A 121896-nucleotide genomic window follows, 5' to 3' on the forward strand; every position below is an offset into this window, starting at 1 on the left:
CAGAGTCGAGAGTTTTTGAGCTGGAACCCAGGAAGTGAACACACAGGAGAAGAACACAGGGGAATCAGAGACAGCTCCTTACACACGACAGAAGCCCCAGGGAGAGAGACGGAGCTGTTTGCCTGACAGTCTACAGCTGGACTTGAGGAGAGAGCACAGCTGCTGAGCCCAGAGAAAAACAGAAGAGAGGAACCCAGGAAGCCTGACCTCTTGGCAGATGTCATCAGTCAAGTTGTCCCAACACATGGCAATAGACTTTGGTGAGGGAAGTAACTTGAGCTTTATGGCCTGGTAACTGTTTATGCTTCTATCACAAATAACTACTCTTTATGAAAGCCAACAGATTTCTGGTATTTTGAATCAGCACCCCTTTGGCTGACTAATACATACACCTAGCAAAAATATCTTTCAGGAATGAGAATGGAATAAAGAAATTTAAGAAAAATTAAAACTGTGAGTTTGCCACCAACAGAAGCTCACCAAAGGAAATTCTAAAAGACGTGCATCGATCCTCATTCATGGATTCCGTATTTGTGAATTTGCCTGCTTGCTAAAATTTATCTGTAACCTCAAAATCATTACAGTACTTTCACAGTCATTCACAGACATGTGGAGAGTGGTAAAAAATTCAAGGTGCTCAACGGGCATGTCCTCAGCTGAGGTCAAACAAGGTGACACTGCCTTCTTGTCTTAGCTCTCATACTGTAGAGGTGTCTTTTTCGTGGTATAGTGAAGGTCATATTTTTTCTATTTTTGTGTGTTTTTTTGGGTGATGTTGCTGTTGAAAATGACCCCAAGTATCATGCTAAAATGCTGTCTTGTGTTCCTAAAGCACAAGAAGACTGTGATGTGCCTTACAGAAAAAATATGTATGTATGTTTAACACGCTTCATTCACACGAGTTACAGTGCTACTAGTAATGAACCAATAATCAACAGAAACACACATACACCAAGGTTATGTACTGATTTGTTGATAAAAATGTGGTGATCAGAGGCTCACAGGAACCTAACACCATTTTTCCTAGAAACAATGGTTCAGTATTCACTAATTCATGTATGCATGGTGATTTTATAACACATAACTACTGCAAGCAACAAGAATCAACTGTTCTTTACACAGAAGAGATATGATACCAAGTGGAAAACCTAAAAGGCAAGAAAAAACCTGTTAAACAAAAAGGCAGTAAATTACACTGATACATGCAAGAGATAACTAACCATATAAAATAGCTTGATTTAAAAAACAAAACAAGATTTAACACAGTATGTTACAATTTTATTAAAAGGTGGAGGGGAAAGCGACTGTTGCTCAATTGATTGGACTCCTGTCCACCATATGGGAGGCCCTGGGTTCACATCCCAGAGCCTCCTTGTGAAGGCAAAGCTGGCCTGTGTGCCACGGAGAGCTGACGCAGCAAGATGATGCAACAAAGGGAGACAAACAGACACACAAGAATGCATAGCAAATGGACACAGAGAGCATACAGCAAGTATGTCACAAGGCGGGGCAATTGATAAAAGGGGGGGGCAGGTAAATAGAGTTAAAGTATTCTATGACCCTTTTATTATCCTGGAGGATGAAGCTTCTAAGTAATTTTATTTTATTTTATTTTTTTTAAAGATTTATTTTATTTATTTAATTTCCCCTGGTTGTCTGTTCTTGGTGTCTATTTGCTGCGTCTTGTTTCTTTGTCCGCTTCTGTTGTCGTCAGCGGCACGGGAAGTGTGGGCGGCGCCATTCCTGGGCAGGCTGCTCTTTCCTTTCACGCTGGGCGGCTTTCCTCACGGGCGCACTCCTTGCGCGTGGGGGCTCCCCCACGCGGGGGACACCCCTGCGTGGCAGGGCACTCCTTGCGCGCATCAGCACTGCGCATGGCCAGCTCCACACGGGTCAAGGAGGCCCGGGGTTTGAACCGCGGACCTCCCATATGGTAGACGGACGCCCTAACCACTGGGCCAAAGTCCGTTTCCCTGAGTAATTTTAAGTTTTAACTTAGATATGTGTATTTTAATATCTAGGATAACCAATATAAGAACAGAAATATACAGTATTATGCAGAAATATACAGTAGAAGGGGAAAGCAGGAAAATCTATTCAAAAGAAGGCCAGAAAGGACTGACAAACAGAATGAAATAATAATTTTCAGTCCAAATCTATCAGCAGTTACATTAAATGGGAATGGATCGAATGCTCCGGTTTAAATATAAAGATTGTCAGGATTTAAAAGCAAAAATAAAACAATAAACTATAGCTACTTGTGAAAGACAAGGCTGAAACATAAGCACAGGTTAAGATTCAAAGTAAAAAACTGAAAAAGTATATGATATTCAAATACTATCCAAAAGAAAACAGATGTCTTGATATTACTATCAGACAAAGTAGACTTTAACAAATTCAAAACAGACAATGCAATTGGGCTGGAAATGAATGACAAGAAGATAATTAAGGGTCTTCATGTTTGGATGTTAAAACACATGTTTCCAAATAACCCATAGGTCAGATAAATCAAAAGGAAAGAATATTCTGAATAAAAAAGTTCTAAAAGTCAAAACCAGTGAAAGCAGTGTAAGCCGTCTGCTCCTTGCACGCGTCAGATCCACCTCTTCACACACGTTCTGAAAGCAGCTCCAGAATTCCCGGGGGGCTCTTTTCCGGGGGGGGGGGGGGACACCGTCGAGGAAGCTGAGCGGAGTGCCGTGCAGCCGCGCCTGCTGCTGGCCCTGGAGCGCGTCCAGGAGCCATCGCTCCCTCCCCACGCCGCCCGCGGCGCCCGCGCCCAGCGCGCTCCTGGGCTGGCCGGGGGCCTGTGAGGTGCGTGACCCTCCTCTCACCTGGGACGTGTCTGAGCCTCTGGTCACTGTGCCCTTTCCAGGACAGGTCTGCTGTCCTTGTCCAGAGTCCGACAAAACCGGACAAGGGAGTGTCACGAGGTCCCCGGGTGGCTTGCCTGGGTCACCGCCCACCGCCCCACCCTCAAGTTAACGGAGGCCCTAACTCTCTCCCGGGGCTGAGGGTCAATGTCCCTACAGAACGGTGACTCCTCTCCTGGCCTGCTGGTCCCTGGCGCTGAGGGCTTGCAGTGCCCTGGGAGCAACTGCGGCTTAGAGCTGAAACAGGCTCTGGCTGTCCACGCAACCCTCCCTTTGGGGACCAAGGCCTCCAAATTTGCAGAGCCGGGGATTGCAGGAAGAAGAAACTTCCTGGCTGGGAGTGATGTGAAGTGGGGTCACCCTTCGGTTCTTGGGCCCATGAATTCTTACTACTGGGGACTCAGCACCAAGTAATCGTCTTTGGTTTGGGTACAACCTCCTCGAGGCTGGAGCTCCTTTACGATTTAGAGTCCACTAGGAAGTGGAGCTCAGCTCTGCCTTCAGGAGACTGTCGCACGAGGCCCGCAGCTCTTGGGTGGAGCAGGGTATGAGGCAGCTAATGAATCCCGTGGCCATGGGCCCCCTAACACACTTCCTTATTGTAAAGGGGGCTCCCTGTTCTGATATGACATGCCAGTGCGTCCGACTCTTTGCTAATTCTCAGACAGTGGTGCCAGCTGAGGCTCTGCAGACAGGAAGGGCAAATCCATACCTGAAATACGTGTCTCCTGCTGTCAGGATAAATTGCTGGCCCTTCCCGCGTGTGTTAACAGTACATTCCACTTGCCAGTTAAGGGCTGCGTGGTCTCCTCGAGGAACGGGGCTCGGCCTCGGTCTCTGTTGCTGGAAGGATGGACCCTTGGTGGGAGCAGTAGCCAGATCAGCCTCGATAAGTGAGGGCCCATGAAGCCGGGGCCACGCGGAGCCGCCATCTCTGCCACGGTGGTTATTTGTAATTGTGCCCATTACCAGCATCAGAGAAGGAATTCAAGATCTTCACGGGCATCAGTCCAGATGTCTCTGTCACATGTGTCAGGGTTCCATCTCCCAGACAGAGCCCTGGCCTGGGCATAGCAGCCCGGCCTCGGCTGAGAGTTTCATCTTCTTTGGAGCTTGACTGCTCTGAAGTTTAAGTCCTGGTGGTGGCCCTCCTGCTGAGGGAGATGCTCTAAGAGCACCCTCTGGCATTCACACTTGGCGTTCAGTTGCCTGCTAGTCACTCTCAGCCTTTTGTTAACACCTCTCTGGAGCAGCAATAAAGCTTAGCGAGATCCACTCGGTTCCGCTGTCGGTGTGGTTACTAGTGCCCCTATATTTTCAATCTTAGTAGTAATGCGCAAATTAAAATCACAATGAGATGTCTTTACAACCATCAAAATGGCAAAAATTAACGTCATACAACATCACGTGGATTTGGACCAAAGGAATTCTTATGTACTCCCATTGGAATTGTCAAGTAGTATCAACACTTTGGAAGAAATTTTTGTAAATTATGTATGTAAGGCAGCTCACATGTCACCTGGCTTCATCAGAGTGAGAAGTGAGAAGAGCCGAGAGAGAGAGAGAGAGAGAGAGAGAGAGAGAGAGAGAGAGAGAGAACACGTGTCAGCAAGACAGAAGACAGAGGTCAGTCTTTATAACCTAATTTCGGCAATGACAGCCCATCCCTTGCCATATTCTATCCGTTCGAAGCAAGTAGGACAGGATTACTTAGAGCATGACTACCAGCAGGTGGGGTTCATGGAGAGACATTTTGGAAGCCACCTACCTTGTGCGTTTGTGTATGTTCTGAATTAAATATTCCATAATAAAAAAATCCCCCTGGCAGCTTCCCAGGAACTCCGGGATAAAGGGCTCCCTCAGCGTGGGAAGCCCGTGCTAAGAAGCCCCTTCCGTGGCCTGGTCGGGCCTGCCCTTCCAGCCTGCACTACATCAGACCGATTGATGGGAGTTTCCCAGAGGCGTTTCCCCTGCTGTTCTTCCACGCAGGGTGCCGTCTTCCCTTCCGGTCTGGCTGACACGCATCACCTCCTCCAGAAAGCCCTCCCTGCTGCCCCTCCTCGTCCCCCCCACCGCTAGGTCCATATTGGGTGCTGCTGATCTCCCTGTGGCTTGGGCGTTGGCGCCATCGACTCTGGGCACTCGGAGGGCAGGCTTCGGCTACTGTCTCGCCCCCCAGCACCCAGCCCAGAGCTGGCATGGGAGAGACCGCCGGTGAAACAGGGCTGACCGAGTGAAGGGACTTTCTTTTTCTGCAGCAAAACATCGGACTAGTCGAACAAAGCGGTAAGTAGGGGCTGCGGGGGGCCTTGGGTCAGCCCGGGCTGGGCTTTGCTGCCACAGAAGTTATGGAAAAAAGCTTTCTGCTTTCAGATCTTTTGCTTTTCAGAATTTTAGATCAGGAAATGTGGGTTTGTGGTTGTTTGAAATAGCCAGCACTCTTGTAAGATTTTGGGTTTTGTTTTGTTTTTTTTATTAAACATTTTCTTTTGAAAAAAATTTTCAAACCCACAAAAATTTCCAAGAATACTACAATAACTGCCATATACTCTTCATTTAATGCTCACTTGTTAACACCTTGCCACAGTCGTTTCCTCTGTGTCTAATGTGTGTGTGTGTTAGGCGGAATAATGGCCCCTAAAGATGGCCACAGCTTAATCCCCGGGGATTATGTCCCAGGGCCAGGGCGAGTTACAGTCGCTATCAACTGACTTTAAAATAAAGAGATTGTCCTGGATTACCTGAGCGACCCTATATAGTCACAAAAGTCCTTATAAATGGGAAAGAGGGAGTCAAAATTGGAGCGACGGTGCCATTGAATTATATACTCCAATTTAGGTATGTTCTCCTTAACCCACATTCCCTTTATAAACAGGATCTCTTGAAGCGTGGCCCAACTGAACGAGGGTGGGCCTCAATCTGGATTCCTAGAGTCCTTTTTGGGCAGAAAAAAATGAGGCGTAGTGAGAGAAAGCGTCAGGGAGAGCTGGAAGCCGGAAGCCAGCGGGCCCCAGAAGAGAAAGGAGAGGACGTCGCCACATGACGCGAGGCAGGGACACAAGCCAAGGACACGAGCCAAGGAACGCCGGGGATCGCCAGCAGTCAGCACCAGAGCTACAGGCTTTGGGGGAAAGCACCGCCTTGCTGACACCTCAGTTGGGACTTCTCCCAGTCTCAAAACTGTGAGCCAATAAATTCTCATTGTTTAAGCCAACCCATTGGGTGGGAGCAGCACGGCAAACTAAGGCAGATGGCATCAAGTGAAAGATTCAGCCCCCAAGACTGGCTTTTAAAGAAGGGTGCAGTCCATGAGTCAAGGCATGTGGGTAGCCTCTGGAAGCTGGAAAAGGCAAGGAAATGGATTCTCTCCTGGACTTCCAGAAAGGACTGCAGCCCTGCCAACGCCTCGATTTTAGCCCACGGAGACCCATTTAGACTTTTGACTTCTAGTACTGTAGATAAATTGGCATTGTTTACAGTCACTAAATTTGTTAAAGCAACAATAGGAAACTAAAACAGTGTGCATATCATGTGCCCATTCTCATTCAAAATATTTTTAGTTTAGTTTTTTTATTTCAGTTGAGAGATGTTTGCAGGGTTCAAGGGTATTCTCTCCTGTAACCAGAGTGCAATGATCAAATTCAGGAAAACTAACATCCATACAATACTAGGATCTACCTTACAGGGCATATTCAAATATTGCTGATTGTCCCAAGACACTAATATTTTTGTAGAATGACCTGTAATTTGGGTTTCTTATTCCATCTTCATGATTAAATTCAGGTTATGCACTTTCGGAAGGAATACCACAGAAGTGATGTTGTGTTGTGGCACAGTATTTCAAGAGATGATGAATTTGTCCATGTGACATTAAAAAATTGTCAGGGCGACCCAGCTTTCCATTTAGGTGAAAATTTGTTTAGGAAAAAAAATCCATCCCAGTGTCTCTCCCATTCTAAACATGTTCCTAGCTGAAAAGACTTCCTTTACGAACAGAATCAGCTTAAGACTTGTGTAGAAATAAGGCAACTTGCCCTCTCAGAAGCTGTGGGGGCACATCCGGTAACTGCTCTGGGGTGTACAGCCACCTGCCTCTGGGGGTCTGCAGTGGGCCTTTCCCTCTGGGCCGAGGAGCTGGCGCTGTGTACCCCGACACCTGGAAACAGCCCTGTCCACAGCAGAGCGCTCCTGAAGGCAGCCTTTTCGGGAAACCTTATGAGATGCCTAAGAATCTGATAAATTACAAACATTAAAGCACGGAGAGAAGTAAAGAATGGTTTCGGCGTCTTCTGTGATGTGGAAGGGCAAATGAAATGTGATTTGGGTAAAGAGCCCCCCATTAGATACTTCAACACACTATTCAGTACCGCTGTGGGTTTTCCAAATTTGGTCTGCATATTGATTTTATGATTTAATGGTATAATTTAGCTGGTATGAGATTATGAAGTTGAAAACAGCAGCTGGGTGCTCCCAGATTCCCTACCCAACGCGAGAACGCTCTGCAGAATAGCGACGTGGTATCTTTAAAACCATTTGATTCTGATTCTAATTACAGTTGTGATAAAGTTATCTTTCTCTAGGCCCTCCACCTTTTCTTTGGAGGGATTTCGTGCAGACTGAAATGATCATTAGGGTAAATACTTTGCTGTGCCACACAGGAAGTCAAGGATTTAAAGTAATATTGTGTTTATCGGTGCAATTTCCTCTCTGCTTCCCCAGAGTCTCACCCTGAGGCAGGTGGGGCGAAGGGAAGAGCAGCGCCTGCAGCGGGCCTGCTCCAAGCCCCCCTCCCGTCCTCTTTCGCTGAGGCCGGAAGCACAGAATCCATTCATCAGTCTCCTTGTTGATTCATTTATTCCTATTCCGGAAATATTGACTGAGTCACCTGGCAGAACTCGCAGGAATGGAGAACTTCCTTCACCGGTTCTTCTCTGTACCTGGCGAAAGAGCCCCTAATTGTGTCCACAGTTGTCTGTGGAAGGGACAGCACGGGCAGGAGGCGAGCTGCTTTCCACGGACCTTGCAGATGGTTTTGCATTTACCATTGCGCTCCTGGACGATCAGAATTGGGGACTGAGACAGATCTCAAGGGCGGGAGGTGCAGCTCACTGTGCCACACGAAGAACGATGTGTGACAGGGCAGTGAGCCTCTTGCTCACTGAACAGCGTTGTTCAGACAATTACGGAAGGAGGGGATGGAATCTATCGCTTTGATTTCCTAGCTCAGACTAGGTTCACACCCTGCCTCCCACCTGCGGTGGGAACTCGAACACATCACCTTCTTGTATTTTTCCTCTCTACAGTATGAGAATTATGATACCTATCCCAAAGGGAATCCTTTGGGCATTAAGTGCGGTAAACACTTGTGAGCAGCCTGGTACACAGTAGGTAGCCAGTGAGCGCGGCATCCTTCGTGGTCCTCTCCGTGGTACAGTCACATGTTCAGAGGAAAACAATCAGCTGCCCCTTCCTTTAAATCCTGTCTGCCTGACCTGTCCTGGGAGAAACGTCTGCCAACCTCAGATTTTGCCATTTCAAGGAAAAAAAGAAAGAAAACTTAACATCGTAAAGGGAAGATTTGTGTAAAGAAAGTATTTTTCTTTATTTTAAAATGAAAAATACATATGCACAAAACACGGAGAGGATCCATGTCAGTAAGTTGCGGGTTTATTTTATGCCTACAGAGGGAAGGAGAGAAATCCTGATGTAAATTCACCCTGCCAAAGTTCTGCAAAACCACGCTAGTGCTGGGAGACCAAAAAGTTGGTCAGATTTTTGTCGAAGGAATGTGGATTTTTGTGCATTTGGCACCGAGCCCTCCGGCGTCACTGTTTCGGAGATCTCCTGTAATAAGTGCCTTCTTGCAACTCTCTACCTGCCGAGGTGGGCTGTAGGGCTGCCTGCCCAGAGAGAGCTCCTGCTCACCCCCGTCGCACTTCAGGCTGACTGATTGCTTAGCGGAATCTGCCCCTAACGTGCTTCCTCTCCATTCTTAGGATACAAGCAAAGCCTCATTAGTTTATAATTTCACATTATGCGAGGCTCAATCACCCCATTGGCAAGTGTCTTCGGCGACACGTGCCGCTTTGTCTAGGTGGCACCAGCCTCAGAAGTTATTATACTTCTTTATTCCTTGTTAAAAGTTTTAGACTGGGAATTTAAATTGCAGCTCTGAGGGTTGAAGGGCTCAAGGCACAGCTGCTTTAGCATCACCGTCTCCCAGTGTCCTCATCTAGCAGACCGTGAGTCTGTAGATTCGCTCGCACCCCCACCCCGCGTGGCAGCGAGGGTCCGGGAGCCCCGGTGCTTGCTCCCCTTCTCAGAGCTGCGGAGGAGACGCTTGCCCTCCCAGCAGTCTCCAGCCAGGACGGCGCCACACACCAGGGGGCGCTCAGGGAATCTGAGCCGAGGTTTTAAGGGTCGAGTAGATGGGAAAGGGGTGTGCCTGGTGGGTGGTGTGGGACAGTCCCACACAGCGAAGCTGCCCTGCACCCAGTGTCCTACCAGAAATGCACGTAGGGGGAGAAACCTGTCCTGCGTCTACTGTGTAAATCAAAGCAAGCTGGCGTGTCGTTCGATTTTGACGGAAACTGCCACGAGTTGGTCACGGGTACAGAAAGTCACATCAGTGGCTGTGCCCCTCCTGTATGCGGATCATCAATAAAGCACACTTGCCATCAGCCTGCACTGCAGCTATTAAATTCACGGTGCTTTTACATACAGGTATGGGGAACACAGAGACGTATGTAAGTCTGGTGGTATAAATGTGTCCACGCATTCAGCCATTAAAATATGTATTATTAAAAATTACTTTCTTTTTCTTTCTCCTTTAGGTTAAAATTAGGGCTTTATATTGGTTTGGGTATATTACATGTGATTTTTATTTCAGGATGATAAGGGGAACTTTGAAAATATTTGTCACACAAGGAGGAAGTTGTATCCAGAAAGCTAAGAGCCTCTGAAACACGTCGTGGAAGTTCCAGAATTCTGCACTGCTTGTGCTTTTGCTTTGTTGCTTGTATCTGTTTAGGTTAGGCTCATCTGTGCTGAGCAGAGATCCCCAGGAAGTGGCTTAAACAAGACAGGTCTGTTGCTCTCTCCCATAAATAAGTCTGGGCTGACACTGCAATTCCAGTCACCCGGGACCCAGGCTCCTGCTGGCTTTTATGCTCCCAGGGAACCCTTCTTACCAGGCTTCCATTTCCAAAGCTGTTTCATGACCCAGGATGACCCTGGAGGCCCGGCCATCACGTCCAAAGTCCAAAGAGAAAGAAGAAATGAGTGAAATTAGTGATCGCTCCTCTTATAATAAGGAGTTACCCAGGATGCCGTTGGCCATCCCCGACTGCATGGCAGGCTGGGAAATGTAGTTTTCTGGCTGTGCATGCTGTATGGAGGGTGGGATAAGAATTCAGATAATAAGAAAAAGAGAATGAATAGCGGGGAGGCATGCAGCAATTTCAGTTGCTGCTACTGTTGATATCGTAGAAGTCCCTCCCTCCCCAGCCTGGGGGAGCCCAGTGGTGAAGAGAGCAAAGGCTGAGGCTTAGAGAGCCCCTGACCCAGCTCGAGCTCCTGCACGTACTTACTGTGTGGCGACTTTAGCCTAAGAGCTTAGCCTCTGAGCCTCATTTTCCTCATTTCGCTATAGGGGTAGAAAGAGTCACCTACCTCGTGAAGGGTAAAAGAGGCCTTGGTTGTGAGGGCCCTGCTAAGGTCACTGATAAACGTTCACCCCTCCTGCCCCCACACAGTAACTCCCCCAGAACGGCTCCCCTGGCAGCTCCGACCTGCTGCTTCCTTTCCTTTCAGCTATCGGCTGGGTGAGCAAGGGAAGCGGGCTAGGCCTCCAGAAAAGCACCTGCTTCACACCTGTCAGCTCTTGGCCGGCTACACTGCAAGAAGGATGCAAAGACAGCTGGGCTTAGTTTTTCTGGGCTTCCCTCCATGATCCTTTCCAGCAGGGCCAGTCAGAGGCCAAAATCCTGAGCGTGGTGAGGTCTGCTTGCAGCATCTGCCTCCTCTGGCTGCACCAGAAAGGCTTGACCAGTGACTGTGAACTGCTTATCTGCCTCAGCTCCAGAGGGGATGTGCTTTTAAAACGATTGTGTTCTTTGAAGCACCATTTACCACCAAGAGGACCCAGAGTTTCTGGGACAAATGACTGACTCCAGGGCTTCAGCAGGATCTGTTCAAGATAAGCCGGCCACGATTTGTGCGAGAAATCAATGGTGCTATGAAGACTCCTGGGCGCCTGTTAAAAGGATACAGAGGCCAAAATAAAACAAAAATATATACAAAATAACAAAAGGAAAAAAATACTAAAGAAAGATAAGGAAAAAAATGATATAGAGTCCAACTTGAAGGGTCTCTCACTGGCCAAGGATGAAACAATTAGCATCAAAAGGAATAATGATTACAATTTATTGAAAAAAATGTGTATTTCAAATCTTCTTTAAATGATACTTACTAAAAATTAATTGTGGGCTTTTTGTTTGCTTGTTTGCCTGTTTCTTTAAGATCAGTAGAGAACAATTCATTATTCTGGAAACAGAAATAAAAAGAAATCATTTATCCTACCTTTACCGGATGGACTATAGTTCAGAGTAACGAGAAATAAAGTATAATTTAAAAATATATTGAATTAGAAATCCACCATTCTGAAACCCCTATCAAAATAAGGGATCTCAGGCACAGTCCTCAATACACTAAAACCATTAGGTGAGAGGTGAGGGACACTTTATGATGGTTCGATCAGGATGATACCACCTGCAGCCGCCAACAAATTTCTTTTCTTTTTTTTTTTATTAAAACTTTATTTTATTTAATAGTTTCCCCCTTTTTAAAAAATTTATTTTATTTATTTCTCTCCCCATCCTCCCCATTGTCTGCTCTCTGTGTCCATTCGCTGTGTGTTCTTCTGCATCTGCTTGCATTGTCTGGCGGCACTGGGAAACTCCATCTTTTTTATTGCATCATCTTGCTGCATCGGCACTCCAAGTGTGCATTGCCACTCCTGGGTGGGCTGCGCTTTTTTCACCTGGGGCAGCTCTCCTTAAGGGGCACACTCCTTGTGCATGGGGCATTCCTATACAGGGGTGCCCCTGCGTGGTGTGGCACTCCTTGCGTAGCAGCACTGCACATGGGCCAGCTCATCACACAGGTCAGGAGGCCCTGGGGATCGAACCCTGGGCCCTCCATATGGTAGGTGGACACTCTATCAGTTAAGCCACATCTGCTTCCCTCCAATAAATTTTAACATTGCTAAAAGTGCAGCATGTGATGTGCCACCAGGGACAATGTCAGGAAGTAACAGCACCACAATGAAGTACGCTTGCTAAGAAAATAAATTGAACCTGAAATGAAATGAGGCTCTAGATCTGCCTACCAGTTTCCAAGAAATACAAGGGAAAGAGGAACATACAAAATGACACTGTGTGTTAAAGTCAGCCAAAGGGGTGCTTATGCAAAGCACCAGAAATCTGTTGGCTTTTATAAAGGGTGTTTATTTGGGGTAAAACTTACAGTTACAAAGTCCTAAAGAGTTCAACTCAAGATACCATAAGAGGTACTTCCTCACCCCAGTCAGTTGCCATGCAGTAAAGCAAGATGCCAGACATTGTCTGCAAGCGTTCAGCCTTCCTCTTTCTTGGCTACAGGCTGGCATAGGGCTTGTTTCTTTCCAGGCTCAACTGAAAATGACAGGCAAATGGCTCATTTCTCTTCCAGGGGCTGCAGGATCGGAGTTCTCTCCTCTGTCATGTCTATGGAGCTCTCTCTCTCTTCCTGTGTACCTTTTTCTGTGTCTTCTTGAGCGAATGCCCATTTATATCAGCCCACCAAGGGGTGGGGACTCGGTTGAATCAAAGCCCTAATCTTAACATAATTTAATCAAAGACATCTCAACTGAATCTAATATAGTCAAAGGACATCACACCCAAAGGAACAGACCAGTTCGCAAACATATCTTTCTTGGGGTTCATAAATAATCTCGAGCTGCCACACACTGTGAGGATACAATCAGTCATGTCCAGAATGTTGGGAATTCTATTGGCTAAGTGATCCATTTTCTTCAATAAATAATGTTGAACAAAAAGGGAAGGGAGTATTTTTATAGGTTAAAATAAATGTAAAAGACATTTAAGACACATCACCCATATACAGTTTAAGGGACATAACAATTCCAGTTTGGACAACCCAAAGACGAAATGACAACTAAGACAACTAAGGAAATACAAACCTGGATTGGGTATTAGGTGATTTTAAGAAATTACCACAAGTTTGTTGGGTATGATAATAATACTGTGGTTATATTTTTTAAAACAGTTCTTATCTGAGGGTAGAATGACGTGATGTCTAGGATATACTTTAAGATATTCCAGGGTGAGGGGAAGGTGATGGGAGAACAGATGAAAGGCGAATGGCTGGAACTCAGCCACGTGCCATACTAGCTGCAAGGGAGGCTGGGAGGTTTAGCCTTCCCATGAGCCCATCCTCTGGCCCTTGAGGTCTTCCAATGGTTGATGATGACATGCCATGACTGGGAAATATTATATCCACATCATCTGCACTCAAGGTTAAAAGGAAGAAAATGGGAAGAGGGAGAAGTAAAGGGAAATCAGGAGAAAAAGGAAACCAATGGACTTAATCAAAATTGGGTACTGAAGAGCTTTGAACAATGCAGGATTCAGACGATCCCGGCCCTGAGTCACTCACCTCTGTATGGTCCAGATTCTTACTAAGAAGGCTGCCCCCAGCCTCTCCATTCCACCAATTGTTTCCAGAATCTCAGTGGAGAGAGGGCTCCTCTTTCCCAAGAGGCCAGCAGAGGGAAGCGGACTTGGCCCAGTGGTTAGGGCGTCCGTCTACCACATGGGAGGTCCGCGGTTCAAACCCCGGGCCTCCTTGACCCGTGTTGAGCTGGCCCATGTGCAGTGCTGATGCGCACAAGGAGTGCCCTGACACGCAGGGGTGTCCCCCGAGTAGGGGAGCCCCACGCGCAAGGAGTGCACCCCGTAAGGAGAGCCGCCCTGCGCGAAAGAAAGTGCAGCCTGCCCAGGAATGGCGCCACACACACGGAGAGCTGACACAGCAGGATGACACAACAAAAAGAAACACAGATTCCCGTGCCGCTGACAACAACAGAAGTGGACAAAGACAAACATGCAGCAAATAGACACAGAGAACAGACAACTGGGGGGGGGGGGGGAGGGGGAGGGGAGAGAAATAAATAAATAAATCTTTTTTAAAAAAAGTCCAGCAGAACTCCTGGGCCTGAATCTCCCCGCTTGCCCTGGGCCATCTGCTCATCTCTGAACCAACCACTGTCGTGGGGTTTGTGTATGGTGAGGAGGAGGCTCCAGACAGCCCCCCCTGAATCACAGAGGAAGGAGTGGACTGGGTGAGGGAGGCAGGGGAGAACAGTTCTAGAAGAAGGGGGGCTTGTCCTCAGCAGGGAAGCTGCACAGATGTCCCTCCGTCCCTCCACCACCTCCAGCCTCCACATGAACGTAATTTCTTATCTCCACCGTTTTGACAGTTCCATTTCGGTTACTTTTCTTGGAGACTGAGCTTGCTTACAGGCAGACTTGACTCAGCAGGCTTGTACTGCATGGCAGCCACCTCGTGTCACCATCCTCCTCCTTGGACAGTACCACAGAGCCCTAGCCCTGGAGAAGGTTCTGCCCAGAAATTGGTTAGACTGCTTCTAGGTATTTGCGAACCGTGTTGGGTTGAGCCAGCGCTTGGTGGAATGGGATGTGCTTCGGCACAACTGTGTTAGTGTGTGGGGTCAAAAATCCTCTTTTATAAAACACTTATTGTAGATATCCGAAAACATGCGTTTCATCGTGATATGACAATCTCTCATCAAGAAACTTAGCAGCTTGCTTCATTCTCTCCCCTGTGAGAATTTTGCTATTCGCGGGCTTTTGGGAACACAGGTTGAAGGTTTTGTCTTTCCTGTCTTGGAATGAAGTGTGCAAGAGGCTCTCGGTACTTTAGAAGGCCCTCTAGCTCTATTTTCTCCCTTAAGGCTTCCAGCCGCCTTGTCCACAGGGCGGTGATAACGCCCCTCTGCGGGAAGGGGGAAACGCGCGACCCTGGAGAAAGAACCTCGTGAGGGAGAGGAGCGACACGGGCCCGGGAAGCACGCTGCGCGGGGTCAAAGCCGGCGCGCGGCCTTGGGCAAGCCTTTCGGAACCCCATTTCCTCATCCGTAAAATGGGGGTTGAATTTGCCCGTGAAACCCAAACGAAGTACGCGGTTCCACCCCGGCGCACGCCGGGCCGCCGTGAAGCGGCGCGCGCCTGAGACGCGGCGAGCGCAGGAGGAGCCCGCCGGGGGCTGCCGGGCGCCTTTGCCTCTTTGTGCGTCGCCTTTGTTCCCCGTCTGTCTGCGGGAGGTGCCGCCCGCCGGCAGCGCAGCCTGCTCCGCCACACACCGCCCCCCGCCCCGGGGGGCAACGCCGGGGCCGCCCCTCAGGGTCAGGCCTGGCTTTGTGTCGGCCTCCGGGCCCCCTCCCTCACGGCCGGCCCAGATGCGCCCGCCCGAGCCCAGGCCTTTGTGCAGGACACGGAAGGGGGTTTTGGGGACAGGAATGAGGAGCGGGATGGTGGCCGGGAAACAGCCCCCGAACCTGCTTGGAGCGCGCGCTCAGTTTTGGGTTTGCGGAGACCGGCCAGCTCTGCACTTGAAGCAAAGCTCGTTTTGTATTCCGCTGCCCACGTCCTCTTCTTCCTTCTTAGACTCCAGCCCCTACGCTCTGTTTAGATGGCGCCCGTTAAGGAAGTTCTCCACTTCATAGAATCTTCTTGCAAAGATGCTGTGGATTTTTCCCAAGCTAGGTTCGGGCACGGGACTTGTGGACTGAGGGCCTGTAATTGCAATTGCCTATGGGGAGCAGCAGACGGGGGAGAGGAAGTCAAGGGAGGAAAGAATGGAGAAGGGAAGGAACGGTTTCAAATACGTGGGGAGAACAGTTCCATTTTTATTTGCATACAAGTCATAAGGCTTTGAATGTTTTAAGTTTTACAAAATAAAACGAGGAAAGACACGCACAAAGAAAAAGCACAAATAACCAGCAATTATAGGTTCTTGGGTTTTCTCGTATGGATTTTAGAATCAGCTTGTCGATTTCAAAAATCTCTTGGGGTATTCATTGACTTTTAAAGCTTTTCAAATTTTAATTTTATTTATTTTATTGAAATTTGTTGAATCTCTACATCACTTTGGGGGAACTGACATCTTATTGAGTCTTCCAATTTATAGACGCGGTATATCTGTCCATTTCTATCATCTCTCTCATACAAATCTCACAATACTTTTTTTACTTTTCCACAGGGATAAATACATAGGTACTTTATATTTTTATGCTCTTATAAGTGGTGCTGTTCCATAATTTCAGCTTCCAATTGTTCATTGATAGTATACAGCCAAATACAATTAATTTTTATTTATTGACTGTGTCTTCTAACACTACGAAACTCACTTAACACTAACTTTTTTTGTAGATTCCTTTGACTTTCTCCCCTAGTAATCATGTTGTTGGTTAATAAAGACAGTTTTATACCTTCCTTGCAATCTGAATGCCTTTGACATCTTCTTTTCTCCTCCTTGCACTTGCTAAGATCTCCAGTAATGAGAGTGAATACGCTTGTTCCAGTTCTTGGGGGAAAGCCTTCAGTCTTTCAGCAATGTGTTTGAGCTTAGCTGTAGAGTTTTTTTACGTATTTGTTTTCTGTTGGTGTTTTTGGTGTGTGTGAGGTATGTCGGCTGGGATTGAACCGGGGACCTCATAGGTGGGGAGCCAGTGCTCAACCACTGAGCCACATCTTCGGGCTCTCCTAGCTGTAGAGGTTTAATAGAATCCCTTTATCAGGTTGTGAAACTTTCCTTTATGCCCTTTTATTCTTAGTTTTCTGAGAGTTCTTATTATGAATGGGGATTAAAATTTGTTAAAAGCTTTTTTTTTTTTTGGCATCTAAAGATATGATTACATAGTTTTTCTTTTTTTAGTCTGTTGATACTGTGAAATTAATTGATTGATTTTTAAATGTTGAGACAATCTGGCATTCCTGGGATAAATCCAGAAGTAAATGTTTTATCTATTTAATACAGTGTTAGGTTAAATTTATTGTGGTAAAATAACATAACTTAAAATTTGCCATTTTAACACTTTCTAAGTGTAAAATTCAGTAGCATTAAGTACGCTCACAATGATATAATCATCACCACTATTGCCATAACTTTCTCATCATGCCAAATAGAAACTGAATACCCATTAAGTAATAACTCCCCATTACTCCCTCTTCTCAGTCTCTGGCAACCTCTATTCTACTTGCTGTGTCTATATATTTGCCTCTTTCAGATAGCTCAAATGAGTGGAATCATACAATATTTGTCCTTTTGTATCTGACATACTTCACTTAGCATAATATTTTCAGGATTCATCTATATGGTAGCACTTATATGTCAGCCAAAGGGGTGCTGATACAAAACACCAGAAATCTGCTGGGCATTTTAAAGGGTATTTATTTGGGGTAGGAGCTTACAGACACCAGACCATAAAGCATAAGTTACTTCCCTCACCAAAGTCTACTTGGAGCAAGATGGCTGCAGACGTCTGCCAGGGTTCAGGCTTCCTGGGTTCTTCTGGGCTCAGCTCCTCTCGTTCCTCCACAAGGTCAGCTGTAGACTATGAGGCTCTCCAGGCTTTGCCTCTCTCCACAAGGTCAGCTGTAGACTGTCAGGCGAATGGCTCTGTCTCTCTTCCCAGGGCTCCAGCTTAAAACTTCAGCATCAAACTTCAACATCAGAAACCCTCAACTCTGTCCTTTGCCATGCCTTTTATCTGTGAGTCCTAATGTCCTAATGGCGTGGCCCAATCAAAGCCCTAATCATAACTCAATCAGGCTCAGGTACAGATCAGTTTACAAACATAATCCAATATCTATTTTTGGAATTCATAACCATATCAAACTTCTACATAGCATGTATCAGAACTCCTTTCCTTTTTATGGCTGAATAATATTTCATTGTATGAGCATACCACATTTTGTTTATCCACTCATCTATTGAGAGCTTGCTTAGAGGTTCTAGCCAGGGAGCGCAGTACTCATAAACACTTGGCTGAAGAACTGTCCTCCTCTAGCAGAGAAAGTCATCATCTTCAACCAAGCTCACAGCTTTGGGAGGGATGCACATGGATTGGTGACAGAGGAAGGGGACACCCACCTAGCCAGCCAGATCAGCCGAATCAACCCTGGAGATCAATGCAGTGATAGATGTCGCAGCCAGATCGCCCTCACATCCTCTGGTCATCTACTGATGGGCATTTGGGTTATTTCCACTCTTTAGCCTTTGTAAACAATGCTGCTGTGAACATTAGTGTAGAAGTATCTGTTCAAGTCCCTGTTTTCAATTCTTTGGAGTATATTCCTAGAAGTTGTATTGCTGAGATTTTTGGTAGTTCTATATTTAGCTTTTGAAGAACTGCCAGACTGTTTTCTTCACATCCTAACCAACATTTGCTATTTTCCTTTTTAAAAAAGAAAAAAGAAATTACAGCCATCCTAGTGGTTGTGGAATGGTGTCACATTGTGGTTTTCAGTTTACATTCCCTAACGACTAATGATGGTGGGCATCTCTTCATGTGCTTATTGGCCATTTGTATGTCTTCTTGGAGAAATCTCTTTTCAAGTCCTTTGCCCATTTTTTAACTGGGTTATTTGCCTTTTTGTTGTTGAGCTGTGGGAGTTCTTTACATATTCTGGATATTAAATCATAATCAGATATATAGTTTCCAGACATTTTCTTTTACTCTGTAGTTTGTCTTTTCACTTTCTTGATAATATTCATACATACAAGTTTTTAATTTTGATAAAGTCCAATTTATCTTTTTTTTTTCCTTTTCTTGCTTGGCTTTTGGTGTCATATCTAAGAATCTATTACTAACAAAAAGAACCAAAGATTTGCCCTTACGTTGTCGTCATCTAAAGGTTTTGCTGAGATGTAACATATGACAGCAACAAAAATTTAGAGTTACTAAAATAAAGTCTATTAACACTCCTGCCAGTTCTCCACAAGAAAAGACTCGTTCTTATTTGTCCTAACACTTCAGAGTGGAAGTTCTTTGCAGTATATCTTTTCAACGATGAAGGCAAAGCCATTAACCCATATTAGGAGGTTGTGGGGTTGAAAGAAGTTGAAAGGGCCTTGCTGGATAAACAATGCCCCTCTGCATGATGAGAGACTTTCCCCCTTCCTCCCCTTTAGTAGAATAATCTACTCATTGAATATGTATGGAGCATCTAAAACATGTCAGACTTATGCGGGGTGATGGGTCAAATTATCAGCCATTTGCTAAGGGGGACAGACATGGAACAACAACCTATAAATACAGAGTTTAAAGCTGTGGTTAGTGCCCTGCATGAAAAGTGCCTACATTAGGGGTGACTGTAACGTTTTGGTAATGGATGGTGGTGATGGTAGCAAAAAATGTATAGGATGCTACGAGAGGCACACTAGGGAACCAGGCCCAGTCCTAGAAGTCAGTGGAGGCTTCCCGCAGCAGCGCGAAGTGACCTGAAAGAGGAAAAGCTGACTGAAGTGTGTGCTGGTGGGGGCAGCTTCAGTCGGAGGAGCGGCGTGTGTGAAGGCCTTGAAGGAGGCTTGTACACTGGACGGACTGAGAGCAGCCCTGAAGCCAGAGCACAGAGAAGAGAGAACATCCTCCTTCTCCTCTTGCACGTCTGTTAAATTCTTATGAAAAGAACTCACGGGTTTTATTCATTGCCCCCTCCCCATCCCTGTCCTACTCCATGAAAGTAACCACTATCAAGAGTTCTCATCAGGAAGCGGACTTGGCCCAGCGGTTAGGGCGTCCGTCTACCACATGGGAGGTCCGCGGTTCAAACCCCGGGCCTCCTTGACCCGTGTGGAGCTGGCCCATGCGCAGTGCTGATGCTCTGCAAGGAGTGCAGTGCCAAGTCCCCCGCGTAGGGGAGCCCCACGCGCAAGGAGTGCGCCCCGTAAGGAGAGCGGCCCAGGGCGAAAGAAAGTTCAGCCAGCCCAGGAACCGCGCCGCACACACGGAGAGCTGACACAGCAAGATGACACAACAAAAAGAGACACAGATTCCTGGTGCCGCTGATAAGGATAGAAGCGGTCACAGAAGAACACACAGCAAATGGACACAGAGAGCAGACAACTGGGGGGGGGGAAGGGAGAGAAATAAATTTAAAAAATAAAATAAAAAATAAGTTTCTTTAAAAAAAAAAAAATTCTCATGTAACTTTCCAGAACTATTTCATGCACACACACGTAATAATATGTAACTTTCTCTAAAAAAATATTGTTTGTGTGTGTGTAGGGATAGGGTCCTATACACAATGTTTTGTAACTTCATTTGTTTCACTTGACAATACACATAGAGAGTTTTCCACATCATTACAGCCAGATAGCATCATTTTTTCAAGGGCTACATCGTGCTCCAATGGATGTGCTGTGATTTATTTACTCAGTCCCTAAATGACAGGCATGTAAGTTCCTTCTTTGTTATTACAAACGATGTGGCTATGAACACTCTTGTAGATACATATTTGTGTACAGGTGTGAGTATATATATAGGATAAATTCATTTTAGTGGAATTTTGGGGTGAAAAAGTATACATGTTTATAATTTGGATAGACATTGACTAATTGTCCCCCAGAGATGTTTGTCCAGTGCTTTCAGTCATTAAAATGTTCTGTGAAGGATGGACAACCACCATACCAAGGAACCGAGAGAGTCTACAACTGCAAGCAAGTCCCATCCATCAGCCATGTGGGATAGAAGTCCCCTCTCAACTAGAGGTGGAGGGGGCATCACCATCCCAGAATCCTCAGGATTGGGGAATAAAATATGGACTAGAATGGACTTACTGGTATTCTACTATAGACTTATTGTGATTCTAGCAATGGAAGAAATTGTATCATTGATGTGGAGACAGTGGTCACCAGAGGTGCTGTAGTCAGGGAGAGGTAAAAAAAAAAAAAAAAAGAGGTATAAAATGGGGGCATTTTCAGGACTTGGAATTGTCCTGAATGACATTTCAATGACAGATACAGGCCATTTTATAGCCTGCCATAACCTACAGAATTGAGTGGGAGAGCATGTAAACTACAATGTAAACTACAATCCATGCTTAGGGGCAATACTCCAAAATGTGTTCATCAATTACAATAAATGTACCACACTAATGAAAGAAGTTGTTAATGTGGGGAAAAGTGGGACCTGTGGGAAGTGGGGCATATGGGAATCCTTATTTTTTTTTATGTAACATTTTATGTGATCTAAGTATCTTTTAAAAATTAAAATATATATCTATATATATAAATATTCTATGAGCATAGCTTATAGAAAATGTCTGGGCACTGAAAAGTATGTATTAGGTTCCTAATATAAAGGAAAACTACAAATTTGAAATCAATAAGTACTTAATTAAATATCTAGAGATATTGTAGACAATGTATTACTTGTAATGATATTCATTAAAAGTTCATTTTCTTCTAAAACAATTTGTAGGTTAGATATTTCCCTCTTTTTGCAAGAATTCACAAGTATGTATAATAAATGTTCAGAAATAACCTATCAAGAATTACATATAATTATAGCCAAATAATTTCAAAAGCAAATCATTAAAACCTTTTCAATATTTAATTAGCAAAAATTATACTTAATATAGAGTGCATGGTGTTTTTTATTTCCTGGCTGCTAAAACAAATACCATACAATGAATTGGCTTCAACAACAGGAATTTATTGACTCACAGTTTTGAGGGTAGGAGAATGCCAAAATCAAGGCATCATCAACACAATGCCTTCTTCCGAAAGACTGGCATTTGGGGACTGGCTGCTGGCGATCCTTGGTCCTGGGATTTTCCGTCACACGGCCCCGTGCACATGGCGGCCTCTCATGCCTTCTCTGGGTTCCATTGATTTCTGGCTTCTTCCCATGCCATTCTCTCTGAAGGTTTCATTTTCATTCTGCTCATAAAGGACTCTTGTAATAGCAGTAGACCCTTCCTGACTCAGTCGGGCCACACCTCAACTGAAGGAACCTTATCAAAATGTCCTATTTACAATGGGTCCATACCCACAGGAATGGATTACAAAGGTGTTTTTCTGGGGCACATAGCTCCAAGCCACCACACGGATGTATTTTAATATGTTATGTGTGTGGTATGACATAGGACCAGGCCTCCTACAGTAAGAATGCCTAGGACCTGTGAAGATTTTAAAATACCCTGATTCTTCTGGCCTTCTCTTCGTGGTTGAGAGAAGTGCGTGGCTTCAAGCAGCATATCCTTATACAGTGATGTCTCAAACTGGAAGAAAAGGGCAGCTATAGCGGGGGTTCCTCCTTTCCCTAACCTGGCTCTCTATCAAGGGGAAACCCTTTCCTAGGAGGCCCCAGCAGACTTCTCCCAAAGGTTCATTGACCAGAATTGGGTCGTATACCTACTCCCAGATCAATGACTGGGAAAGGGAAACGTGCTTGCCAGGAACGGCTGAGGCCAATCAGGATTCGTTGCCTAAGACTGAGGATATTGATGCTGGACTAAAACTATCGTAGAGGGGCAAGGGGGAGTCTTTCCTGTGAGTCACCAATAGTGGCCACCACAATCAATCTGAATATTTTTTGGCTATCACTAAGGGAAGGAAGCAAGGAGAGGGAGATGGGACTAGAGTCAGAGAAACAAGTTAGAAGGCTCCTGCCAGGGTGCAGGGGAGTGGGGATAATGGCCCGAACCGGGGAAGCCGGCTTGGGGCATGTCGCCTATGAAATCTGCTGAGCGCTTCTAGAATCCTGGACATTCTAGCCTGTACCAGCTCCCTGGATAATATATTTCAAATGTCGGTTCTCCAGTGTGCAGGGAATACTAGCCGTGTGACCTTGGACACATTATTAACCTTTCTGAGCCTCACACACTTCTCTTTGGCTCTAAGAAAGAGGGTGTGAGGTTATCCATGCTGTTACCCAGGGAATTTGTCTAAATTTGACTTCTAGCCAATGGCTTTGGCCAACAGCATGCTTCTCTTTAATTAGCAATTACATATTCCTTTTAACACTACAGGAATCCCAGATCCTTTTAATAGATGGCATTGTAATTGCAGTTTTCATCTTAAATCACTTTATTTGCAGAGGAAATGAGAGACTATGTCAAGGACGTAATGAGATAATTCAATGAAAAAGAGGAAATACTTGACGACCACACAGGTAATAGCTGACAAAGAAATCTCATGTGGCAATAGGTCAGGTAGACTGGAGTAGGGAACTTGGAGCTGTTTTGGGGGGAATATATTCCTAGTTATTAACTTCCCATGTGCTCAAGGCCAGCTGTCCTCACTGATGCTTGACCTGACTTCCTCTCAACAGAAGGTTCTATCCTTGTTAGTAACGGGTTACAGTGGTGGCAGTCAGGGCTTTGCGATCAGCTAGACCTGTATTCAAATTCCAGCTCTGTTATTTATGGCTATGTGATGCTAGGCTGTTAAGTGGGAGTAAGAACACCTGTCACCATAGAATATTATGTGCATAATTCACTATGAGACAGTGAATGATGAGAGCCCAGCACATGGTCTCCTTCTGCGACTTCCATGAATTTAGTTCTGTGCCCTGACAAAGCCTTATTTTTCTATGTATTTTCTCAGCCTGATATGCCATCAGCCAACTATGAAGATTAGACCACCAGAGAAAGGAGAGCCAAGAACAACAATGCTTTTTTCAACCCCCGGTACCCATTATTTCTTTCAGGAATCATGGAACACTGTGCTACCTGCCTCTCTTTATAAAGAAAAATTAACAAAATTTAAAAAAAAATAGTTGTTTGGTTCAGTAGCATCATTTTTTAAGATTTATTTTTAATTTATGCCCCCATCCCCTTAATGTTTGCTCTCACTGCCTGCTCTCTGTTCATCTTCTTTTTTTTTAGGAGGCACCAGGAACTAAACCTGGGGCCTCCCATGTGGGAGGGAGGCACCCAATCACTTGGGCCACCTCACTCTCTGTTTGTTGTGTCTCTCATTGTGTTTCCTTGCTGTGCCTCTTTGTTATGTTATCTCGCTGCATCATCTTGTTGTGTCAGCATGCCACACCAACCCATCTCTTCAGCTCACTGTCTTCTTCATCTTCTTTAGGAGGCACTGGGAAGCAAACCCAGGACCTCCCATGTAATAGGCAGGTGCCCAACTGCTTGAGCCACATCCACTACCCCAAATGTTTTTTTTTAAAGATTTATTTATTTATTTATTTCTCTCCTCTTCCCCCCACCCACCCCAGTTGTCTGTTCTCTGTGTCCATTTGCTGCGTCTTCTTTGTCCGCTTCTGTTGTTGTCAGCGGCACAGGAATCTGTGTTTCCTTTTGTTGCGTCATACTGCTGTGTCAGCTCTCCGTGTGTGCAGCACCATTCCTGGGCAGGCTGCACTTTCTTTTGCACTGGGCGGCTCTCCCCACGGGGTGCACTCTTTGCATGTGGGGCTCCCCTAGGTGGGGGACACCCCTGCATGGCACAGCACTCCCTACGCTCATCAGCACTGCACATGGGCCAGCTCCACACGGGTCAAGGAGGCCCAGGGCTTGAACTGTGGACCTCCCATGTGGTAGACGGACGCCCTAACCACTGGGCGAAGTCCGCCACCCCCAAATGTTTTTAAATACCTACCCAATGCCCAGTCTATGTATTGGATTTTGCAGGTGATACAAAAAAAGTATAATATGTGATCCCTGTTTTTCAGGAAACTAAAATCCAACTAAGGACCCCAAAAAGCACAATGCAAAGCAAACAAATCTGAGTTCAAATCTCAGCTCTGCCATTTACTAGTTACTTGACCTTGAGCAGTCACGTAATCTGACTGAATCTGTTTCCTCACCTGTAAAACCAGTATCTACCTGCCAAGATCATTGTGAGGTTTAAATAGCTGCTACATGTAAGTGCTTGGAAAACCGGAGTTACTTCTCAAACCACACGGCAGTTTAATATGACAAAAGAGATAGGACAAGACAGCCTGTAATTCATTGCCAAGGGAAATGCCCTGAAATGATGGTTCTCAGAGTTTGATGGCAGGCAGAGTCATTCACGCTGAGGTAGGAGGGTAGATTCCTAGATGTAGAAGAGAAGTGACTGGCATCCTCTAAGGATGCATTCATTTTCCCAGATGCATCATGGTGCCTGGGCCCCATGTTCTTGTTTCCTCTATCAATGATAAAGAATAGATAAAACTTGGGCACCCAAGATAGAAGTGCCACACTGAAGATCAAAGAAAGTAGCGTGGTTATCCTTCAGCTGCTCGGGACACTGATACAGTTGGCCCTCCATTGCCATTTCTCTCCATCCCCTGTCTTAACGGCCTTCCAGCACGTGGGGAATGAATCCTCCCTCTCCTTCAGTATCAAAGGGTCCACTGAGCAATAGCAAAACAGCTGGAAGACAAATATATGACTGGGATAAAGGACATGCTAAAGGACACAGAATGTATTCACCCCAAAACTCCTAAGTATGCCTTTTAACAAAAATATACAAGGAAATAGCAATTACCAACGGTGGTAAACTATAATATTGCTTTCCAGTTATCATCTGTAAGAGAATCATGTATTCCGACCTGTGCCAGGACTCCCTGTGAGTGGAGTACAGGACTCTGCAGACTTTTAAGCTGGCTCTGTGACCTGCTTTAGCTAATGGAATATGAACAGATGCAGTGGGCATCACTGCAGAGCAGAAGCTTTAAATACGTTTTCGTGGTTCATTTGGTCTCATGCTCTTGTCCTCCTCTATGAGAACATCACCCCTCGGAACGTATTACTTTATTAGCCTGAGTCCTGTATGAGAAAGCCTGTAGTGCAAGACCAAGCCAAGTAGAACTGAATCACGGTAAGCTAACTTGAGCAGACCAACAGACCAAGAGAGCCACAAGCTAAGAAAGTGTATTATTGTAAGCCATTGAGATTCTGTGGTGGTTTGTTGCAATTCAAAAGCTAACACATCAACAGTAATTGATCACTTGCTCTGGACTGGCACTGTCCTACACATCATATATGTATTCTCTCATTTAACCCTTACAATAATCATGTAAGGTATTGTTTCAGCCAGGATTTTCCATTGTAAACATCAGAAAATGGCTGATTTAAGTGCAAAAAGACTTTTCCCTTCCAGTCAAGATGGACCAACAGAATCTGGATGTGTCTCCCACCTGAAAGAACTGAAAAATCAAATCAGGCAAAATACATGAAACAATGGTTCTCAAAAATTGGACAGTAGACAGCAAAGGACAATGATCTCTGAGAGATAGGAAACAAACATAATGAAACCTACAATGGCCCAGCTTACTGCCAGGAGAGAGTTTACTGGCCATGATGAAGGACAGGGAAGGCCAAGCAGTGCTTGGTGGTCTCCTTGTTTTGGGGATATAGATCTGTGGGCAGAGAGGGCAACCTGGCTAAAATTTTCAAGGCAAAGAACTGGCAAGGAGAAAACTACACAGAGAGAGGATCATAGAGCTTTGCAAAGGGTCCCCTTTGAGTATTCAGCTGAAATTAACACATGCATGAGGGGAAACCACCCAAACCCTGGAAAATAACTACCAAAAGGATTAGAGAGTACAATCCCAAGACCCCACGGGACTGTCCTACTAGCCAGAGTGGACGTTAGATGGACTACTCAGAAGGGTCTTGCCTGCATACTGAGGAAAAATGTTTATCCTGTAGCAAATACTGCACTAGTCCTGTCCAACAAAGCTTAAAAATAAGATCCCAAAGAATAGAACTGTTTCTACAGCCCAGAGGAAAGATCAAGAATATTATTAAGAATACAAAAATATCCAACTGGTAAGGTAAAATTCACAATGCCTAATACCCAATATAAAATTACTAGGAATGTGAAGAAGCAGGAATATACAACCCAAAAATGAGGAGGAAACCAACCAATTAAAACTGATGCAGAAATGACACAGATAACCAAATTAGTAGGCAAGGACTTTAAGAAAGGTATGACATTATTTCATAAGTTTAAGAAGCTAGAAGACAGATTTATCATGTTAAGTAAATAAATGGAAGATATAAGATAGACTCAAGTTACATTTCTAGAGATTACAATGCCTGAAATGAAAAAAATACACTGGATGGGATTAATAGCAGACTAGACATTTCAGAAGGAAATATTAGCAAATTTGAACACAGAAAAATAGAAACTGTTGACAATGAAATACAGAGAGGAAAAAGATGGAAAAAATGAACAGAATAGCAATCATCTGTGGAACAACTTCAGGTGGCATATGTAGATATAATTGGAATCTTTAAAAGAAAGGGAAGGGGCAGAAAAAATATTTGAAGAAATAGTGGCCAAAAATTTTCCAATATGATGACAACAAAATTCAAACATAAGAAACATAAAGAAAACTACACTAAACCAAACCAAATCAAATCAAATTGCTTACAACAAGTGATAAAGGAAAAATCTTAAAAGCAGCCTGAAGAAAAGGACACAATTATATACAGAGGAATTAAGATAAGGATGGCAGCAGATTATTTGTCAGAAGCTATGCAAGCTAAATGATGATGCTTGTTAAGGTGTTAAAAGAAAAAAAAGTCCACTAATCAAGACTTTGTTAGTCAGAGAAAATATCTTTCAAAAATGAAGGTAAAATAAAGACTTTTTCACACTTACAGAAGGTGAAAGAATTAATCACCATCAGACCTGCACTAAAAAATATATTAAAGTGACAGGACAGAAAAATATAATGGGTGTGTACACAGATCTATACGAAGGAATGATGAGAATCTGAAATGATAACTGTGGGTAGACATCATGACTTTTTAAATTATATTAAAATGTCTTTAAAAGATAATTGACTGCTTAGAGTAAAAACAATATTTTAAGAGGGTCATAACATATATATGAGTGAAATATATGTCAACTATACATGAAGACTGACGGGAAAAATGAAAATTTATTGCTGTAAAGTTCTTATACTATATATGAAATGGCATAATATTACTTGAAGGTTGACTGTGACATGTTAAATATGTGCACTATAAACCCTAAAGCAACCACTAAAGTAAAAAGTTAAAGCTAATAAATCAGCAAAGGAAAGAAAAATAGATTGGTTACAAAAATAATTTATTGAAAGGAAGCAGATAAAGATGAAAAAAGAGACAAAAAAAAGAGAACAGATAGGACAAATAGAAAACGACTAGCAAGATAGAAGATTTAAACTCAATCATGTCATGTCAATAACCACATTAAAAGTCTAAACACACACACCCAAAGGCAGAAATCATATAATCAGATAAGAAAAGCAAGTCCCAACTATATGCTACCTATAAGAAACCCACTTTAAATATAAAGGCACATATGAGATCAGGTAAAAGGATAGGAAAAGATATACCATGCTAACACTAATTTTTTTAAAAGCTAGAGTGGTTATATTAATAGCAAATTAACTCAGAGCAGTGAATATAAACAGGCGCATGGAGGGTCTTTATATAATGGGTCAAAATAACTCAAATGTGCCTATAACACAGCTTTGAAATAAATGAAATAAAATCTGATAGAATTACAAGGAGAGGCAGACAAATTCAGTTATAGGCCCAGATTTCAACATCCTTCTCTTAAGAATTGATAAAGCAAAATACACAGAAAATCAGTAAGGTTATCGAGACTTGAATAACAACAGGAATCAACTTGAACTCATTGCCATTTATAGAACTTCTCGCCCAACAACAGCAAAGTAGATATTCTTTTCAGTATACATAGAACAGTTATAAAAATTGACAGTATTCTGAACCATAATACAAGTCTCAGCGAATTAAAAAATATTCAGATCATACAAAGAATCTTCTCTGACCACAATGGAATTAAATTAGAAATCAAAACCAGAATATCCAGAAAATCTCCAAATATTTGGAGATGAAATAGCACACTTCTTAATTACCTATGAGTCAAAAAAGAAATGTTTAAAAACTTCAAAGTATTTTGAACTGAATGCAAATGAAAACACAGCATAGCCAAATTTGTAGAGAATGCAACTAAAATAATACTTAGCAAGTAGTTTATAGCACTCAATGCCTATATTAGAAAAGAGAAAGTGTTCTGAATCAATGGTCTCAGCTTCTACCTTAAGAAACTAGGAAAAGTGTGCAAATGGATCCCAAAGTAAACAGAAGTAAGAAAAAAATAAAGATCGGAATGAAAATCAATGAAATAGAAACCAGAAAAACAATAAAGGGAATAAATGAAACCAAGGGCTCATTACTTGAGAAGATCAATAAAAATGATAAACTGCTAACCAGACTGAACAGGAAAAAAAGAGAAAAGGCACAAATTACCAACAGCAAGAATAAGGGAGGTGACATCACAACAAAGGATATTAATTAAAAGGATAATAAGGAAATATTATGACTATCTTAATGCAAATATAGTCAACAACTAGACAAAATGGACAAATTTCTTGAAATAGATTAACTACCAAGAAAACTGAATTTGTATATAAAAGCCATCCCATAAAGAAAACTTCAAGACCAGATTCCTTCACTGATGAATTTTAGGAAACTTTTGAGGAGGAAATCATAGCAATTCTACACAAACTCTTCCAAACCATTATCCCTCATGAACATAGATGCAAATATTCTTAAACAATTTCAGCAGATTAAAAGAATAATATGTCATGACAAAGTGGGGTTTATCCCAGCATCACAAAGCTGATTCTACATTCAAGACTCAATCAATATAATTCACTGTATGAACAGATTTTTTTTTTTTTTTTAAGGAAATCAGGAAACTCACAGAATTACTGGGAAGGCTGGATAACCAGACCTGGAAAAAAATAGGCAGTAATCACAACACAACCGCAGCTGAAATCATGCCTCAAATCCAATCTGATGAGGCCACCACGACCACGCCCCGACCACTGGACACGAGGTGGGCACCACTGCAAATGCTGCCTCTGGAGTTTGGGCGTTGCTGCCATCAGAATGAATTCTCCACCACTCTCGCCTTTTGAACAACTGGTTCCAGATTCAATGAGGGAGATACCAATCCAGCTCCAGGTTCAATCCGGGAGATTCTGAATGGCCAAGCTCTCAGGAAGGCTGCAATAGGGAGGACAACAGTAGGGCTTCTTGGTTGCCAACAACAGAATCCACTCCAGCTAATTCACACGGGTAGGGGCTTGTCAGGAAAGATTAACTAGTTCACGGAGTCATCGGGGTGGCTGAGAACTAGGCTCTGAACCGTGTGTTCAGGAATATACTGGTAACCACACTGCAGAACTGGCCCGATAAGGGAGCTCCTGCCGCTCCTGAGATCAGGAAGATGCCACCACTGAGCCCAGAAACAAGCTGCCTCTACTTCCCTCTCGCCAGCCTGAAGGCTAGCCTAAGCTTCGCATGCTCTCCAGCAGCTCACTTCCGAATCAGACTGGTGCATCTGCTTGGCAAAATACAGCTTCTGTCTGCATCCAGTGACAAGGGAAGATGAGAAATGTAGGGTTTCTGTTCCTTTGATTTTCCCAAAAACAAAATGTGAAGATGGTTTTTGAGAGATTTGGGAAACCATGAAGTGGTGCTGGACTTTTTGAGCATTAGTGGAAAGTGACTTCACTTTCTACTCAGATTTATGAAGTGAGGAAATCCCCAAGCTTTAGGAAGGTGGTCCAGCTGCCCAACATCTGAGAACGACAAACGCCACTAGAGGAAGGCACTGTTATTAGTTCCACTTTACAGGTTGGAAACAGACATGTTTGTGGAAGTTTATAGAGTGAAGAGAAGAAATATTTGTCAAGCCCTATAAACATCGCCTTCTTTAATCCTTACAATATTCCATTTTACGGAAGAGAAAACTGAGGGTTATAGAAATTCATTAAAGAGTTAAAAAAACCCTGTGGTATCTGATCTGCTCGCCCTCCCCAGCTCATCGTGGATTATCAAGGTGTTCGTGTGTGTGCATGTATGTGCCCTCTTCATAATCTTAACCAATTCTTCAACATCTTGTCCTGCACCAAATTCAGTGTTCACTGAATGGATTTGGGTGTCTGCATCACTGAACCTCAAAAATAAGAAAAGTTAATCTTCCTGATTAGGGACTAACTGAGGTGTATTTCGAAGCCCTTTGGTGCTGAGACCTGGGGGCCTCACCAGCTCTAAGTACAGAGTGATGAGATGTGACCGGAATGGCCTGGGGTTTTAGTCCTGTCAATATGCCAATCATTTATTCATACACGAACAATTCCAAGGAATGGAACGGGGCCTCTCTGGGTCAGTCAGTCATTTTTTGTCTCCGGTGAAAGATGCACATTACTTTTGGTGCATACAATCCTCCCTGTTCTGTGGGTGGACTGGAAGCATTTTTAGCGCATGCGAGACATGAAGTGCACGCCAAGACCCAGCGATTCCACTCTTGAGAACAGACGGAAGAGAACATTAGCGCAGAAGCAACAGGGACCTGTTCAGGAAGCCCATAGCAACACTGTTCAGTACAGCCTAACATGCGGAAAGAAACTGTGGATGCTCGCCCCGTGAGCGACTGGACCGGAGAGAATGAACGAGCTGTATCAACATGGATGAATCTGGTTGACTACAAATAGCAAGTCCTGGAAAATACTATATGGTATAGTGCCTTTAATAAAGTTCAAAAAACAAGTAAAGTCAAATGAAATAATCCTCAGGCACAAAAACAAACAAAAAACAAGAAAATGATAAACCCTATCATTCAGGATGATGGTTTTGTACAAAGGGGAGCCAAAAAAGATGGGCTAGGAAAGGAGCACAAGGGGAAATGCAGGTGCTGGAAATGTTCTGGGTCTCGGATTGGGTGATGGACCCATAAGGAATCATTATATTCCAAATAAGTATATAAATAAATAAATAAGGGCCATGGTATTAGTCAGCATTCTGTAAGGAAACAAAACTGACACGAGATATATAAATATTATGAGATTTTTATAGGAATTGTCTCACATGACTGTGAGGATAGGCAACTCCAAATTCCTGACATCAGGCCATAAGCTGGGAACTCCAATGAAGGGCTTCTCTGAATTCCCCAGGAGAAGCAGGCTGGTGAAGTGGAGATGGAAAGCTTCCCTTCTGACAGCTGGCATCACCACTTCTTTTAAAGCCTTCGACCGACAGGATGAGACTTCTTTCATTGCTGAAGGCTATCTCCTCATTGCTGGTTGTAGATGTAATCAGTCACAGATGCAATCAACTTACTGATGATTTAAGTCCGTGAAATATCCTCGCAGTAACAATTGGGCCAGTGCTTGCTTGACAACTGGACACTATAATGTGGCCAAGGCGACACATGAACTTAAAACCCTTACAGCCACGCATGGGTCAATAGTGACAGTGTGGGAAACGGACTTGGCCCAGTGGTTGGGGCGTCCGTCTACCACATGGGAGGTCCGTGGTTCAAACCCCGTGTGGAGCTGGCCCATGCGCAGTGCTGATGCGCGCAAGGAGTGCCCTGCCATGCAGGGGTGTCCCCCGTGTAGGGGAGCCCCACGCGCAAGGAGTGCACCCATAAGGAGAGCTGCCCAGCATGAAAGAAAGTGCAGCCTGCCCAGGCATGGCGCTGCCCACACTTCCCATGCCGCTGACGAAAACAGAAGCGGACAAAGAAACAAGACGCAGCAAACAGACACAGAGAACAGACAACGGGGGGCGGGGGGGGGGGGGATTAATAAATAAATAAATCTTTAAAAAAAAATAGTGACAGTGTGTCATGAACCAAGGTCTATGATTAATCCAATTCTGAACGTTTGATGTTTTAAAAGAAAGAACTCCTGTTGGTTCTGTTTCCCTAGAGACCCCTGGCTAATACTGTGGGGGTGCAGGGGCTATAGGGCCCTGCCTTTGAAGCACTCCTTTTTGCTGGTTAATTTTTTGTGACAACTTAGATAGGTTATGGTGTCCAGTCACACCGTAGAGCAACCACTGGCCTGAGAGTATTTTGTAGATGGATTTGCTTCCGAGTGCATCTACAATCAACAAAGGAGACTGCCCTTGCGATGAGGGGAGTCTCCCCATCCAATAAGATGGAGATCTTAAAGCCAAAACCGAGGATTTCAGTGATCAGAAAGAATTCCTTCCTCTACTTCAGCCAGGAAGCGTCTCCTGGGGAATCCAACTCCACCTTCATTGGAGCTCCTACCTTGGGCTTGTCCTACAGAACGTGGACTTGCCAGTCCCCGCAGTCAGGTGAGCCAATTCCTCTAGCAAATCCCTGGGGAACCCTGACTAACACACACATCTGGGGTGGGGGAAGGGGAGAGAGGTGGCACAAGAAAAGAGCCAATAGCAGCAATGTTGCGGCAGCGAGAGGGAAGTACGGGAGCCTGGGGAGCGCACAGGGGATGCACCACACCCAGCCTGGGATGTCAGTAATTTGCAAGAGGAGATGACAGCATGCAGGAGGAGCTGAAGGATAAACTTGAAGTCTGCTCCAGGGAGAAAGGGCTTGGCACACTGGAGTTGCTCACAGGGTCTCAGCGGCTCAGAGCACAGATGCAGAGAGGGGAGACTAAAAGGGTGGGCAGAAGGCAGATCCAGCTAAGAAATTTGAAAACCATCCTGTGGGCCACTGGCACCTCTGAAGGGAATGGCAGTGATAATTTTCACTTTATGAATACAGCTCCGGCATTGATCGGAGGTGAGGAGGCTGCTGCCACCGGCGGGGAAAGAACGGTGGTGTCTGAGCTGGAGAGAGGAGCAGGAAGAGCATCTTGTGGACAGCACGGTACTGCAGGCAGGGCTCAAACGGGGGTCCTCTGAGGGGAGGAGAGGAGACATGTGGCCCTCACACACTCCTGCCCCAGCACATACCTCCCTGGAGAAGCTCCAAACTCCAAATTTTCTCAGAACTGAGAGTTTTCCCTCAATTGCTGTTAAGTCACAGTTTGAGGTTTGGGAAGTGGAGGAGACCCAAGGTGGCAACAGCTGAACCCTGGTAAGCGGATGATAAATCGAGCCCTGGTGAGAGTAGAGGCAAGGAGGCAGGGGGGGTTCGGAGCGCCTGGAACCCTACTGCAGCAGCCCCCGCCTGGGACTTCCACCCTCTGCCTGACTTCCCCTTGGCCCCAAGAAGCCCCCAAATGCTCCAGCTCTTGGTCCACTTCTGAGAAATAGAAGGAAAAAGATTTCTTGAGCATTTACCAGGTAACATGCTACACATATAACTCTCCTCCAAGGAACTCTTTCTGTCCCTGTTTTACAAATGAGCAAGGTAAGGCCCCAGGAGGTCAAACTGAGATGTACTCTAGGACCACCTGCTTATACCCATGCAATACGGTCCTTTCTTTGGATCTAGACTGTGGTTATTTCTTTTATTTTCAGAATCACACTTGGACAATTAAAAACATCTTGCATTAGTTACTGATTGGTGTGTAACAAATTGCCCCCAAAGGTAGAGGCTTAAAATAACAAACATTTATTTCCCTATAGTTTTGTAGGCCAGGAATCGGAGTGCAGCTTTAGCTGGGTGCCTCTTACTCCAGCTCTCTTGAGGATGCAGCCAGACCGTCATCCAGGACTGCAGTTTCCTATGAAGGCTCAACTGTGGGATCCACTTCCCAGCTCACTCTCCTGGTTTTGGGGGGCCTTCAGTGCCTCATCACATGGGCCTCTCTCCACGGCTGCCCCATGACATGAACTGGCTTCCCCACGGGAAAGAGCAAGAGAAAGAACCCAAGTCCCTAATGGAAGCTAAAATCTTTTTATCACCTATTCTTGGAAGTGAAAGCTCAACAATTTTGCTGTATCCTATTTGGTTTCTTTAAAGATTTATTTTATTTATCTCTCTCCACTCCCTTATTGTTTGCACTTGCTGTGTCTGTTCGTCTTCTTTGTTTCTTTAGGAGGCACTAGAAACTGAACCCAGGACCTGTGGGAGGGAGGCGCCAAATCACTTAAGCCACCTCCGTTCCCTGCTTTGTTGTGTCTCTGTTATGTTCTTCCTCTTCTCTCTCTTGTTCCATCATCTTATGTCAGTTGCCACACCTGCCTGGAGCGCCAGCTCGCTGTCTTCTTTAGGAGGCACCAGGAACCGAACCAGGGACCTCCCATGTGGTAGGCGGGAGCCCAATTGCTTGAGCCACATCTGCTTCCCTGACTCCTATTTGACAGAAGCAAGTCAATAAGTCCACCTTACACTTAGCGGGAGGAGGTTCCACAAGGAGGTGAGCACCAGGAGGTGGAGATCATTGGGGACCATCTTAGAAGCTGCCTACTACAAATAAAGTGTTTTAACAGCTAGGCTACCCTGGCTTCTTCCAGAATGGCAAAGTGTGTTCCCCGATGTCCCGGCTGGGGTTGTAGGAGTACAGGGGCCTGGAGGGGCCATTGTGCCTGGGGCATAGTCCAATTTGGAGGACTGGTGTGGTGAAGTGATCAGGAGCCCCCAAGCTAGCTTCGCACATTGCAGCCGTGGCTCTCTCCACACCTGGTCCTTGAGGCTGCTGTGATGTTTCCCAGCAAGGAGGGAGAAGCAGCCGACCTCCCGCTCTGCCTCCCCATCAGCCAGACTGGGTTGGGGCTCAGGTAGAAGCACCGTCAGCTTGCAAGTCTTCCTGAAACTCCCCTCTGCCTCTGAACTTCTTTCCTCACAATTTTTTTTTTCTTGTTCCCAACTGTTGTCGACAACCTCCACAGCAGCTTGCAAAGCAGGTGCTCCAGGAGCTGCCTGATGGCAGAGGAGGGACTGCTGTGGAGATCCCTGGAAATACAAAGTGAATTTAGGGCATAACTGCGACTCAGTCCAAATCACATTTCCTCAGCCTCTATTCAGCGCTGGCACAAAGGACCCAGAGATGTGTGTGAGTGCTTTCCTGGGACTCAGCCTCAGGAGGAAGACGTGCAAAGAGACAGCGTCAAAACAGGAGAATCAGTACAGTAAACATTTGGCAAATACACCCCCTTTTTTTTTTTTGCCACCCCTACCACGGCTGTTCTGGTTCAGGAAGCATCATCTTTTGCTTGGACCCCTGAAGTAGCTTCCAAGGCAGTTTCCTCCATCCACCCACCTTCTCCACCGCAGAGAGATCTTTGTGGAATGCAAATCCGACAGTGTCACTTCCCTGGCTGAAGCCCTCCCCAGCTGATCTTGGGGAAAGGTCTTGCTCTTTGAATGGCGCCAGGACCTTAACCCCTGACTCTTCCTTCATTTACGCCTTCTGCTCACACTCCAGGCCTGCCACAGGCTCTGTGCTGTGGCAGGTGTCCTCGCCTTTGCCCAGCCTGCCCCCTCCCCTTCCCAGGAGCTCATTCCTGTAGCCACACCTCTGGGAAGCATTCCCAGATTGCCCTTCCCAGCACAGACCGAGAGCCCCAGCGCCTACAGCAAAACACGCCCCTCCTCGGGTTGGATTGTCTTTACTTGTCCGTCTTCCCACTTGAAGTGGGTGCCGCGTGTCCAGGCTCTTTGCCCCGGCGCCTGGCACAGAGCGGGCAGGGGTCGGCTAATGACCGGAACGGAACCGACGTCAGCTCTGAGAGCAGAGACGAGGGCAACGCGGCATTCCCAATCTTTCGATCCCCTAAGAAAGGACAGATGCCAGGAGTACCCTCAAGTGCCTCGGTTGTGGCCACGCCCTCTTCCTTATCTCTCTGCTCAGACTCGCTAGGAAGCGGCCCACCCTCGGCGCCGCGCGCCCGCAGAGCAAACACCCGGACCCGCAGCGCCTCGAGTGCGTGGGACAGCTCCGTGAGGCAGGTGCGGTATGAACCGGTGCTTTAAAAGAGGAGTTCGAGCCTGATCTTAAAAATAAAGTGCGGACACGTGTGTGTCCGAGGAAGGGGCTATGAAGCCATCCTTTTCCTCCCCGCCGCTAGTTCCCACGTGCGTTTGGGAGAGGCACCCAGGCTGCAGGAGTGACTCTGGGTGTCTCCTCCCCCTGGGGACACCCACCCGGGCTCTCCAGGCGCGCTTGAATGAATCGGGGCGGGCCCGCGCGCATGAATGAGAGCGCTGGGGAGGGAGGGTGCCCGCGAGCCGGCGGGTGAATGGCGCCCGCGTCGCCGCCTCCGCGGAGGGGCGCGGGTGAGAGCGCCACTTCCCTCTCCCGCCAGCTGGTGGCCTCGGAAAGGTGGCGGCGCCGGCAGCGGCCCGAGCTGGGACGGGCCGGGGCGCGGGATGGTGGGGGAAGGGGCGTTCCCGGCGGCCGCGCCTTCCGCGGCTATTGGATTAGTGGCCTTCAGGGATGAGCTCAGCAGGATCGGCTTTCAGCTGCAGCCTCCGGGCCGGCCGCGGAGGCGGGGAGCGGGCGCTGGGGGGGAGGAGGGGAGGCGGCGGCGGCTGCAGCATCCCAGCCCGGCCGCGGCGGCCGGCGCGCCCCGCTGACAAAGGCGCCCGGCCCCGGGAGCGGGCGACGAGCGCGCCGCAGCCCTAGCTCCAGCCCCCGCGGCGTGAGCCCGGGACGCGAGAGAGGACGCTGCGCGCACCGGAGCCCCGCGGCCGAGGCGCGGCCCGTGCGCCCTGGGCGCGGGACTCTGCCGTCGCAGCCTGGCGCCGAGCTTCCCAGCGCGGGCCTCGGCGCGCCTCCCCGATCGGCGCCCGACCCCGGGGGCCATCCCCAAGCGCCCTAGCGCCAACTTCACCGGGAGCGCTCCAACTCCAGGCCGCCCTGCGCGGCCGAGAGGGCGCCGTGCGGGGTTCCGGCCGTGAGGGCTTGCCCCTGGCCCTGCGGAGGGAGTCGGCGACCGCCGGGTTGCTCGGGCGCCCCAGAGCGGGCGGCGGCGGCTGACGCTTCCCCGGAGAGTCCCGGACCTGCCAGTGCCGGGGATTCCTTTGGGACAGGCGCTGGCTCTTTCTTTTATGGTGAGTAGAGCTCCTGGCGAGGGGCGCGGACCTCGTGCTGCCGAGCACTCGCCGCAGCCGGCGCTCCTGGCATCGGCCCCGGCCACCCGAATTCCTCACGGCGCGTGGTGGTAGTCCGAGCGGGTCGGTCTGCGTGCAGCCTTGGGGCGTGCAGGGCAGGCCGAGGAGGCGGTGGGTTCGAAGCCTGCTCTCTGCGTAGTGGAGACCGCGCGCGGAGCTGCTCCCGCCCGTGCCACTCCGCCCGAGTTTGGGTCCAAGAGCCGCCGCTCCCTTGCTGGATGACCTTGGGCAAACCGTGAAGCCTCGGTTTCTTCCTCCGTAGGATGGGGGTGGCCCTAGGAGTATCGGGAGGATCAATGAGGTGGTGCCTGGAAACTGCGGAAACCCGTGCGGGGCACCCAGGCAGCGCTCAATCAAATGTGAGCTCGCATTATTATCCACGGTGTGAGCCCGAGCTCCAAGCTTGTCTTACAACTTCCCGGAGCTGCAGCGGCTCCCTTGCCTATGAAATGGGGCCGGTAATTCCTGGTGGTCTGTTGGGGGGGGGGGGGGCGGGAGGAGGGGTTCAGTGCAAGCATCAGTCGCGTAGCATGCAGTAGGCGCTGGTGAAGCGGCGATTGTTATCGTTAATTCCTGACCCTGGTTGCCGGACCCGAGTCCCGCTCAGGGCCAGTTACCGGCCTTGGCTTGGATAGAAACTTGGAGAAGCTCAGGAAGCCAAGAGGTGGCGGGCTCCAGGATTCCCGGGCGGGCGAACCCAGGGGTCGGGGGCTGGGGGGCTGGGGAGTCGGGGAAGGAGAGACGAGGTGAGATCTTGGAGCAGGGCAGATGTGTCCGCCCGGGGCGCGCAGGACGCTCCTCGGCTCCAGCCAGAAGGCGACGCCAAGTGCACCCTCCCCCTGGCGGCGGAGCGGGGGCGGGGAGCGGCGGCGCCTGCCGCGGGGACGGCGGAGCGTGGGCTGTGGCCGAGTGGAGGGGAGGTGGAGGAGGGGGCGCAGTTGACCCGCTGCTGCGAGGTGGAGCGGTCTAGGCTGTGGCGTCAGGCCTGGGTTCAAGTTTTGCCTGCGCTGTGACCTTGGGCAAGTTTTCTAACCTCACCCAGTTCAGTTTGCTAATATGCGCCCCACCCTCCTACGCAGGGGCGTGGGGGTGGAGACCGGGGTCTGGGAAGGTGAAAATAGGAGTTCTCTCCTCCCTGGGATTCCTGTGTCTCCCCACCAACTCCCCTTGTGATGCGCCTCAATCTGAAGTCCTGAGACGCGACGCCGCAACCCCGGGGGAAACGCTGTTAGAAGGAGAATCCAGGACCTGCCCAGGCTCTTTCGGGTCTCTGCGCTGTGGGAAGAGGCTGTCTGGACTCTAGATCTCCCCGTCCCTCGGTCTCCCCGTCGCTCAGTCTTTCCCCACCTTGGTGCCTCTGTCCTCCGGCTAATCCTGTAGCTGCTGTCCTCACGCTGATTGAAGATGTCCCTCAGCCCCCAAAATGATTTTTAAAGCTTTGCTGACCAGTCGAGGTTGTAGCAAGAGATGTAACAGTCAGTACACAAAGGCATGCTCCTCTGAGCCACATACCTTCTGGTGGATTCCATTTTTTCAAGAACTTCCTTTCAAAAGGGTAAAAATAATTTAAGCCACCTTTGGCAAACAAAATCTAACTTCCTGGCCCTTCCACTGTATTTACATCTCCCCGGTTTATATTTTTATTCAGTTTTATAGACTCATGAATTCTTTTAACATAAAAAAAAAGGTTGGCAAAAGAAATCACCGGCAACTGTCAAAATGCATGACAAACTGGGGAAGAATTGCCATTCATATAAAATGTATCTCTTTGATATGTAAAAGATTTCCCCAGTCAAAAAGCAAAAGCCCAGCAGCAGGCACAGACTGTAAACAGTTGAGATACACAGAGTGAATCAGAAGTGACACGCTTATGACGCTTATGACGAGCTGGTTTACCTCAGAGGAAAAAGCAAGTTCGAACTACAGTGTCATACAGTTTTTCACCTACCGGGTGAGCAAATAGAAATAACCATTTGTCAGGAGCATCTTTTTAAAAATGTAAACAGAGCAAGCCCCTCCCTATCTTAGAACCTTCCCGCGGGTGCCCTGGAGTAAAATCCAGACACCCCCAGGGCCCTGCAGCCTGGTGACTGGCCCCTCCACCCCTCTTCTCACCATTCACCCCTCCACCGCCCACCCCTGGCCACCTCGCTTCCCTCTGCTCCAGGGCTTTTTCCCTGGCTGTCCTCTCTGCTTACTGTCGCGCTGTGTTTTCTTCTGACTGGCTCATCTCCCCCCCCCCCCCCCCCCCCCCGTAGGCAGCCTACCCTGAGTGGGCTTCGCTTCTCTCCCAGGAAGTGGGCAGGGGCCAGGGCAGAGTCCCTTGCGCTCTTGGGGAAGAGCACAACTCGCCAGGTCTCTTGTCACACAGCCAGGCCTGGAAAGGTCCCTTTCTGTTGGCACAAAGGGGCTCGAGGAATGGGTCCTCCCCAGGTGCCCCCCCCCCAACTAAAAAAGACTACTTCCTGTCAAAAATCAGGGGGGTGACAGGACCTGGGGTGAGGTCATCAGAAGTCTGCTTTGTAGTCATTTTATTTTTACAAAAATAAATACAGTAATGTGTGCACTTATGTGTATAACCATACATGCAACAAAACAAAGAAACCCAGCAACACATTTTTAATAATGTATGGCCATTAAATACATGGCTTATCTGCTGCCACTCATCTCAAGAAGTAGGGATCTGTTCTGGGGCTACCAGATGTGGAAAAAGTTGTCTTTGCTGAACTCTTTGGGAAAGAGGATGACAGGCCCCAAATCAAGTATCATCAAGAACTATTAAACAGATTTTCCAGAGCATATGAGTTTTGCTTTACATAACTTAAACCCTTGTAAAATGTATACTTGAACGCATACCTTTCTAATTATGAATTTTAAAATGTTGAGAAATACAAACCATTCAGGAGATGTAGAGAGGCTCTTCCTTCTTTAATCAGACAAGCCCTGTCTAATGCAACCAGAGGTAGCCCATGCCCTCCGAGTGCTGGCCCCTGGCAAGCAAGGCAGCAGTGTAGCAGGAAACAGACCCGGGACTCTTCTTCCAGTGAGGATGGAGACACGGTGGGATGGGTGGAGGGCTGTCACAAGGGGGTGCCTGGCCCTGCTTGGGAGGGTCAGGCAGGCAGGGGAAGGTGGGAAGGCCCCCAGACAATCAGGTGTGAACAGATGCGGTGCCCTGAGAGTCTGGGCTGGCTGGGAGGAGGTGGGCGGTGCTGGGAGGCGGGCAGGGTTTACTGTGCCGGCTGTGGGAGACTAGTGGGGGCAGCTCTGGAAAACCCTTGTGTAAGGAGCTAGGGGCGCGCTTCTCTCTGGAGTGGGCGGCTTGGTCAGGTATCGTCTTGGCAGCGTGGAGGGTGGGCTGGAGGCAGGGAGGCCCGTGGGAGGCTGCTGCGGAATCCAAGCAAAATCTCAGCTAAGGGAGGGGTGACGAGTCGAATTGGGAGCTCCTCCAGACAGGGTGGTCCGGGGCAGAAAAGAGCGTGTGCAGAGAGGACCCCGGCACGCGGGAGACCGAAGAGGCCCAGCTCAGCGCTGGTGGTGTGGATTCGGAGGTGCCGGCGGGTCCCCAGCTTTCCGGCAGGGCAGGGGTGGGCATGCCCACGGTGGAGGGCCCAGAGCAGCCTGGAAAGCCTCTGCTCCTGGTGCAGAGAGGCCAGCTGGCTCTCTAAGGTCGTTTGAAGGAACGTCCAGTCTGGGGGGCCAGGCAGAGGCTCCCGGGGCGCTGGGGCTGGGGGCCCAGCTTGGCTGGTGTCTGCAGAGGGCTGGAAATGCACACGGTAGGAGAAGACACACGGAGACAGAGGAGTGGAGGCCGGAGGCGTGACCTCCAGGACACCCCAGGTATGGGCAGCAGCTGCCGCGGTGCCCCAGGCCTCCGTGTGCCGGCGCACGCAGGGGGACAGGCCCGGCGGCCTCAGAGGGCCTTTAGTGCCATCTCTGGTGGACCCAGGGCTCTGCCTTCCACAGTGAGAGGGGCTCGACCCAGTTGGGGACCTCAGCAGACGGCTACCTGCTTGTCGCCCTCTATGGGACACGTGAGTCCCTCGACTCCGGGGCTGGAATTCGGGGCCTGGAGTGGCTGCCTCACCTGGCTCTCCTCCCGCCTCCCTCTCTAGGTCTCCCCTCCCTGCTTCCTCGCCATCCTCTCTCCTTCTGACTCTTCTCCCCCATCAGCTCAGAAATACTCCCAGAGGTCCATGGAAATCCAAGCGGATCTCTCTGGTGCCTGTCGCACGAATCGCTTTGCCTTTCTTTCGAGCGCCCCCAGCATTCAGACGGTGGTTAGTTCTGCAAGTCGGGGAGGTCCGGCTTGGGGGACAAAAGAGGGGGACTGGACAGAAGGTTATGGCGTGTTCTTCAGAGACCTTCTTCCCCAGGGTCCCTTGGGCGCCCCCCCAGGCTCTACCCCCTCCCCACCCCCCCCGGGCCTTGGCAGGCTTGATGGAGACCAGCTGTCCTGCAGAGCCCCCGCGAGCAGGGGGCGCCCCACCAGCTGCCTGGACGCAGGGGCCTCTGCGGCTCGCAGGTGTGTCTGTCCACTGGCCGCGCGGAGCGTGCGGGCCGGCCACCGCCTTCGTCCCGTGCCCTCCCTCCTTGCCGGTGACAGCCTGATCTCTCGCCTCGGTGGCCCCCGGGTGGCCCCCGGCTCAGGCGTGCGGGAGGATTCCCATGGAAACCCCCCGAGGAGAGGCTGGGAAGCCTTCTTGATTGACGCCCAGGAAGGCAGGCGGGAGACGGTCACCTGGTCCTGGACAGATGGCCTCCCTCTGTGAGCTCAGGGAAGAAAAGCCCATGGCAGCGGGAGCGCGAGTGTGGAGAGGGGGGCTGGCGGGCTCGCTCGCATAAAGCTCGGGGGCTCTCTGGTACAGCCACCCTCAGCTGGTTCTTTCAGAACGAGCATCTTCTCATTAAGCAGCCCGGCCACGAGGAGAACCTCTCAGACATCATCAGGCCAACCGAGGCAGGAGGAGGCGGGGGTGACCCGACAGGAAGGCAAAGCTGAGGCGGAGGCGCCCTCTTCCAGGCAGCGTGTTGCTTCTATCCGTTCGCCCGCCCGCTTGGCTGAGCCAGGCCCCTGGGGGGTCCTGTGCCCTCCAGGTGCCCGCAGGGGTGGCAGGAGGCAGGGCTACATCCTGGGGGGTGGGTGCTGTGGTGGAGACAAGAGAGAGGCGAGGGGGCACCCCGGAGGAGACGGGGGTGGGCTGGGAGCAGCACGTCAGGGCCTGGTGCCCACGGGGACCTGCCGGCGGGGTGGAGTGAAGGGGTCGGCCAGGAGGGATCGGGGCACATTTTGGGGGCTGAGCTTAGGAGTCTGAACCGCCTGCTGAGAGCCGGGGGGAGCCTGCGGAGGATTTTAAGCAGGGGGTGTGATTGGGTTAGCGCTGCATTTCTGTAGTAATTTGAAAGCAGTATGCCTTCTAGTACAGGAATTCGAGTATCACACTGGGTCTCTGACGGCCTTGGCCGTTTTTCGGACCTGGTAAGGGGTGAGGGCTCTCCCTGGAGGAAAGTGATTGCGTCTTCCACTTTCCTGCAGCCCCCCGCCCCCCAGTGGGCATCATTGCTGTTGGTAAAATGAAGGAATGGCCTTTACCTCTGGCCAGTGTAAAGCAGAGGTCGCTCTGAGGGGAGGGGGCCGCTTCCCGCTGCCCCTTCTTGTCCCCTCGCAGGCGCTGCTTGTCCAGACAGGCCTCCGAGCCCGAGCTGGCGTCCCCAGCCTCCACGCCTGCGCAGCATTTCACCAACCGCGGTGGCTCCTTCGGCAGCGTGGCCGCGAGCGTCTTCATTTTCCCGTCATTTGGGAACCCCGGGGTCCGGGGTCCAGGGCAGGGCGCTCGGCAGGTTGGGGTTTTGTTTTCTTGCTCAGCCGTGATTGAAGCTGGGGCATGGTTCCTTCCAGATAACGTAATTAAGCGTCGCCATCCAAGCGTGGCCCGAGAAATTAAGTGTGGTTTCAGGAGGGGAAGTGATGGCGGCCCCCGCTGTTTCCTGGGCTGACACAGGACGTTACTCCTCGGAGGAAGTCAGAGCCTGCGTCCCTCCCGCACGCCTGGCCCTGCGCCACGGGGTGTGGTGGAGCCGGGTGACAAGGCTCTGCTCCCGAGGGCTGGAGAGAGACAGCAGGGGCTGGGCCTGACCCGGCCACTGCTGCGCCCCCCGCCTTCCGCAGGACCCCACCTGGCACGGGACCGGCACCTGTTACGCGTCTGTGGGATGAACGAAGTGGCCAGAGCAGGGATGGAGGCAACTGCAGTCTCCACCAAAGGCGCCACATGGATACAGCTGAGGGGCAGCTGCTCCCGAGGCAGGGACCGTGTCAGTGGCAAAACTAGGTCCCTGGTGCCCGTCCTCTGACTCCAGCCCTGTCCTCTAAGGGAGCCGGGAGCGAGCCGCTCGCGTGCCCACAGCCCGTGCCCACGCTCTGCCCTGTGTGTGTGTCTGCGCATAAGCGCTGGCGGAAGCTTCCTGTCCCCAGGGACCCCCCGGGGTGGACTTGCAGATGGATGAGGCCAGAAGCACTTTGCCCCCAGCTGGCTAGTTGTGGACAAAGGCGGAGGGTGGTCTGGTTCAGCCGGCTTCCTCAAGGAGGTAGAGCTCCTAGGTGGGATTGGGGTGGGGGGCTGTATCTGACAGTCAAGGGGGTGCTGGTGCAAAATACCATAAATCTGTGGGGTGTATGTATTTGGGGTAGGAGCTTACAGTTACCATTCCTTAAAGCATAAGTTACTTCCCTCACCAAAGTCTCTTGTCAAGTGTTGGAGCCAGATGGCTGCCGACGTCTGCAGGGCTTCAGGTTTCCTGGGTTCCTCTCTTCCTGGGGCTTGCCTCTCTCTGCACTCAGCACCTCTGTTTTCTGCCAAGGCCAGCTATAGACTATCAGGCTTACGGCTTGTTTCTCTTCCCGGGGCCTTCTCTCTTTCCTCACGACCAAGCTCCTCCGTGTGCTTACTTCCCGGGGCTCCAGCTCAAACTCCAACCTCCCTTCTCTGTGGTGCAGTTTCTCTGTGAGTCCCCACCCACCAAGGGTGCGGGGATGCAACGTCCTACTGATGTGGCCCAATCAAAGCCTTAATCATTATTTAATCAAGTAAAGTAAAACCTCTGAATCCAGTACACTCTAATGAGCCCAGAGGAAAAGACCAGTTTACAAACATAATCCCGTATTTCTTTTGGGAATTCATCAATAATGTCAAACTGCCACAGGGGTGGTGAGGAAGGAGGGGCTGTGGGCCATCCCCCCAGCTGGACCAAGACGTGGAGCCTGACCACGGCCTGGCCGAGCAGCTGGACTCTGGATTTCCTAGGTCCGGCCAGGCGCTGCCAGGGGGAATTCTGTCCTTCCAGTCTGATCTTGACCCTTGCCCTGGACAGGTTCCACGGGACTGAGAACAAGTCACTTCGCCCCGCTTCTGTTCCTGCGTCCGTTCCGTTCCCAGCTCCAGGAGAATCGGGAGCTGGGACTTCCCTGGGGAGGCGGGGAGGCCTGGGTGGGTCGGGCCAGGTGAGGGCAGGAGAGACCCTCGCTCCAGGCCAGCGCCTGGCGGGGCCCGGGGAGCGCGCTTAGTCGCTGCTGCAGGGCACTGACCCTGATCCCCGTGCCTCCCGCTAGAAACCCTCCGCGTCCTCCTGCACACCCCCGGTCGCTTCTTTCTTTTTTTCCCTTGTCTCTGAAGAGTGATTTCATTCATCTAACAGCTCGTGCCCAGTTGTGAATTAAGAGTTCACTAAGCCCTTTAAGTTTCTTGTAAAGTTTCCAGGACTACAAAGCAGAAGTATTTTTACTACTAGTTCAATCATTTTAAAGTTCTAGTTAGTTTTAAAAAAAAAAAAACTTAAAAAAAATTTATTGAAGTCTATCACTCAGATATAAACATACGTAAACAATAAGTGTATAATAATAGTTGTGAACTTATAAAACAAACCTATAGAACGTCATACAGGACTCTCAAACTCACCCTACCACCAATACCTTGCATTGTTCTTAAACCTTTATAACAGATGATTAAAGAGCATTGTCAAAATATTACTGCTAACCAAAGTATTTCCCCCCAACCCTCCCTATTATTATCTTTATTTCATTTATATATGAACATAAATAAACAATAAGTATGTAATAAAAGTTATGAACTTACAAAGCAAACATGCATGACATCCTACAGAGGTCCCCTACATCAACCCTCCACCAACACCTTGCATTGTCATGAGACATTTGTTACTTTTTTTTTTTTTAAGATTCTTTTATTTATTTCTCTCCCCTTCCCCCCATTGTCTGCTCTCTGTGTCTATTCACTCTGTGTTCTTCTGCGTCCGCTTGCATTATCAGGCAGCACTGGGAATCTGTCTCTTTTTTGTTGTGTCATCTTGCTGCGTCACCTCTCCATGTGCGTGGCCCCACTTCTGGGCAGGCTGCACTTTTTTCGCGCGGGGCAGCTCTCCTTGCGGAGTGCACATCTTGCAGGTGGCGCTCTCCTATGCAGGGGACACCCCTGTGTGGCAGGGCACTCCTTGCACTCATCAGCCCTGCACGTGGGCCAGCTCATCACATGGGTTAGGAGGCCCTGGGTACAGAACCCTGGACCTCCCATGTGGTAGGCGGATGCGCTATCAGTTGAGCCACATCCACTTCCCTGTTACTTTTTGTTAATGCTGATTTGAGCGTTATAGAGATAAAAGCCAATGTAATATATATTTAGGCATAGTATATATAGAAATACATATGTGTAATGTAAAAATTTCCCTTTTAGGAAACGGACTTTGGCCCAGTGGTTGGGGCGTCCGTCTACCATATGGGAGGTCCGCGGTTCAAACCCCGGGCCTCCTTGACCCATGTGGAGCTGGCCATGCGCAGCGCTGATGCGCGCAAGGAGTGCCGTGCCACGCAAGGGTGTCCCCCGCGTGGGGCCCCACGCGCAAGGAGTGCGCCAGTGAGGAAAGCCACCCAGCGTGAAAAGAAAGAGCAGCCTGCCCAGGAATGGCGCCGCCCATACTTCCCGTGCCGCTGACGACAACAGAAGCGGACAAAGAAACAAGACGCAGCAAATAGACACCAAGAACAGACAACCAGGGGAGGGGGGGGAATTAAATAAATAAATAAATCTTTAAAAAAAAAAAAATTTCCCTTTTAACCTTTTTTAAATGTGCAATTAGCTACATTTATGATGTTGGGCTACTGGCACCCATAGTTGTTCCTTTAGAGTGCATCCCAGTGTTAAAATTATAGTCGGAGCAACTTAAAGGCACACTCATCGTTTACCGGGCACCTCCTGGGGGCCCGTGCTGTACCAGGCACTGGGCAGACGGGCTCTCCTGGTCCTTGTAATGTCAGGCAGGGTCAGCACATCGTCAGCAGATGAGCCTCCAGGGGGTTCCGTGCTTGCCCAGGGGTCAGGCAGGGCTTCAAGCCGAGCCTTTCCTGCTCTGCCTTTTATTCTGCTCCACCAGTTTTCCTTAATGGCTCTCCACTGTAGTGGACACAAGCACGCTGCCCCACCCCTGGATCAGGGGTGCTGCACAGGGGCCGTCTGTTGTATGTCCACCCTGTGACACCCCTGGGATGGCTGCCTTTGGGATCCCCATCGGCTATTGGTGGGGACAGAGGCTGAGGCCCCAGACTCCAGCCAAGAGGGGAGCACCATGCCCCCCAGTGACCGGCCTGAGCCGTGGCCAAGCACTAGTGAGATGTCTCACCTGTGGCTGCTGCGTGGCTGTCGCTTTCCAGCACAATTCAAGGTGTCTCTTCAAAGACAGCAGCCCCCACGTTGGTGTGGAGGAGATGCGCGAGCGCCCTGGGGTCATGTCAGCCCGGCCACTTCCTGGATGCATGCCCGAACAACCTCGGAGCCCGTTTCCTCCTTTGTAGGAAGGGCACACCCCGTCTACCTTGAAGTTCACGTACAAGGTTGCCTGCCTCCTGGTGCAGAGCCGGTGCAGATCTTTGAGGTCCGTTGTGGAGAAAGCACAGGGAGTGGAAGCAGTGGGGATTTGGGGTCAGGCTCTTAAGCACGTGACGTTGGCCGAGCTTCTCTTCTGAGCTCCAGTATCCTGGTCTGCTAGAACGGGCATAAAGTGCCTTTGAGCGGATTACATGAGGGGCAGATTACACACGGATGCACACACACACACACACACACACACACACATGCTTATGGAGGCAGCCCCGTATATGTGCTTGTTCTCGTTACACCTGTACCTCTCACATTTTATCTTTAAAAAAAAACATTTATGATGGTTAATTATATATATCATAAAATTTGCCCTTTTAACTATTTTTAAGCATTCAGTTCAGTGGTATTAATTACATGTACAATGTTGTGCAACCATGACCACCATCCATTTCCAAGACATTTTCATCACTCCAAACAGAAACTTTGCACTCGTGAAGCAATAACTCCCCATTTATTCCTCCTCACTCTGACCCCTGGGAACCTCTAACCTACTTTCTGTCTTTATGAATTTGCCTCTTCCGGATATTTCACAGAAGTGGAATCGTACAGTGTTTGACCTTTTGTGTCTGGCTTAGTTCACACAGCATAAAGTTTTCAAGATGCATCTGTGTTGTCATGTGCTTCAGAGTTTCACTCCTTATTATCTGTATTATATTAATATTGAAATTCCACTGTCTGGATATACCACATTTTGTTTATCTGTGCATCTGTCAGTGGACGCTAGGGTTGCTCCCGCCTTTTGGCTCACTTGTTCTCTTGCTTATTTCTTGTAATCTGCTTGTGGCTGAAGGGCTGTGTACAGGATGGGACTGTTCCACCGTAAGTGGAGAAAAGCAAGTTTTAGAACTGTGCTGACCAGTCCAGTTTGCTTGCAGGCAACTGGTTTTCTGTTCCCTTTGTTCCCTCTGGGTTAAATACTCACCCTTCCTCTCTTTCCCTCCCCTCCCTCCTCCTCCTCTCCCTTCCTCTCCTCTCCTTCCCCTCCGGCTCCCTCCACTCTGCCGTAACACCTTACACCATGTTACTCTGTGCTTTGCTTCTTTGACTTCATCTATCTTTTGGCGTTTCCACACCAGTGTCTTTTTTTCTACAGCTGTGTGGTATTCCATTATATGGATTTACAGTAGTTTATTTAGTCTATCTTCTGCCTCCAATATCTATTATAAACAATGCTGCATACTATATATGTAATATGTGACTTAGACATATAATTTTCCACACTTGAAAACATATTTTAATAAGAACTGGAAGTAGAATTGCTAGGTCGAAGGGTGTGAGCATTTGGAAATTTGAAAAATGGTGCCGCTTTGCCATCTACAGGGGTTACGTCATTTTACAATCCTTTAGCAATATGTGTGTGTCTCCACACTCGCTCCAACGTGGAGTCATCAAACTTCTTTTATCCTTTGCTAACCTGAGAGGCAAAAATGGCATTTCTTTGCAGTTTTAACTTTGGTCTCTTTTTATTATGCATTTTAGAGCAAAGTCTTAAGGAGCCATTTGTTTTTCCTTTTCTGTGAACTATTTGTTGAAATCTTTTCATATTTTTTAGTTGGATTGGTCTTTTCCTTACTCATTTATAGAACTTTGTTATATATTTGTTAGTAATTTGTGTTGAAAATATTTTCCTGTTTTAAAGAACAAACAAGCATTTTAACTTCTTTTATAATTGCTTTTTGCCATGCCATTTGATTATTTTTCCTTTTTCATTTTTTATTATAAATTTGTTTCCTCCCCACTTTTAAAATAATTTATATGGTTTATTGTTTTTAGGGGGATACCAAAATACTTGAATTTTCAATTAGTTTTTTTTTCTATTTTATTTTATTAATTTCTTAGATCTGCTTCCCTTAGATTTATTTGATTCCTTTTCTGACACCTTGAGTTGGATGCTTAATTCATATATTTTCTTTCTTTTTGATTTATTGGTGTAGTATACCAACTGTGATATTTCTCTGAGCAATTCTTTTGTGGGATCTTACAGATTTTAGTATATGGAATGTTTTTCATTATTGTTATTTTCTAGATATTCTTCCATTTCAATATCAGTTTCTTTTTTGATCTGAGTTGTTTTAAAAATATATAAGAGGTAGGGTTTTTTGATCTTCAAATTTTTTTTTAAAGATTTATTTATTGATTTATTTCTCTCCCCTTCTCCCCGCCCCGACCCCTGTTGTCTGTTCTGTGTCTATTTGCATCTCCTTCTTTGTCCGCTTCTATTGTTGTCAGCAGCACGGGAATCTGTGTTTCTTTTTGTTGCGTCATCTTGTTGTGTCAGCTCTCTGTGTGTGCAGCACCATTCCTGGGCAGGCTGCACTTTCTTTCGCACTGGGCGGCTCTCCTTACGGGGTGTACTCCTTGTGTGTGGGGCTCCCTGACTGGGGGGACACCCCTGCGTGGCAGGGCACTCCTTGCGCGCATCAGCACTGCTCATGGGCCAGCTGCACACGGGTCAAGGAGGCCCTGGGTTTGAACCGTGGACCTCCCATGTGGTAGACGATGCCCTAACCACTGGGCCAAGTCTGCTGCCGTTGATCTTCAATTTTGTGATTAATTTCTATTTTTCTACTGTGTGATCAGGTTCTGTTTTATTTCTGCTTTTCGCATCTTTTATGTTTTGTTTGTGGTCTAATATATGGTATTTTTTTTTATGGTTGCACAAACACTTTAAAAAAAGATGCAGCCTTTGTTTTCAAGGTATAGAATTTGATCTATACATCAATTTTATCTATCTCATTAATTAGGTAATTTAGTTTTTCTGTGTTTTCACTTATTTGGTCACTGATCTGTCATGAACTATAAGAGGTGAATTAAAACCTCCTGACGCTAAGATGTGTCTATCGTACCTTGTATTTCTTGTAGCTTTTGCTCCGAATTTTGGTGCTATTTGGTGTATAAGGTCTTCCATCTTGGATTGTACTCTTTATTATTAAAAAGTGCCCATCTCATTTAAAATCTTTTGTTGCCCTAAATTCAACTTTACCTTCCTAATATTAAAGTTACAGCCCCTGCGTCATTTGAGTTTGCCTTTACCCAGTATGTATTTGTCCTTCCTTTTATTTGCAAAGTTATTGAATCACTTTGTTTGGGGGAATGTGTCTTATAGTAGCATATGGTTGGCTTTTGTCTTGTTACTCAAATTTAGAATCTTTCTTTTTTTTCAGATTTTACTTTGGCCATTTATTGACCTGGCTAGCATTTTGATCTTAGTTCTGCTGTCATACCTTACATCTTTATGGATTTTTGCTTTTATCATTTCTTAAAATCTTTCACTGTTTAGTCTATTTTGTGTGGTGTTCTTCTGACAATTTGGAAGGTCCATATTCTTCTGGAGGTTGAACTTTATGTATTTAACCTTTTTTTTTTTTTACCATATTGGTTGTCTGCTTTCTGAAATAAGCAATCACAAAATTATTTCACTTTCTCCCACTTCTCTCTCCTTCACCCCTTGATTTTACTGGATGTCATCATTTTTCTTACTTCTTTTATTTGTCATTATACATTTGTGGGAGGAAGGGCGCCCGGCTTGCCACAGTAGCAAACGGTGCGGCAAGAAGTGATACCGCCTCTGCCCACTGGGCCTAGATAAGGTGACCACGCCTGACTAGGCCTTTGCTGCTAGCGGCTGGCCGGCGCTGCCCTCCCCCTTTCTATCTCCCGCCTAGCCCAACATCCGGCCAGCTCTCACTCCCCCTTTCCCCTCCCCTATTCCAAACCTCTCAGCCAGCCCTCTGCCTAGCAACCGCTTACAATCACCTATCAGGAAGCAGTACCCGCCCGCACCTATCAAATCCCTCCACGCAGTCCCTAACCCTATAAAGCTGTGTCCCCTTCCGCAATAAACCGGACTTGCGCACAGACCTGGTCTCCGCGGCTTTCTTCCTCCCCTTGCCGTGCGTCCTCCACTCCTGAGAGCCCCTCTGATGCTGTCTGCCGTAGCATCAGACGCCGCTGCGGTCTAGTCTGACCCCTCCAAACCCCCCCGTCAGCATCGGGGTGCAAGCCGCCCCAGCCGCATACATTGAGAGATATACCTATAATACAAATTTTTTAAAAATCAACTTAAAATGGTGTATTTTGATTTCTGTCTGTGAAAGGGGACGAAATCAATGTGCTTACACTATGTCCCAGGTTTTCTCTCCCCATCTTTACCCAGGTTTTGCTAATTTTATTATTTCTGCATTGTCATAATTTATAATGTTTATAATTTCTTGTAACACTAATTCCCACAGTTATATCTTTAAACTACAGTTACATGAGTTAACTTCTCACTGCTAGTCCTTTTGTTGTGGTTTTCTCCATCATCTCTTAGTTAGCTATAGCATATCCACTAATGGTTTCCTCAAGAACTTTTGGAATTGTGATCTGCAACTTTTTTCCTGTTACCTTTATCTATGAATGACAGTTTAGCTGGGCATAAAATTCTCTGGCCATCCTTTCCTTCCCCAAGAGCTCTGTAGGGCTAGCTCTGTTGTCCTTTTCCTTGATCCTTTTGCCTTGATGTCTAGAAGCCCGGGAAATTTACTGAGATATATGTGTTGATAATTTTGCTCTGTGTCAACTTTTCCTGAAATAGGCTCTGCTCTTTCATTCTGTAGATTCAAACCTTATTTTATTTCTGTAATGTTCTCTTGGATTATATATTTTTTAAATGTATATTCCCTGTATTGACTCTTTTCCTCAGGGATACAATTATGAGCATGTTAACTCTCCTTTCTGTCCCCATCTTTACCCATCTAACTCTCCTTTTCTTCTATGCCTATCACTTTTTCACTCATCATTTTTCAGTTTGCCCAATTTTCTCATTTCTGTCCTCCAAGCCTTCTAAGCTGAATTTGTTCTTTGTGTTGTTTCCAATGAGGGCTTTATTTCTGAATGATTGTATTTTTCCCTCCTCTTCTTTGCTCTGCCAGGTCATGTGTCCGCTTTCACAGTGAATTTACCTGAGTTTTGTATTTCTATTTGGAGCTCTTGATTAAAGTGCCAATTGTTTCATCCTTTATTTTTTTTTTTTATTTATGGCAGCAAATCTGGTCATAATTTTTATTTGCTTTGTGATACCTTTTTTTTTCTGATTAGTTTTCTTGGCCTTCCATATTTTCTCCTGTTCTCTTCTTCTTTTATTCCACCTATAGAAACTTTGTATAGATCCTGTTTTGGCTCTTCTTTGAGAGAAGATCTTTGATCAGCATTTTCTATGTGATGCACATGGGGGAGAGGCCAGGGAAATGTTTTAGGAGAGCAGGGTTGCTTCCTGCGTCACAGTAAATATCTTTGTTTGGAGACTTGTGGTTGTGATTTCTTTCTAGCTTTTGTTTATACCCAGTCAGAGATCTATAACTGTAGGCTGTCTTGCTGCACCAACACAGTGCTTCCTGTGAACACGGCGGGCATGTGGTTTTTCTGTTCAGCCTGCACCCCTCTTTCCCCAAGATGTCACAGGCAGTTTCCACAGCCAGATCACACGCACTGTGCCCACTGTTCCTTCCTTCAGGGAGTGCCAGCTGAGCTGCTGGCCAGTGCTGCGGGCCCAGGTGTTTTCTGCTGGTGTTTTCTCATACCCCGTTGGCTCTCATTGCTTTTGGCAGCCCTTTACTGTTTTTGGCAGCCATTCCCTGTAAGTTGTGGTTCAGGTTACAGATGTCTTCTGATTTTGCTGAAGATGGAATTTGCACTTCCGTTTTTCTTTCTCCTTGTTTTTGAGTGATTTCGGATAAGAAAAGGAATAACTTTATTCTGCTATGTTAAAACTATTTAGCGTCACAAATTTCTGTGTTCTGGTATTCCCCCAGATTAAACCTTAGCCAGAGCCCCTTGGATAGGGAGGGCTTGAGCCAAACCTGGAACCAGATGGTAGAAAGTGGGAAGATGGAGCCCATGTATCTGTCTGTGCCGGGTGGCAGCAGGGCTCTCTCCTTCCCCACCTGGACTTTGGCTGGGGATTTGGGTGGGAGGTTGTGGCCAGGCAGGGCAGGGCAGGGTGGGAAGGATGCCTGAATCCTCATCCATCTCAGGGGAAGTTGTCTGTAGCCAAGCAGCCCTGAGGCAGGGAGGGGCAGGCAGGTGGCTCTGCTCTGCACTGGATGCAGGCCCAGCTCTCCAGCTCTCCCCTATGCAAGGTCCACCCAAGCAGCCCAAACACCTGGTCTGGCTGCCCTCGTACTGATCGTGGCCGTTTCCTCCTCCCTGAAAACTAGGGTCCCACCCAAAGGGAGCCTCACAGGGGTAAATGCTGCTAATATTGTTTATTTATCCAAAGGGCAGGGGTCAGGGCAGGATGCCCAGAGAACAGGGCCAGAGTGGAAAGCCTGCCCTCAGGCCTGGCCCTTGAGATTAGTGTCTCCTGGGCCTCCACCACCAACCTGAAGGTGGGGTTTTCTCCCTACTGTACAATGAGGAGACTTGAGTCTCAGGGAGGAGAAGAGACCTTCCTGTGGACACACAGCTGAGAGAGAGAGAGGACCTGGGCGCGGCTGGCTGGCTGCAGAGTCTGGACACCAGGTGCCTTCTCTCCTCCCCGCTCCTGCCCACCTCTGCTCGCCTTCCCATGGAACCCCGCCCCTTCTCGGATGGCCACCTTCTGTCCACGTCCTCAGGTGTCCTTGCTGGACCCTTGCTCTGTGTCTTGGTTCTCAAGCCAGACAGCACTTTAGGTGGCTGCTCCAACTCCCCTGGGCAGCCAGGGCTGGGAACCGATGGACTTTCACGTCTCGGGCCCCCGTGTCACGGAAGCTGTGTCCCCCCAGCCTGGGCACTGGACCCAGCCTTGGGAGTGAGCACCCTGATGAATGGCCTGTGCGTGAGCCTTGGGTCAGTGCCCCCGGGTTCTCACTGACGCTGTGATCTTGGGTCAGTGACTTCAATTCTCTGGGCTCCGTCTTGATCTCTAAAATAAGATGATCTAAGTGCAGGGCACGGAGTCTGCAGCCAGCTGGCTTCAGTTTGTCTCTTGGCCTGGCCACTTAGTAACTGTGGGACTTTGGCTAATTACATACCCTCTGTCAACTCCTTAGCTTTCCCCTCTGTAAAATGGGAAGAGTACTGCATAAGTCTCAGAGTGAGGTTTCAAGGATTAAATGAACTTAAGAAAAAAAAGCAAATCATTTACAAGAGTATCTGGCCTATGGCAAGAACTAGATGTGTGCCAGCTTTATCAATTTAATTATTGCTATTAACAATACGTGCGAAGGGCCAAGCCAAGGTGCGGGCACACGCGAAGGGGTCAGAAGCCGGCTGTCGCTGCTGCTGTTGTAACCCGTGCCCTCTGCTTCCCTCCAGGAGCTGGTGCCCCTGCTCCGGCCCGGCGGCGGCTGTGGCGGTCTACGGCCTGGAAGTCCGGTGCTCGGCCCTGCGGCCCATCCCCGGCTACGGGGAGCGGCGGCGCCCACGAGGTAGCGGTGGCCTGCTGCAGCCGCCTCCCCCCCGGTGAGCCATGGGCCAGAAGCTCTCAGGGAGCCTCAAGTCGGTGGAGGCGCGGGAGCCGGCGCTGCGGCCGGCCAAGCGGGAGCTGCGGGGCGCAGAAGCGGGGCGGCCGGCGCGGCTGGACCAGCTGCTGGACATGCCGGCGGCTGGGTCGGCCGTCCAGCTGCGGCACGCGTGGAACCCCGGGGACCGCTCTCTCAACGTCTTCGTCAAGGACGACGACCGGCTCACTTTCCACCGGCACCCGGTGGCCCAGAGCACTGACGGCATCCGGGGCAAGGTGGGCCACGCCCGCGGCCTGCACGCCTGGCAGATCGACTGGCCGGCGCGGCAGCGCGGCACCCACGCCGTCGTCGGCGTGGCCACGGCGCGTGCGCCCCTGCACTCAGTGGGTTACACGGCACTGGTGGGCAGCGACGCCGAGTCGTGGGGCTGGGACCTGGGCCGCAGCCGCCTCTACCACGACGGCAAGAACCAGCCCGGCGTGGCCTACCCGGCCTTCCTGGGGCCCGACGAAGCATTCGCGCTGCCCGACTCGCTGCTCGTCGTGCTGGACATGGACGAGGGCACGCTCAGCTTCGTTGTGGATGGCCAGTACCTGGGCGTGGCCTTCCGCGGCCTCAAGGGCAAGAAGCTGTACCCGGTGGTGAGTGCCGTGTGGGGCCACTGCGAAGTCACCATGCGCTACGTCAACGGCCTTGACCGTGAGTGGGGCCGGCGGGGGGCGGGCACGGGGAGGCCCTCCCCGCTGTCGGCGCTTGCTTTGTCCTGTGCTGAGAGGCCTGGTGAGGACGGGGCTCGGGGGCCAGGGTTCCTGGGTTTGAATGTCAACTCTCCCTTCCTGTCTCGGTGATCTTGGATGAGTTTTGTTTTTTTTTAAAGATTTATTTATTTATTTATTTATCTTCCCCACCCCGCCCCGGTTTTCTGTTCTCTGTGTCTATTTGCTGCATCTTCTTCTTTGTCCGCTTCTGTTGTCATCAGCGGCATGGGAATCTGTGTTTCTTTTTGTTGCGTCATCTTGCTGTGTCAGCTCTCCATGTGTGCTGCGCCATTCCTGGGCAGGCTGCACTTTCTTTCGTGCTGGGCGGCTCTCCTTATGGGCGCACTCCTTGCGCGTGGGGCTCCCCTATGCGGGGGACACCCCTGTGTGGCACGGCACTCCTTGCGCGCATCAGCACTGCACATGGCCAGCTCCACACGGGTCAAGGAGGCCCGGGGTTTGAACCGCGGACCTCCCATGTGGTAGACGGACGCCCTAACCACGGGGCCAAGTCCGCTTCCCTTGGATGAGTTTTTTAACCCCTCTCTTTCTCAGTTTTCCCACCTGTGCCAGTGGCACAACGATCGTTTTCTAGCTCCAGATGGTTGTGAGGCCTGAATAAGGTGGAAGCAAGGGGCTCCCCACAGCGCCTGCACCCGAGCACGTTGCAGGTGGCTCTAGTAGGAAGGATCCTGGGCCCCAGGGCAGGGACGAGGAGAAGACACCGTTCCTGGACTCGAGGGCCATGCACTTGGGTTGCAAATAAGTAGTGAAGAAGTATAATACTGACTACCTCTTGCCGACCCCCCAGTGTGGGCCGAATACCCAAATTTCAGCCCCCCCGTAGGCAGACACCGGGTGATCTGGCTGGGGGCAGCTGCCTCTCATCTCCAGCTGATTATTGCCTCGTAGGAACGAGAGCCCTGGATTGTGAAATCTAATTTTTTTTTCCCCAAGAGGACCCAGAAATCTAGATTTTGTGTGAACTCTCCCAATTTTTAAAGTTGGCAGCTGCTGAGAACACTGTGTGTTCAAACAAACGCCCCTGCGGGCTGCAGACGAGCGACAGGCTGCCGGTTTGGCCACCGGGCACCTCCCAGGCCTCTTCTGGTTTAATCTCACAGCCACCCCGTGAGGCAGCTTAGAAAACTCACAGTGGCAGGCATGGTTGTTGGTTTCAGGAGGGAGTCGGAGGGGCCTGGGGGTGGGAGGCCCCGGGGGCTGCTGACGAGGTGACTCTCAGCCTAGCGGGGGACCTGGAGTCAGGCAGGCTCAGTGGACGCATCCGCCGACCAGCTCTGGTCAAGACCGACTTCCTGACCCTCCCCTAATGATGCACACAGAGGTGGTGTTGACAGCGGGATGCCAGTTTGTTTGAAATGGGAAATCTGTCGGCCAGTGGGGCGCTTCAGGACCTCTGTTTCGGAGATAAGGAAACCGAAAAGCAGAGCTAGAGAGAGCCGGGACTGGGGTCCACTCAGCTCTGCCGGCCCCCGAGGCTTTTCCCAGGCTCCCCCGCTTTGGTAGAGGAACTGAGAGGAGCACTCCACAAAAAAAAAAAATCAAGAACAAGATCATACTCAGGTGAAATGGACATTTACTCGCGCGTGGGCTGGCTGGCTGGTTTTGAGGGAGGGGAAGGCAACAGAAAAGCGGTGGGTCCGCCCAGCCCTCGGGTATAATCGGCGACCCCCTCGCTCATGTTTTATTTTCAAACCTGCTGGACTGAGATGGCAGTTGTCTCTCCACCCAACTGGCTAAATTGAGGAGCAGATGAGTGTGTGCTGAGAAGGGCTGGTTGAGTCATCGCCGCACCTGGGAAGAGCGTCTGACCGCTGGCAGCCACGGCAGCCAGGCACACCCCAGGGCGGGGACACCAGCCACCACTGCAACCGCTCTTTATTGAATGGAATTGGAAAATTTATTCGCCAAAATTGGTTGCTGCACTACAAGGGTGGCCTTTGTGTGTCAAGACTCTGGAATCCGATGTGTCTTATTTCCAACTGCATCCCCAATACTCAGTGTTTTTGTATCTTTGATGAGTCACTCTTCACTTCCGAAGGCTCGTTTTGCTCATCGTAAATGGGACGGTATCTGGCCTCTTTCATAGCTGCTGTGAGATTTTCTTTGTTGGCACCAATAATGGGGTAGCCGGGCTTAAACCGTGACGTGGACACCCGGGGCAGGGGTCACCAGCGCCAAAAATTGGCCACCTGGGAGGCATCATGGCCCTGGGCGTTACCTATTGCTCAGTTTCCAGGTTCAAAGTCAAGGTGCTGACGAGGGTGCAGCTAGCCTGGCCTCGCACGGGGGCGGTCAACCACGGGCCCTTCCACGGCCCTCTTCCGGGAAGGGCGGTCGTCCCGAGGGCATTTGGACTCCCGAGTCCTGCAGGTGGCTGGGGAAGCTGGGCGAGGGCCTTGGCTCCCAGGGCTGCTGTGACAGATCCCGCACGCTGGCTGACTTAAACTCAGGAACTTAGTGTCTCCAGTCTGGGAGGTCTTCGACCAGATTGAGGCCTCAGTAGCCCGTGCCCCCCTGAAGTCTGCAGAGCCCCGGTGGCGGCTCGCCGGCAGCCCGTCTCTGCCTCCACCACGTGGCGCTCCATCTCTTTCTGTCTGTTCCTGCGGCTTCTGTTTCCGTGTCCAAAATTCCTCTGCTGATAAGGACTCCAGCCGTCTTGGATTGAGGCCGCCTCGATGCAGTCTGGCCTTCCTGATAGGGTCTTTGAAGCCCCTGTGCCCCAAGGCGTGTGCGCACACAGGACCTGGGGTGGGGCTGGAGCGTGTCTTTGTGGGGGACGTGCTTCCTACCACAGCAGAGAGCCCCTCCCTGCTGGCGGTGGTGTTTCAGGTGGGCTGGAGCTGGGGGGCCGTGGGAGGCAGAGGGAGGTGGCGTGCGGTGAGCCTGTGGCAGCTCCCGTGCCGTGGCAGGGCCATGCCGGCCCCTCTCCCACTCCACAGGAGTGTGATGCAGAAGGGAGGGAGCTCAGCTCCTCTGGACTTGGGGAGGTCCCTCGGCAGCCCAGGCCGAGCCCCGACCACAGGGTGGTCCCGAGGACGGGCTGCAGTGGTGTCTCGGAGGGGGTACCTGGGCCAAGACTTTGTGGCACCTGTAGCCGGTGGCGTGGGCTGCGCCCCCCCAGTGGGTCCCTGGGCGCTGGCGGTGGCTTGGCTCCGGCGAGCTCTGAGTGCGGTTGGGTCCTGAGGATGGGGGGGACTCTTGAGCCAACTTTGGAGTGGACGTGTAAGCACGTCCCCAACCCCACACTGACGGAGGCGTGGGGGCCGGAGTCGACTCCACGGCGTGCGGCGCAGAGAGGCAGGGCCCGCCTGCCGGGAGCCGGGGGGCACCATCACGCAGGGCCCTGGGCCGCCTCCCATAAGGGCCTGGGGAGGGTCTCAGCCCCAGCAACCAGCAGGAGGCCGCGGACAGCTGTTGCCTCCTCTTCCTGAACCTTAATGTTCTCGTTTGTGAACGAGGCGGGGGTGGGAGGGTGCTGAAGTGCACCTGTGCGGAGCAGACACACAGCAATTGCTCTGGTCAGTAGGTGAGCTGGGGCAGGGCCTGCGGCCCCCTGTGGATTACAGCCAGAGGGGCTTTATTCACGATGGCCGGGCGCTGGAAATAACCCCCGTGTCCATCGACCGATGAATGGATCGAGAAATTGAGTTGGCAGCGGACTTGGCCCAGTGGTTAGGGCGTCCGCCTACCACATGGGAGGTCCGCGGTTCAAACCTCGGGCCTCCTTGACCCGTGTGGAGCTGGCCCATGTGCAGTGCTGATGCGCGCAAGGGGTGCCGCGCCACGCAAGGGTGTCCCCCGCGTAGGGGAGCCCCACGCGCAAGGAGTGCACCCGTAAGGAGAGCCACCCTGCACGAAAGAAAGTGCAGCCTGCCCAGGAATGGCGCCGCACACCCGGAGAGCTGACACAGCAAGGTGATGCAACAAAAAGAAACACAGATTCCCATGCCGCTGACAACGGAAGCAGACAAAGAACATGCAGCAAATAGACACAGAGAACAGACAACCAGGGTGGTGGGGGAGGGGAGATAAATAAATAAATAAATAAATAAATCTTAAAAAACAAAAAAAACTGTGGAGTATACGCACGATGGAATATTATACAGCGGTACGAAGAAACGAAGTTGTGAAACACGTGGTTGAACCTGGAAGGCATTATGTTGAGCGAAGCAAGCCAGACACAAAAGGACAAATTCTGTATGATTGCCCTGTTATGAACTAGATATATTCTGTGAAATGTGAAGATGGATAGAATTGCCTATATAAGACCGTTTTTCTTTGAAGCTGAACAAATGTAAGTTAATACACAAAATGTTAATATCAGACAAAAAATTAAACCAGTGAAGGAGACTAGACACAGAGGGCTACCTAGTGTATGAATCCATTTTTATGAAATGTAAATATAAATTTATAAAGAAAAAAAAAAGTGACCTTCAAGGAGGCTTTTCTTCTGTTGTGATGGAAGTAAGTTAATGCATACACTTTTTTCAAGTTTTGAGATTTTGTGACCAAAAGAGCAAAGCTTAGAAAGGGCTGCCCACATTTTCCTATTACCCATGCCTAATGCTGCACGTCTGTAAATGTAATTGTTCTTAGGCTGCTCTGTGGAGCGAAGCATCTCGGGGGTGACTGTGGGGGGCCGGGGCGCCAGGAGCCCTGCCATCTGAGTGGGCCTGGCAGGCGTGGAGCCAAGCGCTGGCACGGGGCCAGCCGTACCCAGCCGACCAGGCCAGGGGCCCAGGTAATAACAATAGCAATCACAACGATGACTCATATATATGCTGCCTCTGCTGGCCTCTGCTCCAAGCGTTTTACAGATTTGAACTCACTGACACCTTGTCACAACCCTTTGAACTTAACACCTGAATTATCATCTTCATTTTTTGAGGAAGGGCTTGAGGCACAGAGAGCTTGAGTCAGTTGTTCCTGGTCACACAGCCAGTCATTGGGGAAACGAGGATTCAGACTGAGGCAGACTGGCCCGGCGGACACCTCGTGGAGATGTTCACAGTCAAGGCAGAGAGAGAACTCCCACAGAGTCGTGGCTCCACCCTGCAGGCCGGGCTGCCAACCCGCGGGCGCCCTGCCTCTGGCGGCGAGTTGGGTTGAGGCCGGAGATGCTGTCGTTTCTCCTCCTCCCCCGGGGCCTCCTCCCAACCCCCAGAGCTCCCGTGTCCTGAAGAGCCGCGCTGCATCAACACCGCCCCAGCAGTGGCCCTGAATCTGACGTGCCGGGGCTCCAACTCGAAAACGTCCCTGCCAACGTCCCAGCTGCTGCGAGGCGCGGCGCTGGCCTGGCGCTTGGAATCTGCTCGGGGCTGGGCTCTGGAATCGCTCCTTGGCTCCCCCAGCAGCAACTCCTTCCACATGCTGGCGGTTGGAGGGCTGACGGAGTGACTCTGACTTTGTCTTGGAGTTCCTGGGTGCCTCAGGGTGGGGGCCCCAGACAGAGAACGCGGGCGCCGGCTCTCCAGCAGCTCTGGCTGGGGGCCACGGTGCTCCCACTCTTAGCTGGAGCCTCCCCGTGTTCCGAGCCCTGGGCGGGGCGTTTTACTCATACTATTTTTTAAATTCACACAGTAAGCCTTGAGGCAGGCTTCCTGTTGTTATTCCACTTTCCAGATGAGGAAACCGAGTCTTAGGAAGGTGAGGGAGTTGGCTAAGGCGGCACAGGTCGCTGTGCTTGGAAGCGGGTGCCGGCCCCCCCCCACCCTGCCCCCGTGCAGACCAGCTCCCTCTGCGGCCCAACCCCGAGCAGGGCCTCGACCCACAGGGGGTGCTCGGGGCTGCCTTTCTGGAAGGGTGGGGGGTGGAGTGGTCAGGGTGATTGTATTCCTTTCCCTTAACGCTGACCTGGTGGCTTGAAGCAGCAGGAGGTTGTTCTCGCACAGTCTGGAGACCCCAAGTCTGAAGTCAAGGTGTCGGCCGCGGGCGCTGAGGGAGAAGCTGCCCCTGCCCCTCCTGGCGCCTGGAGGCTGCCAGAAGCCTGGGCTTGCAGACGCCTCCCTCCCTCCCAGCCGCCGTCTTCGTGGCCTTCTTGTCTGGGTCTCTAGGCCTGCGTCCACTGCTCTTCTCTGACAAGGACTCGTTCCTAGATTTAGGGCCCATCCTCAATCCAGGATCATCTCACCTCAAGAGCCTTAATTTATTTACAGCTGCAAAGACCTTTTTTTTTTTAAAGATTTATTTTTATTTATTTCTCTCCCCTTCCCTGCCACCCCAGTTGTCTGTTCTCTGTGTCTATTTGCTGCGTGTTCTTCTTTGTCCGCTTCTGTTGTTGTCAGTGGCACAGGAATCTGTGTTTCTTTTTGTTGCGTCATCTTGTGGTGTCAGCTCTCCGTGTGTGCGGCGCCATTCCTGGGCAGGCTGCACTTTTCTTTCGCACAGGGCGGCTCTCCTTACGGGGCGCACTCCTTGCACGTGGGGCTCCCCTACACGGGGGACACCCCTGCATGGCACAGCACTCCTTGCACACATCAGCATTGCGCATGGGCCAGCTCCACACGGGTCAAGGAGGCCCGGGGTTTGAACCACGGACCTCCCATGTGGTAGGCGGACTCCCTGACCACTGGGCCAAGTCTGCTTCCCTGCAAAGACCTTTTTTCCAAATAAGGCCACATCCGAGATAAGGATGCAAACAATTTGGGGGGCACAACCCGATCCTCCCTGAGAAAGGATGTGCCAAGCCAAGGGCAGCCGCCCCTTTCTAGGAGACCCTGTGGTGTAGGAGGGGTGCACTTGTCGGGAGTCTTTCGCTCATGTATTCATTCAGCCAACAAAAAGGAGCGCCTTCGCGAGCCCCCCGCAGCTCCCCCCGTGGCCGTTTCCTCCCCATGGGCAGCGTCACCTCCAGCTCTGCTGGACGAAGGAGGCAAAGCCCTGGGCGAGGGGCCTGGCCTCGAATCAGTGCTTAGCAAGTGCTGTCGTCGCGGTCACTGACGCGCGTCGTCGGAGCTCCTGCCAGCGCCTGGCTTTGTGGCCGGGCCAGCCTCACAGGCAGGGCCTCGGTTTCTCATTCTGTGAAATGGGGCTGCTCGCACTGTCGGCTCAGGCGCTGGGCCTGCCCGGAGGTTGTGACCCCTGAATGTCCCATCCCCTCTGGCCTGGAGAGGCCCTGGGTGGGTGCTGTTCGGGGTAGGGTTGCCTAGTGGTCTGTGGAGGCCCCCCCCCCCGGATCTGCTGGCTGCTGCCCCCTGGGACCTGGAGAGAACTGAACCTGGTGACCGCAGTCGCTCCCGTGGCGGCTGGGCAGGGACGCAGGAGCGCTGAGGCCTCGGGGCTGCCGGAAACACCCTGTCGTGCCGCGCTCCACCGCAGGCCTCTCACCCGGGCCTGGGTCTCAGCCTTCCTGTGGCCCCCGGCTCTGGGCTGGACAGTGACCGCCTGTCAGTGGAGTTGACGGAAACCGAATTCCTTCCTCTACACCGCAGGCCCTGGTGGCTGAGGACTGCTGCAAGGCCCCCACTGCTGGTCCCTCTCCTCTCTGTACGCCCCCGCTCAGGGCTCCATGGGTCCCCCAAGAGGCCATTTTACGGCCTTTCCCTGGCCTGCTGCCCGGGATGCTGGTGCCCATGGGATGGGGTGAGGTGCGGTGCCATGCAGCCTCGATGGAGGCCGGAGGCTACTCAGGGCCTGGCCGTCCGCCCTCGGCCTTGCCACTGGCTTGGGGTCTTCTGGCTGTGTACCCTCTCTCTTAACCACCCCTTCCCCGTCCGGGCCCTGTCTTTTGTCATCTGGTTTAGGTCCAGCCAGCCCAGGGTAAGGGAGGGGCCGGTGGGGAGGGAACGACGGGGCCAGAGAAGCCGAGCTCACCCAAGGCACCTCCTTTCTTCTTTGGCTTGAAGGAAACTCTCCTGTTTATGGAGCACCTACTTTGCGCCAGGCCCTGCGCTGGCTGCGCTCATCCATTCCACCTCTTAGCCACCCTGCCCGGTAAACGTTTCCCTCTCCAGCTCACGGACGAGGCAGCGGAGCTTCCAGAAGTCTGTAGAACTTGTTCGTAGCTCCTAAAGAGCAGCGCTAGGGATCTGGCCTGGGTCACCTTGGCTCCAGAGCGTCCGGCCTCGCTGCTGCCTCCACTCGCGGAACGGGTGGGGAGAAGCAGGGAAGACCCGTCAGGCGGGGGGGGACCCCGACAGCCCACTCCTCCACCCTCGGCCCTGCCACCCAATGGGCCCGGCCCCCCATCTCCCCCCGGGGCGTCAGGGCGCTGGAGCCCGCAGGTGCAGCTCCCGTGCCGCTCGGACAGGGGGCTTGTCCCCCGCGTCGGCCCCGGGAAGCCGCATTTCCAGCTGTCGTTCCTCGACGGTTTAATTGATCTGCCAACGGTATTTACTGGCGCAGCGGCTCGGCAGAGGAGGCTGGCGGCCGGCCAAGGCTGCTGGTATCGATGAAAACCAAAGCGGGTTTCCTGCCAGGATGACCGCAAGGGCACCGTCCCCTTGCCGGGGCTGTCCTCGGCCTGCGCGGGACCCGCGCCCTTCCTGCTCCTCGCTCGCTCGTCGTCGCCCTCCCGCCTCCTCGACGTCTGGACCTGGCTCCTCTCCTCCGGGCGGCGCAGGGCCCCCCCGGCCTCCCGTCGTCACCCCGCTCTGCCGCCCTCCCGCCCCGGCTCAGCCCCGGCCCGAGCCAGCGCTCTGCCCCCGCCCTGCACCCTCGGGCAGCCCCGACCACTCTGCCCCCTTCACGAGTTCGTCCTTCTGCCAATGTCGGCTCCCCCAAGGGGACATGACGTTCCTCAGGGCAGGCCTGCGGCCCAGGAGGGGGGCGTGCGGACGCGGAAAGAGGGAGGACAAAAAAAATAGATGCCTGCGCTTATTTGTAAAAGATGAGCGGTGGAGGTGGTAACATTTTTTTTTTTTAAGATTTATTTTTTTGATTATTTCTCTCCCCTCCCCCCCACTCCAGTTGTCTGCTCTCTGTGTCCATTTGCTGGGTGTTCTCTTTTTTTGCCCACTTCTGTTGTTGTCAGCGGCGCGGGAATCTGTTTCTTTTTGCTGCATCATCTTGCTGTGTCAGCTCTCCGTGTGTGCGGCACCGTTCCTGGGCAGGCTGCACTTTCTGTCGCGCTGGGCGGCTCTCTTTACAGGGTACACTCCTTGTGTGTGGGGCTCCCCTACATGGGGGACACCCCTGCGTGGCAGGGCACTCCTTGCGCGCATCAGCACTGCGCATGGGCCAGCTCCACACGGGTCAAGGAGGCCGGGGGTTTGAACCTCGGACCTCCCACTGGTAGGTGGACACCCATCCACTGGGCCAAGTCCCCTTCCCAAGGTGGTAAATTTAAATGCTACCTAAGAGTGGACACCAAAGAGCCCCTCAGACCGTCCCTCAAGCCCCCCAGGTCCCCTTCGTTCCACCACCCCCCCCCAGTTAGCAGTTTCTCACACATCCTTCCAGAGGTATTTATGACCTAGTTTTTACATAAATGGGATCATACTGTAAACATTTCCCCCCTTAATGGACCTTGGCAGTTGTTTACAATCAGTTAATACCGAGCTGCCTCTTCTTTTGTCCCAGCTGTGTGGTTGTCCAGGAGTGGTTATATCGTCGTTTAATTATTCAGATCCCTCCTTTTGGGCATTTAGATAGTTTTCAATATTTGAGAATGACCTTTTTTTTTATTTTTATTTTTGTTTCTCTCCCTGCCTCCCCATCTGTTGTCTGCTCTCTCTGTCCATTCGCTGTGTGTTCTTCTGTGTCCGCCTGCATTGTTGTCAGCAGCACCGACAGTCTGTCTCTCTTTGTTGCATCATCTTGCTGCATCAGCTCTGTGTGTGTGCAGCACCACTCCTGGGTGGGCTGCACTTTTTCCGCACAGGGCAGCTCTCCTTATGGGGTGCACTCCTTGCGTGTGGGGCTTCCCTACACAGGGGAGCACTGCACATGGGCCATCAGCACTGCACATGGGCCAGCTGCACACAGGCCGGGAGGCCCTGGGTTTGAACCCTGGATCTCCCATATGGTAGGCAGATGCTCTGTTGAGCCAAATCCGCTTCCCTGAGAATGAACTTTTGATCCTGATTTGAGCCCCTCTCTGCCCGCTTCCTGGCTCGTTGACTTTGGAGGTGTTATGGAACGTCCCTGGGCCTCGGTTTTCCCACCTGTGCAGCGTCACCGAGCACAGAGAAGATGCGGGCCATGAAGCACGGCCCGGTGCATGACTCCGGCAGGTGCACGGTGGAGGAGCTGTTGCTTCGCTCTGCTTGTCCCGCCTTGCTGACCACCCACTGGCGCATCGTGGGCGCTCAACAACGCCTGCAATGGTTTGTCTTCTAGTTTACAGTCCAGGAGGATCACGTTAATTTGTTATCAGTGGGCTTCAGACCCGCTGCTGGGCTGAGGCCACCTGAGTCATCTGATCCAGCCAGTCCTTACTTAGGGTGCCAGCACCGTGAGGCACCCGGCACGCGAGGGTGCACAGAGTAGGGCCTGGCTCCTGCGTGGGCTGCTCTGTCGCTGCTGCTGATGCAGAAGGAGCATCTCTTTGAGGCAGGGGCTGCGTCTTGGCCTTCTCACCCCCCCAGAGCCCCCCTTGGAACCGAGCACAGAGAAGGTGCTCAGTGACAGCAGTGACTGCATGGCCTTCCACCCCCGAAGGCCCTTTCCGTGCCCTGCCACGGCGGCCGGCTGAGAGCCCCACCTGGCGCTGGCCGGACCTGCACCCACCTCCCCTGTGTGCTCTGTGGGGCTCATCTGCCCCCCTCACGGGCCAAGTGGGCCAGCAGGGTGGGCCGAGCCTTTCAGTTCAGGGTCCTGCATTCACAAAAGGAGCAGACTTTGAGCTGAGAAAAGGTCCGGCTCGGACGCCGTGGCCCAGCGGCGAGGACAGGCTTTCCCTCTAAGCACCGTCAGGAGCGGTTCATCCAGGAAGTTCTGCTGGGGAAAGGGGACTTGGAAACGCAGGCTCGGTCCCACGAGCATCGCCGGGACCAAAGCAGAGTTACCTGGAGCGGGCACTGGAATTGCTGCTGCCGTTGTCATCCTGGAGTGGTAGTTCCTCCTGGGCTCAGGGCCCTGGATGCAGCCCCAACTTGGTTTCTAGTTAGCAGTGACCCTGAGCAAGTCATTTCACCCCTGGCCTCGGTTAACTCATCCGTAAGATAGAAATATAGGGGAAGCGGACTTGGCCCAGTGGTTAGGGCATCCACCTACCACGTGGGAGGTCCATGGTTCAAACCCCGGGCCTCCTTGACCCGTGTGGAGCTGGCCCATGCGCAGTGCTGATGCGCGCAAGGAGTGCCGTGCCACGCAGGGGTGTGCCCCGCATAGGGGAACCCCACGTGCAAGGAGTGCACCCCATAAGGAGAGCCGCCCAGCATGAAAGAAAGTGCAGCCTGCCCAGGAATGGTGCCACCCACACGGAGAGCTGACACAGCGAGATGACGCAACAAAGAGACACAGAATCCCGTGCAGCTGACAACAACAGAAGCGGACAAAGAAGACGCAGCAAATAGACACAGAGAACAGACAACCAGGGCAGGGGGGAAGGGGAGAGAAATAAATAAAATAAAATAAATCGTTGAAAAAAAAAAAAAGGAAAATACTTTTTTAAAAAAGATAGAAATATAAATTTAATTTGCCACGGGGCGCTAAGGTCCTGGATTATATATACAAAGTGAGGGGCTAGTGCCTGGCCCAGAATAGGATACTGACAAAATGGGAGGTTTGAAAATTGCCAGTTATGGCAATTACTGCTCTCACAGACAAGCCAAATTATCGTTAGCGTGATTGAACATGGAAATAATTATCGTTATTAAATTTCAGGCCACATTATGAAATTTGAGCAATTTCACACCAACAGGGATGTGTTGCCTTTGGGAGGATTATGACTTTTTAAGATACGTGATAGAAACGCCCCCCGAGGCTCAGGCCACTGGGCGTTGGTCACAAATGAGCCGGGGCTGGGTTCTCCTGCGAGCAGCTTCAGAGGCCTCCAGCTACACGCCCTGTGCGGCTGTGCTTGTCAGCAGGGAGTCTCCTGTCCCAGCAGCGTCCTCACCAGCTCTGCGCCAGGAGGACGTCTGTGAGGAAGGAGCGCTGGGGTGGTGGTGTGAAGGACAGCCTCCATCCCTGAAGAGTTACCAGGCCTGGCTGGGGGCCAGCTGGGGCAAGTGGGGTGGGGGCGGCTGGACCCCTGCTCTGGAGGAGCTGGCAGGTGGGTGAGGGCACGGCCTGGGTGGTGGGGCTGGAGGGTCCCTGCCCAGCGTCCGCTGCAAGGCCCACATCTCACAGGTGGGAGCCGAACGGACCTGCGAGCTGGAGGGATTGTCCAAGGCACCGGCCAGTTAGCGGCGGAAGCAGAGCTCAACCTAGACCCCCAAACCCCCTTGAAAATGCCCCTCATCAGAAGCGAGAGAGCCAGAGCCGGAGAATGCAGGGCAGTTTGTGAGTCAGAATCGGAAATCCCATAGAGACGGTGGGAGTGCTGGGTGGGGGCCGGCAGGGCCTCTGGGGTTAGGCCTCGAGGCTTGGCTGTGTCTGCAGCCCCTCGGTGGTTTCCCGATGCCTCCACCTGTTCAGACCCGGCCCTGACGCCCGCCCAGGCTGCAGAACGAGGGGTGCAACGCAGTCCCAGGGGCCCGGGCTGAGAACTGGGTCTGTCCACTTACTTGCTGGGTGACCTGGGTGTAAGTTTCCCACCCTCTCAGCTCCTCGGTGTCCTCGCCGGTGAAGTGGGTGTAGCCGTGGCGCTCGCCCACAGGGCTGTTGTCAGCCGTGCCTCTCAAGCTCAAGTGCAGGCTCCGGGTCGTGGGTGCGGGTGGGGCCCGAGGGTCCCACTTCCAGCAGCCCCTGGGTGGGCTGGGAGGCGTAAACGGTCCCTGCGTGCGGGCCCCTGGCACTCGGCCCTCTCTCCCACGATTCCGAGCCCGCCTCCGGCCGCTCGCCCCCGGCCCTGCCGCCCTCTAACCCCCACCCTGGACCTGCAGCCCCCGGCTTCAGCTCGTGCCGCCCTCTCTGTTGGAAGCGGCCAGCTTCCCCTGCCCCAGCAAGGTCCGCGTTGCCAGGCCTGGCTCTGCCCACCGCCCCTCCTGCTCGTCTGGCACCGACGGCAGCCCCTGGGCCTCGCTGCGCCCTCATAACCCTGCGCGCCCTCTGCCTTCTTTCCTCCTCCTCCCTCTTCCCATCCTCCCCAACCACCGAGTGACTCAGTGCACGTCTCCCCAGACCTACGTGCTCACGTTTGCCCGTGAGCTGCATACAAGTGCGTGCACGTTATCAGCCACGCGTTTTCCCGAGGGTGACTGGAGTTTGGGAAGGGATCACCGGGAACAGACGTAGGCGTTGGCTGAGCGCTCCCAGAAGTCCAAGCGCTGCTTAGCACTGCCCAGCCACAGCAGGAAGTGCTGTCTGTGTGTCAAGTCATTTAATCCACACGGATGAGGCGTTGTTAGCCCATTCCACCCACGGGGAGACTGAGGCCGAGGAGGCTGGGAGCCAGCCCGAGGCACCCGCCCGGGAGGGGGCCGTCCATGGACTCGAATCCAGGGCCCACGCCTCCGCTCTCCCCAGGGTCACACTGAGCCCTCCTCATTTGAGCAGGTGGTCCAGGCCCTGGCTTTAGCTTAGCCAGAGCTGGGGCACCGGCAGCCTCCGCTGCCCCCGCACAGCCAAACTGCGCTCGTTCTCAGCCCGTCAGTTTGGAATCGGTGGTGATGCTGGAGGGCTGGGGAAACGGCGAGTGGAGTAAGCACATCTGCAGGGGGCACGTTTCAGTGACTCAGGAGAGCCGACGGCCTTCTCGGCTGGCAGCGGCAGGTAAATTGCCGAAGGTCAGGGAACCGCCGAGGCTCCCCGTCCCATCCCCCGGTGGGGGCGAGGGAGCGGGTAGCGTGAGTAACGGCGCACCCAGACGCTAACAAGCCTGCGAGGCTAGGCCTTCCATAACTCAAGTTAAGCCTGTGTGGTTTAATAGCCCTTCTTCATCAGGCCTTCCAGGACTCGCTGCGGCCTTAATGATTTATTTCCTTGGGATGAAATTAAGCGCAGACAGCGCAGGCTTGGAGAATGCTGCCGTGCCTGCTCCCCTCTCGGCTGCCCTCGGCCCTGCCTTGGCGACACGCCTCCTGGGAGCCCCGGAGGGCGCGGGCTGCCCGGCACGGGTGCCCGGGCCCGCGCGGACCCCCGGGGCCTCCCCATCTCTCGGCCTCTGAGGCTCCCAAACCGGGGAGCAGCGGGACGATGGCCTCGTCCGGGCTCTGGAGTCATTTAAGCAGATGGGTTTGAGCTGACCCGTTTGGAGGCATGGCGGGGTGCAACGTTCCCCGTTTCTTGAGGTTTCTCCCGCAAATGAGTTTGGCAAGGCTGCCTCAGCCGGAAGCTGGTTCGCTCCTGGTGCTCGGTGGGGCACCCCGCCTGAGCCCCGGCTGCTCTCCCTGAGCGTGGCCGCCTCCAGGCGAGGGGCCACTGCTGAGGGCCCTTCACCGAGCGGACACAGAGGCCGGGAGCCGAAGGGCAGGGGGGCATGTTGAGTTGGGGTGCCCCTGAAGGCCAGTGCCTAGGAGACCCCGGTCGTCTCAGGAAAGGGGGTGTGTGCAGGGTGGTGGGAGGGTGGGCGGGTGCAGGAACTGGGAAGGGCTCAGGCTGCCCACTGCCTCGGCTGCTCCAAGGCCCCTCGGCCCCCTCGTTCCCCACCTTTCCCCCACCAGTTCTGTTCCCTCCAAATTTGGGGCCCCCCTTGGCTGGCCTGGTGTCCTCCAGCTGCAGCCTCCCTGTTAGCCGGCATGTTATTTTCCCAGTCTCGGCTCAGAGTCCTGAGAGGTTCTGACCGCCCCGCCGCCCCCCAGGCGCAGCGGAGACTCCCGTGCAGCCCTCTGTTCGGCCACCCGTATGTGCGCTGAGCTGCGGGTGGGCTGCGGGCGTCCTGGAGTCGATCACCCGGCACAGGTGCCCGGACGCTGGCATTCCTCCGGGAGCTTGTGGAAAACACAGATTTCTGCTGTTCCTTGCCTAGCAAATCAGGCGCTTTCAGGGGGCCCGGGAATGCGTGTGTGCGGGCGTGCATGCGCGTGTGTGTGCGCGTGTGCAGGCGGCGGCGTGTGTGCTTTAGAGCACCCCAGCCAGACGGCAGCTGCTTGGGACACCCGGCTGGAGGGGGCCGCTGGGTGGTGGGTGGTGCAGAGTCAAGTGAGGGAAGAGGGCGAGGTCGGGCAAGCAGTGACCCCCCCGATTTACAGGAACTGGTCAGCAAGTGCGGTCCGAGGCAGAGACAGGCTTCGGTTGTCTTGGCTGAACAGGCCGGGGGCCCTCAGACCCTTCTCGTCGGCCCTGGCACCCAGGAAAGGGGCATCGGGCAGTGTCCAGCCCTGTCCCGGCCCCCCAGGGAAACGCGTGCCGCAGCCCAGGTGCCGGCGTCCGCCCCGACATGGAAAGGCTGTTCCCGGGGCGTCCCTGAGGCTGCGCAGGAGTGGCGGTGCCACGCCTGCACCCCTGAGACGTGCGGGGGCTGCGCTGCCCCCCTCGGCCAGGTGCCGGGCGCTCCCGTTTACGCCGGTGCCCGTGGCCCTGGCCGAGCACGCGCCCGTGGCCTGAGCGGCTGGCTGACTCACGGGGTCTGCAGCGTGGCGTGGAAAAACACGGGGTGCTGGGATGGAGGGCGAGGCCCTGGGAAGGGGCGCCCGCTTCCCCCAGCGTCTGCGCCACGCGGAGAGCACGCGTAGGCTGCACCTCGAAACCTCGGCGGAGGAGCCCCGAGATGCTGCCGAGCCGCCAAGAAGAGTAAAGGGCGGCGCGGGCGCCTGCCCAGACGCTCGTCCACTCTGGGTGGGGAGAAGCTGCGCTTGCCTCGGCCCCCGGGATCCCGCGAAGGCGTCGCACCCCCTGGGCCCTGGGCCCTGCCCGGGTCGGCTGCCCGCCGGCGGGGGAAGGACGGCGACGCGCGGCGTTGATCGCCCTGCCGTGCCTGTGAAGGCGCCTTGGGCCAGGGGCCCCTGTCTGCTCTCCTGAGCCCCCCGTCCGGTGGGGAGGCAAAGACAAGACGGGAAAGGCTGTTTTTGTTTTTATTGGTGAGTCAATCACTCAGAAAGTATGTTTGAGCGTCTATATTGCCAGGTTCTGGGGATCGCATGAAGATAATCTCAAGGAAGAGAGAAAACCAGGAAAAGAAAAGCAACAACAAAGAAATGCTCATGATAAACCCAGCTCTAGATAAATGTGATTAAGAGAACAAAGCGGGAGGATGTGCGGGGCAGGGTGGAGAGGTGGCGGTGGGTTTCTGGCCGGGGGGGAGGTCTGTTCGAGGGGGGCCTCGGTGATGTGGCAGAGGAGTGAGTCAGGGAGGACGCCGAGTGAGCCGCGGTCAGCAGGCTGGGCATGGCGAGGGAAAGACGCTGGGGCGGAGGCGTGGGTGGGCAGGACACCAAGGAGCAGCGCTTCTTATTTCTTTCCATCCCTCAGACACCAGGCATTCACATCGTTTAGTAAAAAAGTCGAGGGAGAGTGGATGTGGCTCGAGTGGTTGGGTGCCTGCCTCCCACACGGGCGGTCCAGGGTTCAGTCCCCAGTGCCTCCCGGAAACAAAAAAGCAAACAAACAGAAAAAGAAAAAAAAAACCAACTCGGGGGAGCCAGTGTGGCTCAGCGGTTGAGCGCCAGCTTCCCACATATGAGGTGTGGGGTTCTAAGACCCCGGTATCTTAAAAAAAACATTATGAACAACCACATTTCAACGAAGCAAAAGTTCAAGTGTCTTTTCAACTGGAACGTGTCTCCTGGGTCTCTAAAGGGTGGCCTTGGATGTCGGGGTGGAAACTGCTGTTTCCATCTTCTGGGCAAGCAGGTTGGGGGTCAGAGCAACTGGGAGGCCTGCCCAGGGCAGCACCCGTGCTGCAGCTGGTTCGAGTCCCCTCCTGCCTTCTGTTTTTTCACCTCTGAAGGAAAAAGCTCCTGAGACTGAATTCCGGGGTTTGTGACAAGCGTCTCGCCCCGTCTGTCTAGTGAGAGCCATCCAGCAGTCGGTTCAGGGAGGCCAGGCGCCCTGTGAGCCTGGGGGTCTCGGCGTGTCTGGGGGTCTCAGCGCCTGCTGAGCGCAGCTCTGCCCCAGGGCATTTGCACTGCGCAGCCTTCCCTGCCGGGTGGTGGGTGGCCCCGGGCCTGCAGCCCACACCCGCCCCTGCCGCTGGGGCTTCTCCACGTTCACTGCCGGACCTGGGAGGGAGTGCGCGGGGCGGGGGTCTGCGCAGGGTGGGGCTCTGGGATGGCAGGGCCCCGAGACCCTGACGTGCCTCCGCTGCCCTCGGCGCCGGTCACCGCCAGGCCGGGCCAGGCCCCTGGAGGGGAGGGGTGTGTCGAGGGCTGTGGTTTCCCTCTTGGCCGACGCAGACAGACTCCCTTGCCTAGTCGAGGTGCTTTGCCAAAATGCATCGTTAGATGTGTCAAAGTTGAAAATAACATTTTTGCCCTGAAATAACCTGATTTTCTCAGAGTGTGGTGTTGACTATTAAAGTGGGAAGAGGGGAATAGGACCTGGAAAAAGCACTGGATTTCCAGGAATCAAGAACCTGGTTCAGCTGGTTGCAGCACGGCCACTGGCTGTGTGACCTTGGGCGAATCACCTGCCCTCTCTGTGCTTCAGTTTCTCCATCTCAGGAAGGAGGGGATTGAGCAAGACAACCTCAAAAAGGCTCCTTAATTCTGTGGCATCTAATAATTGAGAGACTGAGCAGCTGATAGTTTGGCTATCAACACTGCTGCGTTGTCCTATGTGGTAGCCACGTGCGGCTATTTAAATAGAAGTTGAAATTAATTAAAGTAAAACCCACATTAAAAATTGAACTTCTCAGATGCACTAGCCGCCTCTCACGGGCTCGGGAGCCACATGCTGAGCAGTGTAGACTGGGACGTTCCCATGCTGGGGGCCGTGCTGGTGGACAGCGCCACTGCAGCCCCTGGGGAGGCCGGGGGGCGCCTGGAGGAGGGGCCCCGGGACCCGGTTTCCATCCAGGAGCCGTGCCTGGGGCAGCACCTTGAGGTCCAGCCTCAGCCGAGTCGCTCCAGGGCGCCGGACCCAGCTGGGGGGCGGGGTGAGTGGGGAACGAAGGTCCGGCCCAGACACCCCTGCTGGGCAGTCAGCGGGCGCCCCGGAGGCCGGCCGAGGTCCTGGGAGGGCTGGAGGGCTCAGGAGAGGGGCGCCACCGCGAGGTGTGCCGAGGAGGGGGACAGGGCCGCGGGAGATGGGCGCAGCCCGGGGCGCCTCCTCACGGGATCCTGGCCCCGGGCAGGCCCTGAGCCCCCTGCGCCTCCGCGTCCTCGTGGGTGAAATGGGGAGAAGGAGGAAGAGTCGTGGTGGAGGGGAAATAAACAATGCTTGAGAAGGCCCCTTGCCCTCCGTAAGGCCGCAGATGCAGCTGGGGGCTGTGGTCTTTATTCACTGTCACTCTCTCGACCTCCGGCCACCCGCCGCCCCGACTGGGGGCTTGCAGGTTCTGGGGCACCCGTCCTGCCTTTCCACCTGGGACCAGCGTGACTGTCTCGTGTCCCCCCCACGTCCTGGACGCCCGGGCCGGCTTGCCGTCGGCTGGCACGCTGGTGCGGGACGGCCCTCTCTCCTGACCCGGTGGCGCGTCCCCAGCCTGTCACTTATACCTGGAGAGTGGACGCTCTCCGTGCCCCCGACTTGGCGTGCGTCGGGCTGGGCCTGCTTGTCATTGTCTGAACGCACGGCCCAGCTTGGGATCTGAGCCGGCCCTGACGTGCGAGCAAATCCCGGGCGGAGGCCGAAGGCCAGGGCAGCGGGGGGGGGGGGGGGGGAGCAGGCCGGGCCCGAGCCTTGCCCCCCGCCTGTCCCTGGCCGGAGGCTGACCTGAGGATGAGCAGTGCCTGCCGCACGCCGGGCCCGGGATGGGGCCGCGGCTTGGGCCTGGGGGGTTTGACGAGCATCTCCTGTGCCCCCAGCTAAGTGCTTTCTAGAAACGAAATCTCACTCGTTCCTTTTAACCCTCGTGGGAGGTGTGACTATCCCCATTTCACGGACGAGGAAACGGAGGTTAGGACAAGCCAGAAGGTCACAGGGCCAGACCTGGAATCTGGATCTAAACCTGCTCCCGGCGTCCTCTCTTGCCCCCGTGGCTTCCTTCTGGCTCTGGCGAGAGGCGGCAGGGTCTGCGAGCACCTGAACCCTCCGCCCCGCTTGGCCTCTCTAGTGCGGGGTTAAGGCCAGGTGGCCGAGCCGGGTGACCAGAGAGAGGGGGCACCGCATGAGGAGTGCCAGGTCTGGGAGGGGCCACCGTGCCTCCTCGGGGGAGACCGTCCGCTGCCCCCACGCCGCCAGCCCCTACCCCCACGGAGACCTGAGCCGTGCCCCCCACCCCGGGCCCAGGACGTGTCCAGCAGGGGACATAGGGGGGGCGTCGGCCCCACTTGGGCCCCGTGTCCTCAGCGGCCACCGCAGGCTCTGAGCCGGGGGTCTCAGCTGTGCCCCTTTCTCCGGGCGTCCCTGGGACGTGCCCGCGGGTGGCCGCCCTCTCCAGAGCCCCCTCTCCAGCACCCCGGGGGCCCGCGCGAGGCCCTCCCCTCCTCGGGCTGGGTCCTCAGGTCCTCTTTACCGCCCCGCCTCCCACCCCGCTGACCGCCCCGCGCACACCCCGCAGAGAGGGAGGCAGGGCCCGCCGCTCAGCGCGTCTTCCTCGGTGGCGCCCGCTTGCTTCGCCCTGGTCCCTGCTCGCCTTGCCCTCCTCTGAACTCCAGAACCTTCTAGAGTGTCTGCAGGGCAGCCGGGAGGGCTCGCAAGCAAGCCAGAAAGCCTGGTTGAATCCTAACGCCGTTACAGGCCCCCGCGCTTTGGTGTCCTTGAAACGTGGCTGATGGGGGCTGCCCTGGGGGGTGGCGGGGGTGGCAGCGAGCCGTCCCGGGACAAGCCCTGCCCCGCGCCAGAGGCAGCTCGGCACTGGTGGAGCCCACGTGGATCTGTTTCCTCCCCGGATAACAACAGCATTGGAGGCGGGCCCAGGTGGACAGTGGGCACACAATAAATGCATCTGGGCTTTTTGAATGTTTTCTTTCGCAGGTTTTCTTTGGGAAGAAGCCCGGGGCGCTCCTAGGTCGGGAGCAGAATGGTGTGCGGAGGGGCCCTGCCCGTCCCTTCCCCCTCCCGCCTTGCTCCCCGCCTCCCCGCTGCCCTGGCCTCCCCGTGCCCTCGCCCTCACGCCGCCTGGGCAGCTGCGCCGGCCCATAAATCAAACCTGTCCCCGGAGACCTTTGACCCAAACCAGATGGCGGGACAAGGCCGACGGGGAGTAAGCTCGGCTTCCAGCAGTGCCTGCCCCTGCCCCCCTCCCCCTGCGCCTCGCCCGAGCTCCTTCAGGCAGCTGCCCTGTCCATCACCACCGCTTGGCACTCGGCGCTGGTGGCAGCTGGGAGCTGTGACCTCCCTGAGATACTGGAGGACCGTCTCGGAGACATTCCATTAAATCGCAGCGGGATCTCCCGAGGGTGTGCCTTAGCCCGGCCCGGCACCCCACGCTGGCCCACCCCGGGCCCCTGGCTGCGCGTCCTGCTCTAGGAAGCCTCCATGGGCTAGGGGGGCTGCTGGGGCACAGGACGTCTGGCCTCCCAGGTGCTCACCATTCCTTCTGCAGACGCTCGCTGCACCTCCTCTGCTAGGGCCCAGGAGTGCCCACTAGCCCCCGCCCCCGGGACAGGGTGAGGGGAGGCCGGAGTACACCAGAAGCCCAGGGCACCCGGGAGCTCAGAGGGTGGGCGCGCTGTAGCCTCAGCACCCGGGCCGGCTTGCTGGGGAGGAACCCCAGTGCGGAGTCTTCAGGGATGAGCAGGTGTTTACCAAGTAGACAAGGTGGAGGAGGTCGTTCCAGAGAGACAGAGCCCTGCGGGGCAGGCAGAGTCTGCAGGTGTGTAGCCGCCTGGGGGGTTAGGGACCTGCAAGTTGGAAAGCGTGCTGGAAGTAAACCTGGAGGAGAGAGTGAGAGCTGGAGGCATACCAGTGGGAATTAAGTTGAGCGGCATGCAGCCAAAAAGCTAATAATATAGGCTTAAATGAGAAGAGAGGGTCATTTCTCTCTCGTGTGAAAACAAAAAGTCTGGAAGCGGGCCGTCTAGGGGTGTGGTGAGGCTCCATGAGGTCCTCGGTGCCCCAGACTCCTGCTGCTTACTGTTTCGCCTTCCTAGCTTGTGGTTTCCTTTCCCAAAGGCACCGTATGGCCCAGAATGGCTGCTGGAGTTCTAGCCATTGTACCCAGATTCTAGGCATCAGGATGAAAGGAGAACTGAAGGAGACCATTTTCCCTCCCTTTAAAAAGTTGTCTCAGAACTACCCTGTTATGCTTTAGATTATAGCTCAATGGTCAAAACTCGATCACGTGGATGCTCTGGAAGCTGGGGTGGGTGCTGCCTCCAGCCCTGCTCCCCATTGGCTCCTGGGGTCCCACCCCAGCTCTGTGGGAAGGGGCGCTGTGGTCCATTCACGCTGCCCGCCTGGGTGTGGGCGGGCGCCGACAGGGTGCCTCCCAGCGTCTGCCCTGCTGAGTTAAGGCCACAAAGGCCCCCTCCTCGGAATTTCCAAGGTGTCTGGTGCAGTCCCGACAAACAGAGCTGGCACATCGCCCGCCACCTCCAAGGCCCCAGAGGGGGGTAGCGCCTTGGGTCCCCTGGCAAAGGGCGCCTTGGCGCTCCTGGGCCCCGCTTGCGTTTCCCACCCCTGGCTCCCGACGCCATCGAGCAGGGCTGGAGCCTGGGGACGGGCGGTGTGGTCAGAGCGCGGGCAGGAGGACAGGGAGAAGTACGATGCCACTTGGCGCCGCGGCCCCATCTGGTGGACGGGAGGTTCCTCGGTGCTTCGGGGAGACCTTGAGGAAGGCTCTGAGCCGTTCTGTGTGCTCGCGTGGAGAGGCACGGCCCTCGGGTTTACTGCCGCTCCTGCTGGGTGTCGGCCCGTCCCTCAGCTGTGAGGTGGGGCTAATGACCGCCTGCCTTGAAGGGCCGCTGGGAGGGTCCCGTGGACTAAAAGAGAACTGCAGGTGCGGCGGCGAAGGGGGCGCTGGCCTCAGGCCGCCGGGGTCGGTCCCAGCTCTGCTGCCTGCTTGCCCTGGGACCTTGGACACGGCACTCCACCCCTCTGTGCCTCAGTTTCCTCACGAGAGGTGAGGACGATGACAGCGCGGTGTCCTAGGGCTGCTGTGAGCGCCTGCGTGTGATCATCCACGCGCAGGGCTTAGAGAGAACCCGGCTCTAGTGTGCGTCCTGGATGCAGAGACCCCTCGGCAGCACGGTGTTCAGGCTTGGGCAAGCCTGGGCTCTGGTCCTGGGTGAGTGGTTCCGCCTGGCCCCGGTCTCCTCCTTTGTGAGGGCAGGATAATGGGGCCCACCGCGCAGTGGGGCTCGGCGGTGGAACGGCCGTGAAGCGGGCATAAGCACCCCCAGCCGAGGGGAGCCCCGGAGGAGGTTATAACAACGATGCTCGCGCTCCCAAGCCCTGGTATCGCTCCTTGGCACGTCTCAACTCCTCTACCTCGCAGGACCTCTGTTCACGTTCTTCCCGGGGAAACTGAGGCAGAGACTTGTCCGAGGCCCCACGGCTGGTGAGAATCGCAGCTGGGATCTGACCTTGCTCAGGTCAGCTGGCCCAGAGCCTGTGTGTGCTGCTCAGGGACGCTGGTTCTGAGAGGAGCGGGGCCTCCTGAGAGGGGAAGGGCGGGCAGGAGGGGCTCCCTGCTCCCCGGAGGCACCGCACCGCAGAGGGCACCAGGGCTTCCGGGCCGCACGGCAAAACTCCCTGCAGGACCTTGACCTGGCTGGAGGCTGAGCTCCGGGGCCCCGGCCGGAAGGAGAGGGCCCTGCGGGCTGGCGCGGGCGGTGGAGAGTGTGGGGCGGGGCAGGCCTAGAGCGCGTGGCGGTGGTGCGTGGAGGGCCTGGGTTCAGGAGGACGTCCCTTTAGCAGGGCTGGGAGGCGCCGAGGGCCTTGAGCAGACCCACGTGGAGAGGAGAGCAAGAAGGGGCGCTGCCAGGCTCGGGAGGTGTCTGGGTCTGCTAGGCTGCCGGATTGCAATTGGCCGCCAGTCTTTTCCAAGGTGCGTTTATCGGTTTACAAGCTTACGGTTCTGGGGCCGTGAAAATGTCCACGGCAAGGTGTCATCAGGCGTCGAGGCAGTGGAGGCCGGGGACCGTGGACTTGCCTGCCCCCCCGGCGAGGCCCGAAGCTGCATCTGCTGGTCCCTTCCCCACCGGCTGCCGCGGCTTTCAGCACCCTGCTGCCGTGGTCTTCTCCCACTGTTCCCCGTTCATCAGGGACTCCAGGAAGAGGCTTAGCGCCCGCCCTGCACCTGAAGTACCCTCATCAAAGGTCCTACGTACAAGAGGTTTCCACCCACAGGAAGGGATCCGCTTTCAGAACACGATTTTCTGAGGTCCGTAGAGCTTCAAACCATCACAGGAGGTAACCCAGGAAGAGGGTGCCAGCAGGAGGCCGAAAGCGCAGGGCGTGCAGTCAGGCGTGGGGGCAGCTGCCCTATGTCCATGATCTTGTCTGATCCCCGAGCGGTCCCGGGAAGTGAATAGGATGTACCCATTTTCCAGATGAGGAAGTAGAGGCTGCATAGCCAGGGAGCGGCAGGCCTAGGACCGGGCTCGACGCTGGGCAGAGCTGTGGGGTGCTGCGCGCCTCCCCCTTCCCCAGCAAGGCCGCTCTGGGCCGGCGGAGAGGGAGGGGAGAGGGTGAAAGGCGAGGGGCTCTGCCCACCTGCTTGGCGAGCGGCCGCCTGGTGCCTCCCATCCTGTCTGCAGCAGGGGTGGGGATGGGACGCTTCTGGGCTTACAACCTTAAATGACAGGCTTGTCTTTAGGAAGCAGAGGTTTGGTTGTGCCCAGTGAGTAGGCAAATGGACGTGACCCTCGAGCCCATGGTTACAGCCCCGCTGGCCGTGTTGGCAGCTCCGTGTTTACCAGCTGGGACCACGGCAGTCGGTGATAGATCTGCCCTGCGCTCTCGTGTGGGGAGTGGGCCCAGTGGGTCTCCCTGATCTCGAGTCCCATCTGGACCTGAGACGCCCCCCACCGAAGCCTGCCTGCCCCTCCTCTCCAGCTGGACCTGCGGAGGCCGTTGGGGCCAGCCTCAAGGCACGAGCCGGTCCCCAGGCGCACAGGAAGGGCACGCGGTGATAGGGACTGCGGAAATTGACACTGTGCAAACGCAGTGCTGACGGCTGTGCTCCAGAACAGCAGGCTCTAAAGGTTACTTCCCAGTGGCGGGAAAGGAGATGACTTTTCCTGCTTCTTTGTGCTTTTCCACACTCTTCAAATCAACACGTACCAAAGCATATAATGGAGTATGTTGAAGTGCCTGCCCCGCCCCAGACCCCGGTCCCCAGCGGATTCTCGGGGTGTCATGAGCTTCCCGTGACTGCGTAACAGAGTTCCATGAACTGGCTGCCCTAGAACGACAGAAACGCATTTGCGCACGGCTCTGGAGGCCAGACGTTCACGGGCCGGGCGTCGGCAGGGCCGGGCTCCCTCGGAGGCTCCCGGGGAGAATCCTCCCGGCCTCCTCCGGCGTCTGGAGGCTCCGGGGGTCCCTCGGCTGGTGGCCGCACCCCTGAAATCCCAGCCTCGGTCTGCACACGGCGTTCTCCTCGGAGTCTTTTCTCCTGTATGGACTCGTGCCTTTGGATTTGGGGTCCACCTCCATAACCCAGGATGACCTTGTCTTCAGACCTTGGACTTCGTTACGTCTGTGGACGTACTTTTTCCACATTCACAGCTCCGGGGGGTTGGGACTTGGACTTCCTGCCTGGGGGCCCCCGTGCAGCCCACTGCTGGGTGCCCCCACCGTACCCATCGCACACCTGGTCCCAGAGCCGCTCAGTGGACGGCCCCAGGTGCCGAGTTCTGGTCCCTCAGCGGGACGCAGGCACCCCCGACCGTGCGGGGCAGTTAAGGCCTTGGGGTTACCACGATGCCACTGGTGCAGCAGGGGTCCGTGGATAATGCCCCGGCTGCCCTGGCCCCCCGTGGGACCGCTCTGAGGCACATTCTACACAATTCCTCAGAGGGTCCCCAGCGAACAAGCCCCAGGTGCCCACAGCCGAATCTGACCCATTCACACACCCCGAATTGTCTTTCTCCCTTCCCCGCCTCCCTCGTTTATATTTCCTGAGTTCACCTGCCCTCAAAACTGCCCGCACCCAAGTCCTTTCCCCAGGCGAACCCAGGCTAAGGCAGGCGCGCTCTGACCGGTGCCTCGTAGAGCTCCCAGAGGTGCTCTGGGTGCGTCCGGGTGCTGATGGATGCACCTGCTTTTACAGAACGCAGATGGGAGCACGCCGGCATGCCCGTCCTGCTCCTTGCTTTCTCCGCGACTGCATGAAGCGCTGGGGGAGGGATTTCAGGAGCTGCTGGTCTGGTGGCCGGAGCCCTTCCTGGCGCCTCAACCCCCAGCTAGAGGTCACTGGGCCTCAGGAATGAGGGGGGGTGGCGACCCCTCACTGGAGTCCTTTAAAAATGGGATAAATACAGAGAGAAGGAGCGGCAGAGACGGAGATCCAATGGAGCCGCGGGAGGAAGCCACGGAAACCAAGAAACCAAAAAGCAGCGAGACTCGGAGGAGCAGGGAGCCGCCGCCACGTGCTCCCCATTTGAGGGGGGGTCCAGGGTCACCGGCGGCCGGTCCTTGGGGAGAGAGGGCTGCCTGCTGCCTCGATTTGGACATTGTTCAGCCTCAGAGCCGTAAGCATGTAAGTTCATAAACCCCCATTGTAAAAGCCAGCCCATTTCGGCTAGTTTGCTTTCGGTAGCTTTTAGCGAAAACACTGAGCCTCCCCACTTCCTCCAGCCACCGTGCCCGGGCTGGACATCGGAGCTGCAGAGGCAGCTGCCGGGGGTCCAGCCCGGATGTCCAGAGGGAGCAGAGCGGTTCGATCAGAGGAGGCAGGGGCAGAGAAAGGGGGCTCTGCGGGCACAGCGGTGCTTGGTGGCCTCTCCCTGCGTGCGGCCCACCGGGCCAGAGCCTGGAGAGGGGGGGGCCAGTGGGGAGGGCCGGCTGCTGGGGGCCAGCTCTCCTGGGGTGCGGAGGTGCGAAAGGCTGGGGCCAGGCGGGAGCAGATGGGGAGGTTCCCGTGACTCTCTCACTCTCCTGGGCTGCAGGAAATTCTTTTTACATCCCAGTCCTGCCAGCAGGCCTGCGTCTGCCAGCAGCCTCTGTCGGGGAACGGAGGTGGTGGGTGCCTTCGGACAGAAGCGCTGACCTTATTCTTGGGGAATTTGCCAAAAGCCAGTTCATTACCTTTGAAACACCAGTTTTCAGGGATTCCATAGGTATCATTTCAGAACTTGTGGGTGTTGACAGCTCTGCCACTAATTAACTAGGTGACCTTGGGAAAGTCACTTTAGTGCCTGCTTTGCAATTGCTGCGTTTGCTTTTTTGAAAGCGGCTGGGTCAGATCTGGGTATATCCACTTGTGGGAGGACAGAGATACCCGTGAACTCTGGGCTGGGAAGGTGCTCGTCACTCATCCTTTTTCTGCCCCTGCCCTCTCCCCGACTGCTTGTAAATTTGAGGGAAATGCTAAGCAGAACAGTTCCGTTCTCTCTAGCTCTCTCACTCTTTCTCCCTTATCTTTCCCTGCTTCCCAGGTAGGGTCAGCCCGAAATCCTAACCCCAACTCTACAATTGCGTGACTTCACCCACCGCCAACACCACAATGTGTGACCCTGGGCAAGTCAACATTTTTTTTTTTTTTTGAGGTACTGGGGCCAGGGATTGAAACCAGGACTTCGTAGGTGGGAAGCTGGCCCTCAACCACAGAGCCACATCAGCTCCCTTCAACTTTTAATTCATTCATTTCACAAGTATTAATGGAGCATTCACTTTGTGCCAAGAACTCTTCCAGGTGCTAAAGATTCAAAACAGCAGGGGCAAAACAGACAAAAATCCTTGCCCTCATGAAGTGTGTATTTTAGTAAGAGAAGATAGAGAATCGGTCAGTAAACTGTTAGATGGCGATAAGTGCTATGGAGGCAAATAAAGCAGGGAAGGGGCTAGAGTGTGCTGGGGGAGGCTGGGATTTGCAATTTTAAATAAGGTGGTTGAGGAACGCCTCACTGAGAAAGGGACATTTGAGCAAAGAATTTGAAAGAGGCGAGGGAGTGAAGCATGTGAGTATCTCTGGGAAGGGCGATCCAGGCAGAAGGAGCGGCAAGTGCAAAGGCCCTGAGGCACGTGTGCTGGAAGCAAAGGGTCAAGGCAGAGGCGCAAGGGTGGAGGCCAGAGGGCACTGGGCGTGGGGGTGGGCACATCAGGGAGGACACTGCAGTTTGTGGCAAGGACTTTGGCTTTCTCTCTGAGTAAGGCGGGGAGTCGCTCCAGGCTTTGAGGAGTGTTGTGATTGTCTTTAGGCTTTAGCAGGAGCACTTTGATGAGGTCTTGAGAATGGGTTGTAGGAGGACCAGGGTGGAAGCAGGGAGGCCAGTTAGGCTACTGCGATAGAGATGAGATGCTGGTGGCGTGATCCGGTGGCTGCGGGCGAGGTGGGAGAAGTGATCGGATGCTGCATGGACTTTGAAAGTGGGACCAACTGGATCTGCTGTAGGGGGTGAGAGAAAAAGAATCAAGGAGGATGCTAAGGCTTTGGGCTCAAGCCACCGGGAAGGATGTAGTTCCTGCTGACCGGGAGAGACAAGACCGGCGGGGGGCGGGTGGTGGGGGGAACTGGACTTGGAGCGTGTGTGGAGTGAGATGCCCACTAGGCATCCGAAAGGAGGCGCTGCCTGCGCAGATGGATATGGAGCGGCCCGGGCTTACAGATGGCGTTTTCAGCCCCACCGGCTGTGAACCCCCCGGGGAAAAGAAGTCAGGCCTGAGCCCTGGGGCACTGCGACGCTTAGGAACCAAGCCTCAGTTTCTCCTTCTGTAAAAGGGGCGTAAAATCCGGAACTACATTACCAGGGATTCTGTGAAGATTGCGTGTGAGTATATGCAAAGTATTTTACAGTAAAGGGCCTGAAGAAAGAGAGCCATAAACTTGAGTTACGATTAAGGATAGAGATCACCGTCTCAACAAGCATAATGCCTCCTACGCATAAGTGCTTTTCAGCTTTTAAATCCACATTTTCTATTATTTCTGTCCTGAAAAATAAGACAGGGCGTAATTGCTATTCCATCTAACAAGTGAGAAACCTGGGGTTCTTAGGTCAAGGGGGGTGCCCAGGCCCTCACATCTGCTAGTGATGGAGCCAGGTATGTTGGAAACCCCAGGTTCCTGCCTCTTTCTATGGTTTTTGTGGGTTTTTTTTTTTTACCACAGCCTGTTAACACTTACAAAAGACTTAATTAAGTAGAACAGGTGCTGCTTGCCAGCAAGACTTTGCATGTCAGCTTGGCTGGGGACAAGCCCCAGTGGCATACCCCCTGCAGCTTGTGCCAGGGACCCAGGTTCATGCTCCATGGCCAGGGGACACAGGTGACACCCGCAGAGATGGCCACAGGTCTGGGCCACTTCCTTTTATAAAGCGGATGAGCACGAGGAGCTCTTTCACACACCAGCTCCGTTCAGCATAACCCCCATTCCCTGTAGCCTGCTTGGCCCAGACTCTGCTTCCTTAACAGCTTGCGTATCAGCAAACAAGGCAGTCGACTCTGGAAAAGGCTGGGAACCCCGAGCCAACATCCCGGGGGGACAAGGAGGTCTTGGCTCGCAAGGAGTGGAACGGTGGCTTCGGGTCAGACTGCGTTGGGCTTAAATCTCAGCTCCCCGTGTCACCAGCTGGAGGGACACCCGGCGCACGTGACTTTGCCTCTCTGAGCTCCAGCTTTCTCTTCTGCAGAATGGGAGGGTAAGCCTTGGCTCTCGGCATGGCTTAAGGACAAGGAATAATCTATCAGGAGTGAGTGGCACATGACGGGGCTTGATAAATGGCAGCTATTAATATTATTAGTGGCATTATTTGCATTAAGCGAAAAGACGACTTCCAGGATGTATTTTAAAATCAACCCAGGTTCAACCAAATCCCTGCTCCTTGACTGACCACACTGACCATTCTCAACCATCTGTCCGTCAAGAAGGATTGAGTAGAGCCGACCACATTTCCGGCCTTCATTCACTGATGCTCCTGGCCGGCTCCCTGTGCCCCCAGGCACCAGGAGGGGTGCTGGGGTGCAGCCTAGGATGGCGCTGAGACTCCTGGCAGGTTCGCGGCCTCGCCTGAGCCTTCCAGGCTTGCTGACTGCGTCAGAGTGGGCCTCTAGCTCTCAGCACCCTGGAGGGTAAACTGAGGCCAAGTGAGTGGTGTGGGCAGGGAGAGGAGCCCCTCCTGGGTGCCAGCCCCGTGCCAGGCACTGTACACTTGCAAAATCTTAGCAAAGCCTTTGCCCTGTACCCGTGCAGGGGGTCTGCTGTCCCGCTTCAGGAGGCTCTGGGAGGCGACCGCCGAGGCCGCAGGGCAGCCTGGGGCCAGGCTGATGCGGAGCTCACTGCTCTCTGCTCTGGCACTTGCTGCCTCCGCAGGCCCTGCTGAGAGGAGGCTGCGTCTCACCGCAGTCCTGCAGGAGAGGCTTCGCCCACGGACCCGGGCGGGGGTGGCGGGCGGGGGTGGCGGCCGGGCTGAGCCAGCCCTGCCTGGAGGTGAAGCCGGCAGGAACCCCACTTGGGGACGCAGCGAGCCGGAAGGCCGGACATTCGCAGAGGTCACGCAGACACGAAGCCGCTTCCTCTCCTAATAGTGTCTGGAGGGAGAAATCAAGCTGTCTTGGATCTTAAGCCAAAACCTGCCAGCTGAGCAGAAACAACAATCATAAAATATAGAGTGTTATCTATAGCAATGCCATCCATTGCGGTAGGCCCTTTACATACCGTAAATCTTCCCGGCAAATCTGCAGAGTAGGTGTTACTATCTTTTCCACATGATAGATGCGGGAACCAGGGCTCAGAGAAGTCGTTTCATTTGCCCAAGGTCACCCAGTTAATAAGCAGCAGGGCCAGGATCCAAACTCGGGTCTGTCTCATTCCAAAACCATGCTCATTCTGCTCTGCTAACCGAGATGTAATTTAATATGCTGGAAGACTCCATCTTAGGTGGCGGGGAAGTTAGGCCTGGGCTCGAGGTCCACAGTGGGCCACTTAAAACTGGGGAAGCTTCCGGCTCTCCAGAGCCACCTTACCAGCCTGCGCTGCTGGGGAAGCGCTGCGTGTCAGCTGCCAGGGCCCAGCCCAGCCCTCCCCACCCCTTCCTCCCACACGCGCATCCGTCGGACACACACGTACATCTTTTTACGAGCAGTTCAGCCTTGGCAACAGGCTCACAGCGGAGACCGAGGGTCCCCCTTCCCAGCCGGGGAGGAAGCAGCCGCATGCCCACTCCCCCAGCCACCCGAGCCGGGCCCAACGGCCCCCTCCCCTGGGGTGAGCCTGCGCAGTCGTGCCGTGGTCTGGGTCTCGGTTTCCTCTCCGGGGCCGGCTGAGAGCCTTGGTGCGGTGGTGCCTGGAGCGAGGCCCGCCAGGGGCGCCGTTTCACCAGTGCCGCCCTGGCCCCTTCAGGTCCTGGAAGCTGTTTCTAGAATAATGCGCTGCTGCAGCTGCTTCCTCCCACTCCTCTGGCTCCCACAGCCCCCCCAGCCCTCCTCCCCGGCATGGGACCCAAGCTTTCTTAGTCTGCGCACCTCGAGCCTCCAGCACCCGGCCAGCACAGAGCAGGTGCCTGGGAATCGAGGGGAGGAACGGGTGAGGGCGGAATCTCCGCTTTGGGATCCGGCTGCTCCAGGGCGTGCCGGCTACATCTGGGCACCCCGAGGCGCGGGGCGACGCCGCAGCCCTGGAGCCCCGCGCTCGCCCCGGAGCTGTTCCTTCCACCCACTTCTGTGCCCTGAGCTTAGAGAGCGGCAAGTGGAGGCAGCTTGATTCGGGGTGTACCCGGTGTTACCCCCGGGACTTTTCTCTTAATTCAACCCCAAAAGTTCTCTCACCAAAGCCTTTAGAGCAGGATCCACGCGTTTGCACCCGAGGAGGAAGCGGGGTGCCTCTGCTGATTCTGGCTGAAGCCCCCCCAGCGCCTCCTGGGCGCGGCGGGTTTCCCTTGCCCGGAGCTCGCTTTGCACCCCACTCCCCACCGGGGGGCTGCTGGGGTTGGGGTAGGAGGGCCCGGCTCCCTCACCCCCACGTGCCCTCGCTGGCTGCCCCGGGACGCCCCTTCCCGCCGCCGGCGCCGCCGCCCTGCTTTTTCTAGAGCATCTTCTCTGTGGCCGCATTTTCCCTCTTAGAGAACACGGGGGCTTCCAAGGGCCGCACGGGCCCCGAGGAAGCATTTTATAGTGGGACGCAGAGCGCCTTTGGAGAAAAGGTGTCCAAGCCCTGGCTCGCCACAGTGTCTTCTGCCCCGAAGGCGCAGGAGTGACGCTCCCTGAGGGGAAGGCGAGGGCAGAGGAGGCGGGGCGCGGGGCGCGGGGCCTCCTCGGGTCCCCGGGAGAGGACTGCTCTGCGGTGACTGCGGAAGGCGGTTCCGCTACCCTGAGGCGGAAAACCTCGAGCCTCTCAGCCGTGGCCGCGTGCGCGTGTTGTCTGCGCGCTGCCCGAGCGCCTTGGCGGCGCCTGAGTACAGCACCGGGCGGAGGCCGCGGGCTCCATTCATGCCCGCCCCCACTGCTCCGCAGCCCCAGGCCTCGCCGGGCCCTGACGAGTCACAGCTCCCACCACCCCCCCACACCCCGCCCACGCCGCCCCAGGCACCAGCGGAAGGGGCCTGGTGAGGAGGGGCTGGCGGTGGGCGACCAGGCGTCAGGGGGGGTTACTAGTGATCTTGGGTCCAAGCGGGGCGCGGCCAGGAGGCCCCTGTGAGCAAGGCTGGCGAGGGCACTGGGGCCTAGACTGGCGGAGCCACAGGAAGGTCAGGAGGGGTGGTCACGCCCCTGAGAGAAGGGCTGGAGGCACCAGTGCCTCAGACGGAAGTCTCTGGAGGAAGAGCGGAAGCTGGGACTGGACAGCTTCCCAGGGCCACAAGTGGAAGCAGCTAAGCAGGCCAGCATGGTGGAGCCTCACCTCCCTTCAGCGGAACCTCATGCCACTTTTGATACAACCTTCCTTAGTCTTAGTTGACTGAGCAGCCAGGTCACAGTGCCCAGACTCAAGGTTGTGATTCTTTTTCACAGAATATATTGCCAGGCCAGCACTCTCCGTCCCCTCTGCTGGATTGACCCAGGCCTAAAAGCAGGACTTGGCAGTCATCCCTGAGGGGCTCCACTGTACTGCACTACACCACATTTCCCAGGGTATGAAGACGGGTTTCCAGTTCCACCGTCTGTGTATTATCCGTCCCTCCCAGCTTGTGCTGTCCTCGCGTTGGGGCGTGTCGTAACCAACGTGCTAAATGCACAGCGCCCTACATTAACTAAGAGTTGGGCTGCGTTGAGTTGCACCGGACTTCTTGGCATCATGTTCCTTTATTTTTGTAGCTATTAAATTAACCTTGTATTCATTTTAATTTTCCAATTTTCGTTGAGTGGGTTTTGAACCAACACGTTCACCCTGGGTCTCAGACATTTTTTGTTTTTTTTTCGTTTATTTTTATTTAGAGAAGTTATAGTTTTACAGAAAAGGCATGCCAGAAGGACAGTTTTCCCTTATGTCCCACCACACACACACAGTTTTCCTTTGTGTGTGTGTGTGAGTTAACAAAACAATCGTGCGGACCATACAGCCTCCCCATACGCTGCCCCACCACCACCTTACATTGGTGTACAATTTTTTACACCTGATGAAAGAACATCATCTTAGTCTTATTGCTCTCTATAGTCCATAGCTTATATTTGGTGTATTTTCCCCAAAAACCATCCTATTGATGGCATGAATTATTATTATATATTTGCTATAGTCCGTGAGCGAACGTTCTCATTTTTGTACTGTTAACTACAGCCCATCCTCCACCACGGGGCTCCCTGTGTTACACAGCTCCCTGCCTTGTACATCCCTCCAAAACGCGCACTCGGTGGCTCTCAGTTTCCTCACAGAGTCGTGCTGTCATCAGCTCAGTCCATTTCAGAACGTTGTCATTACTCCAAGTGGAACAATCCCACACCCCCTCGTGCGCCCCCATTGTTGGCCCTTAGCATTCGTGGGGTACCTTCTTTGCCATTGCTGTAAAAAATTACAGTATTACTGTGAAGTGAGTCTGTACAGAGCGTCAGTTGTCTTTTCCCATGTATCTCCACATTCCTAACACCTTGTAACAGAGGAACAGTCTTGAGTTTGTCCTGTTAACCCCAGTCATCAGCCACCGCTGAAATCACCACGTCAAACATGTTTTAAGGCCCTTGAAAATCGAGCTTCATGTGGGCCGTGCCCTGTGTCTGCAGTGCTCATGGCCCGTCGCCTTCCCCCGTCCCTCCCCGTCAGCGTTGTTAGTGTCCTGGCTAACCGGCCTGTCCCTGGGTCCCTGTCCTCAATTTGGTGTCCTTTGTACCTGGCGCCCAGACGTGTCACCCTCAAACCCCACTTCTCTCTGTTCCCTCCGCACTTGACAGTCTGCGATGATGGTGGGAGCAAGGCCGGGCCACTCGCCTGCAGGCAGGGGGGAGGCTCTCCATCCCCTTCTGGGTGGGGGCCCCCCACCTTGGACACCCCCACCCCACCCAGCTGCCCCCCCTCTAGCACTGTACCTGCTCTTCCCCAGCCCGAGAACGGAGGCGCATGGTGCTCTCCCGAGATCCGCGTTTCCCATATTCTCCATCCTTCCTCAGGGATCTCTCCCAAGGCCTCGCTAGCCTGACTTTCTCCCGTCGGGGTGTCAGGATAGCCTCCCCCCCTTTTTAGTGAGGAGGCGTGGGCTCTGGGGACCCCAGGTGGCTGTCATTGGGAGGAAGGAGCTAGTGGGGCGCTGGGAGGGGGCTGGTACCACAGAGCAGAAGGCGAGTGAACCCCTGAGTGGTTGGCAAAGTGGCAAATTAAAATAAAAATCAATAAGAAAAAAAGGTAATAGTGCCCTTTCAGTGAGTAGCTACTACTACGTTCAAGACCCTATGCCGAGCACTTTAGAGTGTGGAGCAGATGTGGAAGGCACCAGCCTCGGCTGTGGGGTGTAGCCCAGTCTGCTTGGTTCTCAAACCTATGCCCTTTCTTTGTCAGACCATTTTCTTACCAGCCAGCAGGCATTTGCCATTCCTGGAGTAATGCAGTGTTCCCCTGGTTCATTTGCCTCGTCCTTCACCAGGACCAAATGGTTCTAATTATGGTAATAGTATGGTTAAAAGTCTACTTTTAGCCACACCAGCCAATAGGACTGGTCCCGCCTCATTACTCTTTATTTTTAGTATTTTTTCTGTCTCTTCTTCATGTTTACTTTTCCAAGTAAACTTTAATATACCCTGTTGGCATTTTAATTGAGATCATACTGCATCTATAGACTACATTAGAGGATAATCGACCTTTATGAGATACTGAGTATTCCAATGCAAGCACAAAATATGTCTTTGCGTTTCTTTGTTTTCTGTCTTGTCCTCTAGTAAGATTTAAATTTTTTCTCTTATAAGAGTTGGACATTTCTTGTCATGTTATTTCTAGGCATTTCTACCTTTTTTGTTGCTAGTATGAAAGGAATCCTATCTTCCATTATGTTTCCTAACTCATTATTTGTCTAGAGTGAAGCTGTTGATTTTTGATTACCAATTTTGTAATTATCTGCCTCACTGGGTTCTCATTTCTCTGGCAGGCCCTCTGTTGATTCTCTTGGGTGTTCTAGGCATGCAAGCATATCAGCTGCAGATAATGGCAGTTTTGCCTCCTTTCCCTTATCTAATTGTTTGGCCAATACTTTCAGAACAGTGACAAGTAACAGTGGAGTTAATGGCATCATAAAATTTTTCAGTGGCTAAATAATACATCACCGCTTGGTTATACCATAATCTAATTAACCAGTCCTCTAATTTGTACATGTAGGTTGTTTTCCAACTTTTCCCTTTTATAAATGCCATTGCTTATATCTCTGCTGTCCCTTTTATTTATATCACAGTAGATTGTTAGAAATAAAAATAATGGACAAGGAATATGAACCTTTTTTGAGATTCCTGATGCTTACGCCAACTGATTCTTCAAATGTTATACTAATTAGTGCCTTGCAGAATCGCAGGATTAGGGGGCCGTTTCCTGAAGGGAATTTACACCGAGTTCGTTGTCAGCTTTGCTGGGAAAGTATCTCATTGTGAGCTTTAGATTTAATCTAGAATGAGGAATCTCCTTCTTCATTAAATCTAAGAACTACACCTAAGATTGGCCGGTCCTGATGGCCTCTCGGGGTCTCCTGAGCTGAGGGCACGTGCAGCCCTGCTTACCTCCTGAGGACCCTCCGGGCAGGGGCCGTTGTAGCCTCCACGACCATCAGACCCGTTCCCCGCCCCGTCTTGACTGGCCTTGTCCGGTCTCAAGAAGCCCCACAGCTGGCCGTGGTGGCGTCCGCCACGGAGAGCGGCTGGGTGGCCCCTCCTCGGGCATGCCGTGCTGTGCCCACCCACTGCCTTTTGACCCCGTGTCATCTCCCTGCCCTTCAGGGCTGTCTTTGGGGGTCTTGCCCCACTGGCTACAATGGTCCTCCCCAGACAGGATAGGGGTGTACCTGTTCCACCCAGCGTGGCACAGGTGGTGGGGAGAGGACGGGAGGGGTGTGGGCTGGGGCCCCGAGAGAGGAGGGGAGGCAGGTAACTCCTGGGTGAACGCCGGCTGCATAAACCCCACAAGGACCTCCTGTGAAGTGGTCAGAGCCCCCTTGCCCAGGCAGGCCACATCGCTGCCCCTCTGGTGAGAACCTAGCACAACAAGTGAGAAGAGAAGGCAGACTCTAAAAAGGTTTCCCACGGGAGCTCAGAGAAGCCGGGCCGGCCGGACAGGAGTGGGGGACCCAGCTCCCACCACAGCACTTCCCATCTCCAGCCGGGGTCGCCCAGCTCTGCAGCTGGGGCAGAGACGCCAGGGTGAAAGGCTAAGGTTCAAGAGCAGGCCTTGCCCAGGCTAGACTGTGGCTTTGGCCAAGTCTCTCAACTCAAGCCTCCAGCTTCTCATCTGAAAAATCAAGGTAATAATGCCCACCTGTTAAAGTTCTCCTGTGGCTTGAATAATAGAATGGATTATTTAACTGCCCAGCAGTGCTGGCACATAGAAGGCATCACGACCGGGCGGCTCTTATTACCTGCATCACGGTCCCTGAATGATGGGCAGCTAGGTTCTCTCTCCTGTGACTATCGACCTGCCCCTAAGCTGACCAGCAGGCCACACACTAAACATAAGCTGCGTCGATGATGCGCTGCCCGTCTTAAATCAGTCATGGTAGGTTCTGCACTCTTCATTTCCACCCACCAGCCCTTGCTCACGGGAGACATTTTAGGATTTCCCTAAAGCATTGCAGAGGAAGGCTTGTAAGTTCATTTTGCTTAGTCCAGGCCATGCGCCCACTTGCGGGCCTTTTACCCCGCGGGCCCTCCACCCACGTGGTCAGTGCCTCCCTGTGGGCGGTGGAGGGACTCGTGAGTCTCACTGAAATTCTAATCTTTGGTTCGTTTATTCATTGAATGATTCATTCACTCCTTTATCAAAGAACAGGGATTCCTCCGGCAAGAAGGGTATGTCCAGGCAGAACGAGTATGAAATCAGAGAGTTATGAGAGGGCTTGGGGTCGGGGGTGAGGGGCTCGCCCGGCTGGAGTTGGCCAGATGGGCGAGTCACGGGCTGAGTGCGGAGGTGCTGGCCACGTGTTTTGCTCTAGGCCTTGTGCTGGCGCTGAAGATACAGCAGAGGACAAGCCCCACCCCAGGGACTTTGTGTCTCAGAAGAGAAGGCACACGTTCCAACCAACGACAAACACCTTGTGGGTACTGTGAGCGGGGGGGCACCTGGGGAAGTGGGGGTGCTGGGAGGGGGGGCCGGTCTGACTTGGGGGTCAGGGAAGGCCAACATAGGGAGCCTCTAGGAATTAACTACCAGGTGTCTCTGGGATGAGGAAATGGACATTCCAGGTGGAAGGAGCAGCATGTGCAAAGGCCCTGGGGAGAGGAGCCTGGTACCTGCAGGAACTGAGCTAGGAGGTGGCAAGCTGGGAGCATGGTGCAAATAGGCCGGGGAGGCAGGCAGGGTCCCCCCAAGGTAAAAGAAGGCCATTTGGTGTATGGGTGAGATTACAAACTCACCAGCAGTGCCCAAGGCCAAGTGGCCGGGAGGCCCCTTTGAGATGCCGCGTGGTCGCCCAAGGAAAGCATCGCAGGGCAAGAGAAAACTGCTTGGCGGAACTCGTCCAGCCCCAGGGCTGCCAAACCCACCTGTGCCCGTGGGCAGGAGGCCGCAGCTGCACCTCTGCTTCGTCCCTGCCCACTTCCCTGGCAGGCCCCCCAGGCTCCCACAGGCTCAGCACCCAGCCCCAGGCCCACTCTGGGCCCAGGCCCGCTCTTCCCAGACCCCCAAAGAGAGTTTACCGCAGCCCAAAGCAGACGTGAAAGCGGAAAAGGAACAACGCCTCCCGCGTGGTCAGGCCTGCCCTGTCTGCGGCAGAAAGTTGTTTGACTCACCATAGACGATGGCTGTTTCCAACGAGGCTTTAGCAATCCCCACCAGTCCCAAAGGCACCTCCTTTGAAGGCAGCGGCCGCCACAGCAGCCCACTCTCAGAGCCAGTGATGAGGCCGAGCCCGGGGGGCCCAGTGCACCTGCTCTGAAGACGCAGCCAATTCTAAAGCAGGAGCTGCCGGCGGCACGCCCCGGGCGAGCCTGATCCCGGCTGCACACGTTGCCCAGAGCAGGTCAGCTGGGACTTACTGCTGGGCCGTCCCGTGCCAGCTCAGCGCGGGGGCCGGGGGACCCTCGCGGGTGGACGTGACACAGCTCAAACCCTCAAGGAGCTGCCCAAGGAAGAATCCCCATAGCCACAGCTCGCTGATTCGGAACCCTCTGCTTTGCACAGCCCCAACCCTGCAGGTGGATGGAAAGGCTGCGCGGGGACCTTTGAACGAACCTGATTTCTGTTCTGGAATTTGTAAAAGGTCTTTTCAGATTTGCGATCCATTTACCTTGTTTGCACTGTGCAGTGACTTGTTTCCATACTAGAAACACCAAATGAGAGTGGGGAGTGGGCGGCCCCAGAGGCAAGCACACCCCCCCCCACGGCCCCACAGCGGACCTCCGCCTTCCCACAAGGACAGACCCCGAGGAAGGAGAGCAAGCCAGAGCTGTCACAGCGCGGCAGCCGAGAGCCCCACGCCTGGGACCCCGGCAGAGCCAGGCCCCGAGCCAAACGTGGTGTTGCTGTGGCCACTTCTGAACCCTCCGAAACGGATTCAGTTACGTTTAGGGTGCCTGGTTTTCAGGCAGAATGCGTATTAGAAAAACTCCCACCCCCACAGATCACACTGAAAGTCGTTGGGTGCTTGCAGGGAAAACGGATCAGACAGAGTCGCTGATGTTGAAAAGGCTCCTTCAGACCCGACGGCTTCAACTAAACGTGGTGTCCGTGAAATAGTCGCAGAATTAAGTAATAACATGAAGGCCCCCCCGGGAAGGGCGTGATTAATTGCCGAATGAAGGATGGAGGCCGTGGGTGCTGACGGCTCAGGGAAGGAGCGGCCCTGTGGGTGCACAGTCGCAGCCGGGCATTGGACTCAGGGGAGGCTGGCGCAGAGGGGTCTGAGCAGACGAGAGGGACGAAGGCTCGGGGGCTGGGAAGCACTCTGCCTCTTTGCGGGAAGGGAAGACCCCACAGGAGTCTGGCAGGGGAGTGGATTCCTTGAGAGGGGCCTCCTGGGGCCGGCCTGTGACCCGGCCGCGCCACGGTCAGTCCTCTCGGCGGCGGCTGCTGACCGACCCACAGAAGCTTCTCGGAGGGCCTCCCCCACGGCCCTGAGGACCCCTCTGCACGGCCCACCGCCGGGGCCTGTTTTGGCATTTCAGGCTCTGGAAGGCTCCGGGAGGAGGTGGCCCGGCGGGGGGGTGGCGCTGAGAGGCCGGCGGGCCGCCTGGCCTGCACACAGGGTCAGGCGGGCGGTGCTGTCTGCAGTTCTCGCTGCCCGGACCCCAGCCGGGCCCACCGCGGCATCCTGGGAGCCGGCGCAGGCCGCACGGCCGGCCCTTCACAAGTGAGCCTTTGTGGCCCGCGTTTACGAAACCAGCCAAGTATTTTCCCTGCCACTTTATGAGGTGCTAGCTCTGCCCACTGAAGCTGGGAAAAATAAAGCGCCGCAGGATTGCTCCGCTCACGGTGAGGGGGTTTGCAGTGAATGACCGCTCCTTCAGGAGAATTCTGTGCCCCTGGGAAGGCACGGCAGGCCAAGGGGGCGGGTTAGACCCGGGGCCCCAGGGCCACCTCTGGAGGGGACGTGGGCGCCGCCTAAGCCAGCTGTGGGTTGCACAGCCTGGAAGGCGGGCCCGCAAGCCCGGGTTCCCGAGCACGGGGGTTCATCGCTCCCTTCAGGCTTTCAGGGACTCTTCCAGGCCCTTGTTGACCAACGAGGCCAGGGAGGCTGAGGGGGGAGGGCAAACGGGAATTCTTTTGCAGAATTTCTGTACAGGGCCTAGAGGATGCTAGAAGGGTTTCAGAGCCAGTGCGGTAGAGAGGGAATGTTGTACACTGAGGTTGAAAAGCATTGACCTTGTACAGTGAGCGAGTGGGCAGCCATCAGCATGTGATTTTTGGCCGCCCAGCAAGTTTCAACGTCCCCTACAAAGCCCCCTTTCTTACTGCCCAGGGCCTATAATTTCCTTGATACACATGCTTCCCTTTGGCCTTTAGTAATAAGTGTCGTTTATTGGGCACCTGCTGTATGCTAAGGCCTTCACTGGGTACCTCATTCATTCATTCAGTTGAGATTTGCTGAGTACCTGCTAGCCCCCGGGGATGCCACAGTGAACTTCTTCAAAACTGCCATGGACAGAGTACCAGTGAACCTATTTTTCACAGATGTATAAATCGAGCTCAAAGAAGGGACGTGATTGGCCAAAGACAAACAGCTAATGCTTGGCAGGACCGGGTTTCGAACCCAGCCGGCTCTGACTTCAGGCCCTTTCTCTACTCCCTCTGTGGCAGGGTTGAAAAGAGGCAAGTCATTAGCAAAGAAGAGACAGCGTACATAACCCTGTTAATTCTTTGGTTCGCCTTGGAAGTGATAGTCAAACTGATCGTTGTTGTCGATGCTAGTTCCCTTTCGAGGTGACTAAAGATACATTCTCATAAAAGCAAATTCATCATGGCTCCTACCTCCATCCCCAGGGCGCGCGGTAACTCCACATCGCCACCTGGTGGCGGAGCTTTTGCACGGCACGGGAGAGAGATCTGAAGGAAGAGGGCTGACTAGACAGCAGTGGGGCTCTGGAGAAGGACTTCAGCGTGGAAGTGAGAACCCAGGGGCTCTCGTTCAGGCTCTTGGCTGGCTGCCTGGCATTGGATCAGCCCCTCCAGCTCTCTGGACCACAAGCTTTTAATGCATCTCCTTACACTGAGCTATTCTCTGGCTCTGTCGTCATCCTGTGTTGCATGGAACTTGACAAAAATACTCAGGCAGGTCTTGATGCACCACTGGGGGAGGTAGTGCTGGGCAAGTCGGGCCTTTTGGAGCCTCCTGGGGGGCTCCATGAAGACAGTGGCTGCTCCTCCAGCTCTGCGGGTGGGCCTGGCCTCAGATGGCAGGTGCAGCCGCCCGGGAGCCTGGCCTCCCCGGGAGCCTCTCCGATGCCCGTCCTTTTCAAGGCCGTGCTCTCCCGCACTGCTCTTCCCCGGCCAGGGCTCCTTTACCACATCCTAAGGCGTGTCCATCAGTCCTCACCTTCCGATGGTCAAGAACTTGAGTGGCTAAGCGGGCCCGGCTCAGCGGGGTGGCTTCTCGGTTGTATGCACTCACAGGAACAGAATGCCTGACCCAAACGGCCGTACATGTAAACGGGGGTCTGTGTGTTCCTGTCACTAACAGGCCCAGGGTAAGTCCTGCTTCTGGTGGCCCGAGCACCGTCACCAGGCCCGCCACAGCTCTGCCCATTCCCAGCTCTTCTTCCCCGCCATCTCGTGTCGCCTTCGGGTGCCTCGGGGGGCTTTCCACGTGCATGAACTAACTGCACCCCCCAAGTCAGCACGTGCACTTCCTCCCAGGTGTCTCCGTCTCCTGTCCCAGAGGGTGCCTCCTCGAGGGTCTCTCCACACACACACGCCGCAGGCCCCATGCCTGGGGGGCGGCTTCTTTCCCGGGTCTCCACCGTGACTGCGAGGTGTCCCTGGGCCACCTGCACCTTCTTTTCCAGCAGGAGCGGGAGTGGCGCCAGCACTTCCCAGCATGCATTCTGATTGGCCCTCCTTGGGTCCCACGCCCGCGCCTGAGCCGATCGCGGTGCCCGAATGCGCTCGTGGGCTCAGCGCAGGTCACAAGTCCACCCTGGGACCCAGGCTGGGGCAGTCTCTCTAATCCACGTCCCCAGAAAGGAAGCAGAGCTGTTTTACCAAAACGCCTGCCCGAGGACGCTGGAGGCACAGCCGGCCGCGGCCCGTGAGTAGCTAGCTTAGGTGTGGGTAGATCGTTTATAAACGATCGGGCTTTCGTGCAAGTCAGAGAGACAAGCAAGGTTGGCCTTGCCATCCGGTCGTTTCCTTCACTAGGTGTTACCTTAATTTCTTTTTTAAGGAGGTGGCAGGATTGAACCCAGGACCTCGTACATGAAGCAGGTGATGCACACCTGAGCTACATCCGCTCCCCCGGTTCCTTCACCTGGAAAGGTCTCTGAAGTAGCAAATGGAGAGGTGGGCTCGGGCGTTATCGGGGTCCCGGGCTCCCTACACGTCCATGCTTGGGGGCTGCTCTGGGTGAAGAGTGGCCTGGGGGGCCTCCTCAGGTCTCTGGGTTTCCCCATGGGCCTTGCTTGCCCGTGAAGGTCGCCCCGTGACCAGTGGGCTGTCCTGAGATCCCTCCCGGTGGCCTCTCTCCTCCCTCGGTGAATTGTACGGCCCGGGGCCCCGCTCTCGGCTCTGCCCTGCTGGGCCCCTGTCCACGGTTCCAGAGTGTCCCAGTGGCCGGGCCCTCGAGGGTCCTGAGCTGTTGCCGGTGGGGGCCAGCGAGGGTCAGGGCTCTGCTGAGGCCCAGGGCCCTCTGCCCGGCAGCCCCCGCCCGGGGGTGCCTCGTTCCCACGGGATCCCCGCGCGGGGCAGGCCCGCAGGCTGCCTTTGTCTTGAATATTCCGTGTGGTCAGTTATTGGGCCTGGCAGAGGCGGGGCAGCCACGGGCAGGGGATGGGTGCTGCTCCATGACTGATAATTGCTTCAGGGCATCCCTTCCTAATTGTGTTGTGCTCCGTCTCCTATTAACAATGAACTTTCCTCTATTAACAATGAACTTTCCTCACTGAAACAAGGGGCGGGGAGGAGGCTGTGTGGGCGCAGAGGCTGGATGTTAGGGAGGGGAGGCCACACGGAATCCTCTGGAATAGAAGCCGCGCGTGGTGGGCTCTGCAGAGGCAGGGCTGTGCGGGGCAGGGGTCGGGGCTGGGAGCCGGGCCACGCTGGGGCTGCCGCAGGAACGACAACAGCCTGAGCCGAGGGGCCCTGCCAAGTGCGGGAGGTGCGCTGGGCGATCGGAGCCGTCGGGGCAGCAGCCACGTGCGCGCGGGAGGGGTGTTGGGGTTGAGATTTGAGGGTGTCACTGGATGGAAAAGGCCAAGAAAGGTCTTCCGGGGAGAGGGGGCCGCAGGTGCAGAGGTGCAGCGGCTTCCAAGGGCAGAGCAGCTCAGGAAACTGTGAGACGGCCCAGAAGCACACGGGGGAGACCGCGGGCAGATAGAGACCAGCTCAGGAGTCGGCGCCACTGGTCTAAGCAGTTATCTATTCATTCATCAAAGCCTGGGCTTTTCAAAGTTTTTTTTTGTTTGCTTTTTAAAACATATTTAGACTTTATTTTAAATCCATTCATAAAGTTTAAGTCATGCTTGACATTGGTAAATCTACTACCCATCCCTATTTCCAACCACCCCGCCCGGAGGCAACCGATGCAGACCCGTGTGTATTCTTCTAGAGAGTTCCCTCTTGTCTGCTCTGCACCTGGCTTTCTTCACCTCCTACCTCTTGACGGTGACATGGCACGAGGAGGACGCTCTCCTTCTCAGCAGTGGTGGGAGTTCAGAGGTGGCGTCCCAGCTGTGTGACAAGAACTTAGAAATCTTCTCGTTGGGCCCCTCGTTCTGCAGTGGAAAGACCAAAGGCCCAGAGAAGGTGGGGAGAGGCCCAAGGTCACACAGCTGTGCGGTGGCCGAGCCAGGACTCAAACTCTAGTCTTCTGCCTCTCAATAGCTACCCTAGGCCAGCCAGGTCCTCCTCTTGCCTCAGGGGTGCTGCCCCGTCAGACCCTCGGTTGGAAAAGGCAGTGGGTGAGGCTGCCGTTCTGTTGTGGCCACGACAGGCAGGGGGCCGGGGCACGCGCCAGCCTCTCGTGGCGGTCAGACTTCCCCAGCCAGCGTCAGCACTCCCTCCCTTCCCCCTTCCTCTCTCCTCTTCCTCCTTCCCACCTTAGCCTCAGCAGCCTTGGTCCAGCAACCGGTCACTATGGCAACGAGGGAGTCCCGTCAAAGAGTGGCCTTCCAGGTATTTTATTTTGAGCCATAATTAAGCAGGGCAGGCTGCAAGCTGGGAACAGTGCGGGGAAGTGTGTTTTATGGCCTGCGAGAGAGCCCGGTGCTATTTATAGCTCCTTAATTGGTGTTGCTAAATGGGTCTTAATGCAAGTCCCGGTGGCAAGTGCACATTTTCATCACCGAGAAGCCCCTCCCCGCAGCCTCCTTCCCTCCATCTGGCCTCCTGACGGGGGCTCCGCATAGCAGCCCCTCCCCAGGGAAATGGTGCCTCGGATGCGCTCCGCAGCTGCCAGCAGGCTGCCCTCCCAGCCTCCTCCTGACACAAGCGGACACTTCGCAGCCCTGCCTTTGAGGAAAAATTGGCTGCAGCTGTCCTTCCTTCGGGAACCTGGAATCCTCAGGAAGCCATCTGTCCCCAGCCTCCTACCACCTGTTCCAGCTTCTCCACCAAAGCCAGAGAGGGATGAGGGACATATGTGACTGAATGCATATGAGTCAACCTGCACGTTTTTGTGGATGTTTGGAAAATCCTTTCCATTAGTGTCTCATGGGTTAACAAACTCACATTAAAACAGAGGAAGGGGAAGTGGATGTGGCTTGAGCGATTGGGCTCCCGTCTACCATACGGGAGGTCCTGGGTTCAGTTCCTGGGGCCTCCGGGTGAAGGCAAGCTGGCCTGCGTGGCGAGCTGTCACAACAAGATGATACAACAAAAAAGAGACCCAGGAAGGACAATGAGAGGCACAACCACCCAGGGAGCTGAGGCGGCTCACACGATGGAGTGCCTTTCTCCCATTTGGGAGGCCCCAGTGTCGGATCCCAGTGCCTCCTAGAGAGAAGACAAGACAAGAAGACAAGCAGGCACAGAAGAACACATACTGAATGGACACAGAGAGCAGACAGCGAGTGCAAGCGGCAAGGGCAGGGCATAATAAATAAGTCCTTGAAAATAAATAAAACAGAGCAACTTAAGTATGAGCCTATTTGTTATAGTGGAAGAAATTGAGGTCTAGAATGAAAGAAGGAATCAACTAATATCCGTTACCAGGCACTGTCTTGTCTTGGAGCTCACCTGTACCATCTTACTCAATCGTCCCAAGTCTTGTTTTATAGAGAAGGAACCTATATCAGTCAGGAGAGGCCAGGTCTTGCTGCAGTAACAGACAATCCCCAGATGTCCCAGACTCGGGACAACAAAGGTTTGTTTTTATCCACACTGCGTGTCCATCACTGGTCTGCTAGAGGCTCTGCTCTGCAAGGTTAGTCTCCTTACATGAAGATGGAGGCAGATGAGGCAGTCCCTTCTAGAACCGTAATGGTTGCCAATGAAAAAGAGAAGGGAGCAACGTACACACTGGCGACACACATCACTTCCACTGATGTGTCATTGGTGGAAATCTCATGGTTACACCTAACTTCAAGTGACTGGGGATGGGCTAGATGATCCTGTGCCCAGAAAGAGAGAGCTGGAATGTTTGAGAATAGCCCTCCTGACCTCCACGGACGCTGAAGGCCCCAGAGGGAAAACAACTTGCCCAGATCCCACAGCTCCGAAGTGGCAGAGCAGGGATTTGAACCCACAGCTGTTCCCCGGGAAACCCATTCTCTTTCCTCATGGAATAAAATAGTTACAGGCGTGGGCTCTGAAGACATTTCTGGGCTTGAGTCCTGTCTCCAGCGTTGACCAGCTGTGTTACGCTCCCTGGCTGGGCAAGTCACATAACTTCTCTGAACCTCCCAGCCCCATTTATCTGTAAAATGAAGACACTAGTGCAGGCCTATGTTCTGTAAACCCAAACTTTATTTCTAATTTTGGGGCAAATTCATTTGGCAGCCTGACTTGGCTTAAGGCTATTTATAAGTCACTCCTTACTGCTCTCAGTGTGAATATTCGTGGGTTTCGCTATAGGAATATTAACGCCTTGGATTGTGGGCTCTGCTCCAGACCACCGGGGATGTTATGTAGCTCATGGCAGATGCCACCTAATTACTCAGTTCTGGAACCTTCTGAATTCTGAAACATCCTTGTGGCGCCAGGGTTTTGCATAAGGGGGTTGCAGTCCTGTCGCACCTCCTCGTGGGGCTGCCGTCAGCACTGAGAAGCTGTGTCGAAAGCTCTGAGCTCAGGGCCCCGCGCCGAGTAAGTGCTTAGTAGATAGCGGTGTTTCTTGGTCACTGGCTTGGCCGACTGGGCAGAGAAAGCTGTGGGCTGCTGAGAGATTGCCTCCAGTGCTGAAACTTAAGAAAAAAGTGGGGACGCTCCAGTTTGCACCTAATTGAAATCAGCGGATCTCCCTGTTGCCTGAGTATTCTATCCCAGGAAATGGAGGATCTTTGGGGCCTCATTAAATCCTTGAGGGTGTTTTTGGAATGCTTCACGCTGACAGCAAATGGGCTCTGGGTGAAGGTCCCTGGAAAAGAGGAAATGCTTTGTAAGTGTATTGTTCTCGGGCTTATTAAATTTAAAAGGAAGCGCTGGTGCCCTCTCCATCAGGCAGATAGCCTGAGGGTTTGTCAGATCATCAGTTGCATCTCAGAATCGTGGAACTGGGGTGGGGGTCCAAATCCCTGCTCCTCGAAAGTCCTCACAGCCCACCTCAAGGCTGGAACCCGAGGCTCTGCTCCCCCCTGAGCAGCTCCCCTCCCATCTGCTGAGCAGACCGAGCCTCCCCAGAAACTCTCCTTTGCAGCAGGGTTCCGCTGCCTTAGAAAACGGACCCATCCTTCCCTCTCGCAGGTCAAGACCTTCTGCCCAGAGAGGCAGGGTGTGTCGTGGCCAAGAACTTGCATTAAGATGGCGGTTATAACCCCCCCGTGACTCAGTTTCCCCTGTGTAAATTTGGACGTTAATATGATTCACCTCATAGGGCTGAGAGGGTACGTGAGCTCATTTATGTAAAGTTCTTGGAACAGTGCCCGATGCTGCGAACACACCAGGGATGCCAGCTGCTGGTCACGCAGCTGGCGGCAGAGCTGGGACCCAGGTCTTCGGCCTCTCGCTCTCGGAATCTTGCCCACGACAGCCACATACGTGCCCTCTGCCAGCTCCCCAGGTCAGCCTGTCTGCCTCCCAGAGGTGACGTGCATGCTGAGACCCTGCTCTCCCCTGGGTCCTCGCGGCGGCCAGCGAAGGCCTGTGGCCGCAGAGCTTTGGGCAGGCCGCTTCTGGCCTCCAGGAGCCTTTTCCGGGTGGTGCTTCTCAGTAGGTGGCCTGAGTCGAGGGGTTCTGCCAGGCCCCCGAGATGCCCTGAGGCAGCTCGTACAGTAGGTGAATGAATGTTTCCAAAATGCCCTGGACAGATGCCTCCAACGTCCCTCCAAGTTACCACCCAGTCGCTGTCTAGGTATAATTTTCTGTGTGCCTCGTGATAAGCAAAAGTTTGGGAAGCAGCACTTTAAATTTCGTGCAAGGATCAAAACCACAACGGGGATACCATTTCACACCCATAGAATGGCTTTAATTTAAAAAACAGTAACTAAATGTTGACGAGGATGCAGAGAAACTGGAAGCCTCATATACTGCTGGTGGGAATGTAAAATAGTGCAACTCCTTTGGAAAGTGGCTTGGCAGTTCCACCAAAAGTGAGACACAGAATTACCCTATGACCTGGCAATTCCACTCCTTGATATAGACCCAAGAAATGAAGGCATCGTCTATACCAAACTTTTGTGTACACATGTTCATAGCATTATTCACAACAGCCAAAGGTGGAAACAACCCATGTGTCCATCAGCAGACGAATGGATGAAGAAAATGTGGCATATCCAGACACTGCAATACTATTAAGTCATAAAAGGAATGAAGCTCTGGCATATGTTACAAGACGGATGAACCTTGAAAATATTTTGCCAAATGAAAGAAGCCAGACACAAAGATCACATATTGCATATTGAATGATTTCATTGATATGAAATGCCCAGAATAGGTAAATTCATAGAGACAGAAAGTAGGTTAGTGGTTGCGAGGGGCTGGGGGCTGGGGGCTGGGGGGGGCTGTTTAATGGGTACGGGGACATGAACATGTTTTGAAACTTGATAGAGGTGATGGTTGCACAACATTGTGAATATACTAAATGCCACTGAATTGTACACTTTAAATAATTATATGCCATGCAATGCCACCTCAATAAAAAAATAATAAATAAGTGCAGTGAAAGGAAGCTGTCACCAGGCTTTGATCAACAGGGCAATTGTGTTCATGCAGAAAATATCTGGGGGTGAGCTCGGCCACCCTGAGCATGGCACTGGGGGATCACCCCTCATTACCTGTGACCCCCCCCAGGAAACCATGAGCTCCTCCACTTGAGGGCATTGGGCTCATCTCCCACCTCCCCAGCTCCTGGCCTGGCCCACTGTGGGTCCTCAAGAAACACGTGACTTTTGGAGTAATTAACAAAAACATGGTAAATCCACATTTTCTCTGTTCTCCTCCAGCCGGCGATGCAGTGCCATCGTTGCTGAAATCCAAAGTCAAGGTGGCTTGATCTGGTCCTTCAGGAAACTGCTTTGCCACAGTCTGAACTTTTCCCAGTTCACACGCCCAAAAAGTTAATGGGTAAAATGTTCCATTGTACTCTATCCATACTTTTTGCCCATACACCTCTGATGTCTGCTCCTCTGGTCTAAGAAAAAAAGAGTGTCTGATTTTGAGGAAAAATAGAGATTTGTAGGCATTTCTTTCCAAATAATCAATGTTGTAGAGTTAAGTAGCATCTTGTGAAGAAAGACCCTGGGGCCCCCGTCTGTGTGACCTGGGAAAGTCTCTGTGCCCGAGTCGCTTCACCTCGGAAGTGGGGGTGAAATTGGCACCTAATTCCTGGGGTGCTGAGAGGACTGAGCTGACGCAGGGCACCTGGGCGCCCAGCTCTCTGTTAGCCATCGGTGGGGTTCTTCTGTCACTGTTATTCTCTGGTGACCCCCACAGCGCCTCCTGGCTCCGGGGTGCTCCACCCCCGCCCTGATGGTTGTACATTCCGCATGTCCCAGTGCCCACCCAGGAAAACTGGGGCAAAGAAGGAGCACGTGTGCTTGGCTACCAGCCGGGGGACCTTCCCAACCAGGGTATCTGAGTCCCCACCGAGAGACCAGGCAGAGAGAAAAAGGGGCTTCATGAAGTTCTGGTTTTTCGCAAGTAGTTACAGATGTTAGAGCTAGAGTCTTCCGTGGCGTGGAAGAACAACGAGCCAGTTTCTGGATCAGGCTGGATTTGTGCTTCTGGGGTCCCAGCAGAACTTTTGGCAGTTGACGTGAGACGGGCCCCCCGACTCGGAGCAGGGGAGCCTACTTCCGATAAAGCCGGTGGGTGAGCTTCACTCTGCAATACAGGTGCCCTTGGCACGTGGGGTTCTCTCTGGCTAGCCCTGGAAATGCTTTGCTTGGCCTGTATTAAATTACAATAACATAGAAATGTCACATAAAAATTCTGGGTTTCTGGCTTTTCTTGAAAGAGCAGAGAATCTGGTAACCCAGCTTAGACCGAGTCGAGAGCTGAGCCGTGCTGCCCCGGGGGTGTGCCCTCTTTCTCCACACTTCCTGCCGCACCCCTCTTTTGCCAGGTGCCTACACCTCCTCCCCGTTAGTCATGCAGGTTACCTGCCTGGCCCAGCAGGCATTGGGGTTTGCAGCTTCTGGTCTAAGAGTCAAACATTCGTGCTACTTGAGATGGTTTTCGTGCATACACTGATTATTAATTTTTTTTTAGGAAGTAATGGGGATTGAACCCAGGATCTTGTACGTGGGAAGCAGGTGTTCAAACACTTGTGCTATATCTGCTTCCTCCCCCCGCCCCCAATTAACTTTTTAAAAACTTGCTTAAGACAAGAAATAACTTGCCTTGAAACTAGAAGTGGAAATAGAACTGTAGTTTCCAAATGTGCTAATTATGATTCTGTATCATAGCCGTTTGCAGGCCTCATCCCTTACCACTTCTTAGCACACACAAGTCTGTTCTTCCGGGGCTATCCCATAAACACTGGGTTTTCTGGACCCTAATGGGATCCTTTGACGAAAGAAGGGAGGGAGCTAGGGTGAGAAAATTAGGAGGACTCCATCCAAGAATTCAGTTTACTCATCAATTTCGCTTAACCTAAGAAAACACTTCCACCATCGGCCTCTGGACCGTTTCTGAGCTCACACTTGGAAAGGTCAAATAAACACAATAAATCCATTAAAGGAGCTTAATAGTAAACCCCTGGGACTTAGGCTGTTCAGTAAGAGCCTAAAGTGATGACATTTCCCAAGTGGCAGGAAGTTTGCCTGACCTTGGCTGTTTGCTAAGAACAGGAGGCAACTGTGCATTTAACCCTGGTATTTGCGAGGAGCAGCAGCCCCCTGGGCTGCTTCAGGAACGTGGCTTTATGGTGGCTGTCCTGACGGCCAGAGCTGGAAGGGGCCATTCCCCTCCTGGCATGCAGGGCAGCTCCAGGGCAAATCCCACACGGAACCAGGCTCTTTGCACCCGTAACTGGGCAGCAGGGCCGGGCCCTTCAGTCTGGGACACCTCACAGCTCACCTGCCAACCTGTGCTCTATTAGGGTCAGCCCATAATTCCATTCTAGGTCTTCTACCTCCAGGCCCTGAGCCGCTTCTCTGCCAAGCAGCGCTAAGTATTATTAAGCAGACCAGAGCGACCCCGTTTTTATTCATTAACTAGACGTGACACTCATTCTGGCCAAGCTCACGTTTGGGCCAGACTGGAGCCAACTCATAAGGTCTTTTACTCTTCTGCTGTATTCCCTGCCCCCTTTTTAAAAAACACTGAACCTCTGATACATAGAGCTAGATTAAACGTAATGCATGATGCTAAGTTTGCAATGCACTATCATCGCTAGCCTTTTAGGTAGCTTTCCACTCTCATTTGTTTCTTTGTGTGTTTCCTTCTTTATCATTTAATGCACACTCACAAATCTACCACCCAGCCCAAGGACTAGGACAGCAGCCCGGCACCTCCACTCTCTTCTTCTCTCCGTGCCTACCACCTGCCACCCCTGCCTCCCGCCAACCGCTCTCCTGTTGTGTTTTGTAGTTCTTTGCTTTTCCTTATAGTTTTTTTGTTGTTGTTGTCTTTTGTTTTTAAGATACATAGATCGCAAAAAATATTACATTAAAAAATATGAGGTTACCCCACACACACACATACACACACACACACACTTCTCCCACATCAACAACCTCTTTCATCATTGTGGCACATTCATTGCATTTGGTGGATACATTTTGGAGCACTGCTGCCCTGCATGGATTATAGTTTACATTGTAGTTTACACTCTCCCCCAGTCCATTCAGTGGGTTATGGCAGGATATATAATGTCCAGCATCTGTCCCTGCAATATCTTTAGGACAACTCCAAGTCCTGAAAATGCCCCCACATCTTATCTCTTCTTCTCTCTCCCTGCCCTCAGCAAATATTGTGGCCACCTTCTCCAGATCAGTGCTACAGTTTCTTCCATTACTAGTCACAATAGTTCTATAGTAGAATACCAGTAAGTTCACACTAATCCATATTTTATTCCTCCATCCTGTGGACCCTGGGATGGTGATGTCCACTCCACCTCTATATCGAGAGGGGGCTTAGATCCCACATGGTTGATGGATGTGATTCTCCTGCTTGCAGCTGCAGACACTCACAGTTCCCTGGTGTGGCGGTTGACCATCCTCACCTCCCTGTTAGCTGACCTGGGTAAGTCCAACAAACTGAAGAGTAGGTATTGCAACTCTGCTGAGGCTCAGGGCGCAGCTGGCACATGGCCAGTCCAGAGATTCAAGTCTCCTGGTTATACACCAACCACAGGCTTTTCCCGTATGGGCATGTGCCTAAGCAGTGCATTGTTTATACTTTTCTCGCTGTTTAGCTCTCCGATGTGTCTACTCCTGTGCCAATAGCACACTGTATTAGTTGTTATAGCTTTTTAGTGTGCCCTGATGTCTGGGAGGCAAGTTGTTTTAGTTTCTGGGCTGCTCAAGCAAATACCATGCAGTGGGTCAGTTGAAACAATGGGAATTTATTCACTTACAGTTTTGAGGTTAGGAAAAAGTCCAAATCAAGGCATCATCAAGCGATGCTTTCTCCCTGGGGGGCTGGCCGGTGGGGATCCTTGGTCCTTGGCTGGTCACGTGGCCAGGCACACGGCGGCATCTCCGGGTCTCTGCATTCCCCTCTGGGCTCTGTTGATGTAGTTTCTGGCTGCACCTTCTGTGAATTTCTCTCTCTCTGACTTTTTCATTCTGCTTATAAAGAGCTCCAGGAATTGGACGAAGGCCATCCTGGGCCACCCCTTAACTGACGTAACTTCGTCAAAAGGTCCTAGTTACAGTGGGCTCACACCCGCAGGAATGGATTAAGTGCAGTCTGGGGTGCATGCAGTCCCTACACAAGCCCTGCTGCCCCACACCCCTTCTTCTTTAGAAGAGGCATACCAGGGGGAATGGGCCCCATTGCTAAGGATCCGCAAGGATGGCTGTCCCCCACCTCTCCGTGCTGAAAACAGTGTAACCCAAGGTCAAGACAAGCCTCCATCTGTTCCCGCAGGAAACTGCTTTGCCTCCATCTCAACTGAGGTCTTTTTTGGTTTGCTTGTGGTTGTTTTTTGAGCTTCATTTTTTTGCGTTTTCTTCATTCATGCCTACAAAAAGTTAATGGGTAGAATTTTCCACTTTTTGCCATCAGTACTTTTTGCCCATACAGCTCTGATGTCTGCTATCTCTTGTCTGGTCTAAACTAAAAATAAGAAGGTTTTTTATTTTGTAGGAAAAAAAATAGATATTAAAGGCATTTCATATCAAATAGTCAACGTTGTGGGGGTGAAATGGCGTCTGCGGGCAGCCACGGTGTCCCCAGGACTGCATGGGTAAAGAAGACTTCTGGGGAGGGGGGATCCATGGTGCAAGGTGTGTGGCAGCTCCCAGGCTTCCCCCTGGGACCACAGTCTGTCCTTGTCCCAGGCCAAGGCGTCCATCGTGCCACAACCTGGGCAGGCTCCTGGCTGAAACAGACTGATGTCTGGGAGGTTTTTCAGCTGAGTCAGGAGGCTCCTTCCACCAGCGGGAGGAACTGGTGCAGTCTGTCCCTACTTCTTCCTGCCTGCGGGAACCTTGCCCAAGGGTTCTTCAGCCCACTTAGGGCAGTGTGAAAAGACTGCTTTTCTTTTTCATCACCTGCTCCAGAAGAGCTGGGCCAGAGTTTTCCCTGTAGAGGCAAATGCTCGTTTCAGCTGTCTCCTCTCGCCGTGACACTGGCCATCTCGTTTCCATTGACTGAGTGCCTGTGATAGCCAAAGCAGAATGGTAAGTTCTTACAGAAAGTTCCAGACCAGTCCCTGCCTGTGAGAGTTCATGGGCTACAGGGGTGGAGACAATACCAGCAACAGGAATTTAGGATGGTCAGGAATTTATCTCAGTGTTATGCTGTCATTATGTTTTCCTCCTTGTGTCTCTTGTTGCATCTTGTTGTGTCAGCTTGCTGTGCTTGCCCATCGCATCAGCTCTCTGTCTTGCTCGTCCTTTTTAGGAGGCACCGGGAACCAAACCTGGGACCTCCCGTGTGGTAGGTGGGAGCTCAGTCACTTGAGCCACATCCATTTCCCACATGAACGTATTTTGTAGGTATGATCAGCATCTCCAGTCAGTTGAATTTAAGTAAAGGAGATTATTCTGGATAATGTAAGTGGGCCTCATCCAATGCAAAACTGAGATTTCTTAAAGAAGAAATTTTGTATCAAGATTGCCTGAGTGTTTCCAGCCTGCCAGCCTGCCCTACAGATTTCCAGCCCCCAAGATAGCATGTGAGCCGGTTCCTTGAAATAAACCTCTCATATGGCCCACTCTGTTTCTCTGGAGAGCCCTCACTGTTATACTTGGATTAGAGGCAGAGAGACCACATTTCCCAAATCAGAAATTCAAACCATGAGGGGTGACAACAGGACAGACTCTTTCAAACCAGGATTGTGCCGTAAAATCCTCGTGGTGTAGTCATGAAAGTGTAAAGAACTGCAAAAGGCTTTGTGGGGGGAGGCGTGTGATGGGAGCGGGAAGGGAGAAAGACTCACCTGGCAGCAGGTGTGAGCTGTGCTGACTGCGGAGAGTGGAAGGCAGGGAGACCAGCACGAGGCAGATGTCATAGCCCCGTTAGGACGTGGCCGACAGGCTGCCCTGCAGGGTGGAGAGTCGCGATTGGAATAGGCGGTTGTGTAGGAGGGGACATGAAAGGGCTTGATGGTGGATTGGCTTTGCAGGGAAATTCACATGAGCTGCTACGTTTCAGAACTGGCCCGACTCAGAGAACATCTTCAGTGGCCTCCGATGGGAAAGAGATACCCAGAAAGGGAAGGGTATTTGGAGGGTCCTAAGGCGTGATTAGTGGTGCCGAGGCCAGATTTGCCTCCTGGGCCCCGAGACACACTGTTTCCACCGCCCTTTCTTTGCCTGTGATAGGCTGAAAGGTGGCATTTGCCACAGCAGCGTTTTCTTTCTGTCAAACACAATTCAGTTGGGAAGAACCAAAGTCTTCCCACTCCCAGGAGGATGAGCTGTGACTCCCGTTCCACCACACGCCAGTAAATGGAAAGCAACCAGAGCCGCCTTCCCAGGCCAGCACTGGTGGGGACCCTGCGGGCCCGAGAGGTAAGGTGGGGCCGCTGCACTGGCTGATGGCCGAGAGGGGCCCAGAGCTCAGAGGGGCGGCCACCCAGCAGGGGAGCGGAGAGGAGCCAGTTCTCTCCAGGCCCTGAAATGAGACTGAACAGAGACGAGCTGGATGCAAAGCACTTCTTGCTCCCAGTTCATGTCCCTGTCCCCAGCCCCCTTCCCCGTGCTCTCCAAGGCTCCCCACGTTGGCCACCCCACCACGCCTCCCTGGCCCCATGTGCTTTGTCCCTGGGAACCTCAAATTGTGAGGACGGGTGGAGAAAAGGAGTGCTGATGGATTGAGCGAGGAAAGGGCTCTGCGGCCCAGGGGTCTCTGTTGGGAAATAGCAACCACAGTGGGGCTGGCTGAGCCTGTGGCCTGGGAAGAAAGGTGCCTTAGTCAGGTGTTAGTCAGGGTTCTCCAGGGAAACAGAACCTACAGGATGTGTGTGTGTGTATACATATTAAGAGATTTATTATAGGAACTGGCTCACGTGACTACGGGCTTTGGCAAACCCAATTTCGCTAGGATAGGCTGCAAGTTGGAAACTCTGATAAAGGTGAAGTTGTGCTCCCTGGAATCGCTGCCTGCCTGAAGTAGAGGCAGGAATTCTGCTTTCTGACTTCTGAAATCTTCAGTTCTGGCTTTAATACCTGAAGCTGGTCGGATGAGGAGACTCCCCACATTGCTGACAGCACTCTCCTTTGTTGATTACAGTTGCAACCAACTGACTAGAGATGCCAATCCATCTACAAAATACCCTCACAGTAACAACTAGGCCAGTGCTTGCTTGGCCAAACACCTGGACACCATAACCCGGCCAAGTTGGTACATGAAATTAACTATCACAAGAGGAGACTGTGGTCAGAGACTGGGGTGCAGAGAAGTTGGAACAGCAGTTGCAAAGGACAGAGTGGAAGATTTGAGGGGTGAGAAGCTGAGGGCTGGGATCACGGGTAAGGAGGCACAGAGCATTATGGGGATGCCACTTATGAGGAGTGACAGCTACTGGAAGGGGATTCTTCCCAGCAAAAAGATCTAATAGATTTCTTCTATTCCATTCTACCTTCCTTCACTTCTGTGTCCCATTTACCCTCTTCTTTTTCTAGAATCTCATACCATCCTTACTTGGATTCTTCTTTCATCTTGCTGGTGTACTTCCTTGAGTAATTTTCACATTCGATGGATAGAGACACTTCTGTTAGAGCCACTGAACAGATCTGAAAATGTTTCCACCCAGGTGGGCTCGTTTGCCCAATATGCACAGAAGCCAATACTGAGTCACCAGGATTTTGAGAAAAGGAAGAGTTTATTGCATAGTCGACCAGCAAGGAAACTGGAGGCAAGCCTCAGATCAGTCTCTCTTAACAAAATGGGTGCTGGGGTTTTATACCCTGAGGGGAAGGCGGGCTTGGGAAGTGGATGATAGGTAGAGACGACATAGACTAGTCCCGTTTGGGAAAGGCAGCTAAGTGGCATGGTTAAATGGAGCACACTCAGTTGTCTTAAAATGGCTACAACACTTGCAGGCTCAGTGGCTACAACACTTGGGGCCGGCTTTAGCCAGGGGGAGAAGAAACAGTAGCTTCTCTTGGGAGGCAGCAAGTCTCCTATGAATAAGCATGAGTAAGTGGGCATTTGAACGAAAGGGAAGTAGAAGCTTCTACAAACCAGTAAAGAAGGTCTACTCTGAAAAGTGGATTAGTAAGAGGCGGTTTCAGGAGGGCCAGTAAGTGGCAATTTCAACATCTGAAAATGTGGCTGGTGCTCACTCTGCAGGGGTGTAGCTGCCCTTTTTTGCCTGAGAGCGCTGTGGAGCCGTTGTGAGGGAGTATTTTGCTCAACAAGCTTCTCTGTAAGGTGCTGGGTCAGGGAGTCTGACCACACCCCCCGGGTACTTTGTCTCGGTGGTGGTATCTTCCCTTTCTCAGCATCCCACTCCCACGTCTGCCGTGGAGAAAGGATCACTCCATTTAGCTTCTCAGAACTGACCTGGAGCTCCCCCAGAGACTGCCCACCTCACTCAGAGAGCAGAGGGCGGGCTGGAGCCCGGGCGTGAGCGCTGGGGCCGGGGGGGAGCACAGCTGCCCCGCGGTTGCCCTTGCAGTTCTTTGAAGGACGCAGCCTGATGTCTGCCCCGTGCCCAGTCTGCCCTTTGCCGCTGGAGCTTGGGACGTCTCAGGAACCGCTCTGGCGAGAGTTGTGCTCAGCCCTGGTATGTAGAGCTGCCTAGTGCGACTTCCTTTTTTTTTTTTTAAAAGATTTATTTATTTATTTCTCTCCCCTTCGCGCTGCGCCCCCCCAGTTGTCTGTTCTCTGTGTCTGTTTGCTGCGTGTTCTTTTTGTCCGCTTCTGTTGTCAGCGGCACGGGAATCTGTGTTTCTTTTTGTTGCGTCATCTTGTTGTGTCAGCTCTCTGTGTGTGCAGCGCCATTCCTGGGCAGGCTGCACTTTCTTTCACGCTGGGCGGCTCTCCTTATGGGCGCACTCCTTGCGCGTGGGGCTCTCCTACGCGGGGGACACCCCTGCGTGGCACGGCACTCCTTGCACACATCAGCACTGCGCATGGGCCAGCTCCACACGGGTCAAGGAGGCCCGGGGTTTGAACCGCGGCCCTCCCACTGGTAGGCGGACGCCCTAACCACTGGGCTAAGTCTGCTTCCCTGTGCGTGACTTCTCCATGCATCCATTCCCACCTGCTTTCTCGCTTCCTGGAGTTTCCCTAACGCCCGGCCTGCTGCCTGCTCTGCTTGTTTCCGTGTCATTCCTTCCACACGCGTGCACATCCTCTTTCGTGTCCGGGAGAAGCCGGGTGGGAGGGGCACGGGTGTGTCGCAGGCTGCCCCCTGGCATGCGCTGCCTCAGTCTTCAGCCAGCCCCCCTGGTGCAGACGGAAGATTTTAAGCACTTCCTGTGCGGGGCTCTCCCCGTTGGAAGTTGTCCACGTCCTGGCTCTGCAGCGTTGCTAGGAGAGGCCGAGCATTTTCCAGGACTGTTTCCCTGAGCAGCACCGCCCTGTGCACACGAAGTGACTTGTGGCTCTTCGTCCCCGGGGAAGACGAGGGCCCCACCTGGGCCGGGTGCACCATCTGCCTCCAGAGCTTATCTGCGCAGAGCTCGTTTGCAGACGCTGCTGTATCCCGGCTGTACTCACGACCCCTTTTGCTGGGGAAACAGCGCAGCTTTTTACGAGAGAACTGTCCATATGCCAGTGCTTTCCAAACGTGAGCCGTGGTCTCTGTCAGCCACGGCAAGACCCCTTGGTACAGCGATGCCGTGTTTGAGAAGTGAGCAGTAATGGTGCGTTTGTGTGATTAAGTGGATTGACACCTGACGCCAGGTGCTGAGACCCCCAGGGAAAGAAGCCAAGTCAGTGGGGAGGAGGGGCCGCTGGATCTGAGTCCTGAAAGAGGAGGCGGGCTCCGGCTGGCAGTAACAGGCAAGGGGTTTCTAGGCCAGCATGAGGGGAGGCTCAGAAGCATGGAAGCAACTTTCTGAGTCTTTGAACCCTGGCGCCATCCATAGTTTGTGGGCGAGTGATTAACATGCTGTCTGCCACGTAGAACGTGTGTGCACGTTCAAGCGTTCTCCTTGCTTTTTTCCAGTGCAAGCAGACAGTCCACTGGAGTTCAGACTTCAGGCCTACCTCTCAAATACTTCCTCTTCTGCTGACAGTTATCTGAAATTACAGCATAGAATTTTCCCTCTTGGGAAATGGATGTGGCTCTAGTGATTGAGCTCCCGCCTACCACTGGGAGATCCCAGGTTCTGTTCCCTCCTAAAGAGGACCAGCAAGACAGCGAGCAGATGTGATGGGCTGGCATGGCGAGCTGACACAATGAGATGACACAACAAGCGATGCAAGGAGGAAAACATAATGAGAGAAACAGCAGGGAGGGAGGTAGCTTAAGCGATGAGGTGCCTCCCTCCCACAGGGGAGGTCCCACGGTCAGTTCCCAATGTCTCCTAAAAAGAAAGACCAGCACACAACAAACAGAACCCACAAATGCAAATAACGAGGGGGTGGGAAGAAATAAATATTTTGTTTTTAAAAAAGAATTTTACCTCTTGACCTTCAAATGTTGGTCCTTTATAAATGCAGAGATGGACGTGAGGGGGCGGGGGGCAGTGAATCATGTCTTGGCACCTCCCCACTGCAGGCAGGGGAGACTTCCAGGGGTCGAGGGAAGCTGCTCATCTACCATAGCCTGTGCCGGCATCTCCACCTGTTTCCCTGGCAGGCATAGACCATCGCAACCAGATGAGCTGATGCCCCATTTTATGGATGGGAAAACGGAGTCCCTGAGGGGTTCGATGGCTCACCTGGCACCTCAGAGGGGAGTAGCGGTGGAGAGTTATGGAAAATCCAGGTCACCTCTGAAAGATTGCCTTGTGATATTTTTAGCAATAACCAGACATCTAGTCTGGCTGCAATAAATCTTCAAGAGCAGAACACTGTTGTCAAGTAGGCTGAAGTCCTGAGGCGGTTTTAGAACCTCAATAAGTAAACCGTTACTATTTTTAAAGGCATCTCTTGAGCTGATGGCTTCAAACAAAGCCTAATTTACAGGGAATGCCTTTAAGGCAAGGGCCTTCTGTCCTCCTGGCGGTGTTGCTATCCCCATTTTGCAGATGAGAAAAAGGCTCCAAGAAGGTGAGTCACCTTCCGGTCCTCCGTGGGGCCCCAGGAGCTGGAATTCCGAGGCTCCCAGGCCCCGGCTGGTGACCTTTGCTCAACTCTCTGTTGCCCTGAGGCTGGAGCTGTTCTCAGGCACTTCAGTCCAGTCCCTGCCTGGCTGGCGGGGGTCACCCTGCATCCCCGCTGGAAGACGGGCAGCCTGACGCCACCAGCTGCCCACCCTGCCGGCCGGTGAGGGGCGGCCAAAGCAGGCGCCCTCAGGGGATCGTGGCTGAGGGAGGAAGGTACCTGGCCACCTGAGAGCCTGCAGCCGCCGTCTGACCCCCGGCCTGCCTTGGCCACGGCCTCCACTCCCCGCCTGCGTCCCAGCGGCGGCAGTGCCCCACACAGGCCCGGCCCCGCGCACCTGCTCCCCCGCCTGGAACGTACCCGCTCCCCCCAGCACTCAAGGGACTTCCCACCTCCCTCCTAGGTGACGCTGCTGCGTTCCGACGCAGGACGTTTTCCTGGTCTCCGCGGTGGCCTCCTGCTATAGCCTGACTCGGCTTAGCCCCCCAGTGACCCTGTTAGAACCGACACCAGTCCTCTGCTCAGAACCTGCCTGTGAACTCTACACAGATGGAAGCACCCAGAATGTCCTGTCGGTGTTTGTCTTCTCTCACTCAAAATTCTGTTTGGGAGACTTACCATGTTGTTGCTTGTAATTGTGGCTCCTTGGAGCTCTCGGCTCGTTAGTATTCCACGGTATGAAGGTATGCAGTTTGTTTAACATTCCACCCTGGGTCCACGTTTGGGTTTGTCCATTTGGGGGCTGTTACAAATAATGCTTCCATGAGCATTTGGTATCTGCACGTCAGTGACCACACGTACTTTTTCTGTTAGGTATATGTGCACGAATAAACTTCCTTGCTGGGTTCAGCTTCAGTAGATGCTCCCAGTTTTCCAAATTGGTTATACCAGTTACACCCCTCCCAATCGCATTGCGAGAGTTCCAGTTGTCCCACACCCCCATCAGCTCTTGATATCGGCCCTTTTTTTTCATTTCAGCCATTCTGGTTGGCAGGTAGCAGCATCCCATGGTGTTCATTTGCTCTTCCCTGATTAATGAGGTTGAGCATTTTGCATGTTTCTTGACCATATGGGTATTCACTTCTGTGATTCTTTTTTTATTTGATCTTTAGTTGGAAAATATTTCTGAGAATGAACCCCATGCCTGAAAATTCTGTTTCCCTCTGCACCTAAGATGATCATTTCCACGACACAATGTCCAGCAGTTCTAGGAGGGCAGCGTGTCACTCCTTCAACAGACATTTTATTTTATTTTTTATTTTATTTTATTTTTATTTCTTTCTCTCCCCTTCCCCCTCATTGTCTTCTGTGTCCACACGCTGTGTTCTACGTCTGCTTGCATTATTGGGTGGCTCTGGGAAACTGTGTCTTTTTTATTGCGTCATCTTGCTGTGTCATCTCTCTGTGTGTGCAGTGCCACTCCTGAGGGGGCTGCACTTTTTTTGCATGGGGCAGCTCTCCTTATGGGGTGCACTCCTTGCACATGGGGCTCCCCTACACAGGGGTGCCCCTGCGTGGCACGGCACTCCTTGCATGCGACAGCCCTGCATGTGGCACAGGTCAGGAGGCCCTGGGGATTGAACCCTGGTCCCTCCATATGGTAGACGGACACTCTATCAGCTGAGCCACATCCGCTTCCCTCGACAGACATTTTATGGGCCATCCCTGTGAGGTAGACCAAGGCTGGGGGTTGTGCCTTCCAAGGTAAACAAACCAGGTCACGGTCTTTACACAGAAAATCCTCACTGCGTTTTCTGAGTGGAAGGGGGCACTTCTAGGTGGGTCAGAGCCGCTTCCAGGGGTGCACAGCCCATGTGCCCGGGCTGTGTTTGCAGGCACACAAGAGGAAACCAGCATTTTCTGAGCTCCTGCCGCATTCTAGGCACTGGGCAGAGAATACTTTGCACATGTCACTTCCTTCCGTCATTCCAGCAACTCCTGGGGATTGTTGCTCTACTTTACCTGTGAAGAAACAGGCACTCAGAAGAGCTACTTGACGAAAGCATAACCTTGTAGGTTCAGCGCTGGGGACTCTAAAGCCCTCGAAATTTCCCGACCTCTGTGCTGGAGGAGACGGGGCGTAACCCAGCCCTAGAGAACTGGGGTGGTGGGAATACAGTGGTTGAGGTCCCCCTGCAAGTGGGTGGACCTGAGGGCAGAAAGTGCACATGGCTTCAGGGCAACCCTTTCAGGAGGGTGCAGATCTCACAGAGAGAGAGGTGACACCAGTAAGCTGGAAAGTGGCCAGAGCTGGCCAGTAAGAAACTGCAGACTGTGTCACGGGCCATCAAGAACCAAGGAGGCAGGTGGTGGTCACAGCGCATCCTCGCCTCAAAGCAGCCTCCCGTTACTGCAGAGCGTGTAATGCGGGCTTTTCCAGACTGTGGGAGGAGCCTCTTCCCCTCTCTAAGCCTCAGTTTCCTTTTCTGTAAAATAGGTAGTCAGATCCATCTCAGAGGGTTGTTTTGAGACCTAAATAAGGGAAACTTAACACAGCAGTGGGGAGAGAACAGATGCTCAATAAATGTCATAATGTTATAAGACTGGTTCCAACATATAGCTTCCCGGGTTCAATTCCTGACTTTGCCATTACCAGCTGCATGCCCTTGGGCAAGTGATTTTTTTGTGTTATTGCTTCCTCCTCCTTAAAATGGGGATAATAATAATAGTGCCCCTACCGCTGGATTGTTGTAGATGTGTTTGATACCTATACTCCTGTGACCTGATACAGCTTGGCACAGCAGCTGGCCTCATAATGTGGCTTCAATACAGAGTAGCTACACTTATATTTCCATTCCTCACGTTGCTTCATAAGTAGAAGTTGCTCGTTAAATAAGCACTGGCCGCGTTTCTTTCTCCCCAACCTCCAACGGCACAGGCAGCAAGTACTGGTGCTGGAGGCACGAAAAGGCAACACGGAAACTTGCTGTGGGGAGAGTTGGCTCCCAGCAAGATGGTGAGGACAGGCAGGATGTGGGTTGGGGAAGAGCAGGGGGTTCACCAAGGCCTGATTTGGGGGGACAATGCAATGCCCAGGCTGGGGCAGGAGGTGCTGGGTGCAGGGGTATTGGGGGGGAGATATGGGGACACCCTGAAAGACATATCAGGTGTTGGCCTGGGCATGGACTCGTGACCCCGGGGACAAGTGCTCTGCCTTCTGGGCCTGGAAAAGTGGGGCCAACCACGAGGGCGTGAATGAGGATCAAAAGAGCGTTGGGAGATGAAAGTGTTTCTCGCCACTCAAGGTCCATGCAGACCTCTGCGTGGCTTTCCTCCAGTGAGAGAGAGCTGGTCAGCTCTGGGGTTTCACGGCTTGTGGCGCGCGGGCCAAGTCCCGCTCCGATGAGAACGGCCCCCTTATTAACTCTACGGCTCTACCGAGAGAAAATTCCTGAGAAACGCGCCGTCACCACATTCCAATCCCCCGTGATATTATTCCCATCACAACTCTTGTGTTAGTCTGTCCCACTTGGGGTTTAATTGTATTTCTTGGTACATTCTAGAATGCTTTTTAAATAGCACTCGTTCTGTTACCAAGAAAGTACTGAGGCACAGCTTCGGGCTCCAGCCTCTCCTGTCTGCCTGGGGAAGAGAGGCCAGCACGAAGCCCGCAGGCCGCCTGATGGTCACCACCGTCTTCGCTCCAGGGCCAGCTGCCCAGCACCATTTCTTCTCCCTCCAAACCCCCTGGTGTGTCTGTTTTTTACCTCTTTCTCTTTGATGCTCTAGGAAACCCACCCTACCCCGACATGTCTGTAACACGCCTAATCACTCTCCAAAACCCCATTCAGATGGCATCTCCTCCTTGAGGCTTTCACTCCCCCCTCCCTAGGGGAACCAGCAGGTTTCTCTCCCTGCGCATCTGGGGCTCTTTGCAGAATGACACTTAGGACCACTGTTCGCCTGTTTAAACAGCCAGGCCATGCGCCGTCCCTGACTTCCGGGCTGCCTCTGGCTCAGTTACACCTTGTTACACCCGGGGCCTGTCGCAGGACTTAGAAGAGCTGAGTAAGTATTGTAAGCAAGAAACTCAGTTAAACACAGTCCTACATCCAGAGGTTCTATTGTTTATGGATTTTAATTTAGGAGGTTTTGTAAAACTGGATGGTGGAGGGTAAAAAAAAATGGGTCCCTTCCACTAGCCACCAGAGGCGGCTAACAGGGAAGGGGGGGTTTCACAGGCACTTCCAACCGCTCTGAGGACCTAAGCCTGTCTAAGAAGACACGCTCCAGCAGGCCAGCGGCTCCCCCACAGTTTAGATTACGACCTACAGTGAGAAGTGCTTTTTACATCACGACACAGAAACCACCTCCCTGTATTTCAGTAAAAGAGACAAAGCGTTTGTGACTCAGTCTGTACCCTTAGGCTTTGCACCCCGCTTTCCCTTTTTTTTTAAATTGTTGGTCACCACGCGCTGAACTGAATTCACGGCTCCCGAGTGTCATCACTGGCTACCCACTTTGGAAACACTGCCCTCCTCCATCAGCCCCCGAAACCAGAGCAGGCTCCACAGAGAAGGGGGGCTCTGAAGAGCGGCTGGCGGGCGGGGGCCGAGCCGGGCGGAGACGGGAAGGCCTGCCTGAGTCTAACCCGCTTCCCTCTCGTTGCAGCCGAGCCCCTGCCGCTCATGGACCTGTGCCGGAGATCCATCCGCTCGGCCCTGGGCCGCCAGCGCCTGCGGGACATCAGCTGCCTGCCCCTGCCTCAGTCGCTCAAGAACTACCTGCAGTACCAGTGAGCTGGGGGTGCTGACGGGCAGCGGCCGCCGCCCGCCCCGGGCCGGTCACCCAGCTCCCGCAGGAAGGGGCCGTCCCCCGACCACGGTTCCCAGGGACACGCGGTTCTCCGACAGGCCAGGGCGTGTCACCAACGTCAGAAACAAAACGTCTGTTGCCAACAGTACTTGCTGCCTTCCAAGGAGCCCTCCCGAGCCAGACGCCTCCTGGAAGCCCTGGAGATCCCGGAGCCCGCCCTGGCAGAAGCGGCCAGGTGCCGTCGGAGCGCCCGCTGCCTTATTCAAAAGGATGAATAAAACATGCGGGCGGGAGGCTGGCTGCCCGTGCCCCGCTGCAGACGGGGCGACGGGAAAATTGCCTCTGAATAATGAATGATGCAGAGAGCTTGTCCTCCCTCCCCTCGCCAGGGCAGCGGGATGGCCGGGGCATTCTTGGATTTAGTGCCCCTTTGAAAGATCAGTACCCGGGGATGCCCAGCAGCAGACGTGGCAAGTGGACGAAGCTATTTCTTGACCCCTTCCAGCTTACCTCTTCGAATGCTGTTTACGTACCCCCCTTCCCACGTGCCCCCAGCCCCTCCATTCAGGGAAAATAAGTCTGACGGTGCAGCCTTTGTTGCTCTCATCACGCACAGAGTTTGCTTTTTTAAAAGAGGAGGATGGGGAGGGCAGGCTGTAGTCCAAAGGTGCTAATAAGGGAGTTCTGAGCATTGTGACACCCAAGTAGGGTGGGGAGGCTTCCTGGGTGCCGAAGGTCTCCAGGCAACTGGCAGGGCGCAGCCTGGCTGGCACAGAGCTTTATTGGAACAAATTATTTTTCCACATTAGGAGACTTCTCCGAGCCTGCTTCCTGTTTCAGACGTGTGTGTCCCGTGCTGTTTCTTTACCAGCTGGGGGCCCACGAGGGCCACTTCGAAACTGGGAGGCGGATGTGGGACACACGCTCCCTGCGCCCCTGGCCCGGTCCTTTCGCGGGAACGCCGCTGCCACCGCCGCTCGCGTGTCCGTGTGTCTGCCGCTTTCTGCCCAGGTTCATTTTTAACTGTCCCTAGCCACAGCGGGGAGACCCCGGAGCCCCAGGCGGCACTGCCTCCCCTCACTCTAATGTGAACTTGATCGATGAATGAGGAGCGTTTCTAATAAAGTTTGTCGTTCGGTCCTTGGCTGTGTGTGAAATGCTTTGGGGAGGGGCCGGGAGCGCTTCTTCCGTCAGCCCGTCTGATCTGTCCCTGGGGGCTGCATCCGTCAGCCAAGGGGGTGCTGATGCAAAATACCAGAAATCTGCTGGCCTTTATGAAGGGTGTTTATTTGGGGTAGAAGCCCACAGTTACCAGGCCACAAAGCATACGTTACTTCCCTCACCAAAGTCTATTGCCATGTGTTGGAGCAGGAGGGCTGCTGACGTCTGCCAGGGCTCAGGCTTCCTGGTTCCTCTCTTCCCAGGGTTCGTTTCCCTCCAGGCTCAGCTCCTCTGATTTCTCCACAAGGCCAGCTTAGACTATCAGGGGATCGGCTTGTTTCTTTCTCTTTCCAGGGACTCTTCTGTTTCCTCACGGCCAAGCTCCTCTGTGTGCTTACTTCCTGGGGCTCCAGCTCAAGACTCCGGCGTCAAAACTCCAACTCTGTCCTTTGCCATGCCTTTTATCTGAGTCCCCACCCACCATGGGCAGGGACTCGACACCCTACTGACGTGGCCCAATCGAAGCCCTAATCATAATTTAACCATGCCCAGGTACAGACCAGTTTACAAACCTAATTCAGTGTCTCTTTTTGGAATTCCTGTGAACCATATCAAGCTACTCCAGCCCCCAAGGCGGCAGGAATTTGACTCCCTCTCTAGTCACTTCTCATCTTTTCTGTCGTGTGGTTCCCCACCTGAACCCAAACCCCAGGCATTTCACAAAGAACGTGCCTGGGTCCACGCAACACTGATCGTGACGGCAGAGAAGCAGGTCAAACTGCCGATGCCAGGGCCAGAGTGCCACACAGGGGGCTCTTTAGGGGTCGCAGGGTCAGGCAGGGCAAGGCCAATGGAACGTCAGTTTCAAAGTGGGTCTGGAGGTGGGCTGAGTGCAGCCACAGTGAGTGCATGTTGTCACCACGGAGCAGTGCAAAGCACTGCAGAGTGGTTGCGGCATAGCCAGGCTTGAGGTTGGAAGCAGGGCAGGAATCAGAGGTCAGGCTGGGGTGTGGGCCGGGAGTGGCACCACATTCGCTGACAGTGCGGGCCACCGACGTACACTGCCAACCTCCAGGGGCCAGCGAGGGCGACTGTACCACAAGAAGGAGCTTGTGAAGGAAGGGGCATGAGGGGAAGACTTCCTGGAGGAGGAGGCACTGTCCACAGCCACATTTGAAGGGAAGACAGACCCAAAGAACTCAACATGCATCTCATGCCCCTTGGGGCAGT

General features: G+C 53.1%; 1 protein-coding gene across 1 annotated transcript; it reads left to right on the forward strand.

Moving 5' to 3' along the window:
* Positions 1-55015: 55015 nt before the first annotated feature.
* Positions 55016-120645, forward strand: SPSB4 (splA/ryanodine receptor domain and SOCS box containing 4). The gene is made up of 2 exons (XM_004447994.5): positions 55016-55845; positions 119362-120645. Exons 1-2 carry the CDS (start codon positions 55152-55154, stop codon positions 119487-119489), a joined length of 822 nt encoding a protein of 273 aa, XP_004448051.1. The 5' UTR covers positions 55016-55151; the 3' UTR covers positions 119490-120645.
* The last annotated feature ends 1251 nt before the right edge of the window (positions 120646-121896 follow it).

Source organism: Dasypus novemcinctus, chromosome 4 (genome assembly GCF_030445035.2).
Source record: "Dasypus novemcinctus isolate mDasNov1 chromosome 4, mDasNov1.1.hap2, whole genome shotgun sequence".
Classification (NCBI taxonomy): domain Eukaryota; kingdom Metazoa; phylum Chordata; class Mammalia; order Cingulata; family Dasypodidae; genus Dasypus; species Dasypus novemcinctus.

Bases quoted from the DNA above. Each gene is read 5' to 3' on its own strand.
- SPSB4 (XM_004447994.5), top strand. From the start codon at position 55,152: ATGGGCCAGAAGCTCTCAGGGAGCCTCAAGTCGGTGGAGGCGCGGGAG. The intron at 55,846-119,361 runs GTGAGTGGGGCC...CTCTCGTTGCAG, and splicing joins CTACGTCAACGGCCTTGACC to CCGAGCCCCTGCCGCTCATG.